The sequence below is a fragment of the Xyrauchen texanus genome, chromosome 20 (assembly GCF_025860055.1).
Source record: "Xyrauchen texanus isolate HMW12.3.18 chromosome 20, RBS_HiC_50CHRs, whole genome shotgun sequence".
Taxonomy (NCBI): domain Eukaryota; kingdom Metazoa; phylum Chordata; class Actinopteri; order Cypriniformes; family Catostomidae; genus Xyrauchen; species Xyrauchen texanus.
Genome location: NC_068295.1, coordinates 30,143,319 through 30,287,497, shown reverse-complemented (window position 1 = coordinate 30,287,497; position 144,179 = coordinate 30,143,319). Strand labels below are relative to the sequence as shown.

General features: G+C 37.5%; 5 protein-coding genes across 10 annotated transcripts; 1 reads left to right on the top strand and 4 right to left on the bottom strand.

Annotated features, from left to right (window-relative positions):
* Window positions 1-36,102: 36,102 nt before the first annotated feature.
* On the bottom strand, window positions 36,103-90,130 carry LOC127661076 (semaphorin-4G-like). Its single transcript, XM_052151636.1, has 15 exons — window positions 90,008-90,130; window positions 80,747-81,076; window positions 63,909-64,057; window positions 59,111-59,173; window positions 58,939-59,037; window positions 58,760-58,850; window positions 58,526-58,639; window positions 57,652-57,806; window positions 54,852-55,027; window positions 47,203-47,350; window positions 45,730-45,952; window positions 45,094-45,209; window positions 44,728-44,882; window positions 44,482-44,543; window positions 36,103-42,435 (listed from the first exon to the last, which is right to left on the bottom strand). The coding sequence occupies exons 2-15, from the start codon at window positions 80,880-80,882 to the stop codon at window positions 41,519-41,521; spliced, it is 2,604 nt and encodes an 867-aa protein (XP_052007596.1). The 5' UTR covers window positions 80,883-81,076; window positions 90,008-90,130; the 3' UTR covers window positions 36,103-41,518.
* A 2,512-nt stretch (window positions 90,131-92,642) lies between these two features.
* On the bottom strand, window positions 92,643-110,587 carry LOC127660787 (SMC5-SMC6 complex localization factor protein 2-like). Of its 3 annotated transcripts, XM_052151203.1 has the most exons (22): window positions 110,498-110,574; window positions 109,828-109,866; window positions 109,511-109,597; window positions 108,571-108,944; window positions 106,710-106,943; window positions 106,267-106,300; window positions 105,158-106,155; window positions 104,965-105,044; window positions 104,323-104,433; window positions 103,586-103,753; window positions 101,753-101,855; window positions 100,969-101,056; window positions 100,741-100,882; window positions 100,037-100,136; window positions 99,747-99,923; window positions 98,148-98,242; window positions 97,926-98,013; window positions 97,727-97,834; window positions 97,528-97,605; window positions 95,261-95,347; window positions 95,064-95,132; window positions 92,643-93,844 (listed from the first exon to the last, which is right to left on the bottom strand). In XM_052151203.1, the coding sequence occupies exons 3-22, from the start codon at window positions 109,569-109,571 to the stop codon at window positions 93,305-93,307; spliced, it is 3,735 nt and encodes a 1,244-aa protein (XP_052007163.1). In that variant the 5' UTR covers window positions 109,572-109,597; window positions 109,828-109,866; window positions 110,498-110,574; the 3' UTR covers window positions 92,643-93,304. The 3 variants fall into 3 exon arrangements, with proteins under 3 accessions (XP_052007163.1, XP_052007164.1, XP_052007165.1); XM_052151204.1 differs by lacking the exon at window positions 109,511-109,597 and having other exon boundaries at window positions 110,498-110,587; XM_052151205.1 differs by lacking the exons at window positions 108,571-108,944; window positions 109,511-109,597 and having other exon boundaries at window positions 110,498-110,557.
* A 4,937-nt stretch (window positions 110,588-115,524) lies between these two features.
* On the top strand, window positions 115,525-124,065 carry cpxm1a (carboxypeptidase X (M14 family), member 1a). The gene is made up of 12 exons (XM_052150900.1): window positions 115,525-115,570; window positions 116,429-116,538; window positions 116,730-116,869; window positions 117,366-117,529; window positions 117,860-117,948; window positions 118,062-118,185; window positions 118,642-118,838; window positions 119,334-119,513; window positions 122,351-122,645; window positions 123,035-123,174; window positions 123,253-123,355; window positions 123,758-124,065. The coding sequence occupies exons 1-12, from the start codon at window positions 115,525-115,527 to the stop codon at window positions 124,063-124,065; spliced, it is 1,896 nt and encodes a 631-aa protein (XP_052006860.1).
* A 5,872-nt stretch (window positions 124,066-129,937) lies between these two features.
* On the bottom strand, window positions 129,938-139,531 carry LOC127660885 (DDB1- and CUL4-associated factor 10-like). 2 transcript variants are annotated; one of them, XM_052151346.1, is made up of 7 exons: window positions 138,996-139,531; window positions 138,363-138,476; window positions 136,004-136,201; window positions 135,702-135,904; window positions 134,457-134,534; window positions 133,972-134,117; window positions 129,938-132,536 (listed from the first exon to the last, which is right to left on the bottom strand). In XM_052151346.1, exons 1-7 carry the CDS (start codon window positions 139,391-139,393, stop codon window positions 132,165-132,167), a joined length of 1,509 nt encoding a protein of 502 aa, XP_052007306.1. In that variant the 5' UTR covers window positions 139,394-139,531; the 3' UTR covers window positions 129,938-132,164. The 2 variants fall into 2 exon arrangements, with proteins under 2 accessions (XP_052007306.1, XP_052007307.1); XM_052151347.1 differs by having other exon boundaries at window positions 129,939-132,536; window positions 134,463-134,534.
* Window positions 139,532-141,833: 2,302 nt separating this feature from the next.
* LOC127660982 (protein O-mannose kinase-like) lies at window positions 141,834-143,732 on the bottom strand. 3 transcript variants are annotated; one of them, XM_052151494.1, is made up of 3 exons: window positions 143,661-143,732; window positions 142,950-143,239; window positions 141,834-142,860 (listed from the first exon to the last, which is right to left on the bottom strand). In XM_052151494.1, exons 2-3 carry the CDS (start codon window positions 143,223-143,225, stop codon window positions 142,093-142,095), a joined length of 1,044 nt encoding a protein of 347 aa, XP_052007454.1. In that variant the 5' UTR covers window positions 143,226-143,239; window positions 143,661-143,732; the 3' UTR covers window positions 141,834-142,092. The 3 variants fall into 3 exon arrangements, with proteins under 3 accessions (XP_052007454.1, XP_052007456.1, XP_052007455.1); XM_052151496.1 differs by having other exon boundaries at window positions 142,950-143,113; window positions 143,661-143,731; XM_052151495.1 differs by having other exon boundaries at window positions 142,950-143,716.
* Window positions 143,733-144,179: the final 447 nt, after the last annotated feature.

Below are 144,179 nucleotides of genomic sequence, written 5' to 3'. Positions count from 1 at the left end.
CCAGCAGTCAGTCAGTGCTCACCCTTTCAGTCATAACACTCGTTCAAATAGGGAGCAGTGCTTTCCTGAGATAATGACAGAAAACTGCATCTGGAGTTATTCACACTAAGTAATGACGAATCTAGATGTGACATGTATTTTAATGGGCTTGTTTGACCATTTTTACAGACTTATTTAAATTCAGAGTTGTTAAAACATTGATAATGATCCGTAATCCTCGTAATGAATGATACCCTTTAAATAATGAAAACTTGCCATGGCTTTATTTTTTTTGTGGCAGTAACAAAGTTTTTGATACAATTACTGTAGTATACATATGGTAACTTGGTTTTAGTAATAGTAACCATATAATTATATATGGTTTATATTTGGTTTGAGGTTTTATATGTGGCTTATACCAACTAATTATTAAAGGGTAAACAAAGTAGCCCAAAAAATGTCTGTTTAGGTCCATAAATATATATAAAAATTAAGTAATAATAAAGCTAATTTTATCCAAAGAATTCGTAAAAGTTCAATTCAATAGGAGTATCGGTATTGGCAGCGATATCGGCGATAATGGCCTAAAAGTACTTGGTATCAAATCGAAACGAAAATAAGTGGTATCGCACATCTCTAATGCAGATGCATACTGAGTTCCTAATGTGATGGGTGGATAGCGCGTGTGTCGACACGGGAAGACACTGGTACACTTGTTTGTTTATTTAGCTCGTTCGAACGAAGAGGCCATTTGTTGGTTTTAACGGCCACACCATTCCCAAGCAATGACTCAGGCTTGCAACAGGTTGGGATTATTAAAACTAAGAGTGTGTGTGGGCCCACATTACATATTTGTTGTCTAGTTAAATAATTTGAGGTATATTGATTATATTTTGCATTTTGATTTCTGTTGTTATAGTACCTTAAAAGAGAATTGCATTACTGTTTCTAACTGGCACAAATTGAGTACTGATATTTGAGTATTAGGTGTTGGAATTTTTGATCTGAGAGGATCAAAAAGTGATTTTGTGTGAAAGAAAATACACAAAGGACATTCTGAAATTTCATTTAATTCTTCCAATCTTGATTTATAATACTTCAATCTTTAATCTTTTTTTGTGTTAAATAAAATTACTTGTTAACTGATAAGAACTCACATTTTTGTGATTTACATCAACAGTTTATCAGACAGACTATCACACAACATTTTCATGCAAGTAAAGTGATCAGAGAGGAAAAGGGTAGGAAGTAGATTATTTCAGTCGAGAGACACATCCTTAGAACCCTGTGCTCCACCCATTAAAGGAGAGGGTAGGGGGCACTACACATATCTTTTTTTTTTTTTGTACTCTTAAACATGTTTCTAGGAAAACTATGATTATAAAAATTATAAGGTTTATGCATATTTTGCATTAGGGAGTAATTTGGGAAAATGTAGCAAAATTGCTGTGCTGGGCATTTAGGGTTGCAAAATTTCACTACTGTTTTTTTAAAACAGTACATTCAACTTTTCAATTCACAACACAATTCACAGATGTATATGACATTTGTTTTCTTACAACTTGTAAGGGTAAACTCATAAACAGTTAATAACTTTAAATCTTTAAAACAGTATTCTTTGCAAAAGGTCATCTGAATATTCTTCAAATGTGAAGAGTTTACATTTTCCATTTTCTTTCATGTTTTCAATTAAAATGACTACTGTGTGACCATTTATATATTGCAGACATTCTTAGTCTTTTGGCTTTTTTCACTTGCAAGGTGTATGAGATGACCATAATAAAAATGTATCTGTGAGGTAATAAAATCTTTGAATGCATTATCTGACAGTCTGGAGGAATTGAATCGTCAGGGTGGGGGTGGCGGTCTGTTAGGGGCAATGTCAATAGATACAGGGGCGTGGTCAGAAATGACTAATGTATGATGTGGTATGTATTTGGTAATGCAGTGTAGTAATTTATTATCTAACAAAAATAAATACATTCTTGAAAATGTATGATGTACATAGGTGTGAAATTTATGAATAAGCCTCGCCTTGAGGGTTTTTACATTTCTAAGGGTTGGAGAGTCCCAGTTGTGAGGTGTAATTTAGCACCACATTGGCTGACTTGGATAGAGTAGACTGGCTGGGAGAGGACCTGTCGAGGGATACATCTTGAACAAAGTTAAAATCCCCTCCTATAATTATGTGGTGTTCATCTACATTTGGTAAGCTTGAAAAAAAACTTAACAAAAAAAGTCATAATTATCCCATTTGGGGGCATATATGGAAGCTAGGATTATTGGTATGTTGTGGAGTTTGCCTGAGACCATGACAAAATGGCCATTTGGATCTATAATGGTCTCTGTAGGTTCAAACATAAAATTTTTATGAATAATGATAGTGGCCCCACAAGCTCCCACGAGGCCGGATGGCTCCCTGGGCTGAGTCGGGCAGTGGGGTTATGAGGCGGCGATGATGTGGTTGAGCATTCGTCTGAGGAGAGGGAAAGCGGTACGTCTTCACCCCTAGGTGGTTCTTATGGCTACCAGCTGTTTCTTGTTGCAGTAATCCTGGAAGAGCGATAAAAGAGGAGCCGATGCCAGAGGAGAGAGAGATACCCAGCAGAACAACATGTTTGTGTGAAAGAGTGTGTGTGCTCAAAAGTAACCTGACCTTGAGTTATCGTGTGTTAATAAAAGAGTGAAAGAAACCTGTTACCTGAACCCCGCTTCCTCTGTCCCAGAGCCATATAGAGAGAGAGTTGCGACAACTCCATTGACTCCAATGGAACGTTTTTTTTACAGCAATGGCGGCTCGTGGAGCCTCTCAATAGTTCCCGGAAGTAGCAGCAAACACATGCCGCACCGTAGAGATGCAGCAGAACAAACCGTTTGCGACGCACTTTTAAAAGGTGAGACGTTTAAAGAGTAATATTATCTTATTCTGTATATTATCAGTACATCTAAATAAAATTAACTTGTAAATTAAAACCTTATAGTTGAGTATTACTCATTAAATTAGGAGATAAGGGATGTTATCGGATAACTAACAGATTAGGCAAGGATTGGAGCTGGATAAAGTTAGTAACGAACACCCTCTTAATTGTAAAATCTGTTCTCTTGATTCATTATAACAATTTAAAATAACTGTTTTCTATTTTAATGTATTTTAAAATGTAATTTACTCCTGTGATGCCAAGCTGAATTTTCAGCCTCATTACTTTTGAATGGCAGTTTATATACGAGTATGCTTAAGTTGTTTTAAAGCTGAATATATTGTGTGTATGAATAAGTATTGTAAGAATTATACATTAGATATATAATATTTATAATACATAAATAATTATATTACTATATATAGAATTGTAAGAATTGTAAACAATAAGCTTCATTTCACTAAAGTTTACATTTACGTAACTACTGCTAATAGTTAATAGTTCATTGACCCATTGTGCGGTGCGAGCTGGAAATCACCTGTCACCAGCCTGTCTCTGTACTATCTGAAAAGTCATAAATATGACATTAGTTACCATGAGATTAGTGAAAACAATGAGCATGAGGTAACATAAAAAGGCAACAGAAACCCTAGCCTGAAATAAGTTGAGGCAAATAACGGTAAGCGAACACTAATCCTCAAATATTAGCTGATTTGATCTTTAAAAAAACAACATCCTGTAAAAACATACTCATGCTACATACATATGTCGGTGTGTTACATAAATATATAAAATAAATGCATTTATTGAGTAATTACCAGAAATCGCAGTTCTGTCACTCTACTCTAACAGTTTGAAATGCCCGCCAAAGCACTTCCTGGAACTATCTGAAGTCTACGTGAATCACGTGACAATCAAGCATTTAGAACTTCCGTTGTCGCAACTCTCTCTCTATATGGCTCTGCTCTGTCCTACACCATACAGACCTGTTACAAGATGATTCGATTTGATCTAGAAATTTTATACAGCTTTATACAGTACATGTCACTGAAAAGACTGTAACTTTAGGTGACGAGGAGGAGGACATGGCCTGGCCGAAAATATGGACACTTGGCGCTGAATCAGCCCAATTAGCCAGGAGAGGGATAAAGAGGAGCCGGCAACGCCAATTCAAGAGAGAGAGAGAGAGACACACACAGCCGCTGTTATGGCGCCCTCCTCCTCGTAACACTCCTCCGTCACACGATTCAGGCCGAAAAAGCTCTGGCATGACGTACTCCCCTCCCTAGAGGGGAAGTGTTGCCCTTCCGGCCGTCCTACCGCTGGCAGGTCTTCTCCGCCTCTCTGGAGACTTGGTAGATGAGGGGAGGGAGAGGGAAAGCGTGAGGGGGGGGGGACAGAGAGAGAGTGAGAGGAGAGAGAAAAACTTGCTAGCCGATCCCCAGACACGCCGTCGCCTTTTCCTCAGCCACTCCTCCGGCCTCTGGCGGACAACAGCCACTCCTCCCCTGGCGGACGGCAGCGAGTCATCCGATCCCTGACGGATGGTAACTGCTTCTCCGTCCCCTGGCAGACAGCAGCTGCAAGGACTCCATGACAGCGCATTCCTCCTTCATCTCAAGTTTCAGCACCAATGTAATGGGTAAAGGATGGGCAAGGAGATGGTGGGAACCGGCTGAGCAGTCAACGAAACTGTAATTACATAAATTAACTTAAACAACCATAAACACACACACAGTGGTCACGTGTGTTTCTCTCTCGAACTGATGTCCCCGGCTAATCTCTATCCCTCTCACACTGACTTTGCCGATTCAGCACTGGGTGTCCATCGTTATGGCCCGGCCTTAAGAAATGTAACATTAAAGTTTAAAAAAATGTATGCTGTCCAAAATATTCAGCTTCCAAAAAATCAAGCTACCATCAAGCATATTTTCTGCATATTTGTCTAGTCTAAATTCAGATGTCAATTAAGTACAAATTTTAAAATGACCACGCTGACTTCCACTTAAGACAACAATTTATTCCAGGGTTTCTGCAGTAAACAGCATTCTGAAATGTCATGTAACACCCAGGTTTCTCCTCGAGAATGCAGCTTATGTGGTGTAAACACATAAGCAGCATTCTAACAGGTTTTTGAGGAGTGCACATATATGGATTTATTTCAAATAATGACCTAAGATAGCGATGATTTGGCTACATCTTATCTTGATAAAGACGCACTTCTACTGTATGTGTCATGGCCAAAAGCAAACCTTGCAGAAGTTGATAGAAGAAAAAGCCCCAGCAACCACCTGAGCAAATAAAATTTTCAGAGAAAACTCTTGCAGCACGCTGCAGTGAAATCGGCTTACAAACTGAGAAAATGTCAATGTTAGGCAAAGAAAATGGTACACATGTTCGATTACATTCAAACAGAGGTGGGTAGTAATGTGCAACATTTACTCTTACATTTACATTAAAGTTACATTTATTTGAGTAAAATTTTTTGAGGGGGATTACTTTAAGAGTAGGTTTAAAAGTGGGTACTTTTTACTCTCACTCAATTAAATTTCTAATGAATTGTTTTTACTTTTACTTCTTAACAATGGGCGGTGTTCATGTCATTACATTACTGGGTTTGAGTTAATGTGTAATTTATTGAGAGATTATTGAATGGGACTTTTACAAGAGAGGAAGTTCACACAGCTGTGCATGATGACACAGACTCTCACTCAAGTCCTCACTGCTGCAGCATCAAACTCTTCAAAGTGGAAATCTTTCTTCCCTCCACACAGTGAAAAAATTATAGTTTCATCATGCAATGCCTTTATTTAATACCAAGACAAGCTGATATTTCAAAATTAAAATCACAGCTTCAATTTAAGTCAGCATGCTGAGGTAAGTTTTGGCTCTAATGCTAACATGGGCTTTTCTGTGTAATGTGATGGAAATTTTCATGGTGATAATGGGCACTTATGACATCTGTTTTTAAGTGTACACTTTTAAATAAGTGCAGCAATATATCAGTGCGCTTTGTCCCGCATCTCATGATCTGTATTTACACATTTACTGGAAACTATTGCAGTTACTTCGGGCGGATTAATTGTATAAATCCACGTAAACGTCCAAGTTAAGTGTATATGCCTTTTGCTCTGCTGTTCGAATGATTGATAACAGGAGCGCGAACAGACAGTATTTCTGTGTGTGCACAGCAAGGGGTGTGATGCAATCGTATGGCGAAGAGAGTGGCTGTGTCCGAAATCGTTCACTCATGCACTAACACTATATGTTATTATGTTTTTTTTATCAAGTAATTACTTTTCAAAAAGTTATTTATTACATTCAGCTTGAAATAAAACTTTGCAGGAGTGAAGGAAGCAGTAAACTCCCAGCTGGTACGTCTTCCCCGTGGTGAATTGTGTGCAATTAACTGTTGTTGAGTGTACATCAAATGTATACTCGAAATTAGAGTGCATTGTGGGTTAGAATGAGTGAACAAAAGTAGGGAAGAGTGCCTCATTCAGAATTCAGACACTCCTACAAAATGGCGAACACGAAATAGTGCACTATATAGTGGATAGGGGGTGGTTTTAGACAGCAAGTGTTACACGACCGGGGTTGGTGCCCTACGCTCTAGGCTGCGTTTAGAGGGCGGCGGTACTGCTGTACAGACCTAATGATCTAAACTGCAACTACACTGAAATAAGAATCCACACAGGACATATTTTTCACTAGAAAAATGTCTAGCAAAAATGTCAAATATTGATCTGTTTCTCACCCACACATATATCACTTCTGAAGATATGGATTTAACCACTGGAGTCTTATGGATTGCTTTTATGCTGCCTTCATAGGCCAAAAAGCACATAAAGCTAAATTATTCTTCTAAAAATCTTATTTTGTGCAGAAGAAAGGAAGTCATCCATATCTGGGATGGCATGAGGGTGAGTAAATGATGAGAGAATTTAAATTTTTTGGTGAACTATCCCTTTAAAGTGATAGCTCAGCCATAATTTAATATTTTTCAGCATTTCCCTAACCTCATGTGTCAGGATAAATAGAGTACCCAGATGCAGGTATCAGTTCAATTGATATTTAATGAATAATTGAGTGATAAACACAGCAGGCAAAAAACAGCAAGCGAATTCCAATGGTGAAGATAATGACAAAGCTTGGCAGACAATGACTGCAGTGAGGTGGGATGATGAAGGTAGAGAAGACCAAATGCAGAGAGTACTGAGAAAGATTTTAGACAGGAGCACAGGAAAACAGGTACAACATAAATCCAACTAACAAAAACAAGAAATAAACGTGCATGTGAGAGAGAACAAAAAGCACAGCACACGAGAATAATCCGACAAACACAACTAACACAAAGGGTTGCTTATAAAGGGGAAAGGAGATAGCGTGCAGGTGTCACTTTAATTAGGCAGCGGCTGGTAATAAGCGTTGATGAGAAAACCGCCGCTTTATTAACGCCACACCCGCAACAAAACGAACGAAGACACACTAATCAAACCGGGGCTGAATCCTCCCATGACATCATGTTGTTCCAAACCCGTGTGACCCTTTGTATTATGTGGAACACAAAATATATGAGACAGAATGTTAGGGACTGACAGTCTCGGTCACCATTCATTTTCAAAATATGGGGGAAAAAATACTGAGAGTAAATACAGGTCCTTCTCAAAAAATTAGCATATTGTGATAAAGTTCATTATTTTCCATAATGTAATGATAAAAATTAAACTTTCATATATTTTAGATTCATTGCACACCAACTGAAATATTTCAGGTCTTTTATTGTTTTAATACTGATGATTTTGGCATACAGCTCATGAAAACCCAAAATTCCTATCTCAAAAAATTAGCATATTTCATCCGACCAATAAAAGAAGTGTTTTTAATACAAAAAAGTCATCCTTTAAATAATTATGTTCAGTTATGCACTCAATACTTGGTCGGGAATCCTTTTGCAGAAATGACTGCTTCAATGCGGCGTGGCATGGAGGCAATCAGCCTGTGGCACTGCTGAGGTGTTATGGAGGCCCAGGATGCTTCGATAGCGGCCTTAAGCTCATCCAGAGTGTTGGGTCTTGCGTCTCTCAACTTTCTCTTCACAATATCCCACAGATTCTCTATGGGGTTCAGGTCAGGAGAGTTGGCAGGCCAATTGAGCACAGTAATACCATGGTCAGTAAACCATTTACCAGTGGTTTTGGCACTGTGAGCAGGTGCCAGGTCGTGCTGAAAAATGAAATCTTCATCTCCATAAAGCTTTTCAGCAGATGGAAGCATGAAGTGCTCCAAAATCTCCTGATAGCTAGCTGCATTGACCCTGCCCTTGATAAAACACAGTGGACCAACACCAGGTGCTGACATGGCACCCCAGACTATCACTGACTGTGGGTACTTGACACTGGACTTCAGGCATTTTGGCATTTCCTTCTCCCCAGTCTTCCTCCAGACTCTGGCACCTTGATTTCCGAATGACATGCAAAATTTGCTTTCATCCGAAAAAAGTACTTTGGACCACTGAGCAACAGTCCAGTGCTGCTTCTCTGTAGCCCAGGTCAGGCGCTTCTGCCGCTGTTTCTGGTGCCTGTGCACAGTGGCTCTGGATGTTTCTACTCCAGACTCAGTCCACTGCTTCAGCAGGTCCCCCAAGGTCTGGAATCGGTCCTTCTCCACAATCTTCCTCAGGGTCCGGTCACCTCTTCTCGTTGTGCAGCGTTTTTTGCCACACTTTTTCCTTCCCACAGACTTCCCACTGAGGTGCCTTGATACAGCACTCTGGGAACAGCCTATTTGTTCAGAAATTTCTTTCTGTGTCTTACCCTCTTGCTTGAGGGTGTCAATGATGGCCTTCTGGACAGCAGTCAGGTTGGCAGTCTTACCCATGATTGCGGTTTTGAGTAATGAAACAGGCTGGGAGTTTTTAAAAGCCTCAGGAATCTTTTGCAGGTGTTTAGAGTTAATTAGTTGATTCAGATGATTAGGTTAATAGCTCGTTTAGAGACCCTTTTCATGATATGCTAATTTTTTAGATAGGAATTTTGGGTTTTCATGAGCTGCATGCCAAAATCATCAGTATTAAAACAATAAAAGACCTGAAATATTTCAGTTGGTGTGCAATGAATCTAAAATATATGAAAGTTTAATTTTTATCATTACATTATGGAAAATAATGAACTTTATCACAATATGCTAATTTTTTGAGAAGGACCTGTAGTGACTCAGGCAAACATTCTGTCTAATATCTCCTTATTGTGTTACATACAGGTTTGGAGCAACATGATGGTGAATGGAAAATTTCCATGAATGATAATGATAATAATAATAATTCTATAATGCATGTTAAATATGTATTAAGTAATGGAATATTGGGTCCGAGTTAACTTTATATTTGGCATTTGTGAAAGTAATGAGTTACTCACTACTTGAGTACTCTTTTAATTCGATAATTTCTTACTCTTACTCAAGTAATTATTTATGTTAGTACTATTACTTCTACTTGAGTATTTTTTTTAAGTAATTGTACTTTTACTTGAGTACAGTTTTTGTCTACTCTACCCACCTCTGCATTCTAAGAACCTATCAGCTTTTACCATAAACCAATTGGCTTGACGTATCACATGTAAGCAATCTGATTGGCTAACAGATAACAAGTTTAAAGAACCTATCATCTTGAGCCATTCAGAGTTTCATGCCTGAACTTATGCTGCATTCCATTCAAAGTCTATTCAATGTGGGTTATTCCTACTTGACAGCTACAGCCAAAACCAGGAAAATGCTGCATTCAGAGGCTGTATACTGAGGTAGAAAGGCACATCTGAATCCCGTCTACTGAGATCATTTAATCTGATAAATGTTTCCGATATCTCTGATCTCCGACCATAAAAGCATTCGATTGCCATATGCTCAGAAGATGACATGTAAGGAAACAATACTGCGATGCTCCTATCAGACAACCTGAGACATCTCCTTGCAACCAAACTGATAAAGTGAAAAAAGGAAAATTTGGTCAATATTAGATAAAATATGAAAACATTTTGTACTATTAATCACACTAGTGTGCTTTAATGTTTAACCAGGAAGTTTGTTTTGAAATGCTTTTATTTTGTACAAATATGGCACTTAGTCACACTTGTGGTGTTCTCGGTCAAAAATGACCTGCCATAGAAAATGAATGGAGAGATCAAAAATAAGAGAAAAATTGAGTGTTCAGAAGTATGTTCATCCATTAGATGAGCACATATGTGTATGTGTGCTTGCAAACATAAAGGCCTCGGACCTGTGCACATGCACAGACACGCGTACATACACAAACTCTGCTTCTTTTCCACAGAGATTAACTTTATCCTACCCTGAACTGCATCCAACATCTATCCAACATTATCACACACACACCTGGACTTTCTTTGCCAATAGACCCCTCTCCAGTAGAATATTGTGACCCTGTGAATATTGTGACCCTGTGACCCCTCTCCAATAGAATATTTCTTTAATTCTTTACTTTTGTTTTGGAAATTTCATGCACTCACAAAGAAGCAGATCAATGGCTGCTTTTCTACTATTGCGCCAGTGCGAGCCAGGGCTATCAACTGGCTAACCGGGGCCAATTGCTGGTGCTAACGTCACACACCTCGCCCATTTCACAAGCAAAATGGAAGCTCAAGGTATCCTTTTATCTAGTTATCTAGAATATTGAGTTTATATTGAATGTAACATTAGCTAGCTAGCAAGATAAATTAGCGATAACAACACATTGACTGTAACTACCATGATATCCCGAGTGGTCTCTCTCTCTACTAATAGCAGGACGAGGTCCCAACACAGCGTCTATGAAAATTCACCAAACCATGGAAGGTCATTTCTTTGGGCACTGTTTTGTCCATTGTTCATTTTAACGGATTTGTACTTCGCCCGCATTTTTTTTTCTTTCCCCGAATTGGTACAGTTGTGTACTGGATACATATCCTGACAAGTTTGGCAAAACACCACCTTTGACATTGTACATGCCTCAATCCCTGGTTGGCCATGTTTGCCCTGGTTCATTTAAAAATATATGTCGTCTTTTTTTGTGATCTTCCCCATTAAGTATCAATGGCCATTTATTTTGTGACCGGGAACATCACAGGTGTGACTTTTTGCCATTTTTTTTTTTTCTTTTATCAAAAGTGCTTCAAAACAATCTTCCCTGTTAAACAATAAAACAAACGAGTGTGTGTGTGTGTGTGATTTTTATAGCATAGATGTTTTCTTGTGGTATTTAATTTAGTCAAAATTACACACAAGGATTTTTTTTATTTTATTTTTTTCACTCAAAGACGAGGTGCATAAAGTCAGGCCTATGATCAATAAGTTCCAAAAAAACATTTTTAAAGAAAACAAGTTGACAAAAAGATCTAATCCAATATTTGGGAATAATATAGCATAATGGGACATTTATAAGCTATTTTTAATAGGCAGGTCATTTTTGACTGAGAACATCACAAGTAAGACTTTGTGCCATTTTGTACAAAATAAAAGCATTTCAAAATAAACTTCCTAGAAAAACATGAAAGCACACTAGTGTGATATATAGTACAGGACTGTTTTCATATTTTAATTAATATTGACAAAATAATCAAATAATGGTTTTTTTTTCATTCAAAAAGTGCATAAGCTCAGATCAATGAGGCCTATGATCAGTAAGTTCCAAAAAGAAATACAAAACCTGTGCTTATTGAAAGACATGTTGACAAAAAGGTCTAATCCCATTTTTGGTTATAATATAGAATAATGAGAGATTTATAAGCAATTTTTAATAGGCCGGTCATTTTTAAACAGGAACACCAAATGAGAAAAAAAAAATTAAGACAGTAAAAGGGTTAATAAAAGTTAATTTTATCACTAACTTTGTACATCTCCCTGGATCTGGGTGCCAACATGTTTGTGTGATGTCACGCACCTGGATCTCGGCAAATTTTGAGTTGATGAGTTGAATGAAACACAGCATTAGTCATTTGTGATCTGAAAGGATCTAGTCTGCAGTCGGAAATGTCATGATAAAGGGTATCCCTGTGTTTCGATAAAAGACAGAAATCCCAAAAAGATTAAGCATTTTGTGTTCATAAATAACTACATTGGGTTTCCCCTGTCTTTCAAGGAAAAAAATTACTCAGGCTCTCTGGCCGCAGAAAAGGAAACTCTTTGATCTCGTTGTAACATAATCATTATTCAACTAATAACTGAATCTGTCTTCAGACGTAATCTTGCTTATGTATCTCAACAAACCACATTGAGTGAGTAATGAGATCCTGGGCATATATCCTGCAAGATTTGTTCATAATTATTTGATGAAGCAAGTGAAAAATTCACCCAATTTTGCCAGCTGAGGTGACTTTAGTGGAACTTCTTTTTTTTCACTAAACCTGTTGTACTAATTTATTCATTAGAAATTCATTATATTCCTGTAATTACAGATGCATTTTTAAATAATTATGAGAACACACAAATTTCTTGATATTAATTCACTTTTTATCATTTGTATTAAGGCGAAATAAAATAAATCTTAGTCTCTTTAAAAGAAAAGTGACACTTATTAATTATTTTGTATAGAACAAGAAATATAAGACATTTTCAGATTATGGCAGAGGCCTCATCTTTGTGCTACTTTTGCCTCAAAAAACATTAAATGTTGTATGGTAGATAACTTTCTTGAGTTAAAGGAGAACAGAACAAGACTGAAGTTGTAATTTGCCAAATAAATACTGTCAGTGATATCACTAACAATTTCGGGTCCTTGCCTGGAATGTGCATAGTCCCAAACATTAATAACCCACAATAGTGTCCTGGCCTAATTCCCTCCATTGGCTCTTATCTATCATGGCCTTCTAAAAATCCTCATCCATTAATTGGCTCTTCTTATGTCTCATACACACTACACGACTTTCAAAGACATCGGATCGTGGTACCGGTCATATTACACATATGTCTGTTTTGTCATGGAAGTTGCAGCATTTTCAAATTACATAAGGAATCTGCCATCGGGGTGAACACATTACAAAACATTTCACTATTGACGAATCCCCGACGACTCTGCCTGGACTCCAAATTACATTTCATAACAGAGTACATGCGAGAAGTGATATGAGATACGAAAACTAATGCATGATCATATGTTATGCATTTCAGAATATGATGTGTATGTTTTTAATTGCCTAAAGGCATCATATATTTTATTAGTTACAATATGAAAAATTACCTCCTACAGAAAAATCCACCTATTTGCTTACCCAACTGTCCAAGAGAATTGGCAATTTCTCTCCAACTCTTCTCTTTCTCCACCCGGTTGTGGTACATTTCAGATGAAACATCAAATAGGCACTGGTGCTCCTGCCAATGTTCCACAAATTTTTCCTCCATTTCTTCAGTCCAATGAGACTTTCTTGATACCGGAGCCATATTAGTTGATGTTCCGTTGCAGGTACATCAGGACTCCTCCCACTGAAACTTCCTCTGCCCTTTTCTTGCTCTCTCATTGGCTGTAGGTCAACGCTGCAGATGTATTCAGTCAAAACATATTTCACATTGCGTGATTTGGAATCGCAGACAGGTCCAGATATTTAACATCCTAGATATCTCGCTGACATCGGCGATGTGTCTGCGCTTCTCTCAAATCGCGCCTTTGTTGGTTCATACATTGCGATCGAGCACCGATTTTCCTACGATTACAGGCTTTTGTTGGCGTTCTCCACAAAACTGTCAATGAGGGCTTAATCATGTAGCGTCAACTCGGCATTAAACTCCTTTCTTCCTTAAATTAATTAGTTAATTTGAAATATCATTTTTCCAGGGTAGGGCTATTAGCCTGTCTGGATGATTCTCACAAAACCTGTCAAGAGAACGTCCTGGTAATTTTCAACCCAAAATATAATATGAAATGAAGAAGAAAGAAATCATGTTTTGCCTAAAGAAAATGAAGCCTACATTTAGGACCAATCTGATTTTTTGTATTGTTATTTGAGATTTCTTTGCATTTTTACTTTGACTATTTCCAATGTTTTCAAAGATAATTCTTATTAATGGTGCTCTAATTTTTTCACTGTATTAATGTAGAAAAGACCCTGTTGTAAAATGATTTTTTTTATTCAATTCAGTGAAAATGAAAGGCAGTTCCAAGATAGTTCAACTATGCTGTATAAATACTGTGTCATATAAATAATATATCATTTTTTCACATTGCGGTAATGAAAATATCATAATGACCATCTTTTTCGCATTGAGGTATAATGAGAATTTGGGATAAAATGTGCATAACTGTCATGAAAATAATAATCTTAATGGACCTAAAAAAAAAAAAATTGTATTTGCAAAATTGAAATTCTTATTTATTTCTATTGATTTTTAAATAAAATAGGACCAGGGAATTTGCTTGACAGGTTTCGTGAGAATAATCCGTCTTAATGTTTAATAATCTGAATTTATTTAAACATGCTTTCATCTCTTCTCACTTTGATTATTGTAATGTTTGTATAAGTGAGGGTTAAAGATGATTGTCCCTGTTGGGTTTATAGAATGAGCAATAAAGATGTATGATATTTTCTAGGTTCAAATATTTCTTCATCCAGCTTCATATGCAAAGAAACTATAAGTAAGCCATTCGTATATTGATTCCCCAGAAAAGTGTAGACATTGTGGCACTGAGGCACTTTCAAAACATTGTTCTGTTTGTTTGAGCATCCCAACCAATCAGACAAAGCAACATTGGTTCAGTCAATGCAACGTGTTTTGGGCAGGACTATCTGTCCAATCAATGTCAGAGTGCTCGTCAAACTAATTTGAAAATTGTATTTTTTAAGTTACGTTTGGGGACGTTGGTGGTTCAGAAGTTACACACTTCACCTTTAAGGCCTCCAATAAAATGGATACATTCAATTTATGGACGCACTGTATTTATTTATTTTTTAGTAAGAGTTGTTATTTTGTAGTCTTTGTTCGTTGCTTGTCTTGTAGATTGACTTTAGTGAGCTGCCTAAACTGTCTTCCTAGAGAGTATTTTGGGGCATAACAAATAAATGCAAATTGTTTGTTTCAAACTTATGCTGTCATCAAAAGATCGATAAAGCAATCCCACAATTATGACAAGCTTAATGAAAAAAATGATGAGTGTTTTAATTTTAATTCAGTACTAAAATATCTCGATAGGAAACATGCCAGATATTATTTCACTTAATACCCACATGTAATATGTATTTGATTCAAATGTAGAATTTTTGCTTCTATATGCTAGTGTCAGAATCAGCTGTTAGCTTTTGGTGAGTCTGTCATGTTGGTCATTTGAGGAACAGTATTTTTTAGATGCTCTTGTCTAGTTTAAGCAGCAGAATTTTGTTGCATTTGGAATTTGGTCTTTAAAAATGAAAGCCAATGGAGAAAACATCATAAAAACAACAGCAACCTCAAATGTACCACAATAAAGGAACATGCTTTGGACATATTCATATTCAACTGAAGTTCTTTCCTGTAAAAATCTTGTATGTTGTGTATGCGTCAGCTAAATTGTTAAATCTTTTTAGACATAAGCTTTTGAAATTATACTTTGTTTGTATGCCAATCAAGAGATAAGATGTGGCTAGCATCAAAATAATCAGTTTAAAAGTCCCTTAATTGAGAGATAACCTTTCATCCATTACAGAATCATATTACCATTTAGACCAACATGTTCAAAGAGATGCCCATTGGAGATTTTAAAAGACATTCTCATAACGATGATGCCAAATTTACCAAGTGATTCAACAAAAATAGAGATTCAGGAGATAAAATGTTTATGAGCAGTTGGTAATAGACGGTAATTGTCACACATTCTCCTTGCCTTTGTGGGCATACCTATGACAAATATCTATAGTGCTCAGCACGACAATAGGGATTTCCCTCTTCCATGGGATTTTTACTCCATTCTATTCAGGAGTTTAAAAGCTGAAACACTCAATCTTGAAAACACACAAGATCATATTACAACTTATAAGTGACAGCTCAAAATTAGAGTAATGTATGTTAGTGCATGTTACGTATTTCTGCTGGCCATTGGTCTTTCTGCTCAGATGTCAGAATTTGAGATAGACTTTCAACTCATGGTAAATACCAGAAAACAGGCGAACAATAAATCACTACTGGTAAGCAATTGTTACATTTCATTGTACAAATCTGGTGCTTTTGAGTACATTTTAAAATCTCATTCATAATATATATATATATATATATATATATTTCTTTATGGAATCCAATATTCTTCTATTTGAATTGCAGGACTGCCCAGTGAATTGTGCTGAGACAGAGGTAAGTACTCACAAACTGTTGATTAGAAAATTACTTGATTCAGAGGTCTTGAAATGAGTGCTGGTCTCCAAATTCACATAACTGTTACTGTGCAGACAGTCACTAGTTAATATGCTGTGTTTCTTTCACTCTTTTGAACCACAGACTAATGTTTAGCAGAACAGCATGAGATAGCATCATACTTTGTATTGCTCTGACTTCCTTTCCATCTGCATCTTCTTGCATATGCTCCAGTCCTTTTACCACTATAGAGGAAATAAGAAGATTTTCTCATTTTATGTCTGATCCTCCATCTAACACCCAGAATGTTTTTGCCATAGACAGACAGCAGGTAATAAGTCTGCTTTAATAAAAACAATAACAATGGGCATTTTGTTTCATATAGGAACCAGCATGCAAATGTGTGAACTATGAATGTTGGGTAAGAAATGTTGAATAAACTTCACACTTACACACAGTCAGTTACTCTATCGTTGATTGATTTTTGGTATCCTAATGTTGTATTGAGCTTGTTTAATGTATAGCTTACTATATTACTTCATACTAGAGCAGTGTGAATACCACAATATTATTTATTTCCATTGTACAGAAGAGGCCTGTGTATGACTGCATTAAAGATGGCTTGAATAAGCTTGGCTTCAGACCTAAAGAAACCCTTAATGTCCTAAGGAGAATGAAGGTAATTATTATCTTATATGACATCACTATAAGCTGCATAATAGTCAGAAAAGACAATTAAATTAAATAGTTCAAAGAAGTTATGAAAACTGAAATGAATAATGCTCAAGTATTACAAACCTAAAATTAGTGAAATAAAATTGGGGAATAAACTCGTGCTATTATCTGAACTGAAACAAGCTGAAATAACAAATGTTTTACTTGTAAGGGTAAAATGTCAATCCAAATACATGTATCATATGATTTAAACCAGTAATAGTGATTGCAAACAAATATATTTGTATACTTTTTTTGTTTAAAGGCAAATTGTAATTGTTGGCACTTTATTCAGAAAGTCTAAGTTGTGTCTGTTTCTTTTGTCCAGCAACAGGGTCTGAATAAAACACAAGAAACACTGACGTGGCAGAAACCATCTCCTAAACACATTCTGAACTACATTATAAATACATTTCAAAGATCAAATGCACAAACGAATGATATTTCTGTTTGACTGCTCATTATTTTATTTATAAACTATTTATAATGTATTTATATATTTATTCATTCATTTATTCATTGTTTTTGTCATAAAGGTTTCTGTCAAATATTGAGACTGTTCTTCTGTACTCGGATGTTCAACAAATGTACTAGAGAGGGTCTAAAGTGTCCAAACAGCTCATTTGTGGAGTATAATGCACAATATGGTCAAAATGAACCTTAGCTGCACCTTGTCACCACCAGTTAAATGGTTGAGTGTGTATGAGAGCAGATGAAGCGAGCAATATGACATTACAAGACATACAGTGTGTTGATGTGCATTTATATTGTCAATAATTGTATTTGATGTAAAAACATTACTGCAGGAATAAAATAAATATGATCATCCTTTAAAATACAAAAAATCAAAAGCAAGACTAGTCAGTGGTTTTTCTTGCTTGCCTTTTTCTCGTTGCGGTTTACATAAATGTGTTTTTGTGCATTAGCGTGTTTGTATATATATAAGTGGCTCTTCAATATATCAATGCATTTGTTTACAGGCCTACTGTATTTTCTCATAATTGTGAAGAAGTCTAAAAAACCTTGTCTGATCTAATTACACAATTGTCACCACAAGAGGGAAGCAGTGCACAGCAGGAAAGGCTTTGCTTGGGGAAACAGACTGAGGCTTGTTTAAAATGAACTGGGAGAACTGGATTTTAAAGATCATTTGGCAAGTCATTTGTTCAGATTTGAGATGATCAGTAACTGGGGCTATTTTGAGACAGTCTAAACCCTGTTCCTAAAGGTAGTGAGGGTTGTAACAGTTTTTGTCTTACCACAAACTCTCATAGTTTTTGTTTAAGACAACATTGCTACATCTGCCAACTTTACGTTTGCCACTTACCTATGATATTGTAAACACTCCATGAATCTGATTTAAAAATATAAATAAAAGGGTGAGAGATTACAGAAATGGAATACAAATGGAATACAACACACGGTCTTACCGGTTCGGAGCGGAAGCACGTCGTGCGGAGCAGCACCGGGGTAGGTCCTACCCAAGGAGGGAAGGAGTTACTACAAACACGGTGACAAAGGACAGAGGGCCCTCTGCCCAAGGAAGATGCGGTTTACCAACGGGGAAACCATTTTGCTGAATACACATCACATGGGGTTACCTAAGGAGACAACCTGCACATGTGGAGTACTTACCTCAGTACAGGGCCTAAGTGATGCACGTACTGGGGCAGTGGCGAGCCTCTCCGAAGACTCTTCAGCTGCTGGTCTAAGGAGGAACAATGTCCAGGGTTCACACTTTTTTGCGACCGCAGCTGGGAAAAGAGCGCACGTCTTCACCTCAAGGGAGGGGAAAGGAGCTATGCGCAAGCGGTACACCCAGCCAGCTGACCCAAACTTACCTGTTTGTGTCACCTGATAAAACACAGGACAAAACTGGCTCAAACCTGAGGTTATAAAACCCTGCAATGGTATTAGGTGTTGCCCCGCCCGCAGCTCTACAGATGTCTGCTTGAGAGGCACTGCAGGACAACACCCAAGAAACCGCAACACCCCTGGTAGAGTGGGCTTGCAGGCCAGCAGGGGGGTGGCACATGCTGGGCATGGTATGCCTTGGTGATGGCGTCGATTACCCACTGAGCGATCCTCTGTTTGGAAACAGTGCTTCCGTTCCGCTGTCCCCCGAAGCAGACAAAGAGCTGCTCGGAGCTTCTAAAGCTCTGCGTGCGATCCAAGTAGATGCGAAGAGCATGCACCGGACACAGCAACGCCAAGGCTGGGTCTGCCTCCTACTGGGGCAGCACTTGCAGGTTCACCACCTGATCCCTGAAAGGGGTCGTGGGAACCTTGGGTACGTAGCCAGGTCGGGGTCTCAGGATGACGTGAGAGTAAACCGGACCGAACACCAGGCACGGTTGATGGAGGTGAGCGCCATCAGGAGGGCGAAAAAGGATCTGTCCCTCCAACCTCTCCAGCAGAAAGGAAAGCACTGAACCGACTGCGCATCTCTGGGGGTCTTTGCATCGGGAAGAACACCACTTAGCAAACAGATGACACTTCAGGTCAACAGACACCTCATTAAGGGGGCCCTGGCCCGAGGGTGATAGGCCACTTAAGTCTTCCGCGTTCCATCCAAGGGCCAGACATGGAGATTCCAGAGGTCCGGTCACAGGTGCCGGATAATGCCCCGTTTCTGAGAAAGTCATTCCTCAGGGGAATCCCCCGGCGGGGGGGTGGGGGGGCAGTAATGTCGCCAGGAGCACAGGCCGGGGCCAGTGACTGTGTGGTGTAACTGTCGCTGAGGATGCCTTATGCCCCAGGAGCCTCTGAAAGGATTTCAGTGCGACCTTTGCATTCTGAGTGTACACAGACAGTCCAGCACTGGCTATTTTACTATTTTATGTCTGCATTACTAGAAAACCTTTTCTATAGAAAAATGTCTGTTCATTTAACTTTATTTACTTAAAAAGGTATGTCACATGAATACTATATAACAAATAATCACACATCGTTTCAAATGAACTTTACTATTATTGTTTCTACCTAATTTAATTGGCTAAAAAAAAAAATCATTAAACAAATGATTTTCCAAAGAGGTGCAGATAAAACAGCAATTCAGCAACATGCCCAAGACAATTACATGGATTGAACAGGATCCAACTTGACCAAAGGTAACACTAATCACCCTAATGATGACTTTACACAAAACAACTAATTACAGTAAAACAACATAAATAATACTAAAAAGAGCTAAAATCAATATGATTATATTAGTTATAATTAAATGCACCAATATGTTTCTTTTCACAAAACAAACGTGCTTAAATAATTCAAGCACAAGGGCTTGTGGGTATTCCACACAACCTCAGTTGTGTACATAATTGTTTGAGTTAGTCTTACTTAAAATCTTAATTTTGTGGATTTTCAAGCCAAAGAAGTTCAAGGAACTCAATTATTCTTTAACTTTGTGTAACTCTAAGTTCAGCTTATAAGTAATATTTTGTGTTGTACACATGAAAGCAAATTAAGAAGCTAAACATTGTATAAATATGTATGTTTCTTAGTAGAAACTATTTATTTTCTGACATTAGTTGCTGAGCAAACAATTTTCAGTGTACCTATTAAATTGTATAAGCATAAACACATATTTTGTGATATTAATAATGTATTAGGCTTAAAAGAAATATTAGACATTACAATATAATCAGACATTACAAACAAAAAAAGAGGCACTTCCTTCAGAAGTTTTTTCTGTAGCATTTTTGCCGCAAGCCCACGTTGATTTATGACCCTGGTCTGAACACAGGTGATTTTAGGGGTAGTGCATGATCATGTTATGTCATAATTCTGATAAAATAAAGAGTAAATCAAATTAAATGGTACATTTTTGTGTTAAGAGCAGGTCAATTTGTGGGACATGTTTTGTCCCATATCTCAAGGATCAGTGCTTCCACCATCTTGCATTGTTCTGTTTATTTCTTCCTTTTACATCCATCACACAGAATACAGAGTAAAGTTGTGAGACTGGCACTCTCCCTCCCATTGCTCGCCTGTTTAGATAGCATCCATTTGGCGAATCACTTCCACTTTTCCTTGATGGTTCTGTAGTTCTGTAGTCACACTGTTGGGAGGTCTGTTAGTAGCCGTGTGCGGCCAACAGCTGAAACACTTCCTGAAAGACTTTTTTGTTTCACGTCATTTCATTCATCGCTAACAAGAGGAATATCTGCACCTTGTTTATTGATCACGGCGTGGTTTTGCACACTGCCATTTCTTTTTACAATTTGAAAGTCGCGTGAACAAACGATACTGCTATAGCTGTTGCTAACTTTAAAACTAACGGGTTGATGTCACGTGTCACAAATCCAGTGTCGCTGGTTGTGACTATTCTCTCTGACCAATCAGTGATCTGCAGGGTTTTGACGTCACATTTAGTATCGGCTCGGCTTGCTAGGAACCTCGACTGAGATGGTACTAAAAAAAGCACCAGGTACCAGGTACTATCCATAGTGGAGAACCCCCCAAAAAGCGAGCAGAGTCGAGTCAGGTCGAGTTGTACTGTGCAGTGGAAAAGCCCCATAAGAGCACAGATGATTCAATGCACTGATAAGAAGATACGGTTTAGAAGTATGGGAGCTTCTGTTGTTAGAGTTTCCCTCTTCTGTTTCACCTATGTGTGCTTCTATCTTAGTGTCTAGACCAGTGAAGGCCAATCCCAATCTGTCTCACAAACACTTTTAAAGTAAAGAACTGCAGAAGTTTGTATCAGGACTGCAAAGAACAGGCAGTTAACAGCAAGAGGAGATATGTTGTTTACTATGGTGCATCACACCTTTTCACAGATATTGTTTGTATACAGATAACTATGTAAAAGTAATCCCAAAGAGAACGGTGAGGTGTTAATGAGAGAGCTAGGCACTGGTCAGTTAAATTTTAAAGAACCAAAGAGTTGCAGTGGCATAGGAGACAGTTTGGATAAGAGGAGTAAAAGATACAACATTCAGTAGTTGTCGAAGGAAGAACGTCCACTGAGGAAGTGACATAAACATTTCCCAGTAGACCTTTTGTTATGCGTGTGTGGGAAGCAGGAGAAGGCAAACGGGGGGTGCGGATCCAAACGCGGTTTTATTAACAAACAAATAATAATAATACAAACACAGGAACAAAGGAAAAGTCCACGATGGGAAAACTAAACTCAAATACAAAACGACACACAGGAGAACACAGGTTGGGTACAACATCCACGAAGGGTAAGTGGAAGACAGCAATCACAGTTCTTTGGCAAAGAACATGACACGTCAACGAACGACAAAGGAAAGGGAAAACAAGCGGGTTTAAATACACGAGGTGATGGAACTAAACGATAAGCAGGTGAAAACAATGAGTGAGTGCTGGCAGGTGGTGAGGGCAAGTAAAGATGGGAAGTGTAGTTTTCTTAGACAAGGACTGGTGAAAACACGGGCCGGACCACAAGGAACGTGACATGGAGTGTGACGTGCTGAGTTAAACAGAAAACACGGGGCAGACAACAAGGGAACGTGACACCTTTTGTGTAAAGCCTGTATCTTCTAGCTTTGTGGTGACTTAAAGTTTGTTTTTCATTGTTTTTCATTCCTATGCATTTAGAAATGTTCAGTCTCCTCATTCATCCAAATATGTACGTTCTTAACATTCAATATGATACCTTGACCTTGTTTGTGTTGCGTTAAATACACATCCCGATTCACCTCTATCATTTGGAACATGCGCACTCAATGCTGAGTCCAATTGTGGTTCAGTTAACTTGTATACATGCTGGACGAAGCCAAGCTACAATCGCATTTTGTAAGTCTGGTACGATGTCAATCAGAGTAAAGCATTTACATGACAACTGTATAAAAAAGATGAATTATTGTTTGCGTCTTAGTGTTTGTTGTCATAATATTAGCCATGTATAAAAGAGGTGTTAACACTTTACATTATATTGATTAAGTTACTCCTATTAAGTACACAATATTATAATTAATTAGCAAAAGCAAAGACAATAACAATGTGTAATTACAGGCTGAAATACAACAAAATTGTATATCAAGAAAATTATTTAACACTAGAACCTTTTCAGCTCTGTGGACTGGCCTGGCGAGTCCAAAATGTATGTGCCAATCACTGCTGCTGTAAGCCCAAAATAGTTAAAAACTTGATATCTGCTTTTACCTTAGGTAGGTTTCTAAAAAATTGGCATGATTTACTTGTCTGTAAGCTTGCTTGTGTGAATAATCCAATGTTATATCTTAGATGTCCAGAACAAAATATGCAGTCCAGCAGGAAAATCATGCGTAACAAATCATTTGAAATATATGTTATTGACTATTGATGATAAAATGTTATACAGCATTGCAAAGGGGAGGCTTTCTAATGACACCTAGATGGAGCTACTAGTCTCTACATTTCATAGAAGTTTTTGTTACGGAAGGTGATAGAGAAAACATAATTTTTCCTAGTACTTGCTGCCATCTAGTCATAATATTGTAAACATATAAAATAATATTTAAGAATAATTGGATTCTTTCTTTATTTGGAGGTTTTCTGAAAACATATAGACACATTTTTGGCAACTAGTCCACAATATGTGTAAATTGTGAGCTTTTAAATTTGAGTGTGAAACATTGCAAGCGGAAGCTCAAAAATGCCCCAGAGCTGAAGAGGTTAATAACTACATTACTCAGTAATTATTTTACTACACTATAAAGTGGACACTGTAATCTAAGGTAGTTCAAATACTACAGATGAATAGTCTATAGCATTCTAACAAGGTGTAAAATGGGAAATGAGGAGGCGGGAGCTGTCTGAAAGGTCAAAACAATATTTAATTAAACAAAAAGACACACAACACAAATGCACACACTGCAGCTGCTTGTGGCGCTCGCTCTCTCTCGAACTGCTGCATCATGCTGCACTTATACCTTTCCTTGGCTGATTAGCCCAATTGGGGGCCGGGCGTGCGTAGGCACAATACACTTATGATATTTATATACTATTCTTAATTGACATGGTGCTTCAAAGTACTTCAAAGAATACCATGGTACTATCATGGTAATTTAATATATGATTACCATATTAATATAATGTACAATTGAATATAAATGGTGTTTCAAGTTAATTCAAAGAAAATACCATGGTACAGCTATGGTACATTACTATATGGTTTATAACGTCTTGGTTACTGTCGTAACCTCCGTTCCCTGATGGAGGAAACAAGATTTTATGTCGATGTAGTGACACTAGGGGTCTCTAGGGGTTAACATGTGGCAAAATACGTCACATGGGCTTATCAGCCACATATGGAGGTGGCGCTGTGGTAGGTCCTGCCTCGACAGGTAGGAGATCTACAAACACAGCAACTGGGAACCGTACCGCGGAAAATACATCATAGGAGATTATCGGAGTAATCAGTACCTGCGTTCGCGGGGCCTGTGCTGCGAGTGCTCGGTGTCTGGTCGACGTGAAAATGACGATTATGTGGCCAAAGGAGTGAGGAAACCGCTCTTTTTTTTACAATTTGTGTACTGCAGCCCTTTCAGGGAAAACAAATGATTTACCTCCCGGCCCTCCACCGGGGGATGGAGTGGTCTGGATATCAGCTCCATAGCGGACATCTCGCTCCCTGGGTCATCCGTCTCAGGGGTGCTTAGGAGCCTTCCGGGTTCTCGTGCTGGGGGAAGGCCTCAGTGGGCAGATGGGGTGCGGGATCTTGAGCCGCACTGGGGCAAGATGTACTGGATGGCCTCCGTCACCGCCGAGAACTGCAAGGCGAAATCCTCAACGGTGTCGCCGAAAGTGCAATCTGGGAGATGGCCGTGTTGAGAAAGCATGCTTTTCCGGTGTCCTTAATCTCGACCAGATTCAGCCCCAGGTGGCGTTACTGGACCACCAAGTTGGACATCACCTGCCAGAGTGCTCGCGCTGTGACCTTTGTCGCCTGAAGGGCGAGGTTGTTCGCCGAGCGCATATCCAGCAGCACATCAGGATCAGGACTACCCATATGCAGTTCTTTTAGTGCCTTGGCCTGGTGTACCTGCAGGAGGGCCATGGCATGCAGGGCGGAGGTGGACTGTCCAGAGGTACTGTAGGCTTTGGTAGCCTCTTTTGGTCTCCAATGCATTGATTGCGGCTTGCAGGCGCCGAAAGAGACGTCAAGCTGGCCATGAGGCGGGATGGTCTCATTTCGGAACCAGACGGGAGCAAAGCTGCAATGCCAGTACGGTTAACTACAAGTGCTCTTATTTTCCTGATTTAGGTCTCATTGGAATTGTCTGAAATGGCTTTTACCTCAGACTGCATTTGTTTCCTGTCTGTAGATGAGGATGTAGAGGGGTGAGCTGTTCCTCAGAAGGAATGTGCAGTGAATCAAAAAGGAGCTGGAGCAGCTGGAGCTTATTTGTTAACATATTATTGATGTGTTTATGAGTTTACATAAACGTGACTGCACTGAAATGCATGCATTACAGGAATGGGAACTGAGGTTAACCCCCACAACAGCTGTGTATATGTTATCCTCTGCCCTTTTTTACATTTGACAAGTTGTGGAATTGCATTTGTAAATCCACATGGGAAAAAATCAGCAAGAAAACTTCTGTATATGCAGCTGTTCCATTGGTCTCTTTCCTTTTACATCCAGCCTCTCCGTCTTTCCCCATCAGCCTCAGTGGGCTTTCATCAGGAACAAGAACAAGCCCTTCCTCACAGCCACAATCACATACATTAAAGCTTTCATTTGCCATACTGAAAGAGTAGGTTTAATTTAGGACATACGGAAATACTGATCTCCATCGTCAGATTGGCCTTTAACTGCTGCATTAAAAACCCATCATGGCACTTTAAGTTAAGTGCCAAAGGAAAGAAAAATCACAAATGAGATCTGAGGTTGTTTCTCCTAGACAACAGTTAGATAAAAAATACTTTTACGTTGGTCTCTTGAGAAATAGCTGCTTTCACATGGGTCTCTTTCAGGTTGTAATATGAACTCATCAAATTCTTAAACTAAACAATTTAAGCTATGCCATCCATATTATTTTTATAGTTCTGTACTCTTACTATATGCTAACAATTTTCTCACTTCAAGTGTGAGTTATGAGAAACATCTGAGACATAGTGGATACTTTAAATGAAACATGAATGGGAACTAAAGAATGAGCTATTAAATCTAAAAAGCACACTGTGGAAGATTTTCAATGTGACCAAGATGGGTAAGACCATTCTTGGCTTTCGGTAAAACAACTTCTGGTATTGATGTAAAAAGTACACACAGATAAGACCTATAATGACGAGTTATTAATTATTTTGTCTTGCTGACACAGTCAATGAGCAAACACAAAGCATGCAGACATTCTCCATCTTTTCTTCACAATGGTGCCTCAGGCTGTGTGCTAAGCTTGAAGCAAATGTCAGGTTTAGAGTTCTCACTGTGTCATTAGCGAGGCCCTGTGTCACATATGGTGGTAGAGATGGAGGAAATGGATCTATTTGCAAGCTTTAATTAAGATGTAAAACAACATAGAGAACAATAAAGAACCAAACAAACTACACACTAAAATATGAATGTTACACAGATGAGAACTGACAAAGGAATTAACAAAACTGGAGGGTATTTATACACCGGAGGAACTAATGAGGGAATAGAAGACAGGTGAGGATGATGAGGATCAGGTGGAAGTGATGAGGGCAGTGCACTATGGGAAATGTAGTCTGGGAGAAAACTTCAAAATAAGCGTCCTAACGAATTACAAATAAAGAAAAGAAAACTTCTGAGGTAGAGACAGAGATAACGTGTCTGAGATCATAATACAAAAAAGGTCATGCTCAAATTCTATTGCATAAAAAACAGATAGGAAATAAAAGCCTTTAGAATAAATAAAAACATTTCAAGAGCGAATACAGTGGGCCCAAAAAAGGACACTTTCAGTCATTAAGTCACAATTAAAAATAGTAATTGATTAAACAATTACTGAATGTAAAGTATTTACCATTTTACAATGGTCACCGTTGAAATAATGTCAAGATAAAATCCATGACTTTCAAATCAGCATGTCCAATGCTCTGTTTCTCTGTGTTTACTCAAAGCTGCTGAAATTCTAGGCAACATGGTTCAGTGAATAGCTGGGAAGAAACAGAATAAATGCTTAACAACAGCCAATAGGTTATCCGATCTGGGGAAATAAAGCACTAGAACTGAAATTGTGTGTTAGTGTGGCTCTAAAAGGCATTTGTTATGCCGTTCCCTGTGAAATGGATTTCATATATTAAATTATTAAAGTCTTTGCTGAGACACAACTGACATACCTAATATACTGTATTAAGTGGTTAAACACTATATGTGACAAAGCAAGTTGCAATCCACTGAAAATAAGTAGGACTGATTCTGGCTGGTTTTGTTGAAAGGTCTCCTGAAAGAGGAGGAGTGTTATTTTGAATAGGTGCAGGTGGACCAGTCTAGAACACATATTGATCTGTGTAGGTCCATATGTCCCAATGCAGTGATTTTTAACTGATTTGTAAAAGTTTAACTGAGCCAGAATTGTCCCCCAGTGGTGTCTAAATCAAGGGATATTCGATTTTATTGATAAGAATTACCAGCAATTGGCCATTATTTTTCCTCATTCTAACAAATAGTAAATGTGCAGTAAGTTCATTAAAGGAATATTCCAGGTTCAATATAAGTTAAGCTCAATCGATAGCATTTGTGGCGTAATATTGATTACCACAACAAATTATTACTTCCTGTCTGTCCTTTTCTTAAAAAAAATTAAATAAAGTAAGGTTTCAATGAGGCACTTACAATGGAAGTGAATGGGCCCAATTTTTTGAGGGTTTGAAGACAGAAATGTGAAGCTTATAAATTTATAAAAGCACTTACATTAATTATTTTTTAACATATGTATTTTTTTTAGCTGTTAATTTAAGTGTAATTTTCACCTAAGGTTTAGGGTTTCAAAGTTTATTTACATTACATCATCATGACAACAAAGTGGTAAATTTGGATATACTTTTTAACAGAAAAGGTTAGTTAGCGATTTTATCACACTAAAATAATGTTAACATGCATATTGTTTATGTCTTGTGACAATACTTTTGAAGCAGTGATTATTTAAAAGTTTATGGATTGGCCTCATTCGCTTCCATTGTAAGTGCCTCACTGGAACCTTGATTTTTCCTTTCTTTTATTTTATTTTTTTTTTAGAAAATAGGGACGAGTCCAAATTTATTTTTGTGGTAATCGATATTATGCAACAAATGCTGTTGATTGACCTTAACTTGTACTGAACCCCGAATATTCCTTTAATGGCACGTACTAAGGCAAGCATCACTTTTACTATTGCTCATACGTACATAGGGTAAGAGACATGACTGATTCCTGAAATCATGCAGCTTGTTAAGGAGAGGTGTGCTATTACCTTTCTAAACAATCTGAATTGTGCCTGGTGAACAATAAAATGGGCAAAAAATAAATAAATAAATATTTTAGCCACATCTAGAAAGAATAAATAGAGACTTGGGTGTGGGCTTTTTTTCTTCACTTGGACAAGAAAGCAATCACCTAGCAAACACTCATAACTAGCAACCACCCAGAATACCCCAGTGACCACAGTAGCAATGCACTAAAAAAACACTCAAAAGACCACAGCAACCACCCAAAACAACATGGCATCATATTAGCGTATTTTGCATGGTGAAGTACATCTCAATTTTTCATTATAAAATTCAAAAATCTATTTATTTTTTTATATATAAAGAATTATGTATTATTTAAGTTACACAATTACCTATAAGCCCTGTAAAAAGTCTAGAGGCAAGGGTGAATTACAGACCAGGTCAACAAGGCCAGTGCCCAGGGGCCCTTGACTACCAGGGGCAAGGTCTTGCGGCCCATCAACTTTAAAAGAAACAAATGTTTATGTGGGCCCCAAAGCCTAGACAAGGCCCCTTCAATAGGGCCGTGTGACTGTGAGGACCCCCAGCCGTCTTATAGGTCCTCCTTGTTCTAATTAAATTATTTTGAGCCACTCCTTAACAGCGCTTGTATCATAATTGATACATGACTTTCTAAAGCCTCTACATCATCTACATGATCAAAACTTGGCTGAAAACATGGTTATATGCAATGCAGTAGATTTCTACTGCCTCCTGATGAAAGTTTCCATGCTCTTCTGGAAGCAGAACACCTTGAAATTTCAATTTCCAAAGTTGCTGCCTTCGTGTTGTGATGCGCTTATCATTTTGATGTGAAATCTTTTCTGATTTTGAAAGAGTAAAAGTAACAATAATGTTTATATTGCTACTGATATTTAGAATGTAGTATTTACTGAATCGAAGCAACTTGTGTTAACTTTTTTAATTTGTTAAATAACTTTTATTTAATAGAAAATCATGCTGAAAATGTGTTTAAAATGTGATACAACAGGGTTTTGAGGTATATCGCTTAATCATCATTACTTTCCATCCATACCATCACAAAAACAAAAAAACAGCTTTGAAAATACTGACATAAACTTTTATAAGATATATATTTAAAGTAGGAACAGCTATTTATTTGCAGCATGCTGTGTCATTATAAAGATCTCATGGTTTTATATTACAAGCTATTATGATGCCCTTTTAATATAACCTCCTGAGACAGCAAATTTCAATATTGTGTTTGGTGTATAAAAACATGACAATAATTGATTTTATTTAAAAACATAATATTGTGTTTGATGTGCTGAATTGTAATGTCATACATTACTATAGAGCAAGGAGTGGAAGTTTCATGGTCCTACTCACTAATATTTGGTATTACTGCAAATCCCAGGGTGTTCTCTAAACATGCTATATCTGCATGTTTGCCCTACATTATTAACAAATAACTTGGCATAGGTGGTTAGGGAAAATGACATATTGATATTTTATTTTCAAACACAAAAGTGTGTGGAAAATTACTGATTAACTATAATATACAATGATATATATAAGCACTAATATATATATATATATACACACATACATACAAATACAATAAATAAATAAAGAAGACATTTTCTTTTTATATTGTTTGTTAGGTGGTCTTGACAACGTCACAAAGTTTGGTTCCAGTACCAAACACTATGCGTTACATAAAACGTATTCTTTACCTGTCCCAGGTCTGAAGTGGCCCTGACAATACAGTGCTTGTATTGTGCGTGGTTTACCACTAGATGGCGCAATATGTTCAAACTCAGATCAGAGAGCCTTGAGGATTGAAACCGAAAGCGACACTTCCTGACATTTCTGAGAATGTTTTTATGAAAAACCATATGAAAAGCTAAAACACCTCTCTGACATTATCTATACTCCTTATGGTATCAAAGGTAGCTGATTTAACATCTTCAGTGGAGTAGTAACAGATAATGATCAAGCGCCACGATGTGTCAAAACAAACTTTGAGAAGAGAAATGAGCGAGCACATGCAACAGTACTGCCAAATGATCGTGGAAAATTGTGTAGTGTGAAAATTATATTCGGCCATGTTAAAAGTCTGCTTTTGCTCCACAGAAAGACACTGACACTAGATTGGCATGGGTGATTCATTTTCCGCATGCAATTTTGCTGTCTATCATATGTTACTGTCTCTTTTATGCCAATGGTAAAAAAGAGGAAAAGCTTTAAAGACAAGGCATGCATATGAATGCATCATATCAACACTGAAACAATAGTGTTAAATCTTGTATATCTAAGGTATAGTTAAGGTAAAGGAATCCTTTATAAGCTAAATCATAACCTTTTTTCTACACCAGGAAAGATTGAATAAAAGTGTCCTCATGACTGGCCCTCCTGCAATTCTCCATGCACCCACTCAACTCTCCAACCTTGGTACTTGGGCATATAAGGTACAAATCTAAAACTTTTGGTTGCTTGGTTACCAGTAGGTACCACAGTATACGTTTGTGTTTTGCCTGTCTCAGCGAGGTTGCCAGGTATTGTCTTATACTGCAAATTAGTCATTGATACGTGAAGTGCAGTGCAGCTGCCAGAGGCGGCGGCAGCCGATTTTGCCGGGGCTTCAGCCCCGAATGTTTTGAGTGTAGCCCCGAATGTATTTTGAATAGTTGACTGACAAATATGAAACCGGACAAAAGCCTATGTAACCTCCGAAATCATAAGTTGCCTTATTTCATACTGCATACAGCCTGTAAGAATAGACATAGGCATAATCTAGCCTATAGAATAAGTTCCTTTGCTGTCGGTAACCTATGGGCGACTCCGTTTCTTCCTCTCTGTTGAATATGCAGCAGGTAGGGGAGGAGCTTGCACAGTGGTTGACATCAACTAACGTTACTTAGTGGCGAGTTAACAGCAGTTAGCAGGAAAGACAGCAAAAATTAAGTACTTGGTAGCTTCATGTTAATGCAACCGCCTCTCACGCTGGAGACCGCGGTTCGGGGTGTACTTTTCTTGTTTATCAGGTGTTGTTTTCGCTAAGGATAACCAATAAGCATTAACATAAAATGTATGTGTGACTTGTTTTGTGGTATTAGTTTGTAGTAAATATACACTTTGATTTGATTAAATGGTTTTGTAGAGTGTAGCAAAGATGAGCAACAGACTGAGGAGCAGCAGCTGTGTCAGAATCAGGCATGGAAACTGCTAACAATTAATCAGTCACTTTACTTTAGAGAAAGTTAAAAGTGAAACATTATTTATCCCAATGATCCTAATGAAAGGATTTTGACTGATGAATTATTCTCATAGAGATGATGAGAATTATATACAGTTCGATGCCATTGTGTGTCAATTAACTTTGACTAAAGTCATTCATGTATTGCTTTAACTTAGGATCTAATACATCATTTTGACTATTTATGTCAAAAAATATAAATTATTTATATAAAAAAAAGATTTTTACTTCACTTTACTCACTATAATATAACTCTTTGTGATGACTTTATGGTAATGTACATGACAATTCAAGAATCATGATAGATCTTAGGGCAATCCCACTGATCTGCTCTTCCCAATACATTATCTTCAATGGTATTGGTCTACAATTTGACATATGTAGCACTTGATGAATTAGTTGTTTGAAGCTGATTTGCAATAAGTTATGTGCTGTATCTGTTCTTTTGCATCACAGATGATTCAGGGAGGAGAGAGGATGAGTTAGTCGAGGATAGTACTAGAGTGGAAGATTTAGGAACTGTAGAAACAGGCCCAGCCAGAGCAAAACTCAAAGAATACCCTCTCACCAGCTTGTGGTTGCTAGTGTGAAAATAAAATTGTCTGGGCTAAGCCCCGGATGGCCTTCAATTCTGGAAACGCCTCTTAGCTGAACTGATATTTCTAGCACTTAGGTGGGCTGTTCAACGAGAGGGATTTAAAATCACAGATTTTTTAACCTTTAACACACGTGAGGCAGCCTTTTACTCAACAAAGATAATTATCCTCAACTGTGAGTCATCAACAAGGAACTGACGTCCTACAGTATTAAACAAAAACATAATCATGGGTAATTATAAAGTGAATATTCTTCCATTATTCAAAATCTACATTAAGTTGATCCTAAGCTACATAACTGTCAAGACTCCCGTTTTTCCCGGGAGTCTCCCGTATTTCACACCCATCTATGGCAATCCCCCCCCCCCCCCAGTTAATTCTAATTTGTATGGCCCACACCTCGTTATATGAATAATCAAATCAATATATTATTCCAAGGTTGTCCAGTTGCCAGATCATGTATGAAACGCATCCTACTCACACAATCGACACATCATACAAATATCAACCCATTTGTGACCTCAACCTGGCAACCTACAACCCAGTTGCGCTGTTGATATATGCGCAGGTAGTAGACGCGGGAAGTTGAATCAAGCATCACTGGTAGATGGGAGAAGACTTACGCCCTATAGTGCTTTCACATATGCTGCGTTTGCAGTGCGCTACTGATCCGCAGTTTCTATGTGCCACAAAATCAAAAATGTGTTAGGAATTTTGATTTTAAATCCAAACGTTAACTTTGAGATTGTTTAAGGCATTGAAACAGTATGAAAATTAATTGTAATCATTGTGATTCTTTGTTTTACATGTATTTCGAGGTGTTGACAGAAAGTTATCGCGCTATATCTGTTGCTAAGGAGAAGAATGAGACGCATTTGGGTTCACCATCTTTTTTTAGGGTAAAAAAATCATATATGATGGCATTTTGCAACTTTTGGGACTATAATCATACTTTTTTGTTTTTCTTGACCCTGTAATTTAGTAACTGTAGAACACATTAACTGTAATTATGTGTATATGATGAAATTATTACAGTTTCTTGACAATCTATGTCTATTTTAATGTGAACAATGCGCTGCAGCACAGCAAAAATAGACTCGGTCTGTAAACCATCGCTGCACTGCTGTATACGCACCGCAACTGAAACGGATCGACGGACTGCATCCTCGTGCAGTGTAAAAGCTCTAACCTGTTAACATGGGTACGGAAAAAAATACGCAACGCAAACAGAGTATGTGTGAAACGGGCGTAAAAACATATACATGTAAATATAACAACAGCTGGACGGAAGAATTTAATTTCATATCTCGAAGCTATATCGACAATACCCACGTATTTTGCGATGTGTGTCGCACTGATTTTAATATCGGACACGGTTGGAAAAATTACTTTACTCAGCACATTAAATCAAAGCGGTTTGACCCCCCATTTGACCCCCCATAGTTAAGTTCCACTATGAACTACTAATTGCTTATCCAAAACCGTAACTTTACTGATTACTAATGTAATGACATTACTTTAAGTTACTTTCTAAAACCCTTTTCACAGAAAGTTTGACATGTTTTCCAATCAACAAATTAAAAACTTGCTCATTGTCACACGCAGATCATTTACTCTGCACCACAATGACTCATTAGTGACCCAGACATACTTATGATTTTTTTATTTTTTTTTAAATGTATAGTATTAGTTAAGAAATGTAACACGAGTAATGTATTTAAATGTATTTGACTTCCTTGGAAGTCAGTAACTGTAATCTGATTACAAGAATTTAAAATGTAATGCATTACATTACTTTGTTGATTAAAAGTAATTAGATTACATTAATCAATACGTTTGTAATCAGATTACACCCAACACTGGTCACAAGTGACTTTGTTTTGACCCCTTTTGCTTGCCCCATCAGAATTCAATATTGACACCTCCGGTATCCCTGTGGCTGTGCACAAATGCTGATATCTTGTGTTTTTGTCCAGCAATACCCAGAAACAGAGACTCACTTCATTTTTCTGATCCAGCTTGTCAGGGTCAGAGATGAGTTTAATAAGCAGGTAAATTATTAACAAGGCTGTCTCACAGAAGCAACAATGAGTGATCTCTTGAAATAGAGTGTAGTTATACAGAACAACACAGAATAATGTAGTCTTAATGAGTTTGACTTTCCATAGAGGCTTCAGCAACACAAAACACACTCTCACGTACAAACACTGGTTATCTCCCTTTCTCTTATCCTGTATCATTCCACATGGCGATAACCAACATAATGACCAGCATAGCCCTTCATCCTGCTGTTGTCATATTGACGTCATGGTTTACTATGATGTTGTGGCTCTCCTTAGAGATTCATATCAGTGCTCTGTAGTTTGTACTCACCTCTGCTGTCATGTATAACCCTCATTGGATTTGGGAACTGTAAAGTATGTTTGAATGCATGTGATTGTGACAGATTAATGCCAGTTTGTGCAGCAAGTGTCTCATTAGAGTAGTAGCATTGACTTATGCAGTAATTCATTTGTGCATATTACTCACTGCTGATCAAATTTATACAACCTTTTTTAAATTAACTTGTGATTTGTGACTTTCCCAATCTCTAGATGAATAAAGCATCACCCAGCCCCTCTTATTATTTAAAATATGGCCAAATACGTGCTGGAGAGCATCACAGTTACAATTCATTCTCTGCAGTAGATTTGAAGTCAATAGTAAACTAATTAATCTATCAGTCTGTGAATACCAGCTGACAACAGATCAACCTGTTCCAGCTGCATATGGCGTTTCTAGTGATAATTCTATAATTGTATTATGGCTTCTAATCTACACGTTACTTCAGGAATGGTGTGCTGACTCTCATTTTAAATGTGCTACACTGTACCTTAAGGAGCTATTTCTGCCTGATTTAACTCTTAAAATTAGTTTTATTGGTGTAATGTAGAGTATTCAGGTTGATAATATTTATTATTTTAAGGGATAGTATGCCATCTTTCACTCACCCTCATGCCATCCCAGATGTGAATGACTTACTTTCTTCTGCTGAACACAAACCAAGATTTTCAAAAGAATATCTCAGCTCTGTGGGTCCACACAATGCAAGTATAATATGATCAGGCCTTTGAAGCTACAAAAAGGAGATGAAGACAGCATAAAAGTAATCCATCAGAGTCCATTGGTTTAATCAATGTTTTCTGAAGTGATCCAATTGGTTTTGGATAAGAACAGACCAAAATATAAGTCCTTTTTCACTTTACATCTTGTCATTGCAGTCTCTAGGCAGAAATCACGATTTCAAGCTCAATTACAGTTCCTAGAGCTTGACACATGCGCATAGCTCTAAACTAAATTAATTTAGATTTAATTTACCACATGAAGCATATTTTGAGTATGTACTTAAAACAATGTAGCTATATTTAAAGTACTTAAATTGTCCTGAGAATAGGTATGTGCCCGAAGCTGAATATCTTATTTGGAAAAACATGAATTATGACTTTAAAATGAAAATGGATTCATTCGAATAATATAAAAAAAAATATTAGTTTCACTGATTATCCAAAAAGCACAAGGATAAAGTGACATTTAAAATAAACATATCCAAAATAACAACGAATTTATGAATCTGATCAGCCAATGTTTCTAAAGTGTAAGCCTTATGAATGAAAATGCACACATTGTGATTTCAGATCGGATGACCGCGGTCTCAACTCAGTTTGTGGAATCTGTACATTGTGCATGTTTGGAGCTTTTCAAGTGTAACATTAACTAAGAGATGACATCATATACACTTTCCACTTCTTGAAATGTCTATGTTAATGTATCACACGATTCACATGTGATTCTCATGTATTTATTTATAGACTGAACATGAGCGCGATGTTAAAGTCGTCTGTCCGTCTCTTAAAGTTGAACACATCAGTGATTAAAGTTATTAACTGGTTAAGACTTTATTTAAAAAAAAAAAAAAGTAAAAATGCTCCATAAAGGTTTAAGTGCTCCATAGAGTATTCATCTATTCGGAGTATTCCTCCATATGTAAAACGAAGAAACTGAAACATACTTTTCTTCTTCTTCTTCTTTAAACTGAGCTAAATTTGAAAACGTTAAGTGTTCTTGAGCTCTGGTAAGGCATAATATAAATTGAACATTATTATTATTATTATTATTTAACTAAATAATGGTGTCTTATCGTAAAAATTCCAGATAGACTTAAGGGACTTCCAACTGTTTGTAGGCTATATTGATTTTATTTGAATTTCTTTTAATGTTTGAATTTGTATTTATTATTCACTGCAAAATGTGTGCTTGACATTTCACATTTTGTTTGACACCTCCTGCCTCCAGAATAATGTTGTTATACATGAACACACAAAATAAAAATTCTATTTCATGCAGATATTAATATCTGAAATACCAGGAGAAACCACAGCATATTCCACAGTCAATGTATAGCCTAAAAATTCAGCTTCAGAAATTCAGAATTCATTATTAACTATAAATGTAAGAGTAAAACTTAAACACTTCCGGGTTAAGCCACGCGACACCTGGTTCTATCAAAATACAGAGACAGATAATTTTGCCATATGAACAGATACAGATACAATTACGACAATGGCTTCACTGTACACCCCTACCTGATAAGTTCTCACTACTTATTGAAGATAAGTTTGGAAATACAAATACAGTGTATTTATTTTTGTGAGTCAAGTAAACTCAACAAGGAGTCCCATTTACCATGCTTCTTATTGGCTAATTTGCTGAACTTGTCCAAATTTAAGACACATTCTGATTGGATATGACCAGTTCTACTCACTGTTAATTTGTAAAATATGGAGACTGATGGAGACATGTAAATATTTTTAATTTAGTATAGGGATCTCAAACAGAAGCTTCAACACTGTTTATTAACATTTTCAGGGTAAAATGTAAACAAATCAAAAGTTAGACTTAAATGTTCTGGATTGTACATAATGGGAAGCAATGGATTCACACTTCTCAGCCTCCTCCCCTGCCAGCATGTCCCTGTAGTATTACTGTGTTAATTAAACACAAAACATAACACCTTATCCTTGAATAAACAAAGATATAAGTGTTTGTCTTGGGCTTTGACTGTCTGAACACGTATAGAGCAAGAGAATGTTTTTCACATTGAGAGAGCAGTAGAGAATTAAACAGAGTGAATTTATAATACGCCTTGTTCACCATGGTGATAGGCAGAAGTCTAACCAGCTTCATTAAATGCAGTTTTAGAGGCAGCCCACACAATCCTACCCACGACTGAGGAGGTACACAACTGTGTACTTAAATGACTCTGAGACATAGTCTGCTTGGCAGGAGATTTAACCATATTTTCTGAATACTAGAAGGGAAATAGGAAGTAGTGTACACAAACTATAGGGTTCACATAGTTTAAAATGTTGTATAAATTGACACAAACTTTTCCCCCAAAGTGTAGGCCATGTTTGCATAAATGCATAGCCATGCAACATTAACCAACCACAAATAAGAAAGAAATCCCAGTTTGAAACATAAAATAATTATACACAAACTCTACAAAGCTTTAAAACTGTTATTTCCACAGACACTTTTTCACATGCATGTTGGAATAAGGTATGCATGACTGAAGGGACCAAGTTACTGATAAAACTGATATCACAGCCAATCAAATGTATTTTCTGGTGAACTATACAGGGCGCAAACCTCTTTAATTATTCATAAAGAAGCTCAAATTGAAAATGGCTTGAAGTAATAGTACAACAACAAATCAATAAAACACAATCAATCTAAAACAAATCTCCCACATACCTCAGTGGTGAATTCTAAACTAAATGCTGGTGCAGCATTTATACACAATGCTCTAGAGACTATAGCAAAGGACTAAAGTGTGCTAAACATGTCATATTTTTACACTATTCATCAAACAGCAGCTGGTCGTGCTCTCTTGACATCTGCCAAAAAAGAAATTCTAAATGTTTAAGACCCAAATAGGCTGTATGATTGTTTTTCTAAAGACCCTATGAAATGACTTAACAAGTGCAGTTTTCTCTCTGCCAGAGGCTATTTGCACTCCTAAATAAATACATACAGTATAGTGTCATCACTGCAGTGTGTTTAATGTGTTTATTTAGATTCTCACAGACACCAACCCCTACCCCTAAACCTATCCACTTACAAAAATGATCCATGTAACCATAGTATCACCATGGTATTTTGTAGTAAAATCATAACCACATAATTAAACATGATTACTATACTAATTATATATACTGTAGTAATACCATGGTTAATTGCATTTAAACATGGTTACTATAATATTACTAAAGTAAAACCATGGTTAATTATACCTGGATCAAACCTTTCTCAGAATATTGGAGTGCACATTGCCAAGCTGTGTTGCAGGTGCTATTTACACCTAGTGCAAATAGTCACTATGATTCTTTCCTGTGACATTTCTTATTAAAACAGGACGTTTGGGAGGGACATTTAAAAAAAAATAGTCAGAAGGCTTTAGTTAGCCACAGCCATGAATCGTGATTGCTATTTGAAAAAATTGTTGCTCGGAGCTGATTTTAGGTGGAGCGACGTTCCCATTCTAGAAATCATTTGATTGGACAAAAATCTATGTAGTGCCAGGTGAGTCATCAAGATTTATGGTCCATTTTAATTCTAAAAGTGAATTTTGTCAACTTTTAGGAGTACAATAGCACGTCTCAAAGCTAAAAAAAAAAAAAAAAAAAAAAAAATGGTCTGAAGCCATGCTAATGTTGATTTCATGGAGTCTTAAAAATATCTAAAGAGGGAATATACTGTAATGTCACATTATGATTTAGAAAAATTTAACAAATAAGCCTACATGAGCATAATCTGGTGTGTCAGAGCTATTTATCTATTTATTTATCCTTACTCTTATTTGCTGAGTGCTCTGTGCAGGTGCCCTAAAAGAGACTGAAAAGGATTAATTACCATTTCCCAAACTATTCTCATGCATTCTCAAGGCTCTCTTTTGATAATTTCCCCCTTTCTCTGTCAATTTCTTTCTCTCTAGCGCACTTCAAAATGGTTTTGAATGAGGGCCACAGTTGAGCTATATCTCATACACAAACCTGTACTGGCATGTTGAAGAATTTACACAAGTGCCTCTCTCACAGGAATATATATAAGACTCATGGGATGTAAACATTGCAGGCACAGAACATATGAGTTACATACTGACAAGCATCTAATCACAGCTTGTGAACCTGCAGGAGAGTGGAGGTAAGATGTGTATGCAGATCAGTGACGTGCACACATTTTAGCGGGGGGAGGGGGGTGGGGTTGGGGGCATGGCTTGTGCTATAGTACAGACACCTCCGCTTTAATCTCTGTGCTCTTAAGAGGGCACCTTTACATTTGTGAATGAAAGCAGGGAATTTAAAAATGATGTCACGTTTGGATGCTTCACATTAAAAAGAGTTAGTTCACCCCAAAAATTCTCTCATCATTTACTCACCCTCATGCTATCCCAAATGTGTATGACTTTGTTTCTTCAGCAGAACACAAACAGATATTTAGAAGAATATTTCAGCTCTGTAGGTCCTTACAATGCAAGTGAATGGTGACAAGATCTTTGAAGGTCCAAAAAGAACATAAAGACATCATAAAAGTAATCCAGATGGTTAAATCTATATCTTTAGGATCGATATGATAGGTGTGGGTGATAAACAGATCAATATTTAAGTTCTTTTTTACCATAAATCTTCACTTTCACCTTCACATTTTGAAAGCGAAAAGAGACAATGATTATGAACACAAAAAGTAAGGGGAAAAGAGAAAGACTATCAGCAGTGTTCATCTTAGTTCCTCTCTGAACATGTGGCCTTAATGTTCTCCACTCGGCTTCAATGCAATCTGCCTTTTCTGATCTAAACAGACAGAACCAGGTGCTTTACTCCCCTTAAGTAGTGGGAGATACGCCAAAACGCTCTTGCACGCAAGTGTGGGAAGTCTAAAGCTGGAGCATTTCCAGCACAAACATTTAGGCTACAATTTAAAAGATTTACTGGAAGTGAAAGGATAATTAAACCACAATATCACAATTCCTAGTTTTCATTATGCCCCAACTAGAATTGTTCTGAATTTATTTACTTGCACTAGAAGCCCAATTTTTCACCGTTTTGCACAAATTCACTAATCCCTATTAAGAATATAACACCTGACTGTAAAAGGTGGTGTAATAATTGGTCATGTCAAAAGGATTATCTAAGAAGGTCAGCATCAGATTTACCTCGTCTCTGTGGTTGCCATGGAAACCAGGCAGCCAATGACTCTGGAATTTTGATGAAGTCCCACAAAGAATCATGTCAGTTCCTGTAACCGTTGTCTTGTTTATCATACTGCAAGGGAAATACAACTGATTTGAACCACTGGACCAGACAAATCCAGACTTAAGCGTAATTAGTGGTCCATTTCCAAGGGTTATAGAAGTATGTTGTATGTCCACATAGTCTTCCCTTCGCAGCATTTATAATTAAAAATACAATACAGTTTTATCATATTGTTACTCTTTCACATCCTTTGGAAACATGACTGTAATTGTAATCCATTTCGTCCTCTCTAGATGTCAGAATTAGCAGCACCTCACGGAAACAAATGCTACCAGTCCATAAAGTGCATCTCAGTGGTTAATACTGTCATCTTCCAAGTTTCTCACCCCTATAAAACTATTAATATACGCCGTATTCATTCTATTAGTACCATCATGTGCATTTCTAATTTTTTAAATTCTGTTATCCCTGCTAATTTTAATTTTAATTATTATTACAAGCTGTTACTGATATGGTCAGTGTTGGCATAAATAAAAATAAAAAATATTAAAACAAAGACATTCAGTGCACCCAAGCACTAGAGTTTTACAGTGGCTCGCTCTGTCCAGGTATGATTTTTACATCTGGATATATGAAGAGTTTATGTTGCCACTTTTGCAATCCTTTTGCATCCATATAAAAGTCTTTTAAAGTTCTTTGAACCAATTTTATGAGTTTGTTATTGAATCATTAGCTTGATTCACCCAGTACTGAGACTCGTTTGCTTTTAAGGTTCCTGGAATTTCACCTCATTATAACCCATATTTTAATGCAAGTATATTGAAATGAGCTGAGACTTGTGCGATATCCTGATGAGGTAGAATTTCCATTGTAGGTGTTGCCTTCTTTGCCATTTAGCAACCAGTGGGCACTCCACAGTCTGTTAAAAGTCAAAAGCTACATTTGACATATAAACCAAGAAGCAATGCTTGTTTATCTTCCAAATAAAGGACCTTTGGCCAATTATTAGCATCCCATTAAAGTCAATCTTGGTGACGCAGGGCTCATATATAGTAAAGCTGTCCTTTGACACATATCTCCACAAGACAGGATGTTTGTATTGTGCCCCAAAGTTCACACTGAGCTCTCATCAGGTTTATTACACAGCTGAGTGTGCTTCCTCTTCTCCAGGATCCTATTGAGCTCCTCTGTGAACGAGTAATAGAGAGGAGACGTGGTGTCACCATCAGTCTGTCTCAGTAGCACATAACTGTTGCCATTCATCTTGCGTAAAACGCTGGGCAGAGTGGCAGAGAGTCCATTTACATACTCTGATTCTGAAGGGGGGGGTGGGAGAGGTGGGGCAGGAGGAAGCTCTTTATTGGGTGATGTTGGTGCTTCTCCAGGGACGATCTGCAGTAGACCATCATGAGCATCATGTTTCCCATTGCATTGGCTGGAGATGGTATTTAGCTCCATGTGGGCACCTCTCTTCCTTTCAGCACGAGCAGCCGATCGCAAAGAGTACTTACCTCTCTGCCCTTGCAAACAGAATCCAACATAAAGTAGGACGACTGTGAGAACAAGACACAGTGCTCCTAAGATTGTGATTAGCGATAGATACATGGCCTCCATGTTCCTCAGGGACAGGAACTCAAAGTGAGGAGACAGAGGGGTAGGATCGAACTCTTCTAGAGAGTCACTTTGAGAAGTTTGATCATGCCAGTAAGTCCCTGTGGTCATGAGTAGTTGGGTTGGCTCTACAGGAGGAAGTGGAGGCAAATCCTGGCGAACAGTCAAGCTGTAGATCACCACAGGAACATGGACTCCATTCTCTACGGCAAAGCAGCAGTAGTCACCACTCTGGAAGGGCCGTGCCTCAATGACCAGAAGACCGTCAGTGCCAATGCGGTAGCCGGAGTCCAACCCATAACCCTGCAGTTTCTTGCCTTCCAGGGTCCACTCAGGGGAGGCCAGATTGGAGCTGAGCTCACACTGAAGCAGCACATCATCGCCCGCCATCACAGAGCGAGAACGGTGTAACATTAGGTCTATGAGAGACACACACACAAAAACAATGAGCTGTCTAAAATATTTACAATATTTGTGAGAATTTGGGGGCTTTACAAAATTATAGATTTTTATTTGTCCATTAAGTGTCCAAAAGAGTTTTGCAATTTTTCCTTGGCTCACGGCTTGCAAATATGAGGTCATTAAGGTTTAATAGTGTCTCTAAAGTTTAAGTAGAAAAAATGTGATGGAATTGAATCTATCTTACCAATTTTGATTCAATAATAAAAGTACTTTTATATTTGTTCATACATACAGTGTCTGAAGGATGCACAACACAACAAAATTAGCAAGGCAGAAAAAGCAGAAAACTAGGCATGCCATAAAATATAGATTATTGATCGGCATGGTATTTTTGAGCCATCGATATATTAACATTAGCCAACATTTAAAGTAGAAGCCTAATTTGCGTGCTTTCCATTTCACTCAGTTGGCCTTCTGTTGAATGTCTGGCATAACAGCGTTGGGAAACCACAAGGGGGGTGATATGACATTTACTGAAGCAGGTTGCAAGGCACAGGTATCACAACACAGGAAAGGTATTTTAAAGCTCCTTGCACAGGATGCACACAAATGTTAAAAGGTTTTTGTACTTCTTCAAGAATGAAAGTGACATTGATGAGTTTGCAGGTTAGTGTATGAAACTGAAACTGCACAAAGTGAACGATTAAAAATTATTATGCAATTTCTCTGTACGTCATATTATAATTTGCTATTATACTTTATTACGCTATGAATCATCAATTACATGATTACAGCATGCTGTAAATTAATTATCTCCATGACACCGTTAAAGTAAAAGTGGATGGACTCTGTAACCACAGCGATGTATTTATTGTTTTTCACTTTCTTGAGAATGTATATTTAATCCTGTGAACTATTTGCCTTTAGCCTATTAATCAACACATCAAACTTTAAACTGTAAAATAGAAGATTCATACAGTGACTCCATTGTCGTTTGTATATGTTCTCCGTTTGAAATCAGAGGTTGTCAGATTATTTTGCCTATTATTACTGTCGTTGTTGTAATTATTATATAAAAACATGGTATGGGATTGGGAAAATTTTCCACATTTTCTCTCTGTTTAATATTTTCTTTGGAAAATTAAGCTAAAATAAAAAATAAATGAAATTAATTTAAAAAGAAAATCGTTATCGGATATGTAAACATACAAATAATCGTTATCGTATCGGTTAAAAAAAAATAAAAAAATACAATATCGGTCGATCTCTAGAAAAAACCTGGCGTCGTTTCCTGTTCTTTCCAACAACAAACCACTTGAACGCAACATACTCGTTATTACTACTTCAGAAGCTGTTATTTGTTTTGCTTATTTGGTTGTGTTGTGCACTCCTCGGCCCCCATACATATAAATTAAAATGACAAAATTTAAATGAGTGAAAACCAGCATAAAAATGAAAACATATTATTAAAAAGATTTTAACTACATTTTAATTCTTGCATTAAACATTTTGAATCTATTTGGCAATAATGGCTGTTTGGTTGAAATTATGGTTCCTCTAAACTAAAGGAAAAAAAAAAAAAACATATAGATATAGGTATTTATTATTATATTGAAACCTTTCTATCTATATTTCCCAGCCCAAGCCCATACCATTTACAAAGTAATTTTAGCTGGAGTCAGGGTTAAGTATTTCATTGTAAAAAAACTGTAAAAATGTGGATCTTACCATAAGGAGATACTGCTACCTGATCTGACCCCCCCACCCCCAATATTGAGATTAGTGGTCATCAATATTTTTTGCCAAATGGTCACCCCAATATTGATAATAATTAGTAACTCATTGGACATTGCCTCTATAATTGGGACTAACCTGCAATCTTTGCATTAGAAACCCAGATTCTAACATAATGGCTAATATCCACCCAACCCTATCCCGCTTCATCTTACATTTACCATTAGCTGTGACTCGCTGAGGAATTAAGAGGTTGCATTAACTACACAGATTTAGAAAAAAAACAAACAGCACCTACACACTGACTGTTACAACACATGTGTACATACCATCTGCTGTAGATTCATCACAGCCCTTGTTTCCATTCAAAATATCCTGTGTCAGATTCGCTCTGCAGATACAGAAACATTATTATTGTTACAATTATTATGCAGACACTATCCAAGATGCAGCAAGCAGGTGCTTCCATGACGTAAACATAAACGAAAGACATGATGTCAATCACAATGGCACCTTTTCACATAGTTCATTAGTGTTAAGAAGAAACAGAGGCCTCCATTAACATGCACTCCTACCTGCTGTTGTGTGATGTAATCTCCACGCACTCTAGTCCATCCCAGGCACAGAAGGGATCACGCGCTATCACACAGTCGAAGCAGGAGGAATATCTGTTGCATGTGGACAAGGGCAGCTGCACCACTGAGGTGGGCGAACCCACATACACACTCATCTGACGAATAAAGGATCAAGTGAGTAATAAGAATCACATTGTTGCCATTAAATAAACTAAATAGATGCAAGGCTGATCTAAAACCACATGGAATGTCTAAGGCCTAACGGATCTACACACTTTAATTTTGGATAGATTGTTGCAGTAATGCATTTAGAGATGTTTTTATTGAATTCAACTTTTACAGAATGTACATAGATTTATTTCTCACTTGTTTCTCAGAGATGACTATACTGTCCACTGGCTGGGGCTCCTCAAACAACTGCAGTTCCTCAATGATGTGAAGTTTACCATTGACCATCACAGCCCGTTGGAGCCAACCTTCATCTGTACAATAAAATATAAAAACTTGTTTCACACCAGTTCCGGGTGCAATAAAGTTCCAATGAGAACAAAATGATACAAGAGCTGCCTTCATGATCTACTTACAACTATTTAAATATACAGTGGCCCCAAAAAGTGTTTGGTGGTGCTTAAATTGTACAATGCTACAAATGATGATTTTTAATGAATGTATGAAGTGCATCAAGTTCAACAAGTATCCTAGCAAAGTAACCACAGAAGTAGTTCATCACATTAACTATGAACACATTCCACTACAGTTGTGTTGACAATTAGGAAGTGTCCAATTATATATCTATTGTTTGAAACAATCTTCTTCATTGAAATGTATTGCATGAAAAGTGTGTTAGTGTTAAATACCACTTGACATAATGCGAAGACATTCATGCATAATTAAGTTTAGCTTAAGTGTCCAAATACTTTTGGGGCCAGTGTGTGTGTGTGTATATATATATATATATATTAGTGGAGTAGTGTTTGCTAACAGCAGGTCAATGTTGCACACCTGTCCCAATGAAGAGCATGTGGTATATCTGACCATCTAAACCAGTCACTCTGTGTACTGCAATTTTAGTGTAGTCCACATTCCTCCTAAACAGCAGGGGGCGTTGTCCTTGCGGAAGGATCTGCCTGTACATGAGTGGATGGCGACGGACAAAGTGAAGTACATCATCTGGCAGGTTGGTGGATGAGTTGATGCCTTTTGCTCTAAGTTGATCTGTGATGCACTGAAGAGCAATGGAAAGTATGAACAAATAATTTCATGTAATATATAAAATAAATAGATAAATAAATGGTGTTGTTTAGCCTTGGCATGTAAAAGCAGAAAATGTAGGACATTCAGCATCAGTATTCTCAGTCTCTTGAACTGCGTTTCATTTATCTGACAGAAACTGTTCAAGTGTTCATGCAGAAAGGCTAACAGGAACCACATTTTTAAGAAAGACTGCAGTCCGTTTTTGGACATACAGTCCCAGAGCACTTTATTAGGTACACCGACTTATCCAATTATCTAATCAGCCAATCATGTGGCAGCAGTGTAATGTACAAAATGGGCAAGGAGCTTCAGGTAATGTTCACATAAACCATCAGAATGGGGAAAAAACATGATCTCAGTGATTTGGACCATGGCAAGACTGTTGGTACCAGACAGGCTGGTTTGAGTATTTCTGTAACTGATGATCTCCTGTGATTTTCATGCACAACAGTCTCTAGAATTTACTCAGAATGCTGCCAAAAACCAAAAACATCCAGTGAGTGGCACTTCTGTGGACAGAAATGCCATGTTGATGAGAGAGGTCAAAAGGCTGACACAGAAAGGCTACGGTAACTCGGACAACCACTCTGTACAATTGTGGTTAGAAGAACAGCATCTCAGAATGCACAACAAGTTGAACCTTGAGGTGGTTGGGCTACAACAGCAGAAGACCACATCGTGCACTTTATTAAGACCATAGTGTTCCTAATAAAGTGCTCAGTGAATGTATTTAAAATTAGCCTGGGAATGAAAAGTTAGCACTATCTTTCCTTTAATTTCTGAGGACTTTTTCCAAACATCAATTAAAACTGTAATATTAATCTTCATTTGCTTCACTCACCACAAATATCACAGATAAACTCATAATGCAGCCAATCAGCAAAGCTTTTCTGCCTGCTAGTAATCTCCATGGCACTAAGCTTTGATGAAATAAGCCCCTTTTCTTCCTGGTGCACTCTACAAAATTGCTCATCAGCGTCTGATTTTTGGATGAAACCAGGTCGACACTCCATCAGTACCTTACTGTGCTCTTTGATGCAGAGAATTGTGCACACAGAATATACAGCGATTAGAGAACTGTCGCAGCTCCACCAACAAAGTGCTGACTTCACTGTCACAGTCAGTGGGCAGGTAGAGTTGCAGGGCAAGAAGAGGATAATAAGGCCAGTGTAAAACGAAACTGGGGATCAGTACATCCTGAACAGATACTCTTGGACTTACCGAGCCAGGTCGCGGTTCCGGAACCTTCCCTGTGTACTGGGTCCATTTAGAGCTGGTGTCCTCTGTGCTCTCCATGTAAGGTCCCTCAAAGGCCCACTGGATATCCGAAATGGAGTACTGGCAGATAGCAGAAACTTTTACCTTTTTCCTGAAAAAGAAGTACTGGTTAGTACACTGAAAAAATGTTTACCTAAAAATGCCCTACATGTGGTAACATTTAAATTAATTGTATTGATTCAAGTCAAAAATATTATTTATCATCACTGAATCAACCTAAATACATTAGGTTACACCAACAAAACTAATTTTAAGGGTTCGATCAGGTAGAAATAGATACTCAAGGTAACAGTTGCAGGTCACAACTTTTTACAGTGTTCAACATTGATATAGACATAGACCTACTGTAAATAATGACATCACACATCGTAAATACATTAAAGGGGCACTCAGTCATTTTTTCCTCATTAAAAAAGTTAAAGAAATGGATTGTAATTTTGCAATATTGGTAGGAAATCATGAGCACTCAAGTAAGATGAAGAATCCAGACACATCAGTGACCTTATGAAAGCTCTTTTATTCTACATGGAGAGGGTCCGCACATGGGGACCATGTTAGAATCACACGACCAGCTGAATACTACTCGCTTAATCTCAGTAACTGTCCTGTTATTTCACACTTTCACTCAATGATTAAAGTAATCATTGCTGATTGTGAATATTACATTTCTACAATGTTATCTGCAACTCAAAACAATTGATTTGAAATGATGCTTCATCCAATCCGCTAGGTGTCAGTGTAAGCACAAGATGACACAAAGACAAAAGTTACTTAGTGCACCTTTAAGAGACAATCTATTAGTGGGCATTGCAGTCTGAACAAAAGGAATAAAGAAAGAAGGTGAGACTGGTTAGTACTCTTTCAAAGTGTCAGTACAAAGGAGAGTTGAAATCCAACCCAACATGACGTCAGAGACATTGCAGAGACATTGGACACCCACATCCAGCCATTTCTTTAGTATATATTTCAAGGCAGCACAAAGTAAAAAACATTTGATCAAAAAGTGTGTGAGAGAGGTGAGGGACGACAGAGAGATTGGTGAATGGGGTGAGACAAGAACATAGATAAAGCTCCTCAAGTGATGTGACACTACATATTACGTAAAAAAAAAACTGAACTTATTAGCAGTGACTGCAAAAAGGTTTCACACTGCAGGGAAAAGAGTGTTTTCAATAGTAGCTTAAAGAGACAGTTCATCCAATAATCATAGCTGTCATCATCTACTCACCCAATGTCTACTGAATAACATGTGATTTATCTTTTTCCATGGAACATAAAAGTAGTTATTTAGCAGAATGTCTATGTTGCTCATTTCCATACAACAAAAAGTAGATAGATAAAGGGTAAAAAATAAAAACAAAAAAGTACCAATAAATTAGTCCATACAACAAGATATTCAGTGTGTAAAATGATTCATTTTTTTTAGGTTTGCACAAAACTTACATCTCATTATCATATTGTTTTAGAAGACTTAGAACACGGTTCTGATTCCTCTTAATGAATCCCTTTCCTCGATGGTTCCATTAATAATTATTTTAGTACTTTTGAGGAACAAATATTTGGAAATAGGAAATACAAATCTTATTGGATTTACTGCCCTCAGTAGTCGGTTACAAAATGATAAGATCATTTCATATTTTAACAACTGATTCTTGCAAATTATGATTTATATATAAAAATATATTTGATAAATTCATTAAGGTTTTTAAAAAAATACTAATTACAACAAAACTCATAATGGTTATCTTAACCACACAGATCACCAACCATCCAGTACTTACTCTGAATTCTCTGTCCAAGTTGGATTTGTCAAGAATTACTTGTGGTTCAGTAAGCTCACTGAAAAGAATAACAAGTCTTTTGTTTGGTAGAAAACACTGTATATTTCGCACTGTATGATTTAAAAGAACTGACTCATAAGCCTCATTAATTTAGAAAATGGACTTCATTGGTTGCGCTGTATGTTTCGCACTGTTGATTTAAAAGAACCGGCTCATAAGAGTAGTTCACTTAGAAATCGGACTTCATTGGTTATGCTGTATGTTTGACTCGGTTTATTCAAAAGAACCAGCTCATAAGAGTCAATAATTTGGAAACTGGGATACATTGGTTGCACTGTGTTTCGCACTGTTGTCTAAAAAGGATCGGCTCATAATTAATTCATTTGCAAATGTACATTAGACGCAATGTATGTTTTGCAATGTAGATTCACAAGAACTGGCTCATAAGACTTATTTATTTGTAAAACAGATTACACTAGATGCAATTTATGTTTTGTGCTGTTGATTTAAATAACCAGGACATAAGAGTCATTCACTAAGAAATCAGACTACATTGGTTGTGCTGTATGTTTCACGCTGTTGATTCAAAATTACAACCAGGAGTCATTAATGAGTCATTAATTTGTCAATTGTACTACACTAGACGAGATGTATGTTTCGCACTGTTGATGTATGTTTCGCACTGTTCGCAATGGCCGCATTAACCCAATGGGCAACATGGGTTGCAGACCAGGAGCCCGGCACATTTTAATATGAATTGTGTAATTTCGGTACCATCTTGCCACTCTCAGTCTGTAATTCTTTTGCACAAACTACCCACTAAGTAGCACAAAAATCACGCAATTGGTTAAGCCAGAAGTTGACGTCACTCAAACAAAGAGAATAAAGTTTTGAAAGCACTGTTCACATTCTTCAGGGGAAATAAGCCAACAAATGGTTTAATTACTGTATAATTGTCTCTACAATAAGACATTTTACCATCTGAAAAAAATCAAAGTCGTAACAGGGGGATGTTGGTTCACATTTAAAAAACATATATTTCTGAAATGGCGTCATATTTAGTACTTATAATTTAATTCCATCACTGTCTCAAAACCACCGGAGAGATTGTTTTCGGAGATCAGCCTAAAACAGACTGAACTGTACTATGACTATGTAAACAGCACAACGACCCCCTGCACCTGCTGTGTTTCAAAGATTTATTTAAGGGTTTGCTTTCAAGAAACCATGAAGAGGGCTTCGATGATAGTGGTGAGTGGCATTTATATCTAGAGCTCTGCTTGACTGTTTTAGTAGTTTTAACATGATTGCATGGTAAATGTATCATTGGCATGGTCTATTATTGTATGTATGCTGCAGTATAAACTAAATTAATTTAGTTTATCTTATATTCATCCTAACGGCCATTCAAGGGCTGATGTACAGTATGTGTTCTTTAATGGACAAGCATTGACATATTTGTCAATGGCGAGCCTTCTGTGAATATATATGTTGGTAGTTTGTGACTAAATGTATAGGGGCGTAGTAGCTCATGAATATTAATTAGTCTATTATGACATTGGTTAACCTGTGTAGAGCTGTAGATCACATGACCTAATTAAAATTCATGACATAGTCTAGGGCCCCGGTAATGCTTAATCTGACTGTTGATTCATATAACTGACTCATAAGAGTCATTCACGAAGAGATGAGACTACACTAGACACGATGTATGTTTCATGCTGTAGATTCAAAATAACCGGCTCATAAGAGTCATTCGACTTTGGGAATCCTGCTACATTGGTAACGCTGTATTTTTCGCTCTGTAGATTGAGAAGAATCAGCTCATAAGAGCCATTCCCTTGGAAACTGGTCGTGCTGTATGTTTTGCGCTGTAAATTTAAAACGAATCGTCTCATAAGAGAGATTTGTTGGGAATCACGAGATGTAAGGGCTTATTTTTATGGAACTTTTTGTCCTTTTTAAAGTTTGACAGCCTCTGTTAATCTTTTGTTGTATGGAAACTTGGAACAGTGGATTTGTAAACAGTATTCTTTGTGTTTTGTTGTATTGGGCTGATTGAGCCAATCACAGGTGAGTTTCATGAGCCGAAACAACTCTTAGGTAATAGGCCGTCAGTCAGACAGTCTAATCAATGAGGCTACGTTCATTTCTACAACGTTTCTTTCAACAATGCTCATTTATCCATGTTTTTATCGGCATTGATGTTGATCTTAATTAATAATCTAAAGATGAGGAACACACAAATGAGAGTTATTTATCACATATCATTCCTGATTGGCAGCATTATGTGAAATGCACTGCAGAAAAATCCAAGGACAATCCTTCTTTAAAACGCACATTATATGAGTTTATTGATATAAACACTGATGTGCATGAGTCTTCTAGTTATGCTTTTTACATTGTGTTTGTGAGGTAATAGTTTGATTGGTTGTTTTTGCCAATTTAAGCAGATTACTAGATCTGTGTTAAATATGTAAAGCTATTTTTAATATCAGCTCATGATTTTTGCCTCTATGTTGGTGTGCAGTCGACAAATTGTAGAAAAAGAAAGATCTGCTGTGTTCTTAGAACACTTTACACAGATACTGTATGTTGACACTTTTTTATACATGAACATACAGACGTTATTGAAACTCATAATTATTGTAAGACTGTTATTGTTGTCTTTTGATAAAAGTCAAGCTCAGCCGCTCACAAAGTGTTGGGAAATTATAGATTTGCTTTGTTCTTCTAATACTTAAAACCTCTACTAAAGTCCCTTGTTAGATCTGTAGACATACACATTTTAAAGGATTAAAATTTGTTGATTGTTGATTCAGTGACTAACTAATTTCACACAAGACACTCAACTGTCACCACCTTTTGGCATCACCAGAAATGGTCACTGAAACATTAAATGGATCTGAATGAATTTTGGTAAACGTAGTCAAAATGCACATGCACAATTGTCATTATTGTTATTGATGAAGTCTTTTATTCAGGACCAGCTTGTGCTCAGTCTTTGATTGTCATGTGTGAAACAGAAGCAAGTGCTCCACAAGATGCCCTTACTTTTTGCAGCTAATTTAGCAAATCTTGCAATTAATTTGCAATACTTGAATCTTACAAATATTAAAAGTAAATAATAAGTGAGGGTGTTGGTAGCTCAGCAAGTAAAGATGCTGACTACCACACCTGGAGACAAATTCGAATCCAGGGCAGGCAGAGTGAATCCAGTCTGGCTTCCTAAGCAACCAATTGGCCCGGTTGCTAGGGAGGGTAGAGTCACATTGGGTTAACCTCCTTGTGGTCGCTATAATGTGGTTCTCGCTCTCGGTGGGGCGTGTGGGGAGTTGTGCATGGATGTCGCAGAGAATAGCGTGAGCCTCCCACGTGCTAGGTCTCCGCAGTAACGCGTTCAACAAGCCACGTGATATGATGAGTGAGGCAAGTCAATACGCCACCACAAGGACCTAGAGCGCATTGGTAATTGGGCATTCCAAATTGGGAAGAAAAGGGGAGAAAATCCAAAACATTAAAAAAAAAAGAATATAATATGTATATATTAATATCATACTTGTATATTAATATATACTGTAATATATTAATACTGCTCTGTAAGTATTTTGTCTGTGTGAGCCACCTACTGACAGCTGTGTCCCCCCCAACCACTTTAAAATGACTGCTGCCCCCTTAGTCACATAGCACAGCAATTTCACAATTAGTGTGGACAGACAAATTGCTTGTCACTGGAAACTTGACATATCATGCCTGGTTAGGACATGGTGTAAACAACCATGCTTTTTATTGGAGATTCCAGGGCTGATTCAGACTTGCCTAACACTCAGGATAACAAACACCCACTCAAATGTACACTTTGCACCTAAGCTGATGTCATGGTGACGCCACAGTCATCCAACCTTACCCTGATTAAGGTCAATGTGAACAGGTCACAAGAGCTCAGCTGATGCTCTCACTGTCATTATAATTGTCTCTCCCAGTTTCACTCTCACTTCTACCACCTAATTACTTTCTGACGCAGCAGGCATTATGTTTGTCACTGTCTTGTCATTCATCACTCACTTATTCGCATGCTTGTGGTTTGCACCTCATGCAGCCACATCCCAAAGATCGTGTGCCTGGCAGGTTATCAGAAACGCCCCTTTCAGCAGGGTGTCATGAACGCCATCACAGTCAAAACAGTGGCTTAGACAGAATGCGTCAATGCGTGTGTGACCTATGTGCTACAACTAGTTTAGCTCTTTAGAAATCTGTAAAAGGAACCAAATGAATAAACATTGTCTTGTGTAGCAAGACTTTTGACTTGTGGCAAACAATCTGGTGCTCATTCAGTTTATTCTGGCTAATACAATCTTAGCCTGATCTCATGAAAATTAGGTGACTGTGGCGACCTTTGTGATTCCTTAGACGTATTGCGGCATTTCCAAGGTGGAAAAGCCCAGTTGAATTTTCTTCCAAACAGATGATGTTTTGAAGGTTAATGCTCTATCAAGTTTTAAATCAACAGAATATTCCTCCCTACCATAAACCTTAAACCTAACCGAAAGTAAATGAAATAAGCAAATTGCTGAAGCTACTATGTCATTTTGTGGTGGTTTTATGACACTTTAAGCTCATGTGTCGACTCGCTTCCTCTTCAGGACTCATACCCTGGTCCTTTGCAGTTGAGCAAACCACATGAATCAGTTGAGCTACCGCACAATTTGATCATGCTTGAACAAGCTTAATATAGTTGATAGCGTATTGTTAAAATGTATCGCTTTACAAGTCATGTGCTATAATAAATGTGTTCTGATGTCTTCAGAGCATGATATGAGTGTAACGTGGTAAGGTGGACAAGGAGGCGGCGGGAACCGGCGGAACAGTCAATGTACGTTTTTAAATAACATAAATTAACTTAAATCAACGTAAACACATAGACACACAGTGGCACATGTGGCTCTCTTTTTCTCTCAAACTGGTGCCTCCGGCTCATCTTTATCCCCCTCCCGGCTGATTAGCCCGATTCAGGGCCGGGCGTGTGTCCTCACAGTCCGGCCCCGCCTTCCTCCTCGTCACAATGAGGAACAGGGTGAAAAGTTATTGTTTATGAACTGATAATCTGCCATTTTACTCATGATTTGTTTGAAAAGGAATACATGTTGTTGTTGTAGCACCTCTAGTGTTCATTTGACCAGGAAACTGTTGTGAAACATACAACGAACCACGTAAAAATGTGGAAAAATTTTGGTTTAGTAACAGTGATATGTAACGCAAATAACCACAGTTGTTTTGTCTGGTTTATCTTAAATACATTTACCACAATAAAAGACTAGCATGAAAAAAATTATCTAATGTTGTGTCAGTCTCCGCAAAAGGTTGTACAGAATTTTTTTTCCGGAGCAAATCCTCTGATCTCTTGAGAGAATGTAACCTGCTTATGAATAAAACATGCTTTGTGCTCCAGGCAGCAAGAGGACATGTCAGCGAATTTGAATCTGATGATCCTGGCAGACTGTAAATACTGTTTCTTTATTTGATGTAAGCAACGTGAGCGAGAAGAAAGCAAGTTGTTTGATTCATTCAAGAGTTAGAACTGAGAAGACTGTAGATCATGGGTAAGATCTAGCTCTTCTGATGAGCATAACCATACCGAATAGGACAGAAAGAGTGATGTCAATCATGTGACAGATAACAAATGTTATGGACAGGCACAATGCAATCAAACAAAATATCAAACCAAATGGCATTTCATTTAAAGAAAAATGGCACAAACACACTTTTCAAGTAAAACATGGTCAGTACCACCCAACATTTGGATTCTCTTACCATTCCAATCCAAAGATGCCGTAGACTACAGAGTCCTCAGAGTTGGCGCCCTCCAGGAAAAACACACTCCTCAACACATTGAAGTGAAATTCATAGTCAGGTAAAGAACACACCAGCCGTGCCTTCAGAAATGAGGTCCACCTCTTCTGTAGGGTGAGGAGACCTCCTCTGTCACTCTACAAGATCAAGGCAGAGAGAGAAAAAAAATCACAGGATGAAAAAGCAGATTCCAGATTACTCATACCGGCAAGATGTTAAAATATTAAGTACACATGAAAGCAATAAAAGGTATAATAAATAGCATTAATAAATACTAATACTAAAAATATAAGACATTTTGGGAAAAATTAGTTGCACCCATTTGCTCTCTATAGGGCACTTACTAAATCATCTTTCACTGCCTGACACCATATTTATTTTGGAAACTTTGAATATAAATTTTCTTTATCTATAAATATAATTCCCAATTCTCCAACACTAATCTATTATTTAGTTAGAGTTATTACTATTGTATTCTGTTCTATTTTGATGGTTACAGTACTTCTGGAGAACGTCTGGTAATGAAAACAAAAAGGATTCACAATTCACAGGGACAATTTAATACAATACTGACTAGTTAGAAAAAGCCAAATGTTTTTGTTTAAAACTTCATATCAATTTAACACTAGGTTATCAGAAAAACTCCAGACTGCTGCAAAACAGCAGTACAAGAGAGCTTGTTACTTCTGATTCTTGGCATGGTTGGTGGAAGCTAACATTGCCAGTGTGACTGTGGGAATGGGAAATTAGCTGAATTGGATGACTTTTTTCTATGTAAAGGAATCCCCAATGACGTCAGGGGGATCAAGTAAATTTCCATGCTACCTCCCAAGAGGAGAATAAATCTTAATAGAGGAATGACTTTGATCGAACCCCAAGTTTCTTACAGCAATTCTTACGGTAGTTACTCCAGTAATCAATTTTCAGTAATAACAATGACACTATAACCTTTAATTCATCATGCGAAAGGAAACTGGATCTTTAAAGTTGACTTAAAGATGACATCATCTCAGTTGATGATTTTCAGAAGCAGATGTATGGTCATATGAAACCAGTGTGCAATACACTGCCAATGGTGTGATAATGCACTTTTTGATAATGACATTTACAAAAAGTCTGAATAAAACATCAACATAAGAACTAAAAAACTAACATTTCATATGTTATATATTAATGAAAAAATAAATAAAAGCAATCAGCAATTGCAAATTTTTTTGGCACTCTATGTGGATAATGAATAATAATATTCTAATTAAGGTGAACAAGCTGTGTAAACTGCCACAGAAAAGACATGATTGTGCCCTGAGTTCACACAGCCTACTTCATACAGAATCTACATACATCCACATGCAGAAAAATAACCTGAACACTGCAGCTGAATTATTTGCAATAATATCCAATAACCCAAATACACTAATACTACCTGCCAATGTTGGACACAATCCCAGTAGAGCGCAATAGTCAGGTTCCGGGAGGTAAAAAATCCCATTCATTTACATTGATTGCATTTATATTTGTATATATCTGAATATCTTAAAATAAATTCGTTTTTTTCATGCCATTCACAATGCTATTTACATAATTCACAATGCTTTATGGGACTGTTGTTCATTGCCTCATGAAACAGTACACAGTTTTGTTATTTTGTATTTTTGTCAGATTTTCAAATACTATTAAGCTTCAAATTAAAGTTTGTAATGTTGTGATTCACCTCGGAGCTGGTTGCTTTGGTTCATGTCTTTGAACTCTTTTATAAAAAGAAAATTATGAAATCCCATCAGAAGACATAAATTAAAAAAAATACTTCAAGAACCTAGACAGCTGAAAAAGTGGGCGGGCACTGTTGTGCTCTATTAGGCCAGTAATCAACATCAAACATCCTTTAAATATGCAGTAAATATCCACCAAGCTGCATCCTGACTTTCAAAACATTTCCACAATATCTGAGACAAAATATGAAGTGTATCAGTTGCAAATACTGAAATTGCTTATATGCATTGCCCATTGAGCTGCACACTGAAAGCACAGAAAACATCAGATGAAAAATAAACACTGTGAAGTAGCAGTCTAGAAGATGTGAGGTTAAAGACATTTTCGTTTGGCACTTTGATGTAAGTGTGTAGAGCTATACTGACTAGTTGAGATGCAAGCGGTAATGGTAATGGAGCCGTTAGAGTGAGATGCCTGGCAACAATTCTGCTGTACAATTCTAATAGGAAACCTGCAGAACACCACACTTAAATACTAAGCATTCTGAGGGCAGAGCTGTTACTCTGCTGGGAATTAAACAATTTTGGTGCCTAAAAACAAACCTATGAAGCACTTCTATGAGTGTATATACACTTTCCTATAGTTTGAGGACAAAATTGTCCCCAAAAGTAAATCAAAACCTTTCTTTGGGGACCTTCAAAGACATCCTTCATTGGAAAATTCATAAATAAATAAATAAATACTCTAAAGTTTTTTTTTTAAGGTTAGGCCATAGTTATATCACCTTTGTATAAAAGCAATAAAAAGTCTATGGCATGTCATCTTTAAGATACAGTAGCTACCGAAAGTATATTATTTCAACACCCTCTGTGGAAGTGATTAAATTAGTCAACTGTTTAGTTTGACTTGAAAATGAAAAGTATATTAACCACATGCTGGATTCCTGCCCTCTTATTTTAACAATTTAATTAAATGAATTTAAGATGCAGATAAGGTAGTGTCCTGTATGTAGAGTGAAGAATAGGGTGAAGACATGTTGTGAGCTTCATACCTTGCACACACGTGCGACCCGTGCTACTCTGCTGTGACTGAAGTATGGACTGAGCTCCTGGCTCTTTTCCGTGAAAAAGAAGTAAATCTTATCGTCATCTCCAACTGAGCTGCTCAGACTCTCTCTCACCAATGCTGAGCCCACAAAATCAGCCTCTGCATGGGACAGTAGACTGCTGTTAGTGCATTACTCCAAAAATAGATACTGGTATTAAAAAGTTGCACATTAAAATGACCAATTTTTAGCATTGTAAACATGTACAGTGTAGTCCAAAAGTGAAAATGGTTCTAAATTAGTTAAAACATTTTTTATTTTTTATTTTAATGTAAAAATGTATATGAATTTAAAAATGTCTTCGTATTTGGTTCTTATGTCCCTCTTTTGCATTAATGACAGCATACACTTGAGCTAGTATGGACTCCACAAGTTTTTGCAAAACCTGTTATCCATCATGATTTGAGAATGTTCCAAAGAGCATCTTGTGTGCTTGAAACTGAAGCTAAGAAATCAGACTTTTTGCTCCATTCTGTTGCAGGACCCCTTAAAATGGTCAGTGTCACAAACTAGAAGAAAATAGTGCAGAATCTTAACATTTCTTCTTCACCTTATGTCATAAATTCCTTTAAATTGTTCAAAATCTCCCCAAAAATCTTTTTATTTTCATTTTTAAATAAAACAAATTGTTACAATTTGCAATGTGTTCTCAGACTTTTGGACATCATTGTACAGATAAATGGCCAAATACTATTAACAACATGTTGAGGAAACCAAACATTTAACACACAATATGTAATTTCTGTAGTGTTTATGGTGTGGGATGAAATATTTTTTTTTTATTTTTTTACAGATAACATGTACTCTGCTGTAAACTGACCCTTCAGCCACTGAGTGGGAGCCTCTTCTGTTTTCAATGTTGGATTCGGAGTGTTGCGGCGGATATCTGGAAAGCTCCGAAACTCATACTGAGATGCTGTGTACATCTCTTGATCTAACAGGTAAAAAATATATAGGTATATAATTTTTATAAAATCATATGTATTTTAATATGATTTTTTTTAAATCAAAGGAACTAAGGATCAAATGTACAGTATATTCATTGATGCCATACCAATCAGCAGACCAGTGTATCCTTTGTTGGGGTCATACGGACATTTCTTTTGACCCTCCTCAAAGGCTGAGATCTTAAACTCCCTCCCATCCTGGCAAAACACAACAATGTAACTTACACTGTCCTACATCTAAATGTTTTGGTCTCAAAGTAAGACCTCTCAGATCACAGTTACTTACAATATATGCACACATAGGGCTGAAAGCATGTGTGCCACAAGTGTACAAATGTGTGCTGTTGAGCCTCTGGAGGAATCGAATGTGGTTGTAGCACTCCGTCTGTTAAGATGAAGAAGTCTAGGTCAGCAACTGTACAAGAGGTTTTAATATGATAGATGAGACCTTGACTTACCTGGTTATCTTTCCCTTTGTTCAAGCAGTGTTGCTTCTGTTCGTTTGATGCCTCCCAGTCAATCTGTCCGAGTAAAAGATTAACAAGAATTCTTGAACTGTAAAGACTTGTAAAATTGCTGTCCTGGAAACTTCCTGCTCTCGTTCGCAGTCCCAAATTGTGCCAACTAGTGTTTATAAACAACTTTCACTGCTTACTGTAATGGTTGGAAAACAGCTGAGGAAAATATGAAAATATAATTCTTAGGAAGAAGGAATCTACAAAGTACACTGAAAAAAGGGAAAGCTGCTCTATTTAAAATACTAAACCAGTACACTTAATACATTTATGTTTGAGATGAGAACATAATTATATTGGCTAAAGTCCAAGTGATATTCAACAGTTATCAAAAAGTGATTTGATCACATTGCTATGAAATGTTCAAATGGATTTAGACGTATAACGGATGGTGTTCACTCAGCGTGATTTTTACTGCAAGCTCAATTAACTTATTTAAAATGAGCTAATGCAACACACTTCTTAAGCATTTGGTTTCAACTTAATTTATTTTTGTACAATCCAGCTATGTTCACTTAATCCAATTGTGTTGGGACTATGAGAATAATATTTGTTGCATCAATGTATTGCTGAAACCGGTCAGGGGATTTCAAGTTCTTACCATGCTTAGCATGGGGCTGGATTGTGAGAGTACATTTTAAAGTTAAGCTTTATTTTCATGTATTTCAATGCAAAATTATACAAGGAGACTCGTTAGTGTTCCGTAAATGTTCTGTTATGTTGGGATTTAGAGGAGTTTCTGTCATGTTGGAATTTTTACCATTTTGGCTAATGGTTAGGTCAAGGTTGTGTACATTGTGTACTGTAACATCAGTGTTTATTGCTGTTCTAAATAAGCAAATACTGAAGGATCAACAGTATATTGACTGATTGGGATTCTGTCATCTCTCAGCAGCACCATACATTTTATAGATGTATAGAATATCAAAGATATTCCTATACACACACACACACACACACACACACACACAGGCAGCCAAAAGTTTAGAATAAAGTACAGATTTTGTTGTTTCGAAAGGAAATTGTTACAGTAATTCACCAAAGTGGCATTCAACTGATCACAAAGTATAGTCAGGATATTACTGATGTAAAAAACAGCACCATCACTATTTGAAAAAAGTTTTTTTTTTTTCAAATCTAGACAGCAGCCATCACTCCAACACCTTATCCTTGAGTAATCATGCTAAATTGCTAATTTGCTACTAGAAAATCACTTACCATTATATCAAACACAGCTGAAAGCTATTTGGTTTGTTAAATGATGCTTAACATTGTGTTTGTTTTTGAGTTGCCACAGTATGCAATAGACTGGCATGTCTTAAGGTCAATATTAGGTCAAAAATGGCAAACAAACAAAAGAAACAGCTTTCTCTAGAAACTCGTCAGTCAATCATTGTTTTGATGAAGGAAGGATAGACAATGCTTGAAAAAAACTCAAAATTTCATATAAAAGGTGTACACTACAGTCTTCAAAGACAAAAGACAACTGGCTCTAACAAGGACAGAAAGAGATGTGGAAGGCCAGATGTACATCTAAACAAGAGTACAAGTACATCAGAGTCTCTAGTTTGAGAAAAAGATGCCTCACATGTCCTCAGCTGACAGCTTCATTGAATTCTACCCGCTGAACACCAGTTTCATGTACAACAGTAAAGAGAAGACTCAGGGGTGCAGGCCTTATGGGAAGAATTGCAAAGAATAAGCCGCTTTTGAAACAGAAAATCAAAAATAAAAGGTTAGAGTGGGCAAAGAAACACAGACATTGGACAACAGAGTGTTATGGATCTTAACCCCATTGAGCTTTTGTGGGATCAAATAGACTGTAAGGTGGATGAGAAGTGCCTGACAAGACAGCCAGATCTATGGCAAGTGCTACAGGAAGCGTGGGGTGAAATGCCACCTGAGTAACTGACAGCTAGAAAGCCAATGATCTGCAAAGACTTTTTGATGAGAAAACTTTGAAGTAGTTTAAGAAGTTCTGAAAAATAAATTCAAATTGTAATAGTAATTTTTCACGTTATTAATGTCCTGACTATACATTGTGATCAGTCAAATGCCACTTTGGTGAATAAAAGTACCAATTTCTTTCCATAAGAGCAAAATCTGTACATTATTCCAAACTTTTGGCCCCCAGTGTATGTATGTATATGTATATATATACACACATATACATACACACACACACACACACACACACACACACACACACACTAGGGCTGTCGATTTAATGCGTTAATTCAGTGCGATTAATTTTATAAAAAATAATTAAGCGCTATTAGTCGCAATGCCCCCGTATAAGGAAGATTCCTGAGAAATGCAAGCTTGTAGTACCACCTGTTTACTCCAGACGGCAGTATGTGAAACTTCAGCTGTATGAAAACACGCAGTTTATACAGTGAAGAAAACAAACTTCAGCAGCAACAACACAGACATGCATTATGTTCTTGCATTCAAAACACTTGATGGAGCGCAAGTCCGAACTAAGTGATCTCAAGATCTGTTTAAAGATTGAGTATTAAACTATATTTAACTTGAAACAGTGACCTAAAAATTTTATGTTTATGATGCGACGCACCCGAGACGCGACACAAGCATGTCTGACGCCGATGTAAATTGACGGCCCTTAAACCAGCCCTCGTAATAAATCTCGAACTGATTGACAAATTCACTTGTGAAATGGATTGTTGTGAACTGTAAGACAATGTTTGACTTATGTTCAATAATATGTAGTAAACAATACATTGTATTCTAAAGCCGCTTTTTGTATTGTCTTATCAATTATTAAATCTTCTGCCACAAGAATGTAATGCATTTTAATTATCTGGATATTTTATATATATATTAAATATTTAAAGATAACTATGTATAATTATTTCATCATTATATATTGAATTATTGTTATATGAGGGGCTTTCTCACCAAATATTTGTATATGTGATTAATCGCAATTAATTAATCAGGACACCATGTAATTAATTTGATAAAAAATGTTATCGATTGACAGCCCTAATACACACACACACACACACACACACACACACAGTATATAATATGCTAATGTATTTGCTGCAAGCTAGCTAGAGTAATTTGAACAGATCACATGTAAGTTGGGATAACTCAATTCATTTAGGTTCTAATGAACTAATTTTCATTGTGTGGAACCAATCAACACAATTTAATTATGTTAAACCAACAAAACAAATTTCAATGTATAATGAATTGGTCTTCTACATTTTCGAAAAGAAACAAATGGCAAAACAAAATATACTAGATTTGAATTTTCAAATGGAAATAGCATAGAAAAAAAGTTTAAAATTCAATTTCTTAAAAAGTATAAAGTGTAGGTAGGTAAGCAGATAGTAGGCCGGCAGGCAGGCAGGCAGACAGACAGACATATTAGACAGACAGACAGACAGACAGCTACAGTATCTCACAAAAGTGAGTACACCCCTCACATTTTTGTAAATATTTGATTATATCTTTTCATGTGACAACACTGAAGAAATGGCACTTTGCTACAATGTAAAGTAGTGAGTGTACTGCTTGTATAACAGTGTAAATTTGCTGTCCCCTCAAAATAACTCAACACACAGCCATTAATGGCTAAACCGCTGGCAACAAAAGTGAGTACACCCCTAAGTGGAAATGTCCAAATTGGGCCTAAAGTGTCAATATTTTGTGTGGCCACCATTATTTTCCAGCACTGCTTTAACCCTCTTGGGCATGGAGTTCACCAGAGCTTCACAGGTTGCCACTGGAGTCCACTTCCACTCCTCCATGATGACATCACAGAGCTGGTGGATGTTAGAGACCTTGTGCTCCTCCACCTTCCGTTTGAGGATGCCCGACAGACGCTCAATAGGGTTTAGATGGGCTTGGCCAGTCCATCACCTTCACCCTCAGCTTCTTTAGCAAGGCAGTGGTCGTCTTGGAGGTGTGTTTGGGGTTGTTATTATGCTGGAATACTGCCCAGCGGCCCAGTCTCCGAAGGGAGGGGATCATGCTCTGCTTCAGTATGTCACAGTACATGTTGGCATTCATGGTTCCCTCAATGAACTGTAGTTTCCCAGTGCCGGCAGCACTCATGCAGCCCCAGACCATGACACTCCCACCACCATGCTTGACTGTAGGCAAGACACACTTGTCTTTGTACTCCTCGCCTGGTTGCCGCCACACACACTTGACACCATCTGAACCAAATAAGTTTATCTTGGTCTCATCAGACCACAGGACATGGTTCCAGTAATCCATGTCCTTAGTCTGCTTGTCTTCTGCAAACTGTTTGCGGGCTTTCTTGTGCATCATCTTTAGAAGAGGCTTCCTAATTGGGCCCAATTTGGACATTTTCACTTAGGGGTGTACTCCCTTTAGTTGCCAGAGGTTTAGACATTAATGGCTGTGTGTTGAGTTATTTTGAGGGGACAGCACACTGTTATACAAGCTGTACACTCACTATTTTACATTGTAGCAAAGTGTCATTTCTTCAGTGTTGTCACATGAAAAGATGTGTGTGAGAGAGAGGAAACATTAAGCAAATGTAAAGATTTCGCATGTTTGAGGGGTGTACTCACTTTTGTGAGGACCGAGAGACAGACAGACAGACAGACAGATAGATGTCTGTTTGCTAAGCTGTTTGGGCTGAATTAATTGCAGAAAAACAGAATGTGTGAAGATTGTATGAATACGCTGTGCTGCCTTGCATATTCTGTAATTAAGTAGCGGTGTGTTTGTGTGTACTTACGTTCTGCAGTGAGCTGCTGGAGATGTCACTAGCCTGCAGGGCAAATAAAGACCCTCTCGCTCCTACATACAGTATGCCTGTCTCCTCCTCCAGCAGCAATAAACTGTAGTTGAAAGTCGAGCCTCTGAAGCGCCTGCAGTTCAACAGCCCTACAACACACAGGACAGACAGTTTAAAGACATGTTTTATCCTTAAAAGGGGTCTTAAGTACAGTGGGTGCTGTGAGGCCATGCTGCTTTCTGAGTCAGTTCATTTTTAACTTAATGACATCCAACTTCCATTATTTTGTGTATGTATATACAGTATAGTATTACAAACATTATTAAAAATACAAATATTTCCCTTATCCAAGAGAATAAATTAAATAAATCTTGATAAAGGTATTGTATACTGTATATTAAACAACTGTATGTGTTAGCCCTCATTCCCAAATAAACATGTATAACATCAATTAAATGCACCTACATTTGCTCCAAGGTAAAATAATGATATTGATTCACAGATCGATCCAGGATCATAGTAGAGGCAATAGTGAATAACTCACAGTATACCGAGTACACTATTGTAATTGCTCTCTAATAAAGTTTCTCTCTTTTTAGGTGATAGCATTTGCCTCATTTCTAAAGCTAGCCTCCCCATTGTGTATTTCTTAGCCCAGTTTTACATTTTGGTTGCCTTTCATGACATTCTGGATACATTTTTGGTGGTTTATATATACTGTATATATAATTACTTGATACAAATGCATGGTTAATCGAAATGTCATTTAATGATTCATGAGGTAATTTTCTCAATCCAATTGCTTCTCTCTCAATGTTTGACCGCTGAAGAACAAGTGCTAGTTGGAAAGCTTGTCGGTTAGCAACGGTAAGGTGGCAGGGCTTGGGTCAATTTGTTGTTTATATTTTCCTTGTCTATGTTTAAGTGACCCTGCAGAGGAGGCAAGACAACATGTCCCCTGCTGACTTTCCTCCTTTCTGGGTATATATTTTTCATGAATCATAAGTGTGTCTTCTTTTTAAGCATTTCATATTGTAGTTAATTGTGATTGTTTTAAGATTAAATTGGATCCAGTGTGAGAAGTACACCATATGTTCTGGATATGGGACACAAGATAATAAAATAAATGTGAAAGTTTAACTGGTGGTTTACAAGTTTACAATATGTATTAAAGTGACCGATAATTCAAAAGTACTGCATGTAGGCTATGCCAAGTTTACAAGATTATTAGCACTAGTTCCTTAAGAGTAGGAGGTAGAACACCCTTTTAACACAAAGCTACATTTATACAAACACACACACACACACACACACACACACACACACACTAATCTTTCTGGTTCCTTGTTTGCACAATAGAGTGTTGTGTATCGCACTACTGTGATGATGATTTCATGACACATTCTATTTGTCTACTGCAAAAATTGCACCACATGCTGTAGAGCATCAATATACACATACATCACAGGATACACTTCTCCAACAGTGTGTGGGTAGCATTGTGTGGCAGGATTGCATGCAGGGACAGGACAGGTTATGCTGCACAGCTAGATTTGGATGAGAACCCAGGGCATTACAGTGACAGCAGAGCTGAGAAGTAAAGCCATGGAGAGACAGAGGAGAGTCAGCAACAGGGAGAGCGTAAGAGAGACAGACGGAATGAGAGAGAGAGAGAGAAGAAGAAGGAGAGGATAATTAAGGTGCCCTCTGACTCCCTGCTGACACAGCGCTGGGTTGCACAAACATGCGAAATCTTTACATTTGCTTAATGTTTCCTCTCTCTCACACACAGATGCTCAGTACATTTGATTAAAAGCCTAAGCAATCCTATTCATTCTTTCATTAGTTCATTTATTTGTGTTGATTGTAGTAGGAATAGTGACGATTTCTAACCTAACCCATACCAGTCTTATGATATTATCTGACCAACTCTATAACTGCAGAGATCTTACATACAGAATCATCTCTTAACACCTAGCAAATAAATATAACAACCAAATTGCATCTTATTTTATCAAATACAGTCAAATCAGCCTTTTAACCAACACATACATTTGGCCAAAATGTAGTGTCCTACAGATCAAGGATGTAATCAAATATTCAGGATTTGGGGGCAAAAATGTATAGGTGAAGTATACATAGACATTCATAGATTGATTTTCCCTAAAATACACTGTGGCTCTGAAATCCATTCAAAACTCTGTTTGTTTGAGAATCAAGAGTCCTGACAGAGCCTGACACCAGTAAAACTGTTTGCCGGGTGGGACAATCAGTTTGACCAATGGCATATGGGTGGAGTATTAAAAGAAACTTTGCACTAGGTGTAAATAGTACCTGCCACACAGCGCAGCTATTTGCACTCCAATAGTCAGCTGTAAACACACAAACTGAAGACAAACTGCACCCCTAGTGTTGCTGTAGTGGCGTGAGGTGTAACTTTGTGTAGATGAACTGGATTCCAATCCGCCTTTGGTCACACCCTTTCCCATCATGTTTCCCCTCTCCACTATTAATATTTACTTTAATACTACTTACAATAATAAAAATGAATAAGAAGGTTGATTTCCTTGCGGAGATTTGGTCAAAGTGAAGGTCAGGGAGTTGAGAGAATAGTCAAATTATCCATGGTTTTAATGTAGTAATAATAATGTAATAACCATGTTTGTTTGTTTTGTTTTTTCACCGAAGCCATAATATTAATACAATAAACCATGATATTACTACAGTAATATGCTGTTAATATTGTAACAATGTTTCATTTTGTGGTTACTATGATTTTACCATAAAATACAATGGTGATACTATGGTTATGGTTAAAGTAATATATTGGCATTATATTCATGATGTTAGCCAGAGGGAAACTGGCCCCTACAGTGAGCCTAGTTTACCCAAGTTTATTTTTCCCCATTAACCAACATCTTATGGAGTTTTGTGTTTCTTGCCACAGTTGCCTTAAAGGAATAGTTCACCCAAAAATAAAAATGGTCTCATTATTCACTCACCCTGATGCCATCCCAGTTGTGTCTTTCTTCAGCAGAAGCCAAATGAAGATTTTTAGAAGATAGAGCTCTGTCAGGTAATTATAATGGAAGTACACAGGTGCCAGGATTTTGACTGTCCAAAAGTCATATTTAGGCAGCAATAAAGTAATTCACATAACTCCTGTCGATCAATGAATGTCTTTTGAAGCAATCTGATATGTTTGTGTAAAAAATAAATCGATAATTAAAACATTATTAATTTCGTTTCTTGCCAGCAGCTGATGAGAATTGTGATGAAAGCGCGTCGGCGAGTTCATGCGAGAATTCGGAAGTGGCGCTTATTTACAACAGAAGAACGAGAATTCTGCCATTCAAACTGCATCAAAGCCAGGATGTAAGCACCGATTTAAAGTTAAAAACATTTTAATTATCGACTTTCTTACATAATCCTATCGATTCACTTCAGAAGACATTCATTGATTGACTGGAGTCGCATGGATTATTTTATGATGCCTAAATGTGACTTTTGGACCAACAAAGTGCTGGCACCCGTGTACTTCCATTATAAGGACCTGACAGATTCATTTGGGTTCATACACACAGTAAATACAAATATAATATAATAAACCACACTATTATGACTCAAAGATGTTACTATATTACAGCTTTTTCTGTTAAAGCAAACTTTTTCTGTAAATCCACTTTAACCATATTTAATTTTTGTAACTGAAGGTTAAGGTTAGGGGTTGGTGTAGGTGTCTGTGGGAATCTAAATAAACTGCAGTGATGCCACTCTACTGTATGTCAGTCTTTAATTAGGGGTGTAAATAGAATATAACACTATTTCTACTAATATGACCATATAACACATTTCTATATGGGGATGTCTAAGGTGGTTACAGCCCTGCTACAAAAACAAAGTTCAAACTCTGTGCTTGCCAAACAGTTACAGAATGATCAAATAAAAATTAGTGGGCAAGAGGTCATGAGAGCAGAATAATTATTTTTAATTTCTTGAACCTCAAGCCAGAATTGCTGTCATCTCGCCTCTTAATATCTATAAGAAGCCACCCCCCACTCAGGCATTCAGGGCCAACAGGATGTGAAAGGAACAGATCCATCCATTCAATATTAAGTATCAGATCACAATGAGTTTCCCACAGTCCTCTGGCAATTATTCCGCTGTGACCTGCACTCTGCAGTGGGCAATGTTAGCTCAGAGAAACACAGCAGCAATCTCAAGCCCAGCAGAGCATGCACAGATTGTTTGTGCATCCATGAATACTCAGTATAAACACACTTTAACAAACATATTCCCAAGCAGGCAAGCACACATGTGGATATTAACACATCACACACTTTATTTACATTCTCCCTGTTGAAAAGACCAGCTTAGACCACTATGAATTGACCACCATGCTGGTATTTCAAGTAAAGCTGGTTGACCAAGGGAGTCTTGTTGGGTAAAGTAGTTAAACAAAGGAGATTTTAGGCAGAATAACAACCTTGGTTACCAGATGCAATGAAAATGAATGGTGACTGAGGCAACATTCTGCTTCATACCTCCTTTTGTGTTCCACAGAAGAAAGAATGTCATACAGGTTTGGAACAACATATGGGTGAGTAAATGATGACAAATGTTTCACTATCCTTTAAAGAAGTCCGGTGGAGACACCAGCATCCCATGCTAGAGGACCATGTCACATGTAGGCTAAACTTTACCACTGGGCACCAGATTCAACTCAACCATTATACAAACAGCAGTTCAAAATGGTAAACAAATTACAAGCCAAGGTTATTCAAACAGAACTGGGGTTACGTGAGCACAGCACAGGGATCTTCACGGTATTCCGATTTGGGGTGAGCAGCGGAGCTTTGTACTTTAAAACGCATGTCAAGAGATGTGTAAAAATGGCACCGGCCCAGCATGAAGCAACATCCATACCATACAGACCAGCAACCTGACTGACAGCAGTCTGCAGGCCTGCTATTAAACAGACACAAACCACACGACCCGGGCGTGCTTGTCATTCTCAGGCATATATAGCTCTCTGAACTAAGGCACGCTATTCTCAAAACCGGAATTACTTGTTGTCCTGATTGCTCAAATAGAACTCTTTAGGATTTCTAAACTGCACATTTATGTGTCTGTTCAACATGATCATGGGATTAACGAGGAACTGAGAGGTCAATGAAACAGCACACAGGCAGACAGTGAGATTATTCAATGGGAATTCATTTTGGCTTAAGTGTCATTCTACCAACATAAATTATGATTTTATCAAAGCAGCTTCACTTATAAAAATGTGCCATGGTTTTTTGGACATGATACCATGCTAATACCTTGGTATTATTTGAAGAACCTTGTAGTACTTGGTACCATGGTATATGAATATGGTAATCATTCAATACCATGTATTGTATACACCAAAGTACCACTGTGTTACCATCTGACACCATATCTGTAAAATGCTACCAACACAGTACCTTTTTATAAGGGTCTCTTGTCAAATTATTCAGCCTTCTGGAAATCCAAATGAGTCACACATTATTCATTATTATAAAAATGGTCAAATCATTAAAGCATTCAATATAGCAATGAATCCACTGACCCTAAAAAAATATCCCAGTAGAAAGCCAACAGATGCGCTCTCCTGCCTCAATTATAACAGATTCCTGAATTTCATTACATAACAAGATGTATTGCAGGGTAACAATGAAGCAACAGAGAACAATAGCTGCATTTCCTGTTCTCTGGCTAAAGTATAATCCAAGCATTGTGACAGCATTATTCCAAAATGACTCACACACTTTATGAAAAGCCAACCGACTGTAGCATATTTTATTTGTCTTCCACTGCCATTAGACCATGATTACTGTGAAGGTTTTTGTAAGCAACACTGCACTACAAAAAACAAATAATAATAAAAAATAAATATGTATGTTTGGGCTACACACTTATCAGTCCTCCTGCTGCGCCAAAATGTTGTTATAATATTTAGTATGGACAGTATGTGAAACGAGATGCAGGGCTTGTTTCTCCCCTCACATGGCCTGACCTATGTTCTTGTTCGTTGTATTTCTTTTTGCAATTAACACACAAGTGCAAGCTTTTTAGCTACAAATATCTGATGGACTGAGTTGTAAAATGTCTATCATTGACTATTTTTATCTGTCATATTAGTTGAATTTCACTGATGAGCCATATATTTGATGTTGTCTCAATATAGTCAACATTTTCAGTTAAAAATTACAATGCGTAAGCATGAGTCTGATGAAACAGGTGTCCTATTTAATAATTCGCAGAATTGGGTAACATACTTTTAAAAGTGTACTTACATTATTGATGTTTCTGGATGAGAGTGGCAGAGCATGTCTGGTGATCTCTTACGCACACACACACGAGTGAGTGTAAAAACGTACTTTGAAATAAGGCCACGTAAACATGTGAATACTGATGCGTAGTATCAAATGCACAGAATGTTTGGTTGTCCTAAATATAGAGAGCACATCAATATCAAAATTAAGCCAAATCCCTGACATTTTTAGCCAATTTTGAAATCCCAGCCCAATGCTTTTTTCAGTTCCAAAGAAAAGAGGACATTTTCAGGAAAAAAAGGATGTATGGTAACCCGGCGCTAAACAATTACTTAAAAAAAATAAATTAGCTTCAAAATATTGGCACCCATTCACTTGCATTGTATGAACCTACAGAGCTGAAGAATTCTTCTAAAATCTTAATTTGTGTTCAGCAGCCGATATAAAGTCATACACATCTGGGATGGCATGAGGGTGAGTAAATGATGAGAGAATTTTTATTTTTGGGTGAACTATTCTTTTAAATTGCTGTTTTTTCCCCCGTATATGACGTTACATGGACTACTTTTATGATTTTGTGTATTCTGCATAAGAAAGAAAGTCATACACGTTTGGGGTATATATATGAGGTTGAGAAAATTACAAGTAAAAAAAATATATAATTTGTTCCTTTATTATCATATGCCATTTTGGTTTTCAAGTAAATGTACATCTTGTTTTAAGGATGTTTAGATATTTTTACTGGAAAACAATACAAAAATTCTTGCAGTGTAATTTTTTAAAATACAGTTTCACAATATGTGGTAATCCCATTGAATATATAACCAGCAGAATGACTACCATCCCCACAGACCTGTCAAACTGATATTACAGTGGTGCATTTAACTGAGACACTCCTCTCCTATTTGCACACACCACTGGCTCAGACAGATAGATGGGCTGTTGAACTGAAAAACTGCCACTGCTAATTAGCTAATCAATGTGAGATCCACAACGTGATTTGGGTTGTCTTCCCAGGGGCATTTTGAAAGAGAGAGAGCGAGCCAGAAAGACTGTGTATTCTCTAAATAAACAATTGGAGGTCTCCTGAGAATGTGTGGAACACAGTGTTCATCGTCCAGTTTAAACCAGTCATTTCACGAACAGTTTCTCAGCATTGTGAGATTTCATATTTGACAGAACCATAATGAATGTGCTCAAACTGTCTTTAATGAGTACAATACATACAGTGCAAATATAATTGAAACTCGCCTCCTCAGTAACTTGTCACTATCTCGGCTCTGTAGAGCTTGTCTCTTAGGGTTTACTAGGGGATAAATTACAGGCCTTTCTGAACTCATTAATGGTTAACCAGCCACAGAGGAAGGTGATCGTAGGTGGTGGAGGCTGACTCACTCTGTATGGAAATAATTGGGGTTGCTGAGACACAATACACATTAATAATAATGTTAATGTATGCTCTTAAGTGATTATGTAATAAATTCATCAAACAAGATGCTGCAGAAGTGTGCAAGCATATTTTGACAACTTAACCAAATATTTTTAACTTGTAAGTAAGGGATAAAATACAGTGTCATTCTCACAAAATAATCCTAGACAGGGTGATCAGATGTTGTATAATCTATGAATCTAGCCCGACCAGATATACTGTATTAAACATATATTTGATTCTGAATTGCCAATGGTTAAATGACCGATGTCCTTGGTAACACATTTCCCACAATGGAAAAGTCTCATGACTCACCTAGCTCTCTGCGGTCTCTTTCATCTCACATAATACAATAATTTAAATTGAAATATTTTTTTCTCATGTCCAATTATTTATTATTTATTTAGTTTGTTGCTGTATAATTAGTGGGATAATATACATTCTTTCATTATTAGTATACAGTTATTATCACACAAAAAAATCCTTCAGCGTGATAAATAATTGTGTTGGGGTTTAATCACCCTGTCAGGGTTCATTCTGCAAACATTATTGGGCTGGCTGTACATTATCCAAAATATATTTGACCAAAGAATGCCAGTAAGTGTGTGTGTTAGGTGTCTGTAAATAATCAATAAATCAGACAAGGCCACAATAGCTTTTAGGGTTCCTCCTGGAGGAACATTTAAAATACAATTATTATTTTTTTTCCCCCTGTAAGAAACCTCTGCACTAGAATGTATCTAACTCCATTCCTTAACTTATTTGCTTATACACAGAGCCTTTTCCAGAAAAGTGAAGGGATAGCTCACCAAAAATGTTTAATTCTCTCATCATTTCCCACATTCCATCTAAGATTTGTATTGATTTCTTTATTCTTCTGAATACAAAACAAAGATTTATAGATGAATATTTCAGCTCTGTAGGTCCATACAATGCAAGTGAATAGTGGACAAAACTTTGAAGCTCCAAAAATCACATAAAGGCAGCATAAAAATAATCCATACAACTCCAGTGGTTTAAGTAATGTCTTCTAATGCGATCCAGTTTTGGGTGAGAATGGACAAAAATATAACTCATTTTTCAACGCTATCATTCTGAACAGTCACTTTAACTGTAAATATCAGTTTAGAGGTCATGTGTAAACACAACCTTTTCAAAAATTTCAGTAAATTCAGCACTGGATATTTCCTTGAATGTTAAATTGTAACATTACCTGAAAAGTTCAGTTTTGATGCTCTGTGTGAACAGTGTCGTATGATTTGTCTATAGCCATTTTCATAGTTGGTAAGTGTGTGATACCAAGTATTTTTTTTTATTCTGTAGAGATTTTAGAAATGGTGTACAGAGTGGCTAAAGAAGTTTGTCAACTGATAAAATAACTAACTACATCAAAAGTTTAATGGCATTTTAGTGTTGATGTGTGAATGGTGGCAAATTGTACTGAATATGTGAATAGCAGATGTGCTGCATTTACCTCTAAAAGTCATCTAGCAGTTTGTGCTAATCTGAGTTTGTGCCTGCACAGGGATTAACTGAAATGATTGGAGGAGGGAAGAGTGGAGAGGTGAGCTCATTGGTTTTAGCAAGTAGAAATTGCTTAGAAATTTGGTGAAACTGTGACAGTTGTCAGCGATTGTTTTTTCTATGATCAATTGTTTTCTTGGTAGGAAGCTGTTGAGCGTGCATACGGGATACTGGGGAGGAAGTTATTTTAGGAAGCGCGAATGCAATTGCGTTCTCTCCTTTGTTGTCGGGGTGTGCAAATCATCCCAGGTTACACTGCCGTGTGTGTGACAGAGTCGCGGCTTGAGCCACATCAAGCCAGTACAAGGCTTGTGTTTTATAGTTGTGGTGCTTGCGATTCTTACCTTAGATGGGGTTGGTGTCCGTTTCAATTCGAGTGCTTGTCAGGCGAGTTCTTGAGCAGATCGTGCAGTCGGGTAGCATTGCGTCGGTGCTACAAAAGCACATTATTGTTTTTGTAACAAAGGTTTGGGTTGGGCAGATAAAGGAGGAAGTGGGAACCAGTTTCCACAGATCACGTGAGTCCATTTTATTCACAAATAACCAGCAATCGCTGTACAGCTTCACTCAAAACACAAGACAGCTTTTCAAATATACTCAATTAATTTTCAAACATTCAAATAAACAGTCTGCTTTTCAGCTTCACACAACTCAAGGCTCCCACTCTCTCTCAGGGGACAGACATGAAGACTCTGGTCGGTCGGTCGGTCGGTCGGTCGCTCTCGCTCTCGCTCTCTCGCTCTCTCGCTCTCTCTCTCTCTCTCTCTCTCTCTCTCAGAACTGGCTGTCTTTTTCTCTTCCCTGACTCTCACTGTGAACATAGTCACAATTCATCAGGTGGATGTCCTTACAGCTTGAACCCCAGATACCGTACCTCAACCCATCCAATTGCACACTACTTTAGATTTGCTGTGTGCCCCGCTCATCGCAGCAACCTCAGACCACCTTTGCAAATCATTACTGTAAATAATGATCTCATCCAAATATGCAGTGGCATACACAGCGTGCAGTCTGAGGACTCTGTCCATAAGAAATGTAGGCAGGACCCCAAACAAACCGAACAGAATGGTCACAAATTGGTGTAAATAAACCTCATGGGACATCAGCGTTAAGGGGATCTGCCAATATCCCATTGTCAATCCGGTGTCTAATAAAAATGAGCCGAGCCCAACCGATCGAGCAGTTTGTCAATACGAGGCATTAGATAAGCATCAAATTTTGACACCGCATTCACCTTTCTATAATCCACACAGAGCCATCGCTCTTAGGTACCAGAATCACTGTGGGGTTTTTCTATTATGCCCATATCAAGCATGCCCTTTGATTCGCCCCATACTGCTTGTTTCTTGTGTTCAGGTAAGTGGTAGGGACGACTATGTCCCACATCTCCTGGGGTTGTCTCGATGTGGTGTTTTATGAGATTATTGTGGCTGGGGATAGGTGAGAACACAGAGAAATTATTTTGCAACCTGGCAAACTCTGTATGTTGTGACAGCAAGCGGTGGTCTCCGCAAGGAACCGGGGTGAACTAATTGGCTTTTTGACTCATCTCCGGGACATCACCAAGGATATGGGACCGCCTCTCTACATGGTTTTAATAGGTTGAGGTGGTAAATTTGACACGCCCTGTCCATATCCACATGCACTACCTCATAATCGACTTCCCCATCTCGCCATGTGACCTCAAAGGGCCCTTGCTATTTTGCGAGTAATTTAGAGCTTGATGTGGGCAGTAATACAAGGACTTTATCTCTCGGTGCAAATTCACATAGCCAAGTGCCCCTGTTATACAGCCGGGATTGACGTTCTTGTGCCTGTAGCAAATTCTCCTGTGATAGATGCCCCAGTGTAACCCAGAGTTATGCTCTCAGGTCAAGAAGATATTGAATTAAATTTTTGCTTAGTGAGGGTCCCTCCTCCAAATCTTCCTTCATGATGTCTAACACGCCACAGGGCTTACGCCCATATAATAATTAATATGGGGAAAACCCTGTGGAAGCTTTAGGGACCTCTCGTACAGCAATTAACAGGTGTTCGAGCCACCTATCCCAATTACGAACTTATGAATCATATTTTTTAAGGTCTTATTAAAATGTTAAACCATTTGTGGATGGTACATGCTTGTCCGAATCGATTTAATACCTAATAATTCATACAGCTCACATAGTGTACGTAACATGAATGTAGTGCCCTGGTCAGTAAGGATTTCTTTTGAAATCCCAACTCGAAAGATTACTCTGAAGAGTGCCTCTGCAACACTACATGCTGAGATGTTGCGAAGAGACACTGCTTCCAGGTATCACGTTGCGTATTCCACCAGAACCAACACAAAGTGATGCCTGTATGCTGACCATTCTAATGGCCCGATGAGGTCAATGCCAACTCTGTCAAATGGAACCTTGATCAATGGAAGAGGATGCAATGGCGCTTTTGGAGAGGCCGGTGGATTCACCAGCTGACATTTGCGGCATTTCGCACACCACTGGCTAACATCCCTGTGAATGCCCGACCAATAGAGATGGGCCATGAGATGGCTTATTGTTTTCCCCTGTCACACTCCGTAGTTTGGAGACGAATTGTTCCAGTACCACGAGATCGATGATGCCCCCATCTAATGCACCCAGCACCAGCACCGGCACCGGCAGACGACGTCAAGCTGTTTAACGAAGGCAAATGGGTGGCTGACTTCGTTCAGCGCCAGGGTTCTGCTGGTAATGCTCTTCGGGGCTGCATCCGATCTGCTGCATGATGGCTTTCTTCAGCTATCAACCGGGAGTTGTTTGGCTGTGAGTTGTGCCTCCCTGGTCAGCAACGGTGGGAGATGGACTGCCCATTGCACTTGCAGCCTCAGAGCTTGGACCATGAAAGGCCTACGGCTCAACTTGCGCCCCCATCTTCGCCAGCGCCACATGGGAGATCACCGATGCCGGAGTCGCAGCGTGTGCCCCCTCATGGGGTACCAAGCTCCGCAATGCCCATCTGTCCTCCTCTTGGCCTAGAAGGAGTGCCTCAAAGCATTGTTGCTGCTCTGCCCGCAGATCCATGAGGGCCTGGTGTTGTGCCTGGTGGATGCTGGCGAGGGATCGAAACATTTCATCCAGAGGCAAAGACGACACCATAGCAGCGTACCTTCCTCATTATCCTGGGTTTCGGGACCAGTGTAACAAATATTTGGGTTGGACAGATAAAGTAGGAAGCGAGAACCGATTTCCGCAGTTCACGTGAGTTTTATTCACATATAATCAGCAATCACTGTACAGCTTCACTCAAAACAGCTTTTCAGTGTTACTTAAATAAACAGTCTGCTTTTGAGCTTCACAAAACTCAAAGCTCTTTCTCTCTTTTCTCATGGGACAGACATGAAGACTCTTGTCTGTCTGTCTCTCTCTCTCTCTCTCTCTCTCTCTCTCTCTGTCTGTGAACTGTCTTTTTATCTCCCCAACTCTTACTGTGAACATAGTCACAATTCATCTCAAGTGAATGTCCTTAACGTTTTCTCTCTCCCCAGACGGGTGCACGCCCACACCTCCACAGTTTTGAACTGATAGTCTGGGCCCAGTAATTCAGCAGATTTAATGTACTACTGAGTCATGTGATGAATGTCTGTCTGTGATCTGAATTAATTGAACAATAGGGAAAACTTCAAACAGTATCTTTCTGTTCCTTGTGTTATTTAAAATTTATAAGAGAACTATTTTTCTATTACGTTTACCCAGACTGTCTTGTTAAGGATAACTGAATTTAATTTAATTTAATTTAATAACTGTGGTGGTTTAAACTCCTGGCACCCGAACCCAATCTATTAAGAAATTACCTTTTCCATAAAGGGACAATAACTGCCCTCTGGATTTTAATTTCAGGGGCAGTTTTTTAAGTTTAAGTTTTTTTTATATACTTTTATACTGTAATTATACTGTTAATCTTTTATTCAAACACTTCTATTTAATCAATTAATAACATAAGTTATTATCAGTCTGAATAATTAGACTGAGAATAACTATTTCCTCCAACCCATAATACATCAACATCAGGAGAGAGGGGCAGACTAGCAATACTGGCCCATTCTACAGGCGATATTGGCGGCCGACCTGGACTCAGAACGAGTATTCTATCAATTTTGTCAGGTAAAGCCAATACAATGCCTTTTATTTTGAAATTACACATCGGAGCACATATCCGTATGTGCACATTAACTCAGTACCTTACATGGACCTCATTATTCGACATGCAAATCACAATAATGGTGACAACCAAAAACAACATATTATGTATAAGATGAGCTCTGAATAATCACAAAAAGTTGCAACAAATACAATAACAGAAGCATAAAATTGGCAAACAGTAAAGCTATGAGCAGTACATTGTCATTTGCATAATTTATTCATACAGCAAAGCATTACTGGGAGCTAAAGTGCGGTTTGCTGAATAATGCTCACGCCTGATAAAAATGCAGAAAATAAGTCATGAAAAATATTACTTTGTGGCCATTTGAGTCTTACTTTGTTTAAAGAATAGCAGAAACAGCGCTTGTCAAAGCTTTTCACTTTTTCTCAAGAATAATATTTGGAAGGAAGCAGGGGAATGCAATAGCGGTTTTTCCGATAAAGAAAGAATTGATTCACTGCTCTGGGAGAGTTCTGTGCTTTTTTCACATGAATGAATGAATGAGCGAACGAACAAATAAGAAAGAAAGAGCTTAACATTAAAGTGAGTCGTACCACTGGAGAGGACTGTAGTTCTGGGGGTCACATCCAGGACTAGTGGGGGTCTAAAGGGGTAACCCCACAGAATAGACAGAAAGCACTGCAGATATAAAGACGCAACAAACTCACATAGAGTGAAATATGAGCAATTAATCTGCAAAATATCTGCAAAGATCTACACTTTAAGTTATGTTTATTTATGTTTATAATTATATATGTACATATTCTGGCCAACTTTGTTTTCATAGATTTTTTTTAAATAAACATTTACATATTTATGTGAGTAATTGACATGAAATTTTAAGCATTGTCATCAGTGTCCTGCTGTGACACTTCCTTCATTTAACTATTTTAAACAACATTTTATGATCTTGTATAGCTATATATGTACATATACAATATACAGTGCATTCGGAAAGTTTTTACAGCGCTTCACTTTTTCCACATATTGTTATGTTACGGCCTTATTCCTAAATTTATTAAATTCATTATTTTCCTCAAAATTCTACAACAATACCCCATAATGACAATGTGAAAGAAGTTTGTTTGAAATCTTTGCAAATTTATAAAAAAATAAATAAATAAATAAATAAAAAAAACAGTATAAAAGTATATAAAAAAACTTAAACTTAATCATACACAAAAATACTTGAGGCTGTAATTGGTGCCAAAGGTGCTTCAACAAAGTATTGAGCAAAGGCTGTAAATAATTATGTACATGAGATTTTTCATTTTTTATTTTTAATAAATTTGCAAAGATTTCAAACAAACTTCTTTCAGGTTGCCATTATGGGGTATTGTTTGTAGAATTTTGAGGAAAATAATGAATTTAATCAATTTTGGAATAAGGCTGTAACATAACAAATTGTGGAAAATGTGAAGAGCTGTGAATAATTTCCGGATGCACTGTATTATTATTATACTTGTTGTTACCACAACCTCATATTAACTAGTACAATATTTTATTTGCATTTCTAGAAAAAAGTTGAAAGGTGATTAAAATCTTTTAAAACTCTGAAGAAATGCTGACTTGTCACAGCACCTAAAATATAGACTTTCCCTTGTACTTTCATGTAAATTTTAACCTAACATCTGTATGTTAGGAAATAAAAGTTTTCAGACATGTTATTTTTCTGAGCTATAGAGTGCTTATTTTTAGTGCTTTCTACAAAAAAATCCACTCATCACATTTTCAATGGTTTTAAATGTTTTACATTTATGACATTTTTTGCGCTGGTGGAGTCCGTTGTCATGACTAGCAGTCAATAAAATTTTTTTTTTTTTTTAAACAATTTTTTTTTCAATTGAGCAAGAAAATGAAGGGCCACTTTTTACTTCCAGCCCACCCCACCCCTGTCAGGAGATCTTTTAATAAATATCATGGGCCTTCTTTCCAATACAGTAATTGTGGATTTAGTGCTTCGCTTTAAAGCTTAAAAACCCCAACGTACCATAAAAGTAGTCTATGCGACTAGCGCATCATATTCCAAGTCCTTTGAAGGTATATGATTGGTTATCTTGTTCTATTCCTTAAACGGTGGCACACAATACAGGTCAAGTTAGTCAAATCAGTGAAATCACAAAATAAAACGCATCCAAAACTGTTACTGAGGTGGAGCAACTTGGCTAAATGTCAATGAAATAGAAACAAATCAACTGACAAAATGTCCTTGTTGCGTTTAAGCCTGATTAGGACACGTTACATGATCATATTACTTTGGAAGCAATTAACAAAGATGTTGTATGTGCAATGTTTTGAATTTATACCATTACACCAAGTAACATGTGTTACTTTTCTTTTTATTAATTAAATGAAAAATACAATTGAAAATTTCACCCTACCCCATCTGAAAGCTTGTTTACACTGCAAGTGACAAAACTATTAAGCTATTTACATTGCAGGCGGCACAATGTCTATACAGCGGTATAGTATATACTGTTCCATGCAAACTACCTGTATGTTGGGAGGACAAACCCTTGTCCACAGCAACAACAAAAAATACCACTTCTAAATTACTTTTAAAAGACACCTTTATATACATACTTTTCATATACTTTAAAAAATCACTAGGCCTGCTTGTGACTATTATTCTGCATTGAAATTCTGCTCTCCTATGCTCCGGTCTCTGGCCTGGCAGGGAAGAGCAGAACAAATCTCGGAGAGTGAACCTGTTGCTCTCTCAATGTGTGTGTTTTTTTTTACTAAACACTCGGCCTCTTAGCCATCTGACCTCTGTGTAGTTGTGTAACATAACACTGGAGATAAAGGAAACCTTGGATTGCTCATTGTGCCTTTTCGCCTGCATTTCTGCTTCACAGATTACTTTGAAAGCTGTATGTATTGTTTAACAGTGAGGAGGGATACAAAATTTAGGTTGGAAAGTGCCAACTCATCTAAATGACTTTGAAAGAGCACTGCTTACATCTGAATGATTAAGTACAGAGTCATAAACAGTCCGTAAACCCACTCCCCCTCACTTAACCACAGTGCATTTTCTCGGCATCTGCAGTGTGGCTATTAACCCTTAAAGAACCCATGAAATGTCTTGATGAGCACAGTTTTCTTTCCTGTGTTGACATATTACCTTTTGAAACTTGGGAGGAACATATTGAAACCTTTAAAAGATCTTACAGCCATGAACCATGATTTTCTCCTTGCTATTGCTAGTCAGATACAGGTGGTATTAGGAGGAGGGATAATCTTATTCTACAGATCATATTATTGGACAAAAATGTGTATATGCCTGTATGAGCAGGATTCGTTTTTCCGATAAAGAAAGAATTGATTCACTGCTCTGGGAGAGTTCTGTGTTTTTTTCACATGAATGAATGAATGAGCAAACGAACAAGAAAGAAAAAACTTAACATTAAAGTGAGTCGTACCATTGGAGAGGACTGTAGTTCTGGGGGTCACATCCAGGTCTAGTGGGGGTCTAAAGGGGTAACCCCACAAAGTAGACAGAATGCACAGCAATAGCTGGAAGAGCAGCCATGCGCTGTGGGTCATCATCTTCAACATCAGCAGTGCGATCAGGAGGGGTGAGTACCACAAGTTCACTGCCCACCCCCCCTCTCAAAGGAGAAGGTCACTCACACTGTCTCCCTTGTGACCCTTTTCTCTGGAACATACAAATGCAGGAATGCCGCTGCTGTACTCTTCTTCACTTAAAAGTAAAACAGATGTCCCTCTTTACTTGCTCGAGTGATTTCACTCTGTAAAACAAGCATACACACACACACAAAAAAATTAAGACAAGTTCAGAAATCACTCATCAATAATGGCAAATACAGTATAGTGAAGGGTGAAAAAATAGATATTTTCAGCCGTTTGACAATATCTCAATATGTATTTTGAGATATTGACCATTACTTAAAATGGTCATTTTAGAATGAAGTAAAATTCTAGTTAAAAAAATAATTAAGGTTTTCACTATGAACAAAAGAATGAATGATATTCAATCATTTTCATTTAAATGCACCAATATAACAATACATAGTAAATACTTACTAATGTACAGTGTTTACTAATGCATTTATAATACACAGAATTCAATGAAAATTTCTGAGTGATGACAAAAATGAATCGTTGGAATAGATTCATTTAAATGGACAGTTTGAACTGAGACATTATGACATTATTTTCATGACTGTAGCACACATCGTACCCTCTAATATTCATTATAGCAATGCAAAAATATATTGTAAAAAATCTAAGTACGGTATATATTATTACATTCGTAAAGTATTTTCCAATCATATTAGTACTCCCTTGGTAGTTTTACTTATTTTAATTTATAAAATCATGGAACAACAGCATCTTTTTTTTTACTGTAAAGTAATGGGAATCATCACTGAAACCAATGGGAAAAGTTCAATTAAAGCATCTGTATGTTAGAATTGGGGGTTAAAATGTGCTTAAAGGAATATTCCAGGTTCAATACAAGTTAAGGTCAATAGAAAGCATTTGTGGCATAATATTGATTACCACAAAAAAGATGACTACCACCCCTAGAGTCACGAGTTTGAATCAAGGGTGTGCTGAGTGATTCCAGCCATGTCTCCTAAGCAACCAAATTGGCCCAGTTGCTAGGGAGGGTAGAGTCACATGGGGTAACCGCCTTGTGGTCGCTATAATGTGGTTCTCGCTCTCGGTGGAGTGTGTGGCGAGTTGTGCATGGATGCCGCAGAGAATAGCGTGGGCCTCCACTCGCGCTACATCTCCGCGGTAACATGCTCATCGGGTCACATGATAAGATGCTCGGGATGACGGCCTCAGATTTGGAGGCAACTGAGATCCGTCCTTCGCCACCAAGATTGAGGCGAGTCACTACTTCACCACGAGGACTTAAGAGTGCATTGGGAATTGGGCATTCCAAATTCGGGAGAAAAGGGGAGGGGGAAAAAAAAGCAGAAATCGAGGTTCCAGTGAGTCACTTACAATGGAAGTGAATGGGGCCAAACTGTCATCTTTAAAATACTCGCTGTTTCAAAAGTTTAGCCACAAGACATAAACAATATGTGTGTTAACATGTTTTTAGTGTGATAAAATTGCTTACTAACCTTTTCTGTGTAAAGTTATAGACAATATCACAACTTTGTTGCCATGATGGTGTTATGTCAACAAACCCTAAAATGACTGAAAAATTACAATTTGAACAACTTAACAGGTCAAATAATACACAAGGTTTATCAGAAGAATTTATATAAATACATTTATTAAATTATAAGCTTCACATTTCTGCCTTTAAACCCTCCAAAAATTTGCCCCATTAATTTCCATTGTAAGTGCCTCACTTTTGCTTTTTTTAAAGAAAAGGAAATTAACGAGTCAAAATTATTTTTTGTGGTAATCAACATTATGCCACAAATGTTGTCGATTGAACTTAACTTGTATTGAACACAGAACATCGCTTTAAGTGTCCTGAAAATAATGTCACAATGCCATAAATTATTTTGGCATATTTGAAATATTTTTATTATTACTATTGCATTGGGTTAAATATTATTTAATGATTAAATATGAAAAATGTATTTCAAAGAAAGACATTTTCTTGACAGGTTTTGTAAGTATCACCCAGTCAGTGCTGATGTCATGGTTAGGCTGACAGATGATCAGTTGAAGAGTGTGTACTGAACAGGCTGTGAATCTGTAGTTTAATAAGGGTTCTCAAATAACACAATTTGATTGTGGTAATCTGACAAGATCGCCCAAGGACAACTATCAAGATCCTCATGTTTGCACGGAACAAAGGAACGTGGGTGTTTTAAAAGGAAACCAGCACACCCTGTGGCACTAAATGGTTACCCTAATAGAAATGAAGTCCTCTTTTTAAAAAGTCTTAATGGCACACGCACAAAGCACATGCACACATGCAGGAATACACAGGCAAAGATCAAAGGCTTTCGCTGGATGCATTGCCGTGTCCAATGACACCGACATTGCAAGCCTTTAATCCTGAGCTCTTTCTGAGGTGAATGCATCAAATAATAAGCTGGTGATTAATGTATGGCAGCTGAATAGTGAGAGCCTAATCTAAAAGCTAAATATCACAAACTCATCTTTGTACTCTCTCACCTTAAATTGAAAGAATCAAGTGGAAAATACTAATTAAGATGGAAAAAGCACATTGGCTTAGTCTGTAAATACTCTGGAGATGAGAGGTAATGAGTATATTGCAAAACTATGAGCCTTCGTGAGAAATTAGGAGCTGAATAAAGACCTTTTACAAGGGGAAGTGAATTTAGAAACATATATTGCCACACCACAGCAGCAATATCAACTCGTGCACTTTAAACAAAGCTAATGGGTTAATGGTTGAAGGCAAAGCATTCACACTGTCTACTTGTGCAAATGCCACATTATTTTTAAAGCACAATATGTGTAGATTTGAAAAAGTTTCTTTATGTGAGGAGGTACAAGGAGGTAAAGTGAAGTGCTTTATATCTTAGTGACCAATTCGACAGGTCTTGGACTTGTGTGATGCTGATCTATGGATGCATCATCACACAAATGCAAAAGTTTTCAGTTACCACCTGAATACCTTTAGAAATACCCTACAAGTAGCTGCAGAAATGTTCTGCAGATTTCTGCATTATTGGAGCTTTCAGCTACAATAAAAATGTAGGGCTCCTGGCTCAGATTAACATATTTTAACATTTAATGTCTAAAATTGTTACATTGAATTGTCTCTCTCAAAATCTCTCACAATTTGTGAAGAAAATATCATAGTAAATGTATTTGGCAACCGAAAGTGTTCTGTAAAAGGTGTTATCGAGATAAGTGAAAAATATTCGGCTGGTCATGTGATCACAATCCCAGGGATAAAAAGCTTTTTCTATGCCACTGATATGACTGGAGCCTTCATCACTTAATTTCAACCTCTTGAGACCCCACATTCACATGCGTGGACATTATATTTTGGCTTCGCTAGAGTCTATGCATCATTTAATTTTATTTAACCTAAACTGATCTAAACTCAGGAGACTCTAGGCTGTCATTAAAGGGTTAAACTTTTGATGCATCGAGTCATGTGACTAAACAACATGGCATCGATCTCAGCAGAGTTTGTCTTCGGGATAAATGGCAACCAAACTACATTTGCTTAGAAACCTCATTATGTTTTAACATTAAACTTGTTTGAGTAAAAAGAGTAGAGTCTATAGTTTCATCCGATATGATATTTTCTAAAATGTAATTGATTTATCGTTAAATGGCACGCTGTTAAACACAATGACCATGTACTTGGACTATAGGCTCATTTTCCTTAAAATATCTTATATTCGCTGTGCATGATCACTGAGAATCAATGGGTTCCTCCAAAAGCTGAAATTAAACACAAAAGTGCATAAAATTAAAATTCAAGATATCATAACACATTAAATGCTTTGCTAGACTAAATTTTTTCATAATTTATGCCAGTCCCTATGATAGATTCTACAGCTCTCTATTGTCTACCAACACTGTATTTGAAAACTGTGTTTTTCATGTTCAAAATCAGCTCATATTAGCTATATATTCAGCAACACTCAACTTAAAGCCAACAATTACAGATATCTGACACCTTAAGGATTGCAGATGCACTTACATATGTTAGATGACAGATTATAAACAGGGGAATTCACTAAAGGGGCATTTTTGCCCCCACATTTTAAATTTTAAGTAGTATTTTTACTCTAAGCCCTGGTTCATTTCTGACCCTGACACACAAACACACGCATACACTCTGATGTGATTTAGGACAGTTGCCGTAACATCTAACCGTTCTCTTTGCCTCCCTCCCTCTGTCCATTTCTCTAACGCACTCAGTACCTGACTTCTGTAAACACTCCAGACATCTCCCCCACTCTCACATAAACACGCTCGCTCTCCCTCTTCCCATTAAACAAGCTTGCACACCAGATGAGCAGTGTTTTCTTTGCCTCTATCTCCCCTTCAGAGACCACATTCCCAGTGGCCTTCTAATCCTCTGTACTCTCCTTCATTCAAAACCCTAATCTTTTTCACTCCTTTTCGCTCTTTAAATCAGACAAAAAACAAACGTGTTTTGTCCCACTTTCCCCCAAATATAACTGCACAGATGTGCTTGAATTCACACCTGCTGTACAGCAAAAATCCCTCAATACAATTCTATACTGCATGATAACAGTAACAATGTTAAGGAACACAGGTTAAGCAACTGTAAGGCATTGCAGAAAAGCATTGCAAACACAGTACACAGTAAATGATCCAGATATCAAATTGCTTGATTCCTTCTGGACTTAAAATCTACCCCACTAAGACATTTTGGGGGAATTCACTAACAATGAATTGCAGCCAGTAAAAACGCTGGTTATTTGCATGTGCTGCCTGCGTTGTTTTAGCACCCAATTCACTAAAGCTATTATGGAGATCAGGTACCCACAATGTAATACCATCTGATGGTAATAGCACAATGTAAATTGTGCGTGATAGTTATTGTGAATGAAGTGCAAACTATAATGAGCCTGATAGTGTATTGCGCCAGCATCCAGTCTCATAGAATTTTTTACTCTAATTACGGTTAAAATATTGATTCCTGTTGACTGTATTGTTACAGTATTATTGTGGCAGGGCGGAGGGCGGGGCCGGGTTGTGATTATATACACCCGGTCATTAAGCCTCCGAGAGGGATAAAGGCTGATGGCAGACGGTGGTGCGATGAGAGAGAGATAGTTTACTGGTGCCGAAGCCCGGGAAGGAGGCGAGAACCGGCTTGATAACATAAATAATAGTTTAATTGGTAAACTGAAACCAAAAGTCAACACACACAAATGACGGACATGTCCGTCAACTATCTCTCTCTCGTCGCACCACCGTCTGCCTTTATCCCTCTCGGAGGCTTAATTAGCCTGATAAGGGACCGGGTGTGTATAATCACAACCCGGACCCGCCCTGCCACAATTATCTAAAACAAAAAATACAACTTGCTTTTGGCACCACTCTCTAGACATTTCACACGTCACAACTACACTTCCAGCAGCAAAATTTTTGACCTTTCAACCCTCAAATTTGGTTGTGAAAATTTGGTTTCACTGAAAATTAAAGCAAGTCACTTTGCTTCTCTTTTGTAACCAAACTGTGTGTGTACTTGACACTCTAAAGGGATTGACACACAGGGCTTTAATTACAAACTATTTTTGGACAACGCAACGAACCAGGATATGATGTCAGGCAGGAGGGCTTCTGGTGTAATTAAATAATACATCACAAGTTATAATTTTTTTTTAAATAAAAGAAATAATAATAATACATCACAATTAACAAATAATATTATATTAAACATTTAATAATTTAATCAACTCACTTTCCTGCAACAATAAAACATGCAGCTTTGATATAGGAATCCTTTGAATTGATCCAAGTGGTCAGTAGAAAGAAAGAAAGAAAGAAAGAAAGAAAGAAAGAAAGAAAGAAAGAAAGAAAGATGACTCCAGTCAGGCTTCCTAAGCAACGGTTGCTAGGGTGGATAGAGTCACATTGGGTTAACCACCTCGTGGTCGCTATAATGTTCTCGCTCTCAGTGGGGTGTGTGGCGAGTTGTGTGTGGATGCCACAGAGAATAGCGTGAGCTATAAAATATGCGCTTGGTCTCAGCAGTAATGTGCTAAGCAAGCCACGTGATAAGATGCATGGATTGACGGTCTCAGACGTGGAGGCAACTGAGATTCGTCCTCAGTCACCTGGATTGAAGAAAGTCACAATGCCACCACGAGGACTTAGAGCATATTGGGAATTGGGCATTCCAAATTGGGGAGAAAAAGGGGAGAATATCCACACAAAAATAAAGAGAGAAAGGAGGAAGAAAATAAATAAGAGGAAGAAAAGAAAGAAAGACAGAATGAAGAAAGAAAGAAAAGAAAAAATACAATAAAAAAATAAAATAAAAAAGGAAGGAAGGAAGGAGGAAGAAGTCAAAGTAAAAATGAAAAGAAAGAAAGAAAAACAAAAGAAGTAAAAGTCAAAAGAAAAAAGAAACAGAAAGTAAAACAAAAGAAACTAAATTCAAAAAGAAAGAAAGAAAGAACCTGAAGATAGGTCAGTCACATGAGTGACCGTTTCTTTCCAGTCTTTTAGCACTAGCTCACCATAGAAGAAAGCATATCAATTGACACCCACTGTAGCCCGCAGTGTTACAGAGATTCAGCACACTGCTGTAATGCTGATACAGAATACTGAAGAGCTCAGCCAAAAACATTGCTATACCTTATTCTGTTCTCAAGGCAGTGGATCCATGTGATAAGATCAAAGCCCATTCAAGACTCCAAAACAATAGTATATCAGCTGAAAGTTCATTTAAAATGAAAGAATTGAGCTGTATAACTTGGTACATGTATCAGGCTGTATGATGGACTAAATTAGGTGATATAATTGAACAGCTACAGAGAGGGAAAAACTCACAGAGTGAAAAGATATCTCTGTTTCTGCAAACAATCACGCTGGAAAGTGACTGCATGAGACTCTCCATGCATGTTTAAGCCACTGTCAGTCACTTTGTGCACATTTACATGTAAGTTTAAAGGAAAGCACACTAAATTCTTTCATATCATGATTTCAGGCATCTAACAACAGTCATATGCTATACTCAGTACATTAACAATCTGTATGTGGCCTCCATACATTACATTCGGTATACTTTATCTTAAGTCAGTGCAAAGTTAGAAAATACAATTTAAAAACATACAAATTAAACCTAATTCTCAATGTTGTTGTAGTCTTAGATCGTTTTACGTACCTCTGTTCAACCCAAGCTCTTAGCATCTCACAAACCACTCAATAAAAAAATAAGCAATGAACGATCATAACGAGATTGCAATTTTGCCATATTCTGGAAAGCATATATTTTTTATACAACCTTAAATTAAGAAGCAATCTAGAGTGGCCTGGGTAGCTCAGTGAGTATTGACGGTGTCTACCACCCCTGGAGACGCAAGTTCGAATCCAGGGCATGCAGGTCTCTTAGGCAACCAAATTTGCTAGGGAAGGTAGAGTCACATGGGGTAACCTCCTTGTGGTTGCGATTAGGGGTTCTCGCTCTCATTGAAGCGGATTGTAAATTGTGCTTGATCGCGGATAATATCAAGAGCCTCCACATGCTGCGAGTCTCTGCAGTGTCATGCACAGTGAGCCACGTCATAAGATGTGTCAGAATCGGAAGTGACCCGATTGAGGTAAGCAACCGTGCCACCACAAGGACCAATAGTGGGAATTGGGCAATCCAATTTTAAAAAAGAAGCAATCTAGAGAACAGTGGAAGGTCTTCTGGTGTCTTCAGCAAAACATATTTCAAGAGAAATCAGCCTAGTAATCTTTCACAGACATGAATCATTCACCATTTAGGTCATCTTCAATTAAACATGATCCATCAATATTTTATCTCAAGGCAATTTAAGTGTAAATATAGAAAACAACTATAAAGAGGATGGCAGATCAACAAGGCTTGCCCACATAAGGATGCCCCATACAGTAGAACTTCTAAATCAGTGTTTGTCTTATGAATGAGAACTGCATAATTATGAAAGCAGTCTTTCACAAAAATGTTACTCTTGAATCTAAAGGACCATTAGGATGAGCTATGACAGTGCCCCCAAGTACACTGGGTCATTGACCAAATGTTGTATCACATGCCTCTTTTCAGTTGAGAATAAAAAAGAGATTTTGTGGCACTATAAAAGCAGTAAATAGAGGAGAGTAATCATATGGAAGTGTCCAACAAAGCATCCCTCTCTATCATGGATCAATGAGTACAAGATAATATTAAAATAAATGAACACGTATTGTATGATATAAAACACTGGGTGTATTATATCATACAATAAGTGTTCATTTATTTTAATTAATGGAATGCCATAATGCAAGTACATGATAATTAGAGACATTTCAATGGGTTATATTCTGTTACTGATATTAGGCGTAAACACTTTCCCTATTGTGTTTGTGCCAAGAAAACCTGCCCTGGACTTCTGTCAGGTGAAACAAGCGATTAAACGTCTCCACAATCTCATGCTTTCAATAGCCTAAAGTGTCTATCGGTCGACAATATATGCCCTTTAACACCGTTTAATGATTAACTTATAATGAACAGTTCTTACTGACAGGCAACAACAACAACAAAAACGCTCAAACGTTGAAGTTAGACACTGTGCGAAATCATAATTTGAGTTATAATTCAGCATTTGAGTGTTATAGGATGTCGTCTACGGGTTATCCATCAGAATATATAAGCGAGTTGTAGGGGCCGTTCACACAGAACTGTTATTACGTTAAAAAAAAATTACAAAAAATGCTAGACGCGCGCAACGAATCGAACAGAACGCAGGTGTCTCGACTTTTCTTCGACTTCAACTTTTTAACGGTTGAAGCTCTTTTGAACTCTAAACAAAACGAGGCTCTCCTGAGCGAGACGCTGAAAATATTAAAAATGTTTCGCTTTTACATTGTAAAACAATTGACAAACAGCGGGGACGAACGCGAACACTTGTTCAGTGTGAACGACCCCTTAGTGTCAGAAAGAACTTTGCTGCCTTTCGTGACACGCTCACTATAACAATTACTACAAAATAATAATAATAATAATAATAATAATAATAATAAATAACGTACAGTATCAAATAGTTCTACATACTTACTGTAGTACTTCTCGTCACAAATCGTCCAAAAAGTCCAGAATGAGTTATTTTATAGCCAGTAATGAGAGACACGACTGACACACGGAATCTGCTCCAACTGTGATAGTAGTGATCGTCCGCTCTTGAGATCTGCTCTCCCTCGTCACAGGTACGCCCTCCTGCGCAACTCGAGTCTGTCCACATCTGCTGAATGTTTGTGCTGCCTGGTTCAAAATGCAATGAAAGAGCAACACACTGCGGACGACATTATTAGGGGAAAATGTCTGGGTTCCCGGGATTTTTTTTAATTTTTATTTTATTTTAATTTTTTTTTTTTTTTTTTTTTTGCCGCATTCCTTCACTATGCATAGCAGAAAGCCAGAGAAAAGTTAGCAGAGATGGGCCCCTTCTATTAAAATGGATGGGAGAAATTGGAGCCCGCAACCAAGCAGCTCCGAGCGCCCAACGGATGTGGAAAGAAAGTCCCGCCTTACAGTTAAATGAGCCAATCACCTTTTAGATATAGACATCGCCTGTCAATCACCTATTGAACGCGCATGCGCATTACATATATACAAGCTGGAGAAATTGCGTATTTTAGCGTAATATGAGGTAAAGAATCACAATTTATGAATCCTGTATTGTCAGATTTTATTGTTGATTTGAAATATGTTTTTTGATCGCAATCTTCATCAACAGTTTTGGAGATTTTGGTCTTTCTCCATTCAAGTAGATTGGAACTGCTCTGACATTACTAGAAATAGTCTCCCGAGAGTGTTTCATACATGGCCGACAGTGGACTAGACTTGCTAGATAGACGAAAGCGCACTTCTTTTAATTAAGCCAATCCTCTTGTGAGAACACGCTAATACAACGACCCGCACTATTTAAAAATTTGATTTTTGTCCCCCGCACATTTTCAAGCTAAACCCATACCGAGTCCAAATGGTGGATTTGTAAACAGTATTCTTTGTGTTTTGTTGTATTGGGCTGATTGAGCCAATCACAAGTGAGTTTCATGAGCCGAAACAACTCTTAGGTAATAGGCCGTCAGTCAGACAGTCTAATCAACGAGGCTACGTTCATTTCTACAACGTTTCTTTCAACAATGCTCATTTATCCATGTTTTTATCGGCATTGATGTTGATCTTAATTAATAATCTAAAGATGAGGAACACACAAATGAGAGTTATTTATCACATATCATTCCTGATTGGCAGCATTATGTGAAATGCACTGCAGAAAAATCCAAGGACAATCCTTCTTTAAAACGCACATTATATGAGTTTATTGATATAAACACTGATGTGCATGAGTCTTCTAGTTATGCTTTTTACATTGTGTTTGTGAGGTAATAGTTTGATTGGTTGTTTTTGCCAATTTAAGCAGATTACTAGATCTGTGTTAAATATGTAAAGCTATTTTTAATATCAGCTCATGATTTTTGCCTCTATGTTGGTGTGCAGTCGACAAATTGTAGAAAAAGAAAGATCTGCTGTGTTCTTAGAACACTTTACACAGATACTGTATGTTGACACTTTTTTATACATGAACATACAGACGTTATTGAAACTCATAATTATTGTAAGACTGTTATTGTTGTCTTTTGATAAAAGTCAAGCTCAGCTGCTCACAAAGTGTTGGGAAATGATAGATTTACATTTATGCATTTGGATTTTATCCAAAGCGACTTACAGTGCACTTATTACAGGGACAATCCCCCCGGAGCAACCTGGAGTTAAGTGCCTTGATCCAGAACACAATGATATGGTGGCTGTGGGGATCGAACCGGAAACCTTCTGATTAACAGTTATGTGCTTTAGCCCACTAAGCCACCACCATTCCATTATGATAGATTTGCTTTGTTCGTTTAATACTTAAAACCTCTACTAAAGTCACCTGTTAGATCTGTAGACATACACATTTTAAAGGATTAAAATTTGTTGATTGTTGATTCAGTGACTAACTAATTTCACACAAGACACTCAACTGTCACCACCAGAAATGGTCACTGAAACATTAAATGGATCTGAATGAATTTTGGTGAACGTAGTGAAAACACTCGAGCCACTTGGATACATTTAAATCTCACAAGTAAAAAATAAAATTGTGCACATGCCCAATTGTCATTATTGACTAAATAATTTAATCAGGACCAGCTTGTGCTCAGTCTTTTATTGTCATGTGTGAAACAGAAGTGCTCCACAAGATGCCCTTACTTTTTGCAGAAAATTTAGTAAAAGTTTGTGATTATTTTGCAATGCTTGAATAATATTAAAAGTAAATAATTTGCATATATTAATATATACTGTAATATATTAATGATGCACTGTAAGTGCCCCCCCCCCCACACACACACACACTTTAAAAATGACTGCTGCACCCCTGCACTAATAAATAAATTACGTTTAATCCTCCCACGATTAAATATTAATAAACAAAATACATTGTTAAAATACAGCTGCTTATTTTGTGTAAGTTAATTGCACAACAGAATTTATTTTACTGCAGAATGTAAATATGCATTTAAGAGATTCTATTGCTCCTTTACTACCTCCACTTGGAAGAGGTGAACAGTGCAAGACTATGATGTAAACACTTGTAAGACCATAATGGTCTGAGGTGAGTGGACAGTCAAACACAAAAAAACCATCAGAACAAGTATTTATTTTAATACAAATTATCAAAAAAGTTTAAGAAATACAGATTTTAAATAATTTATACTCATGACAAACATTTCTAAAATTTTATGTTTTGAGGAAGACTGATTTGCTTAAAAACAATATAACTAAATTCACTCTGAATTCCAAACAATGGAGAACATATTATAGCATATTAAACAGAACGTTTTTAGTTTAAGCCCTTGTTTTGTGAATTAAGAGTAATATTAATAAACACTAAACAGACACACACACACACGGCGTTTCTGGAAAAAGATGCCCCAGATATTTTGTAAACGGATGAAATAGGCAAAAACATTGCAAAGGCAGCAGCACACAAAGCACACACCCTGATCCTGAGAGCTAACAGTGTGCACAATAACCACACACACATCCTTAAAGAGATGGCTAGAAAGACCTTGAAACAAAATGAACCTTGCAGTATATGTACATAAACATATGTTTAGTCCAAACATTCAATAAGACAGCTGATATAAAAGAGAGGAATTTGTAAAAACAAATTGATAACCAATATGTAAACATGCATCACATATGTGTTGTGAAAGACTATAACCATTAATGAGTGCACAAAACACCCATATAAAAATTGTTTGCACAAGGAATGTGCACCAATGCCATCAAAGGTGCTTTGTAAAAACTATTCTTTCTCAGAGTCTACGGACATCTCGCAAATCTCTTCCTTCACTTCCTCTTGCATTTCTAACAGCTCTCCATCTTTCTTTAATAAATCCTCAAGTTCTTCTAACTCCTCACTGATTGCTTCTGTGTGCTTTCGGTCTTCCTTATGTGGCTCTTCATCTCTATTCATGAGAGCTCCGTTTTCATCCCCCTCCATAAACCTTGAAGGACTTTTAAACAGCTCTTCATCTTCTCCATCTAGATCCATCAGCTGTTGGTCGTCACTTTTGTCCCCTATCTCAACACTGTTCTCCATACTCTCTTCATTCTCACGTGCCATATTCTCCTCAGTCTTCTCGGTTTCCTCGCATTCTTTCGGCCAGTCGTCCTCCTCTTCTTTGCAATCAGCATCTTCATCTGACTCCGCACAACTCGACTCTGTAGTCTGAGTTTCTTCTGCACTTTCTGAAGTGTCTTGTGCTGTGATACAAAACTGGCCATGAGGACTGTTGGGCACCTCATCTTCTGGTGGAGGCTTCCAGTAGTCATACAGCTTTCCCTGGGAATATAAAAGGAGGCCTATATAAGGAATAGTTCACCCAGATATTGGTATCTGATTATTCGCTCACCTTCATGATGTTCCAAACCCATTTGACTTTCTTTTTTCACAAAAGCAACAAAAAAGGGTAACTTTTTGAAGTACTGGTCACTCTTTCTCATGCAATTACAATCAATGTGGAAGCTTCGAAATGTATGCAAAAGCAACATAAATGTATCATATAAGTGGTACATACAACTTTTAGGGCCTTATGATTTCAGAAAGACGGAATTGCGGAATCCAGTCATAAAAAATTAATTAACTATAAAATGCGGAATGTCGCAAAATTTGACATATTTGGGAGGAAATTAATGCATAAATGCACAATTAATCAAATTTAAAATCACGATATATCCTAGTGTGATGCTTAAACCACAAAAGCCAGATTTTAGTAAAATGTAATATTCAATGTAGTAGTAATAATAATAATAATGATAATACAGTACATCAACAATAATTATATTTAATCAATATCTCACAAGCAAGAGTTTCATCACTTCATCCATTAATACTGTGATGCTTTACTGTGCAGCACTATTGGACCACAATAATAATAATAAAAAAAAAAAACTAAAAACTCCAATAATGGGTTTTTATTGTAATTATAAATGTAATTACATTTTAAAACCCGAAATTCAGAGAAAATAAATAAATCACAGAATTTGGGGGAAAATAATTACATAAAAATGGATTTCATAGGGCCCTAGACTTTTGCACTATATTCCAAGTCTTCTGAAACCATATGAGTGCTTTATTTGAGAAACAATAGAAATTTAAACTGTTTTTCACAGAAATTCTTTACATTTGCTCTAAATCTTCTTAGTGTGATTATTAGAGTTTTTGAGAGCAGTAGCAATATCCAATTCATGAATTAATTGTTCAGACTTTTGAACTTAATCAATTGATTCATTGAAAATAATAAATGTTCAATTTCCTTAAGATTACATGACTGCTACAATAACACATGTTCAAACAATACCACAACTCTTCCAGGCAGACTTTACATGGCTGTTTCTTCTTTTCAGCTGCATATAAATGATAGATTGTGAATGAATGAAAGAACCCATGGTGCTTGAACTCTCAAAACACAAATGTGCCCTTTATAGTTAGACAAAAGTAATCATAACTTTCTTTAGAATCAGTTGATATATATCTTCATTTCATGTAAGAGATATATTACCTCTTGAGGCCTTGTTCGTGTAAGAAGCACCTGCCACTTGGTGTATATCCTTGCCACAAAGTCTTTCACCTACAGACAAAAGGACAAGCATGCTGTTAATAAAAAATCTGAAACTCAAGATTCAACTCAAAACCCTTTTTGATAACAAAAGAATGAGGGATTCTCAGAAAAAAGAATAGAATGAGATTGTTCTTTACCTTGCTCCTGTACAGCATTTTCTCGCTCTCCCTTATGTCACATTTAATGTGTTTCTCCAGTTGAGAAGAAAGACTCCGCAGGTCATTCTGGCAGTGACAAAGGGCTTAAAGTTAGTCCAATTGAAGCATTAGAACTGTGATATAAAACAAAAGTGACAAGACAAAGACTAAGGCATGATCAGATGATTCGCTGATCTCTTAAAGGAATATTGAGAGTATCAATAAATCACTGTTATAGTAAGCTTTTATTGTGCAAGGCTTTTAGAGTTCACAATTTGACTAGAACCGTTTTGTCTCCATAGCATTAAGATAAAATACTAGGGTTTGATAGTATACTGTATATTCACCATCATTTTTCTGGCGATACATTTAATATGAAGCAACACTGTACATCACGATCATTTTAATGTGTTTATTATTTTGCCTTAGTTTCTAAAGACTGTATTATTAGACTAGTTTTCAATCCCTCGTTATTTCGCAATTTGCAAGCTTGACAACATTAATACTGATATGTATTAATATCGTCTCCGCAAAAACAGCATTTCAGTTGTCAAGTTAATTACAGTTGTAATTATAAAGTGATTAATTTCTGTGAATCAGTTCTGATATAAAAAATGTGAATTAACTCAAAGTGCTGAATCAATGAGTCATGTTCACTGAAGTCTTCATGTGTCATTTTACATTTATTATAATGCTATTAAATATAAAAATATACATAGGTAAATAATGCTATTTATCACTATGTATTGTTATATTGGTACATATACAGTGGCAAGAAAAAGTATGTGAATTCTTTGAAATTACCTGCATTTATGTATAAATTTGTCTTAAAATCAGGTTTGAACTTTATCTAATTTACAACTAATGAACAAGCATAATCTGTTTTAACTAATAACTTATTTAAATTATTGTATTGTTCTTGTACATACTGAATACATCATTCAAACATTCACAATGTAGGTTGGAAAAAGTATGTGAACCCCTAGGCTTAATGACATCAACAAAAGCTAATAGGAGTTGACAAACCTGGCATCCAATTAATGAAACAAGATTGGAGGTGTGGGTTAGAGCTACTTTGACTTATAAAAAGCACTCCAAATTTTGAGTTTCCAATTCACAAGAATCATCTCCTAACATGGACCATGCCTTGCATCAGGTATTGTTGAGTCATGATTTGGGGCAGCTTCGGGGCCTGGACCGCTTTCCATCACTGAGGGAAAAATTAATTCCCAAGTTTATCAAGATATCCTACAGGATAATGTCAGGGTGGCTGTGTGCCAGCTGAAGCTTAATAGAAGTTATATAGAAGCAAATCCACACCAGAATGAAAAAAAGAAAATCCACCTTTAGGAGTGACCCAGTCAGAACCCAGACCTTAACCCAATGCTGTGGAATGACCTCAATAGAGCTGTTCACACCAGATATCCTGAGAATATAGCTGAGCCAAAGTAGTTCTGTAAGGTAGAATGGACCTAAATTCCTTCTGAACGTTGTGCAGATCTAATCCACAGCTACCGGAAATGATTGGTTTTGGTTATTGCTGCCAAAGCAGGATCAACCAGATTTTAAATTCACATACTTTTTCAGTTGTCAAGTTAATTACAGTTGTAATTATAAAGTGATTAATTTCTGTGAATCAGTTCTGATATAAAAAATGTGAATTAACTCAAAGTGCTGAATCAATGAGTCATGTTCACTGAAGTCTTCATGTGTCATTTTACATTTATTATAATGCTATTATAGCATTATTTGTAGCATGTGAATGTGTAATGGGATGTGTTAAATAAAGTCATGAAAGATTGTAATTGTTTGTGTGTTGTAATTGTTTGTGTACTTGTATACTAAAGTATACTTGTGACTGATGAAAATGAGATCACATATTATGACCAATTATTGCAAAAAACCAGCTGATTCCAAAGGGTTCCCATACTTTGTCTTGCCACTGTAAATGAAAACAGTCCTCTTTGTGTTTATTTAGTGAAAAAAACATAGTTTTTACTGTGGAAAAGGAAAGTCGGTTATCAAGGTGATACATAATGAATATACATCACTCCTGTAGTCAGTAAAATCATCAATCACTTTAATGCACACAAGTGCTTCTTTCTCTATAGAATGAAAAATTAGTTATACTTATAATTGGTCCCTGAGGGTGAGAGTGATACGAGAAGACAGAGCTGAGCTGTGTCCATTGACAGGGTCATTATGTGATTGATTCACTGACACTGCTCCTTTATGACTCGACTATAAAATTGAATAAAAACACTTACTCTCTGGTTTGAGGGTAAAAACTCAAAATTGGAGGCTTCATTTGTCAACGTCAAAAGGCTGTAGCAGAGGTAATATGCCTGCATAAAAGGAGATCATTTATAAGCTTAATAAACTCTAATTGGGCTTGCTATATCACTCTTGAATATTAAAATAGTTCTGATACAATAGCCTTAAGCCCATAGAGGACTTCCTGCTCACTTTTTGGTCTAGAGTGGCATCACAGTCCTCTGCTCTTTTTGCAGACCTGAAGCTTTTCAGCAGGGATGAGGGACGCATATGAGGTAGGAAAGGTCTCAGCTCAGATATCTGAAAAAATACAGTGTCGGAAAGCAAGGATGACTTGACTCCCAAAAGTCCAGCAATGCAAGCTACTATTGATTTAATTGGTTATTCTCACCTTAAACTCTGTCCCTGAGGGTTTGTAAGTGCAGGTGTGATTTAAAAGCTTAGAAATCATGGACACACACAAATGTCGTTTTAATTGCCTGTTGAATAAAAGGCAAATTAAAAATTACTGCAAATATTTATAGTAATGTTGATTCATCTGCTCTCTCTACTGTCCACATTAAAGTCAACATGTAGCATTAATATTTATATTGCATTACAGGTTTTCACTCACTTTCCACGACTGCTTTCTGGCAGAAGATAAACGAGCCGCCTGAGGTTGTGATGATCTTCCGACAAATCAGTCAGAGTCTGGCAAGCTTTAGATATCTGTAGATATACAAACAGAAAACCAGTGTTAACTGAAGAAATGGAACCATTGTGAATGGAACTGATACTTGAATGAATTCACAGCTCAACAATATATATGGCTCGATGATCCGAGGCCAATGTGTCATTGTCACAACATCTTACATCAGTTTCTCTCAAATTTTTGGCTGAATAGAATACAGATTTTAACAAACAAACAAACAAAATTATAGGCTGATTCAGACATTTTGCCACTTACCCACCAAATTTTGTCATCAGATCAATGTTTTGCATAGGAAGTATGCTTTAAAAATGTACAAAGATGTACAAATGCTATTTTATTGTTCTAACAACAAATTAAACATGGACCGGATCTTTTGAACACATGACAAGACAATTTAAGAGAGCAATGAAAGATAAATACAAGACGAAAAGTATAATATGACGATTTATGTGGGTGAAAAGGGTTTTTTTTGCACTTCTAAAACATTTTTGCACTTACGGTTTTGCAGTTCTAAACAACACAATTCATATTATGATGGAACAATACAAATTCATATTATGAATTTTTATATTCAACATACTTTTTCAGATTTAATTTATTTTGGTAGGTATTTCTTTATATAACACAAAGAGAAATTATTATAAACTAAATAAAATGCAATACATTTATGCAATTAATTATAAATAAACCATCAGTTTTTATATCAGCATTTTCATGCCTATGATTGAATAAGCATGAAAATGCTGATATCAAAAACTGAAGGTTTATTTATAATTAAAAACACCAATATAAGAAAACAGTGGTTGATATTGGAGGTTTATATCAATGGTTATAGCCAATGGTTTTAATTTGGTCAATAACTGGCCAATACATTAGTGCATCCCTACAGATAATATTTGTATAATATCTTTTGGCTTTAGTACAATAACAATATAAAAGCTAATTATTTAATGGTGCACCAAGTAATTTTTTTAATTTGTTGTGTTGGACTTACACTGATTCCTAGTGATGTGGATGCAGAATAATTCAAACTCAACTATGAAAATTCACTTCTCATAGTCAGCCATAATTAAATTACTTCATGAGTAAAGGGTCCAAAAATAGGGCAATTACTGAAATTAAGCGAGTAGCATTCAGCTTTAAAGTTTTAAATCATCTATATAATAACGCACAATTTTGTTTTCAGGTGTTTAAACAAAAATATGTAGCGACCTTTATATTCTGTATTTTAAGAGGGGGGTCCCTCACAAGGTGATTGCCATATCTGGGGTCCTTGTCAACAAAAAGTTATAGTTGACTGACATTGATGAGGTTTTCTCGAAATTATGAGAATGTTTTGTGGCAGCGTCCAAGGCATCATTTAAAATAGATTGCATTTTTTTTTTTACTTGAATAGATTTTTCAACTTAGAAATAGTGAAAAAAATAAAATAAATCAAAACTACTGGCTGACCAAGTTATCAAAACATAATCCTTATTGTTGAGCTCTGGAATGGAGTAGACAGTCAGAAGTCTTATTGACCTGTACTTCCCAGTGTGTGATGTTCTTAAGCAGGTTCTGGAGGAGGAGGCTGAAGTGTCCAGTTGGCAGCAGCTGGAAATGTGTCTCCAGTCCGATTCTACATGTCACTGTTAGAAGTAACAGCAACTCCTTGTCAGTGTAGGCTCTCGGACACAGCGCAGTGCATAGGAACAGGTACTGAGTGAATACACAAACACAAGCACTAAGAACATTGACAATGTCTTTCAGTTCAGAACTGACTTACCATTTATTTAAAAATCTAACAACGAAACATCACACACTAATCATACCTTGAGAACACTCTCTAAATTATGCACTGGAAAAGATATCTGAAATTTCATATCAGAAATCAGTCTTTCGTGGCTGGTTTCTTCCGGCTGAAAGCCCTCTCTGCCAAGACATAGAAATGTGTGACAAATAATGGAACACTCTTTAGTTAGTGTTGCCTCACTAAACGATTGTCTTATAATAAAGCAATAAGTAATGAGAGGCCATGTGTTACAGTTAGTTTTAACATGATGAATAAGGGGTGTACTTAGGCACAACTTGAAGTGGAGTACCAAACAAACCCCTTAACCATGGTAGAATCCCTGTAAAGCATAGCCTCGAGTGGCTTATTGCTTTTACAAAATGGCAGCAACAGCATTATGATAAAAGATCCTAAAGTTCAATAAATAGTTTAAGTTCTCATTAATAATAACTGAAATGAACTATTCTTCTAGCAAGTAATATAGTTCATTAGACTAATTGTAGGTTGTTTACAGTTGCTTCAGGCAATGAGCAACTTGGTGCATAAATAAAGATTGTGAGTGCGATTATCAACATTTTACACTGGCTTCAAACTTGGCTCATCCAATCAGAATTATAGAGCCTATCTGTTTTATAAGTTATGGTCTATGTCAACTAATCTAAAGGACAAAAACAAAGCTTATTAAAGCTAGTGCAAATGCTTATAAAAGTCCTAATGTTGAAGATAAAATGGTTAAACGCTCACAAAAGGTCTCCTTCAGTAAAAGGGGGTTCCAGGGCCTCAAGAGGGAAGAGACCGATGAATGATGCTCCCATGTTAAGGAACACCAGTGCAATATCCTGTACAGTGGGCACCCACACCTTAAACATTCGGCTGTGGGTTTCCACTACGAAACAAAAGTAAATGTTAGTACTTCTTGCAGTTCTACAAGAGAACAGCACATTTGACCAATATGAGGTCCTTTGAGCATACCTATACGTTCAGCAGCAGACAAAGCGATGGTTTGCAGAGACTGCAGGATCCGTGAGGAAGTGATGGGGTTTGGGTGAACTGACATCATCTGTAAAAGTATTATGGTTACATAATTTTACATATGTTTCAAGCAGAAGACGGTTCACTCTGTGAAGCATTGGTTGTAATTATTTTGGATTTTGGAATGGATTTTAAATAAAGTCCCTAAATGGAGCATTAAAGTTGTAAGGTCTCAACAAAGTTTACTGACTGTAATGTTTAGGTTTTAGCCGATTTGAATGTACATATCGCAAAGGAATGCAGGTTTCTCGAGAACATAAGCAAGCCTGAACAAAATGCAACCAAGCAGATTTTAGAACTCACTTTAGATGTATATCAAGAGAGCAGCAGGTCCTAAAACGTCAACAAAATTATATAACAATACAAAAGGAAAACTACAATACATGTGGCTTGAGATGAAACCTACAGTACAGTAGCCCCACAAAAAAGTATTTGGTACTAAAGCCACACTTAAAAATGTATGAATGGCTCTGCATTAGACAAAACGCATTAAAAATAAAATCGTGTCACGTAGGAGCAAATTACACTAGACCTTTTCTCAACTAACTTTACAGGCAATTTACAGTAGCTGTATCAAGTCATAAATACATTTTTAATTGTGGCTTAAGTGCCAAAATACTTTTTTGGAGCAACTGCATTTACTTCCATATATTGTTGACCGAGCATATGGTTTGTGGGAGTGTGTGTTTAAGGTATAAAATATGAGGTAGGTGGGCGGCTTTACCTGGAAAAGCCAGCGTGTAACCTCAGGCTGACAAGGGAAAGAACAGTAGGCTTTCCTCAGCAAGCCTGCACTAATCAGATGCAACACTTTCTCAGTACTGGCCCTGCAGAGGAAAAACAGAAGAATAAATTACCAACCCATGACACAAAAGACCCTAAAACTACAAAACCCATTGCAAATTAACAAGATACAAATCATAACAGATGCATCTCCTATATTACTCACATCACAAATGCTCATTCTTCATTTATTACCAATAACAAGCAGATCTCTTCTATAACTAAATCTTATCTCAACGGAATTTGAGGTGTACAGTAATTTTTGTATTATGTTGCGCTGACCGATATGTCGTCTTTGAATTATATTGACACTTAGCACCGTAGTTGTAGCTAGGGTGGCAGCGGTAAACCGGTTTCACAGTATGAAAATTGACGGTTATCATACCATGTACATTTGCTTATCTTCGGTATTGAGAAACAAAATACAACCTGACAGAGAATCTCACCTGCGCGTGCGTGCACATCTCCTTTCCTCCTCGACTGCCTGACAGACTCGTCAACTTGCACCCCACACACACCGGAGAAAATGTCAGAGAGAACCGAGGGGGTATGACATAAATGTGTGTGTGTGTGTGTGTCTGTGTGTGTGTGTGTGAGTTAAAGCAGTGTTTCTTAACTGGTGGGTCGCAAGTATATTCGGACTGGATCACGGAGAGTAGGGAAAGAACAATGCCATCGTTCTCCTATTGAAGATATTTCGGCGGCCGTCCAAGTGATAGCCTATTTAGGACTGCCGAGGCAGATTTAATGATAATCTCGCAATCAGCTAAAGGCTTCTCATCTGCACTTTCGCACGATTGAAACGGAAACAGCTTGCAATCATGATCTGTTCTTCTCTCTAACGCATGCGTGCAACACCCGGGCTACCCTCGAAATTGCAGAGCGCAGACCTCAAATCTGATGTGACCAATTTCAATTCTAGTGAGACTTTTCTAGTTAAAAGCATTACGGAGAAAGTCAAGTCAAACCTCTCAAACAGTAGGCAGCCCTGACATGCCAAAAAGAAATGAGGAGAAAACGACTGGAGTCTTAATCTCATGCATACATAATTTTTACTTTTTAGTTTATTAGTACTTTTTGGTTAAAAAGCACTATTCATTTAAGGGTAAAACTTTTAAAATTAGGAAAAAAAAAAAAAATAAGTTCATGCACCTTTAAAAGGAATATTCCAGGTTCAATACGTTAATCTCAAATGACAGCATTTGAGACAAAATGTTGATAACCACAAAATTAAAATTGATTCGTTCCTCCTGTTCCTTAAAAAAAAACAATCTGGGTTCCAGTGAGGTGCTTACAATGGAAGTGAATGGGGCCAATCCGTAAACATTAAACAAACTCACCGTTTTAAAATTATAGCCACAAGATGTAAACAATATACGTGTTAACAGAAGAATTAAATGCAAGTGCTTTTATAAAATCATAAACTTCACATTTCTGCCTTTAAACGCTCAAAAAATGTACCCATTCATTTACAATGTAAGTGCCTAACTGTAACCTTAATTTTCAATAAGATTTTTAAAGAAAAGGCAGCACAAGTCTAAATAATTTTTTTGTGGTAATCAACATTATGCCACAACTGTTGTCGATTGAGCTTAACTTGTATTGAACCCGGAATATTCCTTTTAGCAAACCTGTTTATTTTCAATGTCATCAACTAGTACATTTTGGCAATTCACAGAATAACATTTTATAATATAAGCAAGAAAAACTTTGACATCATTTTTGTTAGGGTTCAGAGCATAATTTTGTGTCTATTTAATGGTGAAAGTCTTACTGAAGGAGGATTTGTTGTGATCTGTTGTGTGGAGTGACACTAATCTTTCTCAGGTCCAGAGTCTCATGACTGAAGAGTCGGCCAAACTTAGCAGGTGTGAACACTTCCTCTCCAGGGTGGATGTCCCTGATGGCACATGAGGCAACAGAGAACCTTTGCAAGAATTCCCTAAAAATGAACAGATAATAATGATAAATGATGAAATATTCAAGAGGCTTAAGGAAAATAGAGCTACTAATTAAGGCAAAGAAGCCTGCATTCAATAACTGCACAATTTCACAAATTAATATGCCTACACAATAATTTCTAAAACTAGGTAAACATGCTTAAAAAGTCTTTATTCCACTTAAAAACATTAATTAAAACATACGCCTTCATTATCAGTAGTTTGATTATGATTTCAACTACCGGTTAAAGTACAGTACAGAGTTTCACTTATTTTACTATTTTTAGATCCATTCCACAGATTTTCCCACAAAATTGAAAAAGTCAAATTCCGTTTGGCCCTGCTTATGTCTAGCATGCCTCATCTTTCATGTTGACAGCTTGCTACTTACAGCTGTTGTGAAAGAAAGTCACTAGGCATCTTTCTGACAACTCATTACTATAGCAAGCACTGTGGATATATCGGAAATTCACTACACTTTCTGATCAAACTGATCTGAATTGACCAATTGCAATTGTGTGCAGTGAAAATAGAGCCTAACGGACAACCACTTACAGTATGAAAAAAATACCTTTGCTCATGTGAAATTTCTTCGTCTTTATTTTCACTGTTCTCATCCTCATTGAAATTCAGCAGGTCCTCTTCGCAAGATGCAAGTAACTGTCTCTCCAGCTCTTTTGACCTATGTATTACAAAGTGTGTAAAGTAATTATTTGCCATTTATTATTATGGTGAGGCTCTATGATAAATGCATAATGACAGGTTTGGGAGGCTGAGGGAGTGAGTGGTCTGTCAATTTTACACACACAAGGTGTTATTGTCAACCATAGTGCCTGGCATCAATGCATACATAAGCAGCATAGAAGAAAAAGAGAATAGTAATTCAGATTAGACTTGTGAGTGGATCTTGGCCATGCAAAATGTGCATAAAGGTAAGGTTTGGTGGGTGTTGGATAAGGTGTTCTGGGAGGTTTTCAGCACATTGCTAGGTAGTTGTATGTCTATATGACATTCCCTGTGATGTGGCTTGGGTAATTCCTTCATTTTAAGTATATGGGATTTTTTTTGGACGGGCAAAAGTTAAGGGTTCTGAAACATCACTATTCCTATATATGAGCAATAGCTACAGTGATGCATGCCTTAGCAAGCACCACAAATAAAACCTCCTGACATTGCAAATGCAGAGATTTTGATCTCTCGGTCATAGACCAACCTTTGATATTGTTCCTTCTCTCGCAGCATCTGCTCCAGTGTATTTCTATAACTAACTGCTTTGGTTTTCACTGCCTCGGGCTAATGGAGATAAATAAAAAATGAGGAGATCAGAAACATTGAAGAGTGATTAATGACACTTGAGTTAATCATGAGTTTTCCTTTGTAATTGAACATCACTAGACTTAACTTACAGCTGATTTTGGGACTGGTGTCATGGGCTCAGAGAAAGCATCTTTCTCAGGGGTAACAGGAACACGAACACTCCAATCCATGATCTCCCTCAGGGATGGTAGCTGATCACTCTCATGACCACTGCTGCTGCTGCTCAGGCTGATAGCACAGCTTTCTCTCAGATCATCTCCCGAGTCATCTTCCAGCTCAATTTCTAAGGGATCTTTCCACTGGGGGCAGCGTTTCTTTTCTGTTGATCCTTCTACTTTCACAGACACAGCTGGGACAGTCATGTTAGCCTTGGGGCTGCGTGAGTGCTCCTCTTTCAACTGCGTTCTTTCATCCAGTTCTATCTTGCATGAACTGGCTTGCTCAGAAAATCTTGGTGTTCTTAGATCAGGTTGATGGGGGGGTGAGCAAATTTTAACACTATCCTTGTGGCTGGATGAGGAGCTTGGGTGTGTGGAGACAGTGCAACCTTCTCTTTCTCCATTTATATTTTTGCTATGGGTTTTGGGAGATGTAATGAAAGGGTCAGGAGTAAAGTGTGTCTCGACGCTGCCAAACGTTGTGCTTGACTTAAGAGAGATTTTGCGAAATTGCAGTTGGCTATATGGAGTTTTGGGATTTTTGATGCCACGTGCTACCATAGCATCTTTAGGCTCTCCAGTTAAGGGGAATTTAGTGAACTGAAATGAGTGTGGTTTGTCACTTTCGGTGTTTGACTTGTTGCTGGGCTCCTTACAAGGTTTAAACAGCTGCCTGGGCAGGGAGGATGGAGGTCTTGGTTTGTTGGTGTCTGATGTGGGACTGAGTGGTTTAGGGGACTGTTTCTCCTTTATAGTTAGCACAGACTCACTGCTGAAGTTCAAGAAAGCACGTCTGACATACTTTGGAGGTGAGTTTATAATTGAAGTGCTGGGTGTGAGCTGGACATCTAGACCTGGCCGCTTAATTTCCCTCTCATTGCCTGCAATATCCTCCCCTTTTCTCTTTGCAGAAAGGGAAAGCCTGCCCTCTGTTGGCAAAATGGGGTAATCGGTGGAGACAAAGCACCAGTTTAGTTAGAAAAGTGCAATTCAATTAGCTGAGCAGTATTAATAATGCAACAAAGGGTAATAATCTTTACCTGGGAAAGTCTTCTGGTGAGGGGTGCTTAGTTCCTGAAATAAAACCAATGAAAAGCTGAACATGCTTAAAGGTGAATTGTGCAATTTATATGCCACTTGCAACATCAAATAATTACGGTTTTCAAACAGGTTTCACAAATACTCCCCTGTCTGCTATTGATCAAAAAAAAAAAAACACAGTCCTGCCCCAAACTCATAACATTTGTTGAGAACATTCGGGCTGGTTGGGATGATCAAACAAACAGTGCAACATTGAAAGTTTCAGTGTTTACGCGTTTAGGGGCATTTAACGTACAAACATATTACAATATGTTATAATACAATATTATAATTGTCTGTCTATTAAGACAGTGAACAAATGACACATTTCTCCACAAACGTGCTCAAAGTCACTTCATAAAGAGAGAAATTATGCAACACAAATTAAGAGCTCTTACTGTACCTTCTGCAAAGACATGTTGCTAAATGGTTTGTCATTTCTATTCTCCTCTCTATCTTTCCTTTGTTCAGGGTGGTGGATGTTTTGCTGCCCTGTGTTAACTGAGCTTTTAGGCCTTTGCTTGAATGAGAAGGAACTATGGCTCTCAGGATTAGGCCTGGAATGAGATGACTGAAGATCAATATGCCTCCGAAACGTTGTCGCACAGCAATCTGAATGAAATATACCACCTCCAACCTGGACAAGGAATATCAGAGCTTTAATGGTTCAGAAGTGAAATGCCAGGAAGCAGACAGCAACAACAGACTATAACAATTATGACTACAGTAAATAAAGTTTCAGGTTTCCCAGATATTTTGACAAATTAATGACGTTTCCCATGACCTTTCCAGTCATTTAGGATTGCTTAAAAAAAAAATCACTTTGATTCAAAAAATTTGCAAAGAAATCATTCAGACTGATTTGAAAAACGGTTTAACCAATTCTATGTTCCAAAAATAATAATAAAAAAAAGAAAAGAAGACTCATTACATAAGAATCATTAAAATAATGATTTACTCACAATCACTATCTATAGTAGGGATGTGCTACGGTGGTTGATTAATCGACTAACAACAACTGTTGTCCAACAACTGACTAGTTGATTAGTATGGTTGACTGCTAACATATCATATTTTTAATGGTGGTAGTTTTAATGAGAGACGCAATTCTCAAATTGAGAGAGAGAACTTCTTGGAGAGCGTTTTTGCGCAATGATAGCTTGCTGTGCTTCGCAGTGAACAACAGCAGTGAACAACAGCACAGTAAAATCCTCTGCAAGAAGTTTAGTCTCTTTAATGCTTTAAGTTTATTCCATTTATGCACCACTGCTGTTACAGCATCAAAGAACTACATCAACAACACATTACAAGTCGATCACTGTCGAATGTTACATTCTCTGCTGTAAGTAATGTTCATTTAGTTTTGAGGTGCTTTGGATAGATTGAAGTATTTTGCTGATTCTGTCAGTAACTGTTTAAATAAATAATTACAGCTTCTCGATGTTGTGAACTAGATGTGTACATGCAATATTATCTTTTAGTTCTGCACTTTGAGCAGTGAGGATCGCCTGAGACTGCATTCTGCATGTGTATTAATGGTTTTGTGCCGTTCTTTATTGGAGTATTTCTTATTTCATGCTTTTCTTACTTTGATAGTTTTGTTCAATAAGATGTTATAGTTATTTAGCCTTTTTATTTGTTGAATATCCATTCGTTACAATGTTGAAGTGCTATGCTTAGCATCCATATATGCTTCTGATTGGGGTCACGTGACCCTAATGGAGTTTAATTCTACATTATTATCCTTAACACATGACTAGTCAACTAGTCGTTCAAACAACCGACTGATTAGCAGTACAAAAGTGTACAATAAAGTGCTCCGTGCATATTAAAAAAGACACCATATGCACAGAGCACTTTATTGCACATTTTTGTACCGATGAACAAATAAAAAAATAACATTGGATATCTCGGCTGACAATCCTTTTTTGTGTGGTTGCAATTTTTTTCCATTTGGACAATATCAGGATCGAAGCATTTGCAATCACGTCACACATCTTTTCGACAAAGGTGCAAGATCTATTTTTGATGTTATGTCATATATGTTCTAAGCCTTGAAAACACAATTTAAAAATTCCCTGATATTTCAAAGTTTTTTTCCAAGATCATGGGAACTCTAAATTTAATTACCAGAAGAAACAGTGATCAGAGATGCCAATGTAATGACCACAGCAACCAAAAATAAACAACATAGGAGCTGGTCATTAAAACTGTGAATAATAACATATAAAATGCATAAAAAATGTATTAGTAGTTGCATTTACCCTCAGGTTTTTATTTAGCTCCTTACTGAGTGCAATAGAAAGTTCTTTATCTCTGATGTAAGAACTGGTCCTTTTCACCTCCTTTTTAACCATGGGATTTAGAGGCCCATCCTTAAAGGAGTGACCGTTTCCATTTTTTGGATGTAGTTTTCTCACAACAACGCTGCAATTTTGAAATCTGATGGAGGCTGCGTTGGACTTGTCTCTCTGCTCCAGCTCAGGGTTTTTGATTGGCAGTATGCTACGTTTAGGCAGTGAGCTTAACAGTTTTGGAGTTTTCTTATGAAGTTCAAGATGTGGTCTTCCTGATACAGGATGGGATATGCCATCTAAACTTTGGCGCCGAGGTGTACCAAGCGGAATGTATTCTTTCACTTAAAGAAGAAAAGACAGTAAGTCAGACATTTAGGCAAGAACTTTAAAAGCAACAGTAACCCTCCTCCATACCCCCATGGGAGCTTAATCCCCTTGCAAACCAGTAATAAATGCGAGTGCAAGTTCATTAGGATTGTTAGCAGCCACCAATCAGACTGTCTGGTAAATATGAAAGAGAATTGACATTACAGTTGATAAGTCTAGAAAAAGAAAAGGGGAAAAATTAAGCAAGGATGAAGACATTGCATTTGCCCAAACACTGAAAGACAGACAATGCATCAAATGTTACCAAACTTGTTAGTTGGCGCAACCCAGTCACTGACTGGAAAATATGAAAAGTGACATCATGACAGCAGATAAATCTAAAATGAGGGAGGGAGGGAGGGAGGATCGGCAAGGATAAAGGAAGATATTGCACATGCCCATACGCTGAAGTACATTACCATTGTGCCATACCGCAATAAGCCCACAAGCAGATCAACAACAGCCGATCAGAAGCAGCCCAACACACCATGCATCCCTGTACACTGTACAGTATACACAATACTGGTGAACTATATCTCACCCTCAGAGGTGAAGCGTTGCTTGAGGCTACTTGACATTTTATAGTGATGAAATATAAACATGTGTCTTTAAAAGTCTTCGGTGTCATCTGCACGGAGTGAGATGCATGTATCATGTGTTAAGACAAGTAAACTTATATGTGTGTATTCAAACCTCTAATTTATTTAAATAACCATAACCTGCTTTTTTAAGGTCTGCACAGTTATTCCACATACACTTCGTTTTAACAGGGTTACTTTATTTTACATAATTACTAATACTCAGAATCTGTACTTGACCAATGGCAGTCAGTATAGGCCTATTTTAGATTAACCTCACCTGTGCTACATGGTTCCAGGTTGGCAAGTGGGTGGGTGTCTGCAAAAAACAAAGATAAAGGGAAAAGCTTAAAATTGAAAAACAGAGCAAAAATAAATCAGGTAGGTTTTCGCTGTCACCTGATGTAACATAAAAAGGTAAATACGAAATATCTGCTTTCAGTGCTTCCGTCACAGTGATGACTTAGACTCTTCGCTTTCTAACAGAAAAGTATCTGCCTCTCTGGGCGGGAATGAGAGCTTTCGCTTTGTGCACAAACACAGCAGTATGCTGTTGTCCAGGTATCAATTTCAATTCAGGTAACCAGTCTAGGTTGATTTAGCCAAACAAATTTCGTTTGACAAAAACACAACAAACAACCACTCCAAAAACCCAAACACCGCTCATTCACCAGTGTCAAAGATGCTACCTACCTATAAGATGCTCATAAAACATGGCGAATTAGAACAAACAGCTGTCCGATCAAACCACTGCTTTACAAAAAGGCTTAATTAATTATGACGATAACAGGTAAACTTTGCCAGTATACTAGTAAACCATGTATTACTAGCTGTCAAACCCAGCGAGTGACGTTTGTTTTACCTTTTGCGGCGTTTAAATTCTGAAACACAAAACATTAATGTAATAAACCTTTAAGAATTGACTAAATAACGAAATAAACAAATCCTACCAGTCATTATGCAGATTTATTCGATCAACTCCATGATGAATGCGGTTGTGGTTATCAGCAGTAGCCGCCATCTGTAAGTAGGAGGAGCGGGTGATGTCATTCACGGAAACGGCCACTGTGGACTCTCTAGTGTGCGCGCCAAAATTAAAAATGAGTTTTGTTTTAGTGTAAAGAAGAGTCCATCTTTGTAGATTACAGGAACTACTGAATCAAATCTTGTCTTTAGGCAGGGCTGAATTACTCATTAATAAATCATTAAATACATATTGAAATCGTAAAACAACAACAAAAAAAAACTATAAAATAATTACATAAATCATTAAATCAATATATAAATCAATAAATGTCCCTTTATTCAATTTTAGCACTAGTTTGCATCCATTTTCATTTTAGCATTAGCTTTGGATTTTTTATTTTATTTGAAGGGATTGTTCACCCAAAACTGAAAATTCTCTCATCATTTACTCATATGCCATCCCAGATGTGAATGACTTTTTTCTTCAGCAAAAAACCAACAAATATTTTTAGAAGAATATCTCCGCTCTGTAGGTCCTCACAATGCGTGTGTGAAAGTGAATGGTCACCAAAAGTTTGGAGGTCCAAAAAGCATTTAAAGGCAACACAAAAGTAATCCATAAAACTCCAGTGGTTAAATCGATGTCTTCAGAAGCTATATGTAAGATGTGGGTGAGAAACAGATCAATTTTTTAGTATTTTTTACCATACATTTCCACTTTTGTTTCTGACGATTCATATTATTTGTGTATATCGCCACCTACTGGGCAGGGAGGAGAATTTATTGTTAAAAAGGACATAAATATTGATCTGTTTCTCACCCCCACTTATCATATCGCTTCTGTATATATTGATTTAACCACTGGAGTCTTATGGATTACTTTTATGTTGACTTTATGTGATTTATTTTAGCATTAAAATGTTGGCACCCATTCACTTGCATTTTATGGACATACAGAGCTGAAATATTCTTCTAAAAATCTTATTTTTTGTTTTGCAGAAGAAAGTCATACACCTCTGGGATGGCATTAGATGAGATACTTTAAATTTTTGGGTGAACTATCTGATTAAGAGCTTTGTGTCTTTTCATTTTCAGGGTTATCGGCATGTCAGTCAACAACAGTATGCGTCACCTTTCAAAATTAATTTCTTTGGATTTCTTTTGTCTGGTTAGTGAGTTTAGGTGTGTTTTTTCACACCGTAAATATGGCTAAGCCTGGTGCAATATAATTTTTTATTTGTTTTCATTATTATTATAATTGTTTGTTAACATTAAGCTGCAAAACAAAATGTTTACAATTACTTTATTTTAACCCATATAGCAAATGTTGGATGAAACAAATGCTGAAATTACCTTAACATTGCTGTTGATTCTGTGAGAGAAGGTCGTTATGGAAGAGGATGTCCTTGAAAGAAGACGCCCATTGTCGTTGAGTTATGTGCTGATGACAATAACCCTGAAAATAAAAATGAAAAGAAAAAAGCTCATGCTAACCTGAAAAACGGAACAGCTAGGCACAGGAACAGTTTTTTCCCTCAGGTCATCCACCTCATGAACAGTTAAAACTGCCCCGAAGTATACTTTCCTTTTGTCAATGCCACCATATTCAATCCATCTGTTCCTACTCCATATTTCATTTATATTCTTTAACATATCCTACCTCTTCTTCAACACATTACATCACCTGCACATAACTGTATATCTGTTGGACCCACTTTATTGGGTGACCTTAACTAATATGTATTTAAGCATTTGATACAATATACTTATTATTTACATCCACGTTGTTGCATTGTAATTACATTTAAAGTACTTGCATTTAATTTGTAGTTACATTTTTATCTTTAACCCAAACCCAAACCTTAACCCAAAACTAAACTAAACCCCTAATCCTAAACCTACCCTTACTTCTAGCAAATGTGGGAATTTTGCAGAACAACATGTAGTTACACCGTAAATACATTGTATATAATGTTATAGTTAAGGCCACCTAATATAAAGTGTGACCTTTTATTTTTATGTCACTATGTTTAAATGTATACGTTTGTACATTGTAAAGAAAATCCTGTTGTTTTGCCAGAATAATTATGTAAATAAATACAGTAAAATCGTAAACAACTTAACAGAACAACCTGTACATTTTACAGTTTAAATGGTTGTAATTTACATTACCATGCTGGCACTGTAAAAAAAAAATAATAATGTTAAAGTTACAGTTAAAAAAAGGTCATAAACTAGATATTAGCCTTCTGACACTGTAAAAAAAAAAATCTGCTTTTTACTTAATAAGGTATTTTTTAATCACTGTAGTTACTACAGAGGGGCACATGATAACATGATGTTCATCAAAAATGGCTCTTCCTGGAGCAATGACCAATAAACATGCAGAGACAGAGCTCAATATCACTCACACAAACACTAAACACATTTAGGGTAACACATGTGAGATTTAAATAAAAAAATTACATCAAATATAACACAGAACACCCCACTGTACGTAACTATTCCCATAAAATATAATGAAATGTAATGGGTCACGCAGGGAATTCTGGGAACAAATATCTTTTGTAAAAACTACTGTACTGTCTTTAAAAATATATTTAAAAAAAAATTACTGTATATTTTACAGTTAATATTCGTTAATCAATTAACTTTTTATTTCTGTAGCATTTTTACAGTATGTTACTGTAAGACATCTGTATATACAGTGTATTCTCTGCACTGAAAGCTTCTGTCACCATGACAAAATCCTTGTGTGTGTAAGAATACTTGGCAATAAAGCTCATTCTGATTCTGAATATCAACCCAAAGATAATGCTAAAATGAAAATGGATGCAAACTTTTACTAAAATGAAATAAAGGGATATTTATGAATTTAGTTAGTTATTTAATGGTTAAATTGTTTTATAAAATTATTTATTTAAATTATTATTTAATTATTAATTTTTTAGTAATTTTGCCCTCATAAGTCTTATCTAAACATGGTCCTTAAAATAAATACATTTGAATGATAAAACAAATACAAATTGAAAATATGTAAAATATATAAAAATATGTTTTTAGCTATTCAGTTTAAATCATTTCATAATTCAAATAAAAAGTTATATATAATTTATTTTAATTAACTTCGCTGTTTCACAGAGTAATGTAACAAAGTAAAGTGATGGCTATGCAAGAAAAATAAATTATGTCCCAACTTTGTTTTCATAATGTGGTACTACCTAGTTTACCGCAAAACCAGCCGTTGAAGTCCTAGTGTTCATATCAAGTTCAACATAACTCCAAAAAGATAAGTGAATATAACACACATCTTGTACACATATATCTTCAATGAGTAACTTTACAAACGTTTTAGCCCCAGTTTAGTAACGTTAAGGAGTATTAATATGAAATCAAACAGAAGCCTATATGTTAATAATTTTAGTAAAAAATACGCATTTCCACACGGCGTCTATTCTACAATATACGGTGCTGGCGACATTCTGGTATTATGTTACGGGGGCGTTCTTCCAATATCGGAGTTTTAAATTCTGCTTTAACCCCAATATGGGTTATTGGAGAAGGACAATGCTCAGGCAGAGAGTCTACATTTGTGTTGCAATAATACTTTGCATTGCACACGGCTCTATTTCATCAGAAAATCAGACTGACAGTTATAATGGTACTAAAGCTGAATATAATGACTTGAAGTCAATATTAAATCTGGCTCAAAATGTTAGTGAAAGTTTGGATAAAGCGTCCGTTAAAAACAACACTGAGGCGCAGAGGAACAGCAGTGGAGTGAACCCGCAAAGTAAAGACGAAGAACAGATGAACAAAGAGACACATGGAGCAAAACCAGGCGAGTGAAAGATCTGTCTTTGTGGAGCTGAGTTAATGGAACATCATTCAGGCAATTGTTTTCTGTCATAAAAATCTTTTTATCATGTATAAGAATCAGCTTTTTGAGTTACATGGAAAAGAATGGTTATTGACTTTGGAAAATGCTTATGTGTTAGATAGAGTGGGGATTTCCCCCAAACTCTTTTGCGTGGTCATCTGTCTGAAATCATTCGGTATAACCTACTTCAGGAGAATTTAACAAGAAGTGCTGGGAATACAAAGCATCAAAAATCATGCTGATTCATCATGCAGCTTAGATTTATGCAACAATGGGAATCAAATTGACATTTGAGAGAGAGAGAGCACAAGAGAGAGATTGTTCCACATTGTGTCTTTTTATTAAAGTGATAGTTCACCCAAAAATGAAAATTCTCTCATCATTTACTCACCCTCATGCCATCCCAAATGTTTATGACTTTCTTTCTTCTGCTGAACACAAACAAAGATTTTTAGAAGAATATTTCAGCTCTGTAGATCCAGAAAACACTGGTGACCAGAACTTTGAAAGTCCAAAAAGCATATAAAGGCAACATAAAAGTAATCCATAAGACTCCAGTTATCACGATTCAGGTTTAGAATTTCCCAAAGGTTTTCAATGGGATTAAGTCAGGGGACTGAGGACGCCACTTGAGGACTTGGACAGCAAGGAATCCCTTCATTGTGTGCGCATTGTGCTTTGGATCGTTATCGTGTTGAAAAATACATGTTCGATCTCCAAGCAGATCCTCGATACTCGGGCAACATTGTGTTTTGCAAGATGTCCAATATTGGTCTGTTTTCAAAGTGCCAACAACTTTGTAGATCCTTCCAACACCTGCCATGTTTAACGGTGCCACGCATGCATTTGAGAGTGGTGGTGTAGTGGGCTAAAGCACATATCTGTTAATCAGAAGGTTGCTGGTTGCTGGCACAGCCACCACCATTGTGTCCTTGAGTAAGGCACTTAATTCCAGGTTGCTCAGGGGGGATTGTCCCTGTAATAAGTGCACTGTAAGTCACTTTGGATAAAAGCGTCTGATAAATGGAAATGGAAATGGATGGTATCAAAATGCTCACCTCGTCTCCTACGAACATACTTGACAGCATCCGATGCCAGCCTGTTGAATTTTGACTCGTCAGACCACAGAACATGGCTCCAATCTTCCACACCCCAATCCTTATGTTCTTTGGCATAGGCAAGAAGTTTTTTGCAGTTGACAGAACTAATAAATTGTTTCTTTACTGCTACACAACCTCTCAATCCAGCTTCTTGTAGCCATCGCCTTGCAGTATGAGATGAAATTGGAGGTTCCTCACCATTGTACGTCTCTTCCAGAAATCTGGAAACTGTTTAGAAGTGGTCACTCATTGAGGTGATTTTCATTCTCCTGTCAAAACGCTCACTAGTCTTCCTTGGCCGGCCACATCTCTTTACATTCACATTTACATTTACACAGAATTATTGCAAAGCACAATGAGGCCGGTACCATACAATAATTCTGCGGACAGTGCGACCATTCAAATCCAGCACATGAGGAATGTCCGAAGCTGATTGACCAGATTTAGCCATTTTGACAATAGTCTCTTTGTTGCAGAGGACAGCTCCTTCTTCTTTGCCATTTTCACCAAAACCCACAAATAAACATCTAACTATATACCCAGCACCTTAATTAACACATCGGTAGCAATTATATGGGAATAATGAGTGCAAACTTTGTATGACAGATTGGCAAAAAATTATGTCTGTGCAATTTGGCATGTTTCATTGCTTCATGCCAAATAAAATAATTGTAACGTGAAGCGCGTACATTAGATTTACTCTCCAAGCACAACTACAACATGCATACAAAATCTTTCATATATTTTGAATATGTTTGAATAAAGGCCAAAGATGTACATTTTCCTAGGTTGGAAACTTTTGGCCTCTACTGTATGTAGAGAGCACATTGGCAAATACCTTTCTTCCAAACAGGTTCTGCTCTGATTTAATAAGTAACTGTTTATTGACATTTTCCTTAATAGTATTTGTCCCTGTCTCAATACCCCTGTATCAGATTGCCCACCATTGGGTTTGGAGTCTCTGAAAGTCTCGGATGATCAGCTAGAGTCTTCCTCATTTTTGAGCATTGGATTAGGTCCTCACCGAGGACGCCTTAATATACAGGTCAGCCCACTTATCACTGAGAAGAACCTACTGTATAACTGTCTGTAGGTGGTGACTGGCTGCAAGCACAATTGTAAATTATTGTGATTTAATTACCCTAAGTGTTTGTATTTAGAGTTGGGTGAAGGGTTTTAATGTATTTTATGTTTTACATATTTTATGTTTATGTTTTACTGTCTGTGTGTGTTTAGTCTGGTTTAGAGGATGATGGCAAGTATGATGGAGCGTGGTGTGCTGGACTAGAGGATCAGGATCAGTGGTTGCAGTTGGATGCTCTCAGACCAACACTTTTTACTGGGGTCATCCTTCAGGGCAGAAACTCCATCTGGAGGTTAGTCTTACTCTCTGATCGACACTTTATCATCATCTTCATCATAATCATCATCATTCATATTACAAAAATTCCTGTTAGAGTGCATGCAAGGCAGCAGCAGCAATGAAAATTACGTGACTGTAGTGATATTTTTGCACGTATAAATACTCTATATATTGTTTTTGTGTGTGTTTGTGTGTGTGTGTGTGTGTGTGTGTAGCTTGAACTGGGTCCGTACGTATAAAGTTCAGTTCAGTAATGACTCTTTGGTCTGGCAGCCCTGCATGGAGGGATCAGATGAGGCGGTACGTTTATGACTTTTATAATTACTGCTAACCTGCTTTTGTCAACTTGGCATCATGGAGCTTTGCCTCAAAAGAGAACATTCTTTTAGGAATTGGTCAGAGTAGAGAGGGCCTAGTTTGAAAAGCCTAGTTTGTAAAGGATCTCCCCACTTGTGTATTACATTTCGTTCTATCTGTGTACTCTACTGTATTGTCTCTGCTGATCTCAGAATCTCTGTCCAGGTGTTTGTTGGGAATGAAGATTTGGAAACGGCAGTTTTGGCTCTGTTCCCTGAGCCCTCGGTTGCACGGTACATCCGCATAAACCCACAGACCTGGTTTAGCAATGGCACCATTTGCCTCCGAGCTGAAGTGCTGGGTTGCCTAGTGCCAGGTACAACACTACTGTATATTTGAAATATTTGGGTCAGGATCACAGGTTTGGCCAAGGCATATGGAAACTTTTTAATAAGAATCATACAGGGTCTTTGTGAGTAAATGTATGCTATTTTCTGGTAAATATTACCATTTTTACAAGACTTTAAAATTGTCACCACTAAAAACAGTCTACGCCAGACCGACATTGTAGGTCTTGGTTTAACCAAAAATACTACAGTAATGTAGAGATATAGTTTTAATGTCAGTTTCTATACTGTCATTTTGAACCAATGAATAGCCACTAAGTAAAATGTGAATTTTTGACAAAATATATCTATATGTGTAGATCTGGAGAACCCACATTTTTTTGATTCTGAGAGCGGATCATTAGATGACCTGGACTTCAGACACCACAATTACAATGAGATGAGAAAAGTAAGATCTGTTTTAGATCTCAGCCGTTGGTCTTCATGACAGTCCCTTTTACAAAAAAAAAAAAAAAAAAATGATTAAATTAATTCATAAATACATTTTCACTCTCTCTCTAGTTAATGAAGTCTGTGAATGATGAGTGTCCGGATATCACACGGATCTACACTATTGGGAGGAGTTACACTGGATTGAAGCTTTATGTTATGGAAATATCTGATAACCCAGGAAAACATGAGCTCGGTAAGCTTTCACCTTGTTAAGACCCCGGTGATTAGTAGATAGAGGTTATTTCAGGTCCATCTGGCTGATGTCCCTGTTTCTAAAGCCAAGTCTAATAGACCACACACATATACTCTGATGTTCAAGACAATTACCAATGTTGTTTTAACAGAGAATTCATTTCTCATGTCCTTCCAATATCACTCCATTAACACAGATATTTGAATGTACATTTTTTCTATTCAGACTTGATTTCAGTCATTCATCATACCATTATGAAACATGTTGTTGCCACACATCTGCTTTTCATCATTTATTTGGCCAGAATAAACATTCCATCTTTAATCGGATATTATTTGGGATGTACCAAAAGCACATTGTCCTTTTCACTCTGTAAGGGTAGAACATTTTTAATTAGTCCCTGTTTAAAAAATACTCATGCACATTTTATTGTCTTTTATGGTGACCAATGTATAGGTGAGCCAGAATTCCGCTATGTTGCTGGGATGCATGGCAATGAAGTTTTGGGCCGGGAGCTCTTGCTTAATCTTATGCAGTACATCTGCCGTGAATATAAGCGAGGAAATCAACGTGTGATACAGCTGGTAAAGGACACTCGCATCCATCTGTTGCCATCTATGAACCCAGATGGATATGAGACAGCCTATGAAAAGGTAAGGGTCAAGGGAGGCAAATAATCTTATAAGAAAATGACAAATGGTCTAATTAGGAACTTTAATGTGGGATGAAAGGTTTAATGTGCTAAAAGCAACTTTATTCATTACATATTATCTTAAACATAATAACAAATTTAAATAGTTAAAAATTATAATTATTAGTAATAACAGATTTATTATCATAGTAATATTAGCATAGTAATAGATTTATTGCCATAGTAATAATATTGTAATGACAGATTCAATACATTCAATTCATAGATTCAATAATAATATAGTTATTATATCATAATAATTGATTCATTATATACTAATTACATAGTAATAATAGTTATAATAGCATAATACATTTATTACCATAGTAATAATATAGTAATTATAGCATAATAGATGTATTACCACAGTAATAATATGCATAATATTATTCTTAATTAAATCGTTAACAGACGTGTGCTCACTGTCTTGTACTCTACTATTTGTTTGTGTCATCAGGGCTCAGAACTCTCTGGCTGGGCTCTTGGACGCTACAGCTTTGAGGGCATTGACATGAATCACAACTTTCCTGACCTCAACAACATCATGTGGGATGCTCAGGAGATGGCTACAGACAAGAGGAGAGTGAGCAACCACTACATTCCAATGCCTGAGTACTACACCACAACTAAGGCATTAGTACGTAAATCACACTCTGTAGCAATTACTATTTGATACCATCTGGTAAATGGAATGTTTTATTATAAAACACTGGTGTAGTTGAAACGATTGTCATAGATTGGCTGATTATTTTTAATATTCTTTTTATTATTATTATTTTTAAAAGACCTAGGATTGTAAAATAGTCAATATTATTCCTTATTTCTATAAGAAAAATGAACCAATCCTGTCTGTTAAGAAAACAGTATTTTCAGACTGTTTATTTTATTTGAAAACACATTCATTACACTTTTTAATAGACTCCATAGTGTTTTAGTCAATAATCAATTTTCAATAGTCTTTGAATGTTCTGTTCAAAGATGAAGACACTCAATAAACATGGGAATTGGGGTCAAGCTGTAACGTTAGTAGGAGGAGGCAGACGAGGAGTGCGGATCTAAATTAATTCGTCTTTATTATTCCAAGTGAAAAACAACCAGACAGGAACAAAGGAAACATCCACGATGGGAAAAATGAAACAAAAACATGAAAACATTCAAAGGGTACATGAACTGGGTAAAACAGGGCAAAACATCGACTTCCAGACATCTACAAACAACGATCAACACAGACTGAACAACAACCAAGGTTAATACAGGGACACGATGATGACAAAATGACAATCAGGTGAGAACAATAACACGGTGCTGGCAGTGATGAGGGCCGGGAATCATGGGAATAACAGGTGACACGAGAAACACGGGGCAGAAAACCAGGAATCGTTACACAAGCAGACTCTGTAAAGAATGTGAACACTTCCTCTCCTTTCTTCTCAGCTGAAGCTTCCTGTGCTGAGGCCTCCAACAGTAAAACAAACTTTCACTGCACACTGCAGTGAAAGAACACACTGATTGCAATAAGAGTTACACACAAACTCAGAAGCAAAATGATACATTTACACATCATACATAAAGATGATTCCATTGCAAACTAAAATCTGAAGAAATAAAATAAAAACCTCAAAAGATCAGCTTTTCTGTGAGTTTTTAGATAATCACTGGCGGAGTTTCACTTTTGTGCTTGGGGGAGGGGCAGGGGGATACAGACACCACATTTAAAGAAACATATAGGCCTATAATATATTATGTAAAGGCACATTTTTTAAATGCTGTACAGAAATAGAGTGAAACTATTTAAACAGGACTTACTGTACTTGAACTGTACCTAATGCACAGTCAACAGACAATTGCAGTGACGGTCATAAAGACTGCAACATTTTAGGTACTATAGGCAAAAATATGGACATTGCATCTTTACACAGAATTTGTTGACAGCAGACAGTCATCTTAACTTGGCCAATCAATACATAGAATGTATAATATGAAAAACTTTCAGTTTTGTCTGTGTACTTTTAGAATATATATTGTATATACACGTAAGAAAGGGCCTCTCAATTTCAACTGCTTTTATATTCAGCAAACTTAACATTTGTAAATATTTGTATGGAATAATGTGTCCCTGAACATAGTGGGGGTCAAAATCAAAAGTAATAGTCAGTATCTGGTGTGGCCACCAGCTGCATTAAGTACTCAGTGCATCTTCTCCTCATGGACTGCACCAGATTTGCCTGCTTTTGCTGTGAGATTTTACCCCACTCTTCCACCAAGGCACTTGAAAGTTCCCGGACATTTCTGGGGGGAATGGCCCTAGCCCTCATCCTCCGATCCAACAGGTCCCAGATGTGCTCAAATGATTGAGGTCCGGGATCTTCGCTGGCCATGGCAGAACACTGACATTCCTGTCTTGCAGGAAATCATGCACAGAATAGCAGTATGGATGGTGGCACTGTCATGCTGGAGGGTCATGTCAGGATGAGCCTGCAGGAAGGGTACCACATTAGTGATGATGTCTTCCAGACAAATGACTGTAACGGACAGTGTTGAGATTGTCTGCAATGACAACAAGCTCAGTCCGATGATGCTGTGAAACACCAGCCCAGACCATGACGGACCCTCCACCTCCAAATCGATCCCGCTCCAGAGTACAGGACATGGTGTAACGCTCATTCCTTCGACGATAAACGCGAGTCCAACCATCATCCCTGGTGAGACAAAACAGCAACTCGTTAGTGAAGAGCACTTTTTGCCAGTCCTGTCTGGTCCAGCGAAGGTGGGATTGTGCCTAGAGGCGACATTGTTGCCGGTGATGTCTAGTAAGGACCTGCCTTACAACAGGACTACAAGCCCTCATTCAATCCTATTGCGGACAGTCTGAGCACTGATGGAGAGATTGTGCATTCCTGGTGTAATTCGGGCAGTTGCTATCCTGTACCTGTCCTACAGATGTGATATTTGGATGTACCAATCCTGTGCAGGTGTTGTTACACGTGGTCTGCCACTGCAAGGTTGATCAGCTGTCCTTCCTGTCTCCCTGTAGCGCTGTCTTAGGTGTCTCACAGTACGGACATTGCAATTTATCGCCCTGGCCACATCTGCAGTCCTCATGCCTCCATGCAGCATGCCTAAGGCACATTCACACAGATGAGCAGGGACCCTGGGCATCTTTCTTTTGTGTTTTACAGAGTCAGTAGAAAGGTTTCTTTAGTGTCCTAAGTTTTTATAACTATGACCTTAATTGCCTACCGTCTGTAAGCTGTTAGTTTCTTAACGACCGTTCCACAGGTGCATGTTCATTCATTGTTTATGGTATATTGAACAAGCATGGGAAATATTGTTTAAACCCTTTACAATATAGATCTGTAAAGTTGTTTGGATTTTTACAAAATAATCTTTAAAATACAGTGTCCTGAAAAAGGGACGTTCCTTTTTTTGCTGAGTTTATATTCATATTGGACTATATATTTGTGTCTTGTCAAGATTGCCCCAGAGACACGTGCTGTAATCAGCTGGATGCAAGACATACCGTTTGTTCTGAGTGCTAATCTGCATGGGGGAGAGCTGGTAGTCACTTACCCTTTCGACTGCACTCGTGATTGGATCCCTCGCCACGACACGCCCACTCCAGACAATGATTTCTTTCGTTGGTTGGCTACTGTCTACGCATCCACCAATCTGGTGATGGCAAACCCAGATAGGAGAATCTGTCACTCAGAAGACTTCCAGCAACATAACAACATCATCAATGGAGCTGATTGGCACACTGTTCCAGGAAGTAAGTAAACAAAAAACATTCACACACAAAGAGAGCAAATGGATAAGCACTTTGCCTATAATTTGCATGTAAAAGGAATACTTCACCTAAATGAAAATTCTGTCAACATTTACTCTCTTTACTCTCATGTACACTTACACACCTATGTTGTTCCAAATCCATGTTCATGCTGCTCTTTTACATACAATGAAAGGGAATGGGGACAGGAGCTAAAAAAATGACTACTGTGTAGCAGTAAAGAAACCATGTTTTAGCTCTGTCAACTGCAAAAAAACGTATTGCCTTTGCCAAAGAACATAAGGATTGGAGTGTGGAAGATTGGAGTCGTGTTCTGTAGTATGACCCACCATATTTTGTTTCTTGTTTTATTTTTTGCATCATCTTCATAGGTATGAATGACTTCAGTTACCTCTACACTAACTGTTTTGAAGTAACTGTAGAATTGTCCTGTGATAAGTTTCCACATGCCAGCGAGCTTCCCATCGAGTGGGAGAATAACAAAGAGGCTCTCCTTTTGTACATGGAGCAGGTTAGTTCACTTTCCCAAAGTCCAGCATGGAACATTATAATGCTGGACTACATTTAAAATTTCCTATGCTCTTTGCAGGTGCACAGAGGGATAAAGGGTGTGATCAGGGATAAGGACACTAAAGCTGGGATTGCAAATGCCGTCATTAAGGTGGAAGGCATGAACCATGACATAAGATCTGGTATGCTTGTAAAAGTCACTTTGTTAAATCAGATTGCAATAAAGGGTGCCATACTGTATCATGAGGAATCACATTTTCCTTGATGTCCTAGCAAAACATACTGTAACTCTTAGAATTCAAAACTTCTTCCCAGTCCAAAAAGAGCATTTTTTGAAACTAAGCTGCAATAAGGACTGATTCTGAACATTTGTAACTTTGTGTTTTCACATAGATCAAAAACTTACTTTATAAATGGACCTCAGGGGGAAAAAATTATTGTATGCTATCACCCCTTTAAGACAACTAAATTTTTCAGGAATTGCTTTTTTTTTTATTATTGAACTGATTCTCTTGTCTTGTGCTAGCATTGCAATATAATATTATGGACATTTTAATGTTTTCCTTTTGTTCATATGTATCTAGCTGTAGATGGTGATTTCTGGCGCTTGCTGAACCCAGGTGAGTATAAAATAACGGTATGGGCTGAAGGCTACTTCCCCCGTATTCGCCAGTGCTCTGTAGGGTCAGAGCCTCACCCAACCATCTGTGACTTCATCCTCACTAAGACGCCACAGGATCGTCTCAAACAAATCCTGGCAAAAGGTGGAAAAATTCCCCGGGATAATCAAGTACGGATCCGTGCCCTGCGAATGCGCAAACTCCGTGCCAGCACCAAGATTCTTAATCGTCGTCGAGAGCAACAGCAGCGCCTTAAATTGAAACGGAAGTGAGCAACTCATTTTCAAAACAATGAGCCAGTCTGTCATTGATTGAGAGACATTGAGATTCTGGATTGTAAAACGACTCACCGCACACCTCCAAAGTCAATGTCACACTTTGGTAATTAGGTACGAGAACAACTTTGAACAGAATTGTAAAAATAAAGATTGTTTTGAAACTGCTGTTAATAAAACAGATCGACAGGTACTCCCACCCCCAACTCACACTATAGAGTGCAACAGTCTGGTTCCTGAGGTAAAAATCCCATTCATTTATTTAATAGACTTATTGATTTTCAATGATATCTTATAAACCTTTAAAGACAGACCTACAGTGAGCTACAAGGTTATTCATCTATGGTATATGCTTCCATTGAAGCTGTCCCTCTGTTTTATTTCAAATTCATTGTTTAAAAATAGTGTTTGATAGCAGAATTCATGGTAAACAACTACATTACCCTAAGTCCAGCAGAGAAAGATTCACCAATCAGAGAACCGCGGCCCACACCAAAAGTGATCAGGACCGACCGACCACTCCAATGACGCTATGTGAATGACGTAATCGAGTCGGTCTCCCTTCACCCTTAACTACTTATCTATTTGTATATATCTGACAATTTTGCAATAAATGTAAAATATATTGTTCTTATACTTATAATCATCAACCTAAAATCTATAGTTATATATATTCCCATATTTTTTTATTTAATTACATAATCGCAATGCTTTGTGGGATTGTAGTTTGTGCCCTCGTGAAAACAGTAGGTAAACAGTCTTGTATCTTTGTCTTTTTGTCTGATTTTCAAATACTTTATTGCCTCAAAACAAAGTTTGTAATGTTGTGATTCACCTCGGAGTTGGTTGGTTTAGTTTATGGCTTACGAAAAGCATATACAAACAAATTAATCAGAAAAATATTTCTGGAACCCAGGCATCTGAAAAAGTGGGCGGGCACTGTTGCACTCTATTGGTTGAGCCAACTTTGCTGTCGGGCTGAACGGGCTGCTCAAAACATCTCTGCATATTAAGATGGGATAGAACAAAATAATTACACATTTCAGCTTTTCACTTTCAAATTTGATCTACCCTGAGCATATGCCATATCCCTGGTCTGCTATTAAACACTTGAATGTTTCTTTTTTACCACTAATACTGTGTGTTGAGTCAAATGAGAGTTAGACTGTGAGATTGTAGCTGGTTTTCTACACTCAGAACATGATGACATAGAAATGATAATTAAGCTAATAAAATATTGTACAGAACACACTTCTCAGATCGTGGAATTCAGTTCTTTCTCAATTTGTTCATTGTATTCCTTTTCAGTTTTAGTCCCTTTGGTTGGTCCTATAGCTGATGTGTTAAATACACAGTCCATGGGGGAATGCCGATCCAGCCTCTGGGATGATTTGTGGAAACAATTACAGTTATGCAAACATTCATTCATACATGTCAATTTATTATATCAGTATGATATATTCAGTGTATGCTATTCTAATTTTAGATAAAGCAAGACAGATAAACTCTTTCATCTGTGGGGTTGCATGTTTAAGCAGTAGGGCATTTCTTTGAATTGCATGCAGAAATTGTACAGTTCATGAAGAAGAAAGGGAAGGGGCGGAGCTGGATATCTGGAGTCATATTCTTGCATTTATTGTTGATATAATAGAGCACTTAACATTAAGATTAAAAGAAGATAAAGTCATTTCCATGACTTTTCCAGGAAAAGTTGATTTATTATTCAATAATTCTGTATTCTTTTTCATACCTCCCTATTTTCAATTATTTATGTTATTTATGTTAAACCCACTGGTGTATGAAATTAGTACATTTCATGTGCTTCCTTTGTTCTTGACTTTATTATTTTCAGAAGAGTGTGTGTTGATCATGCACACCAAGGTTTAATAAATACACATTCTGGCCCGTAAAAGGTGACATTTTTCCCCCCATTCCAGGTTTTACAGCCCTGATCTACATGAGCCAAATGCCACTGTTTATTGAGTGCACTATAGCTGCCCAAAGTATGGTAATACTTGTTGTCTCATTTTTGCTTTAACAAATTTCAAACATCTCTTTTGTTTACTACATTAATCCTTCCTATGTCAAACAGAACTCAAGCTGGCTTGTGAAGAAGTTCCTTTATTTGTATCACTGCATCCTTTTTATTATTAAGAGTATGAAAATCATGGCTGAAAAGAGTAAAGATAACATTCACTGTTACTCTACTTTTTTCTATTTTCATTTTGCATGGTCAGTATTATAATATTATAATAAGCCAACTTTAGTTCCAGATCTTAGTTCCAGATTCCAGTTTTTAAGAATGATAAATTAGCGATATCCTACAGTATAAAACACTCATTTAAAGTTAAGCCAGCATCAAAACTGCAATCTCCCATTGTCCTCTCACAGTGTATCTGCAAGTCTCAGCTCATCCAATTTAGTACTTTATAATACCCTTTTCAAGAACTTTTCAAAAATATTTAAGACTTGTATGTCACCTCAATCAATCAGGGTTAATGCATACAGTACTTACCACTAGATGCAACATGAAGTCACATATTAAAATGACACATAGCTAAAGCGAGAGTAAAGGGCTGGTTTGATACTGTATGACTACTGTGAGTATTTTTATGCAGACATCTACAGTAGTTATTAAAGTTAATTATTTATGCTTATATTCATTACTATACTTAAGGTACCTCGACTGGATGCCACTCCAAAAGTCTTACTAAATATCCATTTGTTTGTGTTTTTCATTGCACTCATTGAGGCTCTCATAAAAACATGAACACAAATGGCCCTGCATTATTGACACTACCAACAAGCTTCTCCTTGAACAAGAGCAGATCTAATTATATATAGTCTGTCATGCCACACATGAAACTTTTAGCTTTATCTGAGCTATATTTTATTGCTATATTGGGGGAACATTGTTTGAAAAAGCTGGCAAATATCTTTGTTCAACCTGAATGAGTGGTGCTTTACCACTTTTCTGAGACACCACATACCATCAGCCTGCAATTATTCAGTTGCTGTTTATTTATTTGCACCAATACAGCAATTTGTTTGGCCTAATAAATAGTATTTAACAACATATATTTTTACTAAAACATTTTTGTGAATTAACAGTATGTGCAAAAATTACGGTACAATTGTTCAATATTATTGTATTATACAGTTGGAGTGAAAAAAGGAAATTATGCGCTGTACAAAAAGTTGATGTATAATGCAAAAATTGTGTTTTGTTGGAAGGTGCAAAAATATTTACAGTACAGGAGGAAATATAAATAAATAAAAACTGTAAAAAGTGTATATATATATAAAAAAAAATTATTATAATAATAAAAAAAACAGCAACAATGTGCTAATTTGTCTAAACCCAATAGCCCAAGTTTGCAACACTGCTCAATCCACAATCAGAACTGAGTTGCATTAAGCCAGCAAGCCTATTTATAGGCTAAAGCCCAACTAAACAGAAGCAAACTAAAAAGTTTGCAACAATCAAATCAAATTTGAACACCCAGCACAACAAGACTTAGACTTCCCAAACAAGTAATACCACAAACATTAACAGAAGAAAGTTTAACACCAAATTAAATGGCCAAAAACTACTGTTCCTAAATTCTCCCCTGTGACATCACACCAAAATGGTAGCTTCCACAGGAAGTGGTGTGGCTATTGCTTTAAAAAGCAATTTGACCCAGATTAGGGGTTTGGTTGTTCAGAGTGTGAACCAGGAAGTTTAACTGCTATCAGGTTTGTGGAAAATTTGTTGAAAAATAAAGGAAATTGTCACATTAATTATTGTATGTTCTGGGATTTTGTTCTTTTAGAAGAATACTGATAAACTTTAAAAATTCTAACTATTAATTAACAAACTCAGCAGTAACAAACTTTAGACTGAACAACACAAAAACTCCATAACACCTCCCTAATGTGTACACCGATGTTAATTCGCCAGCAATGTACAGTACAAGTGATATGGGTGTATGTTTGTAAGTCAAAGTTTATACAGTCAACAGGTTAACCTGTGACATTTCTCCCCCTTTCCTCACACACCTGAGGTGTCAAATGGTTGGATGGCTAAAAACCATCTGGTGATACAGGCATTTGTGTCCCTCATACTACCCAACCATGCCAATGCCCTGTGTTCAGTCTCAAGTTTGAATTTGCTTCCAATCACATAGTATCTTAAATAGTCCAATGCCCATTTAATTGCCAGACACTCCTTTTCAACTGTAGAATACCTGGATTCACTGGCAAGGAGATTTCTGCTGATGTAGGCAATCGGTTGGAGCTGCCCTTGAGCTTCCTGAAGTAGTACAGCCCCAATACCATGGTCAGAAGCATCGGCCTGTACTGTGAAAGTCTTTTCAAAGTCTGGACTCTGTAAAACAGGCTTTGTGCATAAGAGTCCTTTAGGTCCTGGAAAGCCCTCTCACAGTCCTGTGTCCAGTTCACTTTATTTGGCTTGTCTTTTTTAGTTAAATCAGTTAGGGTAAAGGCTTGTTCAGAGAAGTTGGGGATAAAACACCTGTACCACCCCACAAGTCCTAGGAAAGAATGGACCTGTTTCTTGGTCACCGGCCGTTCTGCATACTTGATGGCCTCCATTTTCCCCACCTGTGGTCATATTACTCCAAGACCCAGCACATACCCTAGGTATTGTGTCTCAGTCCTAGCTAGGGTGCATTTGTCTGGGTGGATAGTTAGACCAACATTCTTAATTCTTAATAGCACATCCTTCAGATGCTCCTGCCAAGTTTGACTGTATATGATAATGTCATCTAAGTATGCAGCAGCAAACTTCTCAGTCCCATGGAGGATCTGGTCCCTCATTTTTGGAAAGTAGTTGGAGCTCCATGAAGCCCAAATGGAAGGACACAGAACTGAAAATGTCCAAAGGGTGTTTTAAATGCAGTCATCTCCTTACTCTCTGGACTTAATGGGACCTGCCAATATCCTTTGCAGAGGTCAAGTGTGGTGAGATACTTTGCTCTTCCAAGACTCTCCACTAACTCATCTACACTTGGCATGGGATACGGGTCAAATTTGCTCACACTATTGAGCTTGTGAAAATCCAGACAGAATCAAAGCCTTCCATCCTTCTTAGGCACTAGAACAATAGGATTGCTCCATTCACTGGTTGAAGGTTCAATCACACCAAGACTCTGCATGGTCCCCAACTCTTCCTTCATATTCCTTCAAAGTCTCTCTGGGACCTGGTATACTGGCTGACGAATGGTTTTGGGATCTTTGAGAGTGATGTGATGATGGATCATGGCTGTTCTACCAGGTGTCTCCATAAAGAGTTGGTCACTGTAGAAGTTCCTGCCTTTGTTCATCTTCCAGGTGCTCAAGTCTCAGCTGACTGTTTCCCTGTCGACCAGGCAGGTATTGTTCCTCTATTTCCTCCTCTCCCTCTGTGGATCTCAGACACAAGGCTATTGCTGTTCCAGGTACTTCCACAGATGTAGGGTCTGGTTGTGTGGAATGAGCATACCACTGCTTTATCATGTTGACATAGAAGATTTGCAAGGATTGGGTCCTGGATGGGATCTCTATCTCATATGTCACAGGGCGAACCTTCCGCATTATTTGATAGGGATGATCGATATTGAGAAAGCATATTATATGTTTTGGAAAGAGGGGCTTCTAATAAAACATAAAAATATGGGAAATGCAGGAAAGATGTATAACTGAATTATGGATTTTCTTCTTGAAAGAGCAGTACAAATTAGGGTAGGAGCAGAGTATTCTAAGACATACAAGATAGACAATGGCTCTACACAAGGTCCAGTATTATTTAATATTATGATAAATTACACTTTTAGTCATATTAAAGAAGACATAAGAAGGTCACTTAATGCAGATGATGGGGCAATATGGAAAAGAGGATGTAATGTAACGTGTCACAAAGTTTACAGAAATCAGTCGATGAAGTGGAGACATGGGGTACTAAGTGAAGTTTCATATTATCAGTGGCTAAAACTCAAGATGTACCAGAGGTTAAATAGAAATTATATAAACAGATACTGGCACAAGTTTCAGTAGTAAAATACCTTGATGTATGGATGGAACCTAGATTGACATTTGGAGCACACGCTAAAAAGCTGACTGAGAAGTGTAAAACAGAAATAAACTTTCTCCGATGTTTATCAGGAGTTGAATGGGGAGCATGTGGATTGTCACTGAAAATAATATACTTTATATTATTCAGATCAAGTTTGGATTACAGGAGTATAGTTTATGGATTTGCATCTGCAGCCATAATTAAAAAGGATGCGGACATAGCCCACGTTTTTGGGGTTCTGTACTAAGATACTAGTTTTGGGTTTGAGGGTTCAGAGATATGTCTGTGAGGTCTTGAGCACTCAGATTTTACTCTGCCCCAGATTTTGTATTTTGGGTGATAGGGTGGGTAATAACTTAGGGAATAAACACAAAATGGGGGGCTCATATATTGATGAAAGTTGATTCCGTGTTGTTTGTGTTGTCAAATCAATAAAACATTTTAAAGACAAAAATTATATATATATATATATATATATATATATATATACGTAACGTTTTTGTGGGTACCGGCTCATGTGGAGGGTAATGAATTTGTCAATAAACTAGCTAAACAAACACTAAAGCACATGGATTTAGACGTACAAGTGACACTCAGTAAGGAAGAGATTAAAGAAAAAATTAAAGAATGTTAATAATGAATGGCATGGAACAGTGAAACTAAGGGCAGACATCGCTATACTATTCAGCAACAAGTAGGCAATGAGAGAATAGTTTATAATAACAGGAAGGAAGATTCAGTTATCGCTTGCATCTGAATAGGTCATACTGGGCTAAATCATTCATTATGGATAATAGAAAAACATGAAACAGGACAGTGTAATAATTGTGGTCAAGCAGAGACAATAGAGCAAGTACTAATTAAATGTACAAAGTATGCAAAAGACAGGTCAGAGCTTATTAAAGTAGGAAGAGATACAGGTGAAGAAACATTTACTCTGCAGAACAAATAAAAAAATATAGTGCAATATTAAGATATCTTAAAATAACAGGGTTAGTCAGCAGAATATTATTACCTTCCATTGATGCTTCACTCTCCAGTAATGCACCAGAAGCTGGCTTGCAAACTACCATAAAACCTCATATGAAGATGATTACTTTTTAATGTCCTTATTTTTCACCAAATTGATTTGATACATTTTAATGACCCGCGGATACCCTGTCCCAATTTCTCACCGATGACCATTAGAAAATGGTGGGATTAACCCGTATCCACTGATTGTCCAAGAAGGGTTCAGAATAATACAAAATTCTGCTGACAATTAAGTGACCAGTAATTGTGTTCATCCTAGCACTCAAACGTACACAATACTGCTTCAACAATCTACAACTCAGACCTCAGTTAGTGTTAAGGACTAACTGTACAAATAAAAAAAAAATACAAAAATATTTATTTAGAAAAGTGCAACATACTTCCAGAAAAAAAGTTTCTAAAAACAAATATGGCATGGCAAAAACTAAAATGTTTGGCAATTTGTCCTCACTGAATGCAAAACTGCAGTGTGAAGCTACACAATCGTGCCCAAATCAGAATACATTTGATGTTTAAAATACAGGTGAAGCAGGATTTTGGGCAAATCTGATTTCTCCATGGACGGGGCTATACAAAATAGAAACAAAGCAATCAACAATTTCGTTGATTCGAAATCTGTGTTGGTTTGGTTTATTTGGAACAGCGTTTTAACACTTTCAACTTTATCATATCATTCCTGGTTAGGACACAGTGTAATGCTCACATCTGTGACTGACCACATTCAACCTCCAAAAATGAAAAATTGAAATGCTGTTTTCTTTCATACTGCACATTGATAAGTTCAAAATGTTTGCACAGTGTAAAAAACAATTACGTCTGAAAATGGCAAACTTGCTTGTACATGGTCATACACATGCACAAACAATGCTGTGACCCAACCCACAGCTTAAGGTAGTTTACTTCTCCCAATATGCACCATCAACATTTGTCTGACCTATTAAAAACCTCTGCCACTTGCAACCTCTTCAAAGTCCAAGAAATAGTTAACAATTGATTTCAATGTTCATGGTTAAAAGTGTGGTTGGTACAAAGCAACATGTCCACTGAGGCAGCCAGATGCAAACTGACAGTGAGTGGGCGAGAACTTTGTGGTGAGCACCACGTCGCTGTGAGAGTAGATGGAGCGGACCTCCCGCAGCACAGCCGTCCGTACAGGCATACAGTCCGCCAGCTCTGCACAGTTCTCATCGAAGGCCAGCAAGCGTACACCATAACCATAAGGCGAGCAAATGAGCCGTCCATCAGGGCTGAAGCACAGCTCTTTAATGTAGCCACGGCCGACATTGGCCTCCTCAATATAGTGTGTGAGGCGCAGAGAGCAGCGAGGAGACACTGGGGGTCGAGGTGGGGCTCCCTCTTGAAACTCATACACACACGTCCACTGAGAGACATGAAACAGAGGGAGACTGATTAAATGTCTAAAATTAAATTGGTAAATCACAGTTCCACCACCCTGCTAGTCTAGCGTAACCTTTGACTAAACAGCACAAGGGCTGGTACACATTGGAACTTACTCTGAACAAGAAACCGCAAACTTAAGACAGGAAAACTTTATGGTTTTATGTGCCATTTTTGGGCAGGATTATCTGGCTACTACATGCCTCAAACAAAAGTCTGAATATCTGAAAATCAGCCAATTTGGAAAAAAAATTGCCACACTTAAATTTATATGGACACCAGAAAGCGGCTTATTGCGAGAAAGTGGCATTCCCATTTACATGCACTGTATGAGTGGCGTTCCCATTTACATTCACTGTATAAGCAGCTTATTCTTTTCTCCCCTACACATGCAGCTCGGTCAGTAAGATTTCTCCACAGAGAAATTATTCTCCATTGGTTCGCTTTATTTCCAAATATTTCAGAGTTGTTGCGGTGTTTGTTTCCTTAACTTTCTATTGTGACCTGCAGCAGAATTACAATGCAATAGTGCGGTTTCCCTCTTACTTAAAACTCCGGGATTCCCCCCCAATGTACGAGCACATATATGCAAACGTCAGGGACAGTAGTCAATATATATAAATGTGTATATCGATGTGAATAAATGGGTATAGTTTATTGTGTATGTGCTTTCCCACTGTACTCCCTGAAATGTTAAATTCTATCTGCTGTATTGACTTGTTGTTGGGCTCCATTCTATGACGATGGTTCTCCGGTCTGTTCACGAACCCTGTAAGAGCAGCACTTATGCGTTTACATGACCACATTAAGCCGCTTTCTCTTAATCCCTTAAACGGTGTAAGGAAATCAGCATTCTTGTTTACACAATGTTTCAAAATGCCGCAGTCTGCAAAAACCCTGGAATAAACCTTTTTTTTTCTCTCCCCTTTTTCTCCCCAATTTGGTATGCCCAATTTCCAATGCGCTGCAAGTCCTTGTGGCGTAGTGACTCGCCTCAATCCAGTAGACATAGCATGTGTGGCGGCTCACGCTATTCTCCGCGGCATTCATGCACAACTCACCATGTGCCCCACCAAGAGCCAACCACATTACATCGACAACGAGGAAGTTAACCCATGTGACTCTACCATCCCTAGCAACCGGGCCAATTTGGTTGTTTAGGAGACCAGGCTGGAGTAACCCAGCACACCCTGGATTCGAACTTGCGACTTCAGGGGGTGGTAAAATAAACCTTTTCTTAAGTGCATGCAAACATAGTCAATGCTTTAATATATCACTGACAAATACCATACATTCCAGTTTTGTGTACAATATGGATAACACGGTCAGCTAACTGACTGTGTGCGGTCCATGGGAGTGCCATCTGTGGCTGTTGTCTACAAGAAACATCCTGTACTTTCCACCCACAAGTCACTGACCTCCTGGTCGTCCATGTTGCTGGAGCATCGCAGCAGTGTGGCCCAGCCCTTTGGATGTAGTTGCAAGGAGGTGATGCAATTTCCACGGTCCCTCTCACCTGGGATCTCTGGGGTTAAAACTTCTAGACTGTTTCTGGGTGACAAACCTGGGTAAAGAAACTTTGGGGTTCAAACCTGTTCAGAAGCAAAAGAATTACCCTAAAAATAAATGGTGGAACAGCAATATAATTTTTATTTTTTTTGATTAACAGTTAATTGCAAATGAAAGAATATTACCGACACTGCCACCGATTCAAATAGCTTCAAATAATAGCTACTGCAGGAAATGTTAATTGTACCTATAGTTGGTTTGAGAGGAGTACAATAAAAAAAAAAAATTAACTGCGGAAAACTGCTAAACAAACCAAATTACTAATAAAAAGACAAAAATAATTTTATTATAAACTACTTTATTATTGTAGTGTATTAAAATCATTCCAATTGACCTTTACCCTCTCTGTGTGGATGGACTTTCCTGTCACTGGTATGACGAGTACCTCCTGACCTGGAACCTGCTGATGAACCTTTTAAGAGAAAGAAAAGATTAAATCTCAATAATGATGATAAGGTCAAGTACAAAATTACTTTTTGCCACACAATTAACCTTTATAGTTGTATCACTGTGTCAGATAAGTACAGAACAAATGATATTTCAGGTTGTTCAATAGCAAATATCAACCATTGAATACTACTACATTTCCAAATTGCCTCTCATCTCTTAATTTCAGATATCAGTGTTCATAAAATCTTTGGTAATTGGTGGTTGACAAATAACATTGACATTAATGTTTTTTTATACAAATCTGAATTTTAGATAAAGTGGTAGTTCACCCAAAAATGAAAATTCTCACATTGGTTTACTCACCCTCATGCATCCCAGATGTTTCTGACTTTCTTTCTTCTGCTGAACTCAAATGAAGATTTTTAGAAGAATATCTCAGCTCCGTAGGTCCATAAAATGTGGCCAGAACTGGGAAGCTCCAAAAAGCATTTAAAGGCAGCATTTAAATTATCCATACAACTCCAGTGGTTAAATCCATGTCTTCTGAAGTGGTATGATCTGTGTGGGTGAGAGACTGATCAATATTTAAAATAAGAACATTCGTCTTCTTTTTTTTTTGGCGATTTGCATTCTTTATGCATATCGCCACCTACTGGGCAGGGAGGAGAATTTATAGTAAAAAAAAAAAGGACTTAAGATATTGATTTAACCACTGGAGTCTTATGGATTACTTTTATGCTGTCTTTGTGTGCTGTCTTTGTGTGCTTTTGGAGCTTCAGGTCTGGTCACCATTCACTTGCACTGGACATACAGATCTAAGATATTCTTCTAAAAATCTTTGTGTTCTGCAGAAGAAAGTAAGTCATACACATCTGGGATGGCATGAGGGTGCAATTTTTGGGTGAAATACTCTTAAAATATACATATATGAATACATAACAGAAAGTTTATATTTTTGGAGCTGTAACGTTGTCATTTCTTTTAAGTTTTTCCAAAAATGTTCATAACTTTTTATCTCTCAATTAATATGGTCAAAACAACTGCTGCATGTATAATAGTTATAGAAGAATTAATAAGAGTTATTCAAAGTAAGACTTAAATGCCATATAGTATGTCACACTACAGGACACTTCGGTCACTGCTTAAAATGTCATGCCACCTAGCCTTAAGCTACATTGTATGAAGATACCTGTGCTGAGCGGAGCTCTGCGGGCCCGTAGGATACGGTAGCTGCTGACCTCAAGGCTCTGGGTGAGGTCAAGTTCATGTAAGATGAGCAGGTAACCAGAGGAGGTGGAGATCAACATCTTACTGCAGTCTGGAGTCAGACGCATCCGCATTAGATAGCGTGTGTGGAAAAACTTCTTGTGGGGGCAGCCTTCTTCTGTGAACCTAAACACACAGCAGGAAGAATGATTTACAGTTGCACACAACACTCACACATGCACTCTTAACTGAGACAGGACCCCACATTGTAATCAAACAACATACCTGTTGGTATCCCAGGTGATGACATTTCCGTCAAATCCAGATGTGACAAGCAGACGAGTGTGTGTGTCATACTCGATGTTCTTGACCCAGCTGGCGTGGCCATGCAATGCGCACACCTTCGTGCTGAGTTTCCGCAAGTCCCACAATGCAATAGTGGTGTCGTCAGAGCAGGTCGCAAACAGTCGGTTATCAAGAAACCTGAATAGTACACAACATCAGTCATAAAACCGCACACACAGTCAACACGGTGGACATCCTCATTAAGGGGATGCAATGCCTAAAATGACAATTCTATCATCATTTACTCACCCTCAAGTTGTTCCAAACTTATTTGACTTTCTGTGAAACACGAAAGGAAGACGTTAGGCAGAATGACAGCCTCAGTTACCCTCAGTCTTTGTATGGATAAAAAAGATGCCATGAAATTCACAACGACTGAGGCCAACATTCTGCCTAAAATCTCATTTTGTGTTCCACGAAGATCAAAAATCCTACAGGTTTGGTAAAACATGAGACAATGGATGCCACTTTATTTTTGGGTGAACTATCCCTCTAATTCATGATTGTGCCAGAACATTAGGGCTGGGTATCATAAAAAAAAAAAAAAAACGATACCTTGACCGGTTCTTAAGCGATACTTTTTCTGATACCAATTTTATGAAATCCGTTTTAACAAGATTACAAACATTACCTCAAAAAAACTTTTTTACAAAGTAAAACTGAAAAAATAAAACCAGACTCAGACTCATCTCCTGAGCCTTCTAATCTCCTCATGCCAGGGTCGGCAGGGGCAGAGGCTATAACATTAATGTGAAGTGGGGAAAAAAAAACAAGAAGCTAAACTGTTAATTCAGCCAACCCTAAGGATAAGTATGGTTTAACAAGATAACTAGTTTAGTCTACTTTAAACTTGATCAGATACGGTCATCCTTAAAGCATTTTTAGCATCGATTTAGCTAGCTATCTATAGCATACATCCAAACAATATCTAACGTTACGTAGGTCCCAGTTTATAGGACTATGTCACCACGCACAGAAAAATTTATTTAACATGTACACAAGCATGTACCACTACAAGTTAACAGATTTTGTTTGTTGGCTTGTTTGCTAAACATTAACCTCACCTGTGACAAGGTAAGGTTAATGACAAGACATTTTTCGATACTCGATTGTTTAAGAGGCAATTCGGTCGGTGCCTAAAATGTATCGAACTCACCCTACCAAACATACACCGATCAGCCACAACATTAAAACCACCTGACTAATATTGTGTAGGCCCACCTTGTGCTGCCAAAACAGTGCCAACCGACATCTCAGAATGCTATCTTCTCACCATAATATAGAGTGGTTATCCGAGTTACCATAGACTTTGTCAGTTCGAATCAGTCTGGCCATTCTCTGTTGACCTTTTTCATCAACATGGCATTTCAGTCCACAGAACTGCCCCTCGCTGGATGCTTTTTTGTTTTTGGCACCATTCGGAGTAAATTCTAGAGACTGTTGTGTGTGAAAATCCCAGGAGATCATCAGTTACAGAAATACTCAAACCAGCCTGTCTGGCACCAACAACCACACCATGGTCCAAATCACTGAGATCATGTTTTTTTTCCCCATTCTAATGGTTGATGTGAACATTAACTGAAGCTTCTGACCGTATCTGCATGATTTTATGCACTGCACTGCTGCCACATGATTGGCTGATTAGATAATCGCTTGGATGTTTGTTGTTGCCAGATGGGATGGTTTGAGTATTTCTGTAACTGATGATCTCCTGGGATTTTCACACATAACAGTCTCTAGAATTTACTCTGAATGGTGCCAAAAACAAAAAAAGTCCAATGAGCTGCAGTTCAGTGGACAGAAACACCTTGTTGATGAGAGAGGTCAATGGAGAATGGCCAGACTGGTTCGAACTGACAAAGTCTACGGTAACTCAGGTAACCACTCTGTACGATTGTGGTGAGAAGAATATCATGTCAGAATGCTGTTCTGAGATGCAGGTTGGTGCTGGTTTGATGGCACAAGGGGGACCTACACAATATTAGGCAGGTGGTTTTAATGTTGTGGCTGAGCGGTGTATGTCCAACTTTTGTATGTGTAAAAGATGGAGAAACAAAGGGTCTACAGCAGCAAATAAATCATGCAAATTGTGTATAATGCAAATGAAAATTATGCATAATGCAAATTGTGTATAATGCAAATGCAAATTATGCATAATGCAAATTATGTATAATGCAAATGGCAGTGTTCCACAAATAAATGGTGTGTTTTATATGGAATTGTTTCTGAAACATCTTTTGCATGAGTAACTGATGAATTCCCACACTGCAATCAATTATGTACATTTGTGCACATGTACCTTATGTTGTTTACACAGTCCTCGTGAGCCTCCACCAGTGTTTTGATATGTCTGGAAGAAATGGGGTCGAACAAAAGCACCTCTGTCTGCTCACAAGCAACTGTCAAAACCGACCTACAAAAGACATATAAAGGCGATTGTTCAATAAGGAGTCCCCTAAAATGATTCAAAATAGTTTAGGTTATCATTCTAGTTTTAAAGAATATACAATCGTATGTTTACACTTACTGGATCTTTAAGATTGGATTTGCCAGTATTTCTCTATTTTAGGCTTGTTTCCTGTATAGACTTTATATTTTACAATCTATAATACATTTCACAAACAAAAACAACATTTTTTTAAACAACATTTTCAATTCATTTGATGTGTGCACAGTTTGTTTTTAAATGTGGTATTATTAATAATACAAAATTTATTATTTAGTAATCATAGAATGACTGATGACAGGGGAGCCCATCTCTAACTGTCAGGACAAAAAGGTCAGAAATGCAATTCACTCAAAGATTTATTACGTGTCATTATCCTTATCATTATTATCAATCACACAAAACCAAAAGTTCGATCGAGGCAATTTATTGCAGATGTGAGACGTGTTTAATTTAACTTCTTTACTGCGGATGGGGTGCGCTTACCCGTCCGGAGAGTACTCCAAGTTAAAGACAGCACCGTGGGTTTGTGTACTGAGGTTCACCGAATCCGCAGCAGCACTCATGGACGAATAAAGCCGTGTCATGGTACGGTACTGATCTCGAGCCGGGTCTACGAGCGGTCCCCTGCGGATTGTACTCCTGTAGATCCACGAGAAAAGAGAGTCGCATGCGCTCGAGACTCTGCACCTCGAGCCCGTCCCGTCGTCTCCGGCCAACTCGACCCTGGCGCTGCCCTGCACCCCGGCACTCTCACTGCCCACTTGTGGAGATGACGGTCTCGTGGGGGCCCTGTACTCATCTCTGTCCTCCTTCTCATCATCCAGCTCGGGGACGCTGGCGGGGCGCAGATCCTCATTGTCGCTCGGTTGTCCCGAGCTCATTGTTGCACGAACACCCGAGAGAGAACTTACCCTCCTGTGGTGGGGAGATAGGCACTGGACCTGCAAGCCAGGCCGTCTTGCAATCCGTACAGATACCTCCTAAACATCCATTAATACAGACATCAGAGTCATGCGGATGTGTGCACATCCAACAGACTACGTATTTCCGGTTTCTCCTCTGCAAAAATTAAATCCAAACTGGCGCTTTTTGGGGCGTCAGATTTGTTTTAGGTTTTGTCTTCTTCAGTACGCATAGCAGTTATAAAGTTTAAAAAGTATTTGAATATTAAATAATGATAGTCTACAGCTTTATAAAAGTTAGATAGATTACTCAAAAATAAGAATTCTGTCATCATTTACTTGCCCTGATGTTGTTCCAAACTTGTATTACTTTGTTTTTCGTGGAACACAAAAGGAGATAGGTTAGGCTAAATGTTAGGAACCAGGGTTGCCAAGTTTGGTTACCTTGTTGAAGTGAGATTCTGACGGCAGGGCCACAACAGTTGAAACATTGAAGGCCCGGGCCCCGCAGAACCTCAATGTTACCCTGTGTGTGTATTTAATACTAGTAGGCTACTATCTTTAATTCCTAAGACCACAACATAACCTAATGAATCCCTATAAAGCAAATAATAATAATTATAATTTTTGTGCTCACCTGCATAAAGTAACCTGCCATACACAATTTCAAAACACACATACACTCTTATATAACCAGGGTTTTCCTGGGTCCAAAAATGGTCTTCGGATGTGGCTCAGGTACATTGTCACCCACAACCTCAAAGTTGGTTTGTTACTAAATTACTTAAATGCATTTCATGTTTACATTGGATATCTGGAACCTTTTGAATTGGAATTTTTTTATTTTTTTTGTACTTCAAACTGCTATGGGGAATCAAACCAAACTAACTTAATTTAAATAAAACCTTATTTTTATAGAGTTAGTTATAATATTCTGCAGGGTAGACCACTTTATACTGAGCTGGGACTGTGCTTCTATTGAAAATGTTTGTTTTCTGTTTAAATATTGTTTTCCTTTAATCAGGCTCTTAATAATTTACAGTAAGTCATCTCTTAAAATATCTGAAGGCAAACATGGCCAGTTTGTTTGATATTCGACATTAGAACAGGAGGAAAATGTTGCCACCTGTCCCCTCAAAAAAATAGACTTTAACACATTTACATAAAATACAACTAATATAAAAAGTCTATTAGATTCCTACTAATATACAGTATTTGATATGAAATTCTAACTTTTCTGTCACTGTGTTAATAGAATAAACATGATAAATGTTACGAAGGCTGATAAGTATTTATAAAAGCCTTGTTGTGACACAGTCTCTTACATTGTATAGTTCTCTTGGAAGGAGGAAGCGGGAGATGGGTGAACTCTCCAACGTAAGTCTCTTTTATTTCTCACACTTTTCAGTGCCTCACACAAAACTCAAATACTGCTTTTCAGCAACAAACATAAACGCGCTGCTGCATGCCTTTCTCTCTCTCTCGGTCTGCCCTTCTATTCCTACCAGCTATCACTGCAAACACAAACAGCTGTTAGAGATTATCTTCCACAGGTGTCAATATTCACCATTCTTCCTCACTTTGCCTTGCTCTCCACAGACGTCGCTCAGCCATGCCCACATCACCACACTTGTAATCGATGTTGGTGCACGGTGTCGCCTCTTTATGTCAATGCTGTTTAAAATGTCGAGGCTGTCTAACAGTTTGAGAGGTTTGCCTTCTTCCACAGCGCTTCAAAAGTAGACAGTTCTCTGTGGGTGCATACGTTTTTTGTCTCTGCCGAGATATCGACTGAAGGAGTTGCACAATTGTTGCACTCTGCGCTATCCCAGAGCCATCCTATATCCAGAGCACCCCGATGCAGGTTGTGGTGGTAGATTTGCTTTCAAGAAAAATTCAAGTCTTGTGCTGATGGAAAAATCCTACAAGCAATATCTGTTGCTGTGCTTTGTTTTACATTGAATTACTTCGTTATCTCGTTATTTGGCGTGAAATTTATTTGGGTAGCGTAAGAGCGTGAGACAGAGCCTGAAAGCTTGTGTCTCACGGCAAATGCATGAGAGTTGGCAACCCAGTAGGGACTGACAGTCTCAGTCACTATTTACTTTCTCTTCATCTTTATTCCATACAATGAAATTGAATGGTGACTGAGACTGTCATTCAGTCTTTTGTGTTTTTTAACCAAAGAAAGAACATCATACAGGTTTGAAGCAACATGATGGTGAATGAATGATGACATAATTTTAATTTTGGGTGAACTATGCCTTAAAAAAAAGCCTTCTTCTGATAAAAAAGTTAAAGCCTATATATTTATTTGCCTTGCCACACATCGAGATTACATGGTCTACAATATATATGATGAGGAACTTCCTAGCAAGCAGTTTATTTACAATCCTGACAAACACAAACACATTGTGGTCACAGAGTAAATGTTTTATTAAACTCTTTCAGATGTAGAACAATAACAATAAAAATCATGTTCAGTGTTTAGCATCATCCTCCTAAAATCAAAATAAACTTTCTTCAGTTTTAAACATTGCATCAGTAACTCAAGTTCAATTCACTTAAATTAAAATAACTTTTATGAGGTATTGTTTGACCAACCAAACTCAGGGTCATGCTTTGCATTGGTAACTTCACTCTCTCAAACCTTATGATCTTATAAGCTCATAAATTCTTTACAACATATCTCTAACTCTCTGTGATTGACTCTCTATCATACTGTCATAGACAGATCGATAAACATTTAGGACCTCAAGTGCAGAGGGCCGCAAATGAGGATCCTTCCTTTTGCACTCTGTATAGACTTCAAACAAGTGGAAATGAATGACATCACTTCCTAAGACATTCCCCAATAAGAAACGTGTCACATCTGGAATCTTCCAGACATCTGTCTTTTCATCATAGTCCGGCATGAGCTCATCTGAGAAAGGAACATCCACGCCATGGGGCCATAACTGCTCAGGAGCAACAAAGTCCCCAGTTAGCTCATGGTGACCACACTTCACCCCTCGATGCCCCCTCTCCACCTCAGGCAGTGCATCCAGGTCATTGGCCAACAGACGCATGTCAGATGCCAAAAGAAACTGGCTAAGAGTTTTGTGTAGGTCATTGGAGTCACACATCAAACGGATGCCCACCGGACTGCTGTGCAGGTATGCCAGGAAGGCAACATAGTCTATTGCCAACTGAAGCCGAGTATGCCATGAGTTTTGCAAGTGATATCGGTCTTGGGAAAGGGTGGCATCAAGTGTCAGAGCTGATCCAAGAGGGTGGTATTCTGTAACAAACACACCTTCCTCCTCACATGCCCCGACAAGTGATACAACATGGGTGCTCTGCAAGGAACGTAGCATTGACAGTCCATGAAGAAAATCATCTTTATACTGCTCCGAAGACAAGACAGACAGAGCTACCTTCTGCCCTCGCCACTCAGACAGATAGACCTAGAAAATACAATTATGCATCTGTGTAAGTCTCTAGGATGCACCATGAAAAAAAAAAGAACCAAAAGGACAAGAAAAAAAATTCTCACCCGCTTTACAGCCCCTTGTCCAATGAGTTTTACACTCCGGACCTCAGCACGAATTTCTGGGCACTGCAGCCAAGGGGTACATATGGTCATAGTGCCCACCTTAAAGTGGCGAGTTGGGCACTGCAAGTGTGCCAAGAAAGGATTAGTGTCTTGATTCAGGATATCTAGGTAGAAATACAGCAGCAGATTGGCACAGAGAAGAGCTGCCAGGCAAAACAAAACTGCAGGCAGTCCAAACCTTGCCCCACTGGTGCCATAGCTAGCATTGCCACCCATACTGACATCTTAACCTGTTGATCAGAGCAAGTTAAGGTATATCTGACAAATATTTAAATACAAGTGGGAAATGAAAACACCTAACAGAAATAAGATGAAGGTAATAATATATCACAGTATTCCAGGTCACATCCATGAAGAGTTTGAAAAAGCTTTCTTTAGTGAGATGGATTTTAGGGGGTCATTTGTGTGTAAACTTTTATCACGCACTTTATCTAAATTCAACCTCCTGTTCAATAACTTCTCTGAAAAAGGCAAATGGATTATTATTGAAATAAAAACAGAAAATTAGCTACTTCAAAACAAACCGCAGTTTTGACCAGAGGGGAAATAATTTCATGTATTTATGCTTTGGATCACCAGTGCCAGACACAATGTCCTCTGTTCATGCTGTTCTCAAAGCAATTAATTTCTATTTTGAAATGCGTTTAATACCTTGCTTTTAATACTCCACGCTTTTAAAGTCCTCTGTGTTGTTTTTCCGGATTTTCTTGCTCGACGAAGTTGATAAGAGCACATTGCTGTGTGTCAGGTATACATATCGCCATCTAGCGCCACGACAGATTAAACGTTGATCTACTCCACCGTATGAAAGGAGTTATTTTCTTTTCGACCATGAACTACTAAGGCAAATATCGCAGATATACCAATACCAATACCGATATCTCTGTTAAATGGAAATGTTCGCGGTTTCTGAGGATAAAATGGGTCATTATGGTCATTAGACATTTTATTTGATAATTTTAATCAGTCTTCTGCTCTTGTGTAACCACATCCTCCACAGTTTAAGCAATAAATGCGTTGAGTTAATATGCGTTATTAATAAAAAAATGCAAATGCTAAAATGAGAACTTTCCTGACCCATGACTTCAAAAAATGTATTATTAAATCATTTATATGTAATATAAATAAATACATTTGTCTTCTTTATCTTATTTTTTGTATACATTTTGG

Excerpts from the sequence above, each read along its gene's own strand:
- LOC127661076 (XM_052151636.1), bottom strand. The coding sequence starts at position 80,882 with ATGTTGAAGATGATGACCCACAGCGCATGGCTGCTCTTCCAGCTATTG. Across the intron at positions 59,174-63,908 it reads CCAGCAGCTCACTGCAGAAC|ATTGACTGGGAGGCATCAAA; the intron begins GTAAGTACACAC and ends TTACTCGGACAG. Across the intron at positions 55,028-57,651 it reads GGGTCGCACGTGTGTGCAAG|AGTGACAGAGGAGGTCTCCT; the intron begins GTATGAAGCTCA and ends TTGATCTTGTAG.
- LOC127660787 (XM_052151203.1), bottom strand. The coding sequence starts at position 109,571 with ATGTTTATATTTCATCACTATAAAATGTCAAGTAGCCTCAAGCAACGC. Across the intron at positions 98,014-98,147 it reads CCAGAAAGCAGTCGTGGAAA|GCAATTAAAACGACATTTGT; the intron begins GTGAGTGAAAAC and ends TTTATTCAACAG. Across the intron at positions 93,845-95,063 it reads CACGAACAAGGCCTCAAGAG|GGAAAGCTGTATGACTACTG; the intron begins GTAATATATCTC and ends TTATATTCCCAG.
- cpxm1a (XM_052150900.1), top strand. The coding sequence starts at position 115,525 with ATGGCTCCAATCTTCCACACCCCAATCCTTATGTTCTTTGGCATAG. Across the intron at positions 117,530-117,859 it reads GCTGGGTTGCCTAGTGCCAG|ATCTGGAGAACCCACATTTT; the intron begins GTACAACACTAC and ends CTATATGTGTAG. Across the intron at positions 118,839-119,333 it reads ATGAGACAGCCTATGAAAAG|GGCTCAGAACTCTCTGGCTG; the intron begins GTAAGGGTCAAG and ends TTGTGTCATCAG.
- LOC127660885 (XM_052151346.1), bottom strand. The coding sequence starts at position 139,393 with ATGAGCTCGGGACAACCGAGCGACAATGAGGATCTGCGCCCCGCCAGC. Across the intron at positions 138,477-138,995 it reads TTGGAGTACTCTCCGGACGG|GTCGGTTTTGACAGTTGCTT; the intron begins GTAAGCGCACCC and ends TGTCTTTTGTAG. Across the intron at positions 132,537-133,971 it reads GCAACATGGACGACCAGGAG|TGGACGTGTGTGTATGAGTT; the intron begins GTCAGTGACTTG and ends CATGTCTCTCAG.
- LOC127660982 (XM_052151494.1), bottom strand. The coding sequence starts at position 143,225 with ATGGGTGGCAATGCTAGCTATGGCACCAGTGGGGCAAGGTTTGGACTG. Across the intron at positions 142,861-142,949 it reads GACAAGGGGCTGTAAAGCGG|GTCTATCTGTCTGAGTGGCG; the intron begins GTGAGAATTTTT and ends TGTATTTTCTAG.